The sequence below is a fragment of the Megalops cyprinoides genome, chromosome 12, assembly GCF_013368585.1.
Source record: "Megalops cyprinoides isolate fMegCyp1 chromosome 12, fMegCyp1.pri, whole genome shotgun sequence".
Classification (NCBI taxonomy): Eukaryota; Metazoa; Chordata; class Actinopteri; order Elopiformes; family Megalopidae; genus Megalops; species Megalops cyprinoides.
The window spans coordinates 27102728-27224854 of record NC_050594.1 but is presented as its reverse complement, the minus strand read 5'-3'; the positions used below and the strand labels follow the sequence as shown (position 1 = coordinate 27224854).

General features: G+C 47.3%; 4 protein-coding genes across 8 annotated transcripts; 2 read left to right on the top strand and 2 right to left on the bottom strand.

Annotated features, from left to right (window-relative positions):
• Positions 1-2101: 2101 nt before the first annotated feature.
• xrcc3 (X-ray repair complementing defective repair in Chinese hamster cells 3) lies at positions 2102-7801 on the bottom strand. Its single transcript, XM_036543010.1, has 7 exons — positions 7604-7801; positions 6786-6923; positions 6115-6327; positions 5749-5903; positions 4792-5004; positions 4564-4610; positions 2102-3593 (listed from the first exon to the last, which is right to left on the bottom strand). Exons 1-7 carry the CDS (start codon positions 7656-7658, stop codon positions 3350-3352), a joined length of 1065 nt encoding a protein of 354 aa, XP_036398903.1. The 5' UTR covers positions 7659-7801; the 3' UTR covers positions 2102-3349.
• Positions 7802-10147: 2346 nt separating this feature from the next.
• zfyve21 (zinc finger, FYVE domain containing 21) lies at positions 10148-21051 on the top strand. Of its 2 annotated transcripts, XM_036541474.1 has the most exons (8): positions 10148-10326; positions 14655-14705; positions 15029-15197; positions 16769-16844; positions 17596-17687; positions 18104-18157; positions 19220-19350; positions 19641-21051. In XM_036541474.1, exons 1-8 carry the CDS (start codon positions 10201-10203, stop codon positions 19674-19676), a joined length of 735 nt encoding a protein of 244 aa, XP_036397367.1. In that variant the 5' UTR covers positions 10148-10200; the 3' UTR covers positions 19677-21051. The 2 variants fall into 2 exon arrangements, with proteins under 2 accessions (XP_036397367.1, XP_036397368.1); XM_036541475.1 differs by lacking the exon at positions 18104-18157 and having other exon boundaries at positions 10150-10326.
• A 2108-nt stretch (positions 21052-23159) lies between these two features.
• Positions 23160-80563, top strand: LOC118786908 (transcription factor IIIB 90 kDa subunit-like). Its single transcript, XM_036542261.1, has 18 exons — positions 23160-23414; positions 29144-29227; positions 32397-32570; positions 36505-36536; positions 38126-38198; positions 45238-45387; positions 47012-47105; positions 48214-48340; positions 48613-48652; positions 48743-48835; positions 49807-50085; positions 63812-63873; positions 64164-64245; positions 64941-64996; positions 65559-65821; positions 77644-77695; positions 79812-79965; positions 80328-80563. Exons 1-18 carry the CDS (start codon positions 23231-23233, stop codon positions 80363-80365), a joined length of 2037 nt encoding a protein of 678 aa, XP_036398154.1. The 5' UTR covers positions 23160-23230; the 3' UTR covers positions 80366-80563.
• Positions 38996-43090, bottom strand: btbd6b (BTB (POZ) domain containing 6b). Of its 4 annotated transcripts, none has more exons than XM_036542264.1 (5): positions 42974-43090; positions 41147-41438; positions 40858-40948; positions 40649-40767; positions 38996-40447 (listed from the first exon to the last, which is right to left on the bottom strand). In XM_036542264.1, exons 2-5 carry the CDS (start codon positions 41347-41349, stop codon positions 39415-39417), a joined length of 1446 nt encoding a protein of 481 aa, XP_036398157.1. In that variant the 5' UTR covers positions 41350-41438; positions 42974-43090; the 3' UTR covers positions 38996-39414. The 4 variants fall into 4 exon arrangements, with proteins under 4 accessions (XP_036398157.1, XP_036398158.1, XP_036398156.1 ...); XM_036542265.1 differs by lacking the exon at positions 42974-43090 and adding an exon at positions 42806-42928; XM_036542263.1 differs by lacking the exon at positions 42974-43090 and adding an exon at positions 41684-42638.
• Positions 80564-122127: the final 41564 nt, after the last annotated feature.

Sequence of the window (122127 nt, the reverse complement as noted above, 5' to 3'; positions counted from 1 at the left end):
GTTCCTCTCTGCGTTAGTCATCTCCATGGAGATCATTATCTAAAGCAGTGGTGACCTCTCCCCTGGACTGAATGAGCAGTACTGTTCTGATGGCTCTATAGCACCAGTGTCCCGAGTCCTACTGTAGCTCTTTACACAACCAGGCCCTATTGTCTCCTGCTCGCCTTGCGTCCGTATTTACTGTTCTGATTGGCAATGAGCTGGTTGTGTTCTATGAAGGAATGTTTACATTGGGTAGAGAGACTGAGGAAATATTTTGTACTTTTTGGGGGGTCTGTAACTTATGGAGATTTGAAAAGCTTTGAAACAGGTGTTTCATCTCAGCTGCATAGAGGCAGAGTTACTGTAGGTGATCAGAATGCCATGGTTGTGAGAGAAAACAGTGGAAATGTACCTTTTGCTCTTCACAAATGAGCTGATTGTCATTACTTTCTGATCCTGCTCAAGATTTTTTTCAAAGCAACTCATTGGAAAGGAGTTTTGTTACAGTAAGTGGCTTTTGTGCACACTAACAGGAATCATTTAATACACGTTTCCATCTACAATGGAACTGCCATTGTAAGTGGATCCTTCATTTGTAATGGTAAGCCCATAACTAGGGTTACAGCTATGCTCTGTACGTTGATAATATCAACTTGTATACAGAAAAATTGGACCTTACAAGCATCCCACATATTTTAAATGTAACTCTTATCCAATCTTTATACATGTAGTATCTGTTGAGTGTCCTACACAACAAACTTAACAGATTTAACATTGTTCAAGTGGCTTTGTGTAAAGAATTTCAAAGAGGAAAAACATCTATTGTTTTCAAAAAATGGTGTTGAGGTGAATAGGACAGGTATGCTGTGGAACAGGTATTGGGTGGTTCATCATTCTTTAGGCCCTAAATTGATGTATAAGAACCCAGTACAGTACAAAATATAGCTTATACAGAATATAGTTTCCCAAGCCTTAAAGCTGTGTTTGCCTGTTCTAGCATGTGCCTTACTCCCTGAGTGCTCAGGAGTTTTCATTAGGAAATGCACATGACTGCTGCTTTATATTTGACGTCAGTACTGTACAATCAGGTCTTGCGTTAGCTGTCTTTGAAAAATCTGCATCCTGGCAGCAGTTGCCATGAGATGGTTTTTAGAGTAGTTCCTCTGGGATGCCAGTTTTCCCCTCACACTTTGCTCAGGATCATCCAACAAAAAGCAGGCCGCTATGGACAGGCCCCCACATGACCTATGACCTATGACCTCAGGAGGTGCGCTATGAGGATAGGTGAGTCACGTTGAGAATGGAGCGAGGTGGTGAGGATTTGCGACAGAGTTTGTGTTTAAGTTTTGGGGATCCTTTTTTTCTCACTCAGGGGAAGAGAGATTTGAGGCTCGTGTTAGAGAGTTGCACTCAAAAATCAGCTGAGTGCCTGGAATGCAAGCAGATTTAGTCTTGGTTATGGAAAGAGTGGCGTTTCCTGTCAGAATACTGAAAGGTAGTGTCAAGTGTATGGATCTGAGAGCTGTGTACCAACTTTGGTAGCACTGCTTCTTTTCTGTTAGAGAGAATGGTGTCTGAGGGCTCGGTGTAGTCCTCATTATCTCTATCATAATACAGATGCTGAGTTTTGCTTACCACAAGGTTTTTTGTTACTGCAACAAATCACTTAAACCCTCTACTCAGCACTTTGCTGTCAGTTACAATCTAACAAACATGGAACTTGTCCAGATGGCTGCAGTCTGACTATGTGCAATATTGGAAGTGCTCTTTTTGAAAGCCCTGTTGTAGTGTTTTACATGCTCCCACATTCTGTTAACAGTTGATTTGCTTTGCTCTCACTGTAGCCTTAGCCCTTATGTTCTCATCTCCATAAAAAATTGTACAGATTATTGAGTTACTCTTGCTGCCAGTACCTTCAGCCTGTTACATGAGCTCGGCAAACAAACGTTTTCTTAATGTTACTTGTTGCTATGTTTTAGCATTATTGAGAGAACACTGTGTTAGCTGAGAGGAACATGTGTATACTTCAGCTTTATTTGTGAAGTGACATTTTCTGACTGTTGATCAGTTTGTCTTTTTATTATCAACATATTTTAATGTTTTAGTTTTTTTTTTTTTTAAAAAAAACAAGGGTTACTGAATTAGCACCACAGTGACTGAAGATGTTTTACATTTGGAGGCACATATGGATATTCAGTTGGAGGTAATGAAGTCTTCTTTTGATACATATTACTGTGTACATTTTCAACATATGGTATACTGTCACAAAACCTGCCCCTTGTCCACGTATCTTCTCATTAAACTTGCATTTCATTGTGTTCCTGTTCAAAAATGATCTTTTTACAAAATGGAGCTACACTCAAACCTAGCTAAACTAAGAGAAACACATAATCTAAGACTGTAGTGGACATCACATGTATTACCATTCCAATGTGTATGATCTAAAGAAGACTGCAGAGAAAAAGTGATGGCATCTTAACTCTAGACACTGGTCTCAGCTTCAGGGCTGACAATTTGCAGCCTTTGTCAGTCTTGAAAATGCGATTAGTCTTCTTGTCAGAACTGTTATTTACACATACATATCAGATATCTCTGCCTCCATATTGGTCTTGATCTCCTCTCTGCTTTTGGTCTCGGGCACAGTGGTCCATGGCTGTTAGGAAACTAAAAATGTGATTAATGCTCTGAGTGGCTTCTGTGGTTATCTGTTTTGTGCTTCACTTAAAAAGGCAGAATTAAACACACTGTGGTACTTTAAGTCATTGAAACTACATAGGCAACACAGTGGCAAAGGGGCAAGGTTGTAGTGAGATGAACCCACTGACTTCTGATCCTGTACGACTGGGCTTACTGGGTGACTTGCATGACATAACCCTGTTTTAGCAGTTGATGATCTGCCATGTTGTGTGTGTGTTTTTTTTAAGTGCACTATCTGTTCCTTCCTGTGGGTGGCACTGTGGGTGGTAGGGAGGTCGGGGGTTGGGCAGGGCAGACTCTGGACCACTTCTGTGCTACACTGCAGTGGCTGCTCCTCTCCAGGCTGCCCGCTGAGCTGGCTGCGTCCCTCTCCCCTGTGGTGAAATATTTGTCTCGCAAAATATTCTATGGTAATATTACACAGAAAGATAAATAATAAAGAACGTTCCACTGCTTCCTGTTGTACACGTCCAGTTTGTGTGAAATGTCATTCCTGGCCAGGACAGAGTGAAGCCGTTTCTCTTGGTCCTGCACTGTACTTTCACGCATACTCTTAGGCCACATGTGTGTTTCAAGCTCCTGATTACCAGCCTGGTCCTGTTGCAGCTGTAGCACAAAGTTTGCATCATTGGAGCGAATGAGTCACTACAGGAATAAGTGTGCGGTCTCCTCACTGGATTCCCAGACCCGAGGGCTGCGGTTCAGGAGGGATTCCTCTCACCCCCTCGACTCCCACACTGCACAGACAGGACGCTTGGGGCAGGTGGGGGGCGAACACCACCTCCAGCTTTCGGGGCACGCCGCCCGAGCCCCCTGCCTCGCTCTGTCCCTCCAGCCGCCGCAGCATTAGCCTCAGGAGCACCTGGTTGGCCCAGGCCATTCCCAACGCAGGAAGTACCCTGGTCTCCACCAGCCTGGGGAAACAGACACACAAGAGCTCTAACACTCAGCAAAGAGCCAGGGCAGAGCACACGCAAGCCTGCAACATGCAATGGCATGGCTGGACCTGATTCACACCCCATTCATTCATTCATTCATTTCTTACAACTTGCACACGTTGCACGTTGCTTGCACAGGAGTTTAACCCCCTCTCAACAATATAGTACACAGCATTCTGACGTAGCAAGCATGCATTTGCAGAACATTCATGAAGCTTAGATATTAAGGAATAAAAGATAGCAAGAGGATTGTGGTAACTGAAGAACACATTGAGAATCTCTTGCATTTTTTTCCACTTACAATGTTTGGATTGTGATGGTGTCGGACAGTGTGCCTGATAAGTTGGACCGTCAGCTTTAAACTCTACTCCAAACTGACACTGGTAGAAGGTCTTGAATGGGTTCACTCTGATCAAGCTGACCCAGAATACAGTGAGGTCAAGAGGCAGCAGGGAGACCCCACATTTATGCCTGGCCACCGAATCAACAGCCAGAAGTTGTGGATACACCAACCAGGATTTGGAGGTTTTCAGGCCCCATATTTTATTTTAGATTAGGGTTTTGTGGCCCTTTTGGTTCAAAATGACACTGGTGCAGAAGCACTCAATGTTACAGTGAGGACCAGTAAAGATCCTCTCACACTGTTTGCAGGGCTTGTTCAAAGAGATTAGTCTCCCTGTGTGGTTCTCTAATTTATGAAGTAGTATCAAATCCTATACTTGTCTTTGGTCTGTCTGGCCATATTATGTTTCATTCAAAATCTGGTCACATGCTCCTGAATACTAAAATATACACATCTTATATATTTAATAGTTCCTTCCCTAGGATCCCTTCTAAGATTCAGTCATAAACCTGCTTAAAATGTATTTACATTACATTTAATGGTAATCACCTGAGTGTCAAAGTGAACATACTTCTGTAAAATAATAAAAACACTGTCACTCACCCAAAACTACACCTGGCAGGATCGAAATTATCCACAACATCTGTCACCTGGGGGACAAAAAAAGCCTTAAATGAATCACCTTTCATCCTCAGCCTGCAGTTTATTTTACCTTGCATGGAATTTGCAACAACAGTAAGAGTTACTGTAGCGAAAAGAAAAGGTCATGCTTTCGTTGCAGGCATGTGGACGCGCCACATATTTCTGTGTGTGGAAACAGGATATTTCTACCTGGTTGATGCACAGCACAGGTGCTTGGAAGGAGTGGCTGAGACGCTGAAGAGCGCTTGCGAAGGCCAGCAGATGGCGAGCTCTCTCAACGGTCTCATCTGACTGGAACTCGCAGCGGAAAAGGGCGGCCACCGAGTCCACCACCACCAGCCGAACCAGGCCCCGAGAGAGAAGGATCGGCACCCGCCGTGTCACACAGGTCTGCAGCGCCGCCTGCAGGAGCACAAGAAGCACTACAACATCACTGAACAAATATTCTACTACATAGTCATCTACTATACATAAGGGCTGTAGCCCATTTAGGGACTAAGCTGGACAATGGCTTTATAGTTCTAACAAGAAAACTGAATAATACCCTTTGTCTCTTGGCAGGATCTTGCAAGATGTTAGCTGAGGAGACCAGGAGCTAAGTGCATTCTTATTGAGGTGGCCTAAAATTAACAGTACTATACTACATATTATAATCCCTATAGAAGAGTCTAGAGTATAGTAGAAACAGCAGGATGTAACTTCAATTGCAATAAAAAAATTTTCAAACATATTTTTAGTGAAATCACAGATGTGTCAACAGGCTGTAAAAAACACAAGAGGAAAACTGAGTGTTGTAAGCCGTCCTGATAATAGTGAGGTTTGTAAAACAAATGAATACCATAATTTAATCGTGTTTGCGTTTCCCTATAATACCCCTTTTCCACTTGCATATGAAGCAGAACATTTTCTATATTTCACAGTACAACACGCTAGTGGAAAAAGGATATGAGTATATTTTTACAATCATCATAGTGGAGAGGGTTACCAGCCATATCAATTTGGAATCCATCACTGACCCAGTTCATTCCTTTTCATCACAAATCTAGATAGAGTGGCATTGGTGTGCCTCCTGATGGGGCCGATGCCAGTGTATTTCTGGCAAAGGCGTGTTTTGAACTCATCATTCTGTACTGCCTTCAGTCTCACCAGATCAGCAGTGTGCTCGATGTAGATGTTGTCACTGAAGCGAATGCTGTGCACCAGCTCAGCAGGGAGCTCGGGCCTGAGCAGGGACTGCTGGGTAATGAGCTGTCGTAGGCGCTTGATGGGGAAAGAGTCTTCCGTGCAGATGTACACAGCTCCTGTACATACACAGGTCCAGAATGAGTCAATTCAGTCACAAAGTACAATACATACAGCACCAACATGAGTATACAAAAATAAGGTGACATGTACAAAAATGACCATCACTCCACTGGCTGCTACATTGCAATCGTGTCTATATTGCAGTTGCACTATAACAATGCAATCTCAATGAAGTGGTGATGCTGGTGACTGTGGAACTTCTCCTACCTGAGCCAAGTCCCCTGTGTTCCTGGGGGTACTGCACAGTCAAACACAGCTGCAGGCCGACCTGCGTCTTCCCCACACCACTCTCCCCAGCCAGCTCTGTGATGCCACTCAACGGTACGCCGCCTCGTAGCAGACTGTCCAGCACGGGACATCCCAGAGTCAACCTCTGCCAGGATTCCGCGGCAGGGCATTCTCTCTGGTACAGCTGCAATGCTGCGGGCACACAGATCAGCGTTTTCTAAAGTGGAACATCCAGAAACTTAGACCAGGATCTCAACAGTACCATCTTCTACAAGAAATATCCAAAGCCTGCTTAAAATCATGAGGAAATAACAGAATAATTCATTACTCATAATTACACCTCTACAAACTTTGGGTGAATTTAATTCGCAATCAATTAGCAGTGATGTTGCTGGAAATGCTGCACCCATCTGATAATTTAAGATACACAAGCAGTACCAAAAACGAGGAGGTAATGGCTGAGGGTCAAGGCATAGTTTGGAGAAAACTTACAATTGGGGAGAAGTATTTCTTGGCGGTAGCCAAGCACTGCACTTTCCGCTTGTATCTCGAAAAGGTATGGAAGTCGAATAAGGGCATATGTCGCAAAAATAAAAAATAAACAACAAATGACACGTTTAGGTATCTAATGTAGGTACTTTGGCGTCTACCTGTGACTGGCGGTGCTTTACGGTAGACGGTCGCGACTGCGGTGTATAAAAGCTTCACGTCCACCTGAGAGAGCTGAGTCAGGCGCTGCAGATCGAAACACGTAAGACTCAGTATCTCCCGCGCCGACTTCACGTTTGCTGAAATGATAACATATTTTGGAAATATGTAATGTTGCAAGTGGCAACCTACTTGATTGATTAGCTATCAATGGCTAAATGTATCTGCATGATCTTTTAAAGTCACTAACTTCATTGCTGTTTGTCACTAACTACTCACGAGATACAGACAGCTAGCAAACAATGAAATTATCTCGCCACTGTAACAACTGTTAACTAGACTAACTATGTTAACATTAAAATAACTTAACTAGCTAAGATCAGCTATATTTTTATCTTAGCGCGCCGTTACACCTGGCTGGCTAGCTTGATATACTATACGCTGACAAAATAACTAGATCTAAAAAAGACTCAGACATAGCTCATTTTAATTACACAAGTCATGTGACTAATTTTATTTCACAGTTCATTTAATTCCTGTTAGTCAGTCAGCTAGATTACAGGAAGAAATGTTGACTCTATAGCTACCCCGTTAGACTAGCTAGCTAGCTAGCTAAAGAAAGTCACGTTTACGTTGCTGACTGCCTTGCAAAATTCATGTCTCGATTCCTTTGTACCTTCGTTCATCGGGATAGCCAGTAACTTAAGGTGACTAAATATTTTAACAAGCTATTGTTAAAATATTTTTAAGCATAGGAAATCATCTACTATGGAGCTAGCTTGTAAACAAAAACGGTCATTAGCTAGCTAACGTGACTTACCTTTCTTCACGGCCGATATTATCCTAGAGTTAAGGTCTAGCAAGTCCCAGTCCATAGCCTTGATAAGGATAAGCTTAATTCAAACGCAAAGACATTAACGTTAGCCGACAGCCGATTTAACTGGCTAGCTAGCTGTTGGCATCCATTGCTTCATGTGCATCATATTTGCCGACATATACTTGCTGTCTGTCAAACGCATCTAAAAAGCCCGCACATATGGACGGATCCACCTCGTAAAAACAAGGGAGAGGACTTTAGAAATCCTTTACAATAGTACACAGACGCAAAGACATAAATCGCTGTTTTACAAAACTATATAATCTAATTGCATAACTATACAACTATTTTCTTTCTTAGACTGTTCGTAAAATATCTTAAAAGGAACACGCCACCCTTCTTTCTTGATCGTCTGTGGTACTCCCCTTTCTCGTGTGGTTTGGGATTGGTGACATCAGTAGCTGCTCCTCTCCGGGTCTGGCTCTTTCTGCCCGTAGCATCTGATCTCGAATCAGAACTAGCATTTGACATTCAATGCTTGAGGTCTAGGTGCGGGGTATGAAAGCTGATCTTAGATCTGTCAATGACAAAAACTACCCGCAGCATTTTTTGGCTGGATGCGCAGGTATTTTAAAATATCTGGATGGCGTCACCTTGTACATTATGTTCTCTCATTTGCTAGCTACGTTACATTTAGTAATGTGGCTGGCAAATGGGAGAACTGTTTTTTCTATTCTGGATTCTCATTTCAGACAGCAACTCAAGAACCACATATGTTTAAAAATGGTCTGTTACAGGCATCGACCCCAAAGGGATCATTGATTAATTAAAAATAGGAAATCAAAATCGTCATACAACTAACCAATTCATCTAATGGCTTTATATAATTTTTAAACTAACTTTCATTTGTGCAGCTTTACAGTCATCCAGAATAATTTTGGCATTGATTAACATAATGTATTTTACTAATGTGACTGTGGCTACATGAAGACATGAATACTGAATCATTACGGACATACAGTACATGGTCAAAAGTATGTGGACACCCCTCCTAATTGTTGAGTTCAGGTGCTTCAGCCACACCGATTGTTAACAGGTGCATAAAATTAAGCACATGGCCATGCAAACTCCATAGACAAACCTTGGAAGTAGAATGGGTCATACTGGAGAGCTCAGTGACATTAAACGTGGCACTGTCATAGGATGCCATCTTTGCCACAAGTCAGTTTGTGAAATTTCTGCCCTGCTAAATCTGCCCCAGTCAACTGTTAGTGCTATTATTGTCAAGTGGAAGCGTCTAGGAGTAACAACAGCTGAGCCACAAAGCGGTAGACCACACAAACTTACGGAGCGGGGTTGCCAAGTGCTGAAGCATGTAGCACGTAAAAACCGCCTATCCTCTGTTGAATCACTCACTACAGAGTTCCAAACTGTCCCTGGCTGCAACATCAGCACAAGAACTGTGCATCGGGAGCTTCATGAAATGGGTTTCCATGGCTGAGCAGCTGCACACAAGGCCAACATCACTATGTGCAATGCCAAGCGACGGCTGGAGTGGTGCAAAGCACGACTGCCACTGGATTCTGAAGCAGTGGAAATGCATTCTCTGGAGTGATGAATCACGCTTCAGTATCTGGCAGTCTGATGGATGAATCTGGGTTTGGCAGATGCCAGGCGAGCACTACCTACCGGAATGCAAAGTTTGTAAAGTTTGTAAAGTTGTAAAGGACTCCATTTTAATGCCCTTGGTTTTGTAGCGGGATGTCCAATAAGCTCATATAGGTGTGATGGTCAGGTGTCCACATACTTTTGGCCATATAGTGAATGTTAACTTATTTATGTTATTTTGATTTATTTAGGCTGTGGTGCATTTTCTAATATGAACCAGTGTCTGTGACTGAATTTGTCATTATGATATATTGTGATGATTTTACTTTATGGTTCAGATAATTTTATTGCACTATAAACAATGCACTTAGCCTTGGATAGATCAAGCTGCTTTAAGTGTGAAATAGCATTAGCAATAAAACTCAGACATTTAAAAACCACATACTAGTTTACTGAACCTGAACTTTGGCTTTTTTTCCTCTGTTGGGAAACTCAACTCTTGTCTGCTGGAACCAGATGGAAATGTTTGTAAGGACTTATTGTGGTTGTATCATTGTCGCTAATTCTGTAGGACACCCAGTAAATTGGTTAACTTTAGGTGACAGATATGAGGCATGTCCCGTCACGTAAGCCCGCAGTTTTCCAGATGGCACATTAGACGATCCCAAATTCTATGGAAAACTTAGGTCCCTAAAGATCCCGTTTGTGTGATAGCAAACGTCAGCTTAACTCAAATACACGGTTTTTGTGCAAAAGCTGACATTGATCCACAGAGGCCACTGACCTTTAACATATAAACAAATCATTGATAGACCCCCGTCACATGTTATGGGTGGAGTCAGAATAACAAATGATGATTTATTTCCTTTGTAATTGTTTTCCATGTGATCCTCTCGAAGAGCACTCTGAGTAGCTTGATTGGTTCACTGTGGTGTCTATCAAAAGCCGTTCACGGCACACACGAGTGGGGAGGAGGACAGCTGGATGGAAAAATGTCCTCCGTGCCTGATGGTAAGAAATTGGTTCGTAGCCCAAGTGGACTTCGTATGGTTCCCGAGAATGGGGCATTCAACAGCCCATTTTCCTTAGACGAACCGCAATGGGTGCCAGACAAAGAGGTGAGTTCGGAAATCATAGTGTGTGTGTTGGGTGCATGGACTTTGATCTGGGACTGAAGAATTGGGCGTTGCATTAGCTAACGTTAGCTACAACCAGCTAGCTGGCAGCTCGATGAACAGCTTCGTTTCTCCACGTAGCAAGTTTGGTAGCAAGCAAGCCCAGCATATTGTATCGTGCGTTAACAAGAAACCTCGCTTATGTCTGCATTAGCTAGCACGCCAGCTGTTGCTTTTAAGTTGTTAAATTGTTACCACATAGTACAAGCTGCTGCTTGGCTGATAAGCTACAACTTTTATGAAACCCAGTGCCTCGGTTTTGATGGAGCCAACTTTTGCAGCAATAACAGTAATAATGAAAATCAAGACAGGATTTCGTCAGCTGTCAGGTTGATGTTACTTGCTTGCTGCATACAGTGAGCAATGGCTAGTCAACTGCTTCGTTGTCAACCTAGCTATCTAACTAGCTATCGTTAGCTAACGTTAGTTATGTCATGCCGTTGCCTTTGTCGCACCGCGATTTATAGTGGTTAGCTAGGTAGCTAGCCTGCGGTTGTGTTGTTACCTAGCTAGCTATTAAACGGCATTTCACAGTAATTGACTGTAATTTGTCTTTAATACTAAAATTGAAAGAATGGATGTTCCAACAAAGATATTAACCAGCTAGCTGAAGAAAATGAATGTAAACTGTCCAGCAAACTAGCACGTCGAAATGGCCTATTTAAGCAGCTAGCTAAATCGATTCAGACATCAAACTTGCTTGTATAAATGAGGGCACCTACTGATATTTATGTTTGTGCAATATGTATGTGTATTTCAGCAATACACCTCCAACACGACAAATTATCCACACGGAGCTAACTGTGAAGGTACAATATTTTTATGAAGTGGTTGGTGTCACAGCAAGTCGTCTTTGTTGATATCGTTGTCATCTTACAAACTGATTGCACACGTTTCCAAGCAGAGCATTGACATTTTGGCTTTTATAGTTCACACACGAGATTAGTGTCGGAGTGAAACTCGCAGAACAGTATTTCCTTGTGTTTGGACAGAATCCTGCTGTGTCTTAAGACTTGTTAGGTTATAAATACGGTCTTCAGCAGTGTGACGATGCTTTAAACCCATGCATCGGATCCTTTCATTGCATTATACACAAATTACACATTACTGCTTTGCCAAACGGGACTATAAGGATTTTTATAAATTGCATGGCAAACGTCGTCATGGCGAAGTTGAGTGAGAACCTAAGCAGTCAGTCGAGAAAAGTGAGTGTGACAGTGTTTTCAACTATTTTTTTTTTTCACTCGAAACGGGCTTCCTGGGTGTTTGTCAACATTCCGACCAGGGTCTTGATAGTCTTGCATCGATGGTAGTTCAGCAGATCTCTTGTGCCTTTTCTGGGAAAAATAAGAACGTTTTGTTCATTTAATAGTTTGGTTGTTGCTTTCAATTTGAAGTGGTTCAAACAGGACAGGACAAACAGGATTTACAGCTGATTGTTGTTGTTGTTTTGTTTACAAATGTCATGACCTAAATCTTATTTCAGTTTGTAGAATTGTGAGCGAGGCAGTGAAATCCTCCTTAGAAAAGCCAGATTTTAAGTTGGCTAAGATTTAAAAGCTAATCGATTTGTATTACAGAATAAATAATTCATCTCATTGGATTTTTCAGTGGGATTGGGTAATGGTCCTGAACGTGAGCAAAGTACTCTGCTCTGTGAAAGGCTGCTCGTTGCCAGTAACAAACTCCTGGCCACACAGACTTTAAATAGGATTTTGCAACTTGTTTAGTTTGAAAGATGGAAGAGATACGGCTCCAGCAACACATCTGGAAATGCAGTGGTCTTATTCATTACATATTTGTTTATGACGTAGTTGCTAAATGGATCCAAACTGGGTGGCCGTCTCGAAAGACTTGTTGTTGTGGTTAGTGTGGCTCCTCTTGTGTCGTTGCTCTGTGCTAAGAGGAAGTCAGGACTGGCAGCTCCATGTAGTGTAGCACGGCTTCATGGTGGCGTCTTGGGTAGTGGTCACAAGGCGCAAAGAGCACAGCCTGTCAGTGTGTGTGTGTGTGCCATGCCTGGCAGAGAGAGAAGGCCCTTGAGCCAGCCTCATGGTAGCCAACCTTCCAGTCTACACCACAGGGTGCAGAGCGTGTTGGGTGCGGCTGTCCATGGGGCGGGTACCAGAGGGGGTCTGTGGCTGTGTACCAAACCACCCCTGATATGCTTTGCGTTCACGGACTCTCCATGCTTGGGAGTGCACTGCCTGCCATACTAAGTGTGCCCCAGTACTGAGCAAGTGGAGGGCTCACACCCTCCATTGCCCCTTGGAGAAAGTTTGGATTGTGGGGGTATAACTGATGCCTCTTTGATTCTTTGGCAAAAACAGCTGAAACCACAGATCTGTGGTCTAAGACTTAAAGGTGGAGACATTCAAAACATAAACATAGTGGACACTTGTTCACGTAAATACAAACAGCAGGACAGTGTGGTCTGACATCATTACAAATTACATGCTTAATGTGTGATATACACTAACTCATTGTCCTAGCGTAGTATTGTGAGTAATATGTCCCCTTAAGGAAATTTAAAAAAAGTCTACCTGGCTAGATGAGCTTGCCAGCTATGGTACTACATAAGCACCAGTTATTACAGATTAGCTGCTGATTTATAAAGCTGCTTAACTGTCTCTTAACTATCTAGTTAAAACAACTTTCTAGCTCGCTGTTATGCCTGTGGATAACATGACAATCAGGTCTTTGCTTATTGATTACTTTGTTGAATATTTTACCTTGAAAATACTAGCAAGGAGTGACAAACGTAAACGTATTGAGCTGCGTTTTTCATCCACAGCAACTCTGCTAGAGAAAGCTCTTGCTGCTACATGCGGAATAAGGACAGAGGGTGTCCCAAAGTGAATGTTTTAAATCTCCTGCTCCCCCCTCCCCCCTTACTATTCACCAATTCTCAGGCCCACGCAGTGATGTCAGAAAGTATTGACGTTGAGGGGACTGCTGATCAAGGGGAAAGGGGAGAAAAGGCAGTTTTCGACACAGCCTGGGGGTGTGTGAAGGGCCAAACGCCATGCCATTACGGCAGCTCTTTCCTCCCCTTTTCCTCCCATACTTTACTGCCTTTATTTGTTGTGTGACTGCACGTGTGTTGACTTCCATATTCTTCATATGTTGTTCTAAAAAGATTTTAAATGAATGTTTAGTTTTTTCATATTAGGGAGGAGTCTGTTTTTGCTGAAAACTGAGAGGGAGAGTGTTCTTTGGCTGAGCATAGCTGAATCTGCAAAATGATCCTGCCTCAACACTCTGCTGTTTGGACATTTGCGGGAACTGTTCCGCAAATTGTGGGGTCATTGTCCTTCACAAGTCAGGTGTTCTTTGTTAGAAATATTCACAGGAAGCTGTAAGTTTCCACGATGCCGTCCAATATCAAGAAGTTCAAGGCTACTGGATTGGTTGTTGGCTTGGCTACAAGATAGCCTTGTTAGTGTACTATGAGGAAAGTGGCTTAGGTGGCACATGTATCCCCAATGACGACTATTGGAGGTGGACTTTCTTGAGGCAAGAAACTGCCTTGGTCAAGATACAGTTCATTCAGTGTTGCTTGTACAAATATGGTGCTCAGGGCAGAATTGCAAGGAATAAATCACGTCAGAGGGTAGAACACAATACGAAGCAGTGGCATGTTGCCTAGATTAATCAGACTACATCCTAATGATGTTTGTCATTAAGCTGCAGCCTGCAGTCTGATTAAGGATGTTTGTAAAAACCTAATTAAATTTGGCAACGATTCCAAAATTGAGAGGCAAATAATTTTGTAGACACTAAAATAATACAAGGGGATTTGAAATGGGCTGTTTTGCAGAGGACATTTAACAATTGCCAAATATAAAACTATACATCATGGGAATAAGAATTTAAGGCAACAGTATTTTATGAGGAGACAAATTTAGTGTGGATGTTGTGACGAAATCTTGGTTATTGTATCACATTGCTCTGTCTTAACATAGACATTGTGCTGACACTGAAAAAAGGGAGAACAGGATGATGGGGAATAGAGTAAAGTGCAAACACAGGGAGGTTGTACTAAACCAACACAATCCCTCAGTTTAGAATAAGCTCTTCAGTTTTGGTCACCACACTAAAATACATTCAAGCGCTTGGGAAAAAAAATCCTCAGAATTGTGGTATGGTGTATGAAGGGGTGATGTGCCTGCTCTCATCTTTAGAAGTTCTTTTGCTCTTATATGGTGATCAGCATTGAACTGAGGTGAACAGTGAAGCAATCTTTTTGCAATATTGTGTTCCTCTTTCAGTGCCCAAGATGCATGCAGTGTGACGCAAAGTTCGACTTCATTACAAGGAAGGTGAGCAACGTTTCCTCAACCCCTGACTGCACTGCCAGTCGCTGTCACTTCTGTTCTTCAGTGGTCAAGATCTTCCTTTCAGTCAGCGTGTTGTGGTCGTCTGTCCCCGCTGTTCTCCCGCATATACTCATCAGTCTGCTTGTGTCAGTGTCTAAATCTGTAACTGAATACTTCTTTCCCCTCTTGCCAGTGGTGAATGGCCAGTTCTAAACAGTATAAAGTGTTGCGCTGTTACTCTGTAATTAGATATACCTGATAAGTTCTCGGATCTTGTGATTTGTAATTGGTCAAGCACAATGCATCTGCTCCCCCCCTGTGTACAGCACCACTGCCGGCGCTGTGGGAAGTGCTTCTGCGACAAGTGCTGCAGTAAGAAGGTGGCCCTCCCGCGGATGTGCTTCGTGGACCCAGTGCGGCAGTGCGCCGCCTGCAGCCTCATCTCCCAGAAGGAGATGGAGTTCTACGACAAGCAGCTCAAAGTGCTGATGGGCGGTGAGTGGGGCGATGTCGCCCGATATTGCGCTCATCGCAGCGCGGGCCCGCGGCCTCTCTGCGGCTCCGCTATCTCCCTCTGAGATAACCGCGAACGTCAGACTGCCGATTGTCAGCCGGCGAGCGAAAGGGCCCATCAGGCTTTTCCTCTGCGCGCACCACAGGGTATGGCTGTATCACAGTACAAAGGCCATGATACGGGATGTATGACAGTATGAGGCATGTCTCATTGTACACTGTCTGCTTTTTTGTTACATAAGTGTAAGTGAATAAACCCACGTGTGTGCAGCTTCCGATGGCAAAATTTCCTTTTGGGTATAACAGATTGACAAATCGTCTTTGTCATTGCTCCAAACATAGAACAAAACCGATGCATTGATGTAGTTAAGTCATAAGACATATAACCAGTGTAAGTATAACTGCAATATCTTTGAGGGCCTTACACATAATCTTGTGCATGGGTTGTGCGCCATAAACATTCGTTCTTGTACCCACATTTTTATAGCATTTTGTGCTTGTCTAGACACTACGACCAATACTGTGAATGAGAAAAATTGGCAGATGTATGAAATGACAGGCAAAAAATGTTTTGTCAGTCAGAAGGGAATATGCTAATTTTCCAGTAATCTTAAGGACAGCATGATATTCAAATTACTTTGAATTGCAAGGTTTGACTCCAAAGGTACAAGTACTCTACTGTGCTGAAGATGTCTTGGAATAAGTGACGTCAGAGCAGAAAAAGTGGAGAAACTGCTTGACTGTAGGGGTTCCCTCAGCAGCAGGTCTGTCCTCTGTGAAGGTGGTGCAGCCTGGACAGTCTTCATGGATGGGCCTCGGTGCTCTGCCACCCTGTCCCTCCCCTCGCTGGCCTGCCTGCAGTATTGTGTGGTATGGGGTGTTCCCAAACCAGGGTGGCTAAAAATAGGCCCTGCCCTGGGGCTGTTCCACGCTGCAGCACCCGGGCTTTAATGCAAAATCCATTAGCAGTATGGAAGGCTGGACGTGGTCAGCCAGGGCTGCATGCAGGCGTTCTGGAGCTGAGTGCTCAGATTAAGACCTGCACCCTGCAGCTGTCTCTGAGCTGTCGCAGGATTGACGTGCTGTTAACTCTTGGAGGGCTGGAGCGAGCCGTTGTACATACTTTATCTTTCCTGCTTTGTCTCTTTCCCCACCTCCCCTTACTTGGGCTTGAACACCATGGTATGGAAGAGGAGGTTCAAGGTTATGTTTGTGTACATTGAAAAAGGCAAGCAGAGTGGACTGTGCTGCACTAGGATGGGTAGGAACGCTCCAGTCATAGATTAACAATTTAGCTGATCAACAGAAGTAATTTTTGCAACAGCTATGATCCCATTTCTTGTAACACCCTTCTGAATGCAAGATAGTATTGAGCTGTGCTCTGAGGGTGTATCATTTGGGTCTTCCAGTCTGTCAGCATTAAATAGACTCCTTAACAATGTTCTGTGTCTAAGCAGTGTTCAAATTTTCATCAAAGAAGCATGGGTCTTCAGCCCCTTATTGCATTTGTTAAATCTAATTTGCAATTGACTTGTCTCTTCCTTTCTCATTAGGTGGAACATTCCTCGTCACTTTGGGCACATCAGAAAAGTCCGAGACCATGGTGTGTCGTCTTTCTAACAACCACAGGTACTGTGGTCTCAGTTTCTCTTGCACAAACTGTGCAGTTACCTGTAAAGCTGGAGAATTACATAGCTTTATTGATCCTGTTAAAGGTGCTGCTATACGAGAAGTTGTATAACCAAGCAACTACAACATTACAAAATGTGGCATATAAAAGAAATGAAATACAAGCCTTGTTTTCTCCCAGCTGAAAGTCTTGTACCACAGTACTACTTTTGCACTGTTACAGCTCTCATTTGCAGCTTTTCCTCCTCTGATATCTTCAGAAAACATTGACACATCCTATCAATCTCTTCCTCGTGCTCAGATCTTCCCTGGTCTTTATAGCACTTTTGTCACTGTCCAGCTTGAGACTACTTTGGGGAATACACATTTTAGCAGAGGTAGCACTAGCCTATCGATTTCATGCTCTATCAAAACACAAGGGTATGAAGTGACAGTTTGTCACTCCTGAGGATCTTGAGTCAGTATCTAAGTCTTTCTATCTTGAGTCTTTGTCACTGCTGGAAAATCAGTCTGCAGGGTGAAACTTTAAAATTTAATGAATCAAGAGCAGTGGGAGAGGATTACTGATGAGCCATATGCTAACCACTTAGCACCCCCCAGCCGCTGCCTCAATACATACTGTTAAATAATCTGGCCTCATAACATACTTGGTTTGTTAGTTTAAATAATCTGTGTTTTCTCTATCCAGTGTTCCTGTCTTTAGTCATCATTTTGTCAGGTTTGCCAAGCTTAAAGGTCTCTCTCTGCTCAGGTATCTCTTCCTGGATGGGGAAAGCCACTTTGAGGTGGAGCTGTCTCGGATAACAAGCATGCAGGTGTTGACTGAGGGCTTTACCCCTGGAGGTAAGGCTTGGACCTCTTATTGCGAGCCCCTGCACCCCAGTGCAGTGTGTGTGTCCCTGAGAGTGTAGTTAAAGACACACAGCGTGACAGTGTCCCGGTGGAGGTTGGGGCGATAAAAGCACGATGATAGAGGAGTTTCCTTTCCTGTGGCAGCGCTTTGCCTTTTTCTGTGGTTCAGCCCCTGACAGAATTTACAGGCCACAAAGTAAGGACTCCTACATTTGTAATGCTAATTAAAGAAATAACTGTGAATGTCGTTAAGTGTTGCCTGTGCCAGCCCTGTGTGCTAGATCAGTAACATGGGGAGGGTAAACCCTGCATCCTGGATGGGAACAGGTCGTGTCGGGGCTGTGGTGTTCTGAATAACCCTTCTCTCTCACTGTCTCTGGGCTGCCTTTCCTCTCCTCTGGGCTCAGAGAAAGACATTCACACTTACACCAGTCTGCTGGAGAGTCAGTATATATCAGAAGGTCAGCACTCTTTCTCTGTCTCTCTCCCTCTCTGAGACTGTTCATCGATTCCAAGTCCTTCTCATGCCACTGCTTTTAAAGAGGTTGCCGTCCTGAGGGGAAATTCATAATGACAGTCATGTCATCAAGACAATTGTCTCCTCTCCCCTATTTCATTGTAGGTAACTGCTGCATTCTGGTCACAGTTCTCTCAGAATATAGACCTCTCTTCAAGATATGTAACATGAAGTCACAGCATGGATTGGATGTTTTGCTCTATGACTTGAACTTTGAACCAAATCAAAGTTTTATTTTTCTCAACAGCTGTTTTAGCTCACTCCAGACACTTTGAAGTGACAGGTTATTACTGCTGCTATTATTTTTAAAAGTGACAATCATGAAAAGCCCTTGAAATTGGCGTACAAGTCCCTCTATTGAATATCAATGGCTATCTCCTTAAAAGCACCTCTTGCATGTCTCCTGGTTGCAAACATGTACTTTGTGTGGCACACACCTTAAGCTGCTGAGTGGCCTGTGTTGTGTGACATGCATTTAGCTCAGTAGGTGTTTACCCCATAAGTGTGTGTGTGTGTGTATGTATGTTTGGGAGGGTCCTGCAGAAGACCTCATGTCAGTTACAGTAGTTTAGATGGTGCTGTCCTTAGACTGCTACAACCTGACTACAAAAGTGGTGAACAGTATTCATGGTTAAATATAAATTTGGACTACTTTGTAAAATGGGTTTTTATTTAAAACTATTGCTGAGTTGTGGTGCAAAATGTTCCGTTTTTTCATGCTTAAAGATTTATTTGTGGTCAATTGTGGATTCTAGTTGGGACATTCATCTAAAATATACACATGCATGATTGATTTTTTTCCCTAACAAATTATTTGACATTTTTAAAAAGCCATTGATTATTTTGAGTCTCTGGTTACGCTGTCTTATCTGACAGTTCTTTGCTTGTTTCTGGTATTGTTGCTTGTATCCACATTATTGCCACCTCTCCATTATTGCACAATGTGTCCTGGGTCGATTGACAGTGTTGTAAGGACAGCGATTGTTGACTGTGTGCACACACGCAGGTGCAAACTCCCGGGCCAGTGGCATGTTGCTCCACTACAAGTCAGTGGGATCTCAGGACCTGCAGCAGCTTCGCTTGGAGGCTGCAGATGACAAGAAAACTGCATCCACCTGGCTGGCTGCCATGCACAAGGTATGGCATGCAGCCAGGCTGGCTGCCACGGCCTTACCCTCTAAGACATGTTAGGTCACCAATGCAAATCCTACTCCTTCTCTTTTAAAGGTCCATAGATGCCTACTAGAGCACATCACTGTGGAAATAAACTGTGGGGAAACCTAGAGAAATGTAGCTGTGCACTTTGTCCTGTTGTGATCCCATAGGGACATTCTGCCCTGAACAATATGACACAAGACATTTTTTTCATTCTCACAACATTAAACCTGTGCTGTTCTCAATTTGTGTTTTTTTTCTGCTCTCAACAGGCTGCAAAACTGCTGTATGAATCTCGGGATCAGTGAGGTGGCAGTGGGCCGGGAAGGCCGAGCGCAGACCCAAGTGTTTCCTACTATCCAGTCTCACATGTACTCTGAAATGCCTACATTCTGTTTACTCCGCTTTCTGTTCCCAGTTCAGGCAGAACGGGTCCCTAGGTGTCAGTGCTCTGGGGGTCCACAGGTATTTACTGACTCTAGTGCAATATATACGTTTAATAAATGCTTTAAATGTAGTCTCACGTATTGGATTTTGTAAAAACTATTTTGTTAAATATTCCTATTTTAACACGATGAAGACGCAGTGTACGTACTTTTTACTGCTAAAGTATTTACTATAGTTTTTTCTAGCACTTATGTACATTGTTTTTTCCTACACTAAGGCGTGAATTTAAAATTTGCGTTCGTGGAGTGAGTGGATATTTACCCAAGCAAACATTTGTGATTTTTTTTTTTTGAAGCACGCTGCTAAATCCCTTCAAATTACACTAAAACTTAAGAGCTAGTGCTCACCTCTCTAAAAGGACAAAATGAAGGTACAATGCAATACTTCACACCTTTTGGGTTGTATGCATTTTCACCAAGTCAGTATTCTTCAACGTTACACCAAATACAGAAAACAATTGCTTTGAAAAGATATCTTTGATTGAGCTTGATGCGTTTTAACTACTTTTTAAGCATCTTATTTGGGTGGGATCAGAATATAAAGCCATGCCATAAAATGTTCCCAAAGGAACATAATTTAATTCTTATTGAGTTTTTGTATTTGATAGAGAACCTTTCATCCATTGAGGTTGTCCTGCTATGACAGCTGTCCACACCAAGAGTGTCGTGATTATATAGTAACACATTTAAAGGCATGTTTAAAGGAGTTTGCTAGATGTGGATATGTGGCATTATGTGTTGCAGTGCACCAGTATGTGTGTTTTTACTGTTGGATTGTGGGGCCCGTTATTATTTTTACTGAGGCTGTAGTTTTGAAATTAATATATTGATTGATACGGCTGGGTTACCTGCCCGAAGAAAGAAAGGAGTCATCTGTATTCAACCGAGAGCTTCGTCCTTGAGCCGTCAAGTTAATGTAAATGCATTACCAACTCAGTGTATTGTAGTCCTCTATCTGTTAGAATCTCTAAGTTCCAAGATGCAGTTGTATATGTGAGGGCATTGCAAACCCAGAAACGACATCCGTTTGGCGCGGTTACTCTGCAGCAGAGTAAAGGCGAACATTTGAATTACAGTATGATAAGTAGGCATGCGCTACATGGTCATGGATGCATTTAGCAATGGTTTTGTAACACTTTGCTATCTCTGATTTTCTTCATCTTTTTTATAGCAATTGTCTTACAGTAATTTTATTATAGTTTACAAATGTATGTGCACAAAATGTTCAATTTTGTTACAGTATCCTAACTCAAATTAAATACAGTTGTTTGTATCCACATGTTTTTGTCCTTATTTTTACATCTCCAGTCAGGTCCAGTTTTTGGCTGTTCTATCTGGAGCATTTGGCTATAATTGAGTAAAACATTGGTAATAATGAAAGGAACCATGAACTGTGGCACAGTTCATACTGGGAATCTGCTCCATTCTTGAATGTCAAGAGGACCACCGAAGACAGTATGCTGTATCTTAATGAGGAAGATAAAAAGACTGGAATTGACACGGACACCAATATAAGTGTTGGAAAAGCATCATAGGTTCCAGAAATTTGAATCCTAATGTCTCCTCGTATTCTCCTTGTAATTTGTATCTGATATGGTTTACTATCCTCAGACTATTCAAAACAGTTTTACTTTCCAATCAGGTAACAAAGGCAACAAATATAATTGATGCTTTTGTATGCGATTGTTGAACACATATGTAAATAGTTTTTGTGAGAGTTTTCAACCAGAACTCTGAATAGCACATAGTGAATAATTTGGGTCCTCATCAATGAAGACACGTAATCACGATTTGAGATTAAACAAAAGACAAACCACTGTGAATATGCGGAAGCCATCTCTGATCACCTTGGTGCTGGTCCTATGGTGAGTCACAAGCACAGCAGACAGCGATCAAATCCACTAACCAGTACCAAATCTGGATAACCATCGGATTCCATTATCAACCCACTCAGATGATTCACTGTATCTGCGCAGGAGCGCCGCTCTGAACTGATGCTCGTGAACAAGGTTTCAAACCACGTTGTAAGATCCGTCAACTAGTGACGTACACAGTACGTTCTCTGAAGCGACGGGAGTTGGGTAGATGGGGGTACTACCAGGACCATTTTAGGAATTGTTTTGGAAGCTGGACATACAAAACAATAATAACATTGATAGCGATAATTGACGAAGCTGTTGTCACTGAGTCGTAATAGTATGGCATGAAAGACGCTGTTCTTTCAACTACACAGAAGTGTAAATACTTACGCATGTCACCCTCCGAATTATGTCGCTTGGACCCTTCCATTTGCACGCAGACACATGTCTCTGAAGCTCAGGGGTACAGAGCAGTAATTTCTGAATGGATGTTTGTGACTTGATGAAAAGCGTGCAGTTAAATCGTAAAAAACGAGAAAGATAGTGTTATTAATAAAACAGGGAATACCTTGTATCATACTTATAAAGTTTAAAGATCCCGTTGATAATATTCGCCGGCCTGGGAGTTTCCAGCTGGAAACACGCAAGCGTAGCCAGCTAGCTGCTGTCTCTCAGCTGCTGGACTGGATTGCCGTATTCTGCACCGGTGCGTATTTTGTTACTTTTTTTTTGTTTTTATTGCCTACAGTTTGTCAGATTTATCAGCAAGATAAATATTACCAACATAAGCTAATATGTAATAGTCTTTCTACTGCCCCCTTAGTCAGGACCTAGGGTCTGTGATGGAGTGGTCAAGGTGTGTTTGAAGTAGCTAACCACTTTATATACAGCAATCTGGTGGTATGGTCAATTACTTCTCCTTACAAATTTAGCGAATGTTACAGCTATATAGGCCTATATGGTTGCTGCGACAATAATAAAGTTAATCAGCGTAACATTCACGTCATCTAGCTAGCTAGCCCACTAACGTTCATGTTTTTGGGTGGCTTTTTAACATTAGCCAGATAGTTTACGTTAGCTATTTTAACGTTACGGTACCGACTGCATAGCCTGAAATTAATTTTGTCCTGGTTCCATGTGAACCCTCAAAAGAAGGAAGACTAAAAAGTGGTATTAGGCATATAGAAGATGGGTTTACTGTTAGCTACCTAACCATAGACAACATCAACCACGTGACGACGTGTAAGTAGATTTGTCAAGCCAGCTAGCTAGCTGTATGCATATAATAAGTATAAGCCATATGAAGCTCACAAGCTATCCGTTATCTAAGGGGTTTGAACGTTTCTGCAAGCTAGCCATTGGCAGATGTGTTCCTGATGATCGAGCCTTCTTCATTCAGTTATAAGTCCTAGCAAGCTAGTTGAATACATCGGTGGTGAAGCCAGGTTGGCCAGCTAACGTCAATGTGTCTGGCTGGCTAATTAACGTGATTTTTCCCTTTTGCTCTGCTATGCGGACAGGTTTCTTTGAGAGGTGTAGACGTCAACGTGTCCCATCATGAGTTCCCGCGTGTGCAAGAACTGCGGCTGCAAGGACATCGATGTCGACCAGGCCCGGGGCGATGCCGTCTGCATGGGCTGCGGCTCGGTGCTGGAGGACAACATCATCGTGTCCGAGGTGACGTTCGTCGAGAACAGCGGAGGGGGCTCGTCGGCTGTCGGGCAGTTCGTCTCCTCTGATGGTGAGTGGACTCACAGTGTGGGAATGGTCGAGCCCACTCTGCCTACAGTTCTTAGGGTGTTAAGGGTGATAGTGTGGTTGGCGTGTAACCAGGAGCGATCAGGGTCAGTTCCCCTTCCGGCCTTTGCTTTTGAACCCTTGGCACTTATAATACTTAACCCTCATTGATTTAGTAAATATCCCGTTTTATTAATTGACAAGATGTAAAGATGTAAGTTATGTAAGTTGCCGCAGAAATCAGTGACATGTAGGGAATTATAGAAATCCAAAGCTGCACATTTTTGTAAATGTCTGGCTTTCGAACTGGCACCCATTTGGATGGACATGATTTCAGTGCATACCATTCACACGAACCACAAAATGACACAGATGCCTACAGTGGTCAGCTTTTGGCCAGTCAGTGCAAACCCCACTGTGGAATGGGTTAAATGGGTCATTGCCATGGGCAAATGTGGAGCAGACGCAGGCAGTTGTCCAGCAATAACAGAAGAAAGGGGAGTCCAGGAGCAGGCGGAGAGGTCAGTGGGTTGTTTCCATCAGTCACATTGAACTGTGGGTTGATGGCCCTAGCAGACACAGTTCCATTTACAAATTCAGCTGTGTTTCCCTTGCAGCAACTTTAAATGCAGTTAGTTCTGGAAGGATGTTACAAGTCCGCCTCATTTTGTCTGCCCCACATCTTGTGGTGGTACTCAAGTGCAGCTGCCTGCAAGCTTAACAAACACAGACTAACACCTAGGGCTTCATATATCAACGTGCGTATGGAATCACCATTAATGTTTTGCTGATGCACCAAATGAAGAACGTGCTGTGCGTTCCTCGTAATCCAATCAAAAATATACACAGAGCTTTAGCTAATACTCTTGATAAATCCTTCGAAAAAATGCTGCCTGGCAGCCATGAATGCAGCATTTAGGCTGTATGTGGCACTGCAGCTGTGCTTATGGGGATGTGCACAGTTGTGAATGGTATAAGGGATGCATATGTAAATGACTAGTTACCACCCTTAAACCAAAAAGGAGTCCTTTAGCATTGTGTAAGCTCCTTAAGGAGTTCAGTTGCGACTATGTAGATGTTATTAGTATTTCAGTATTTGAGTGTATGCGGGGATACCATCACTGCGGCCTTGTTAATGGAGGTGCTAATTCATCGCGCAGATGTAAGATGAATCACTGCCGATTATCAGGAGAAATTATTAGCCATTTTGTTCTTTTGGCAAAGAACTCAATCTGAAGACTCACTCACTCCCTTGCTGGAATTCAGCCCCATCCAAATCTTCCAAAAAAGGAACATCAGCCATTTTCACATTGCTTGAAGTTACTTTGTTTGAACTTGTCATGTTTATAGAATGCTGTTTTTTATAGGATTATCACTGATTATGTTATTCCTTTGTTAGCCATTGTCACATTCATTCTGCCTCAGCAGACTGGCACACACATATTATATTTTGGAAATGTTTTAGCTATATGGAGTTGTATCAGAGGTATTATTAACAAATTCGTATTTTATTTCATTGTGAGGACTTCCCTCTGTTAATTATGCTCCTTTTAAGTTGGTGTTGTGAATGGTCTGATGTTTATATGCGCTAATTTCCAAAGAGATAAGAAATTGCACCTCTCCTTGCAGTACCATCTTTCTGCCACAAGGAAATATGTCTTGGCAAAGTTTACAGATAATGTGGGACAGGCACATTCTCACAGAACCTTTTGTTTTTTTTGGTATATTGTGTGTAGAAGTGATGCCGTGCACAGTTTAGGATAAATGTGTATGTATTTTTAATGAACAAGGCCGCTCATCAGTTATGTGCAGCCAGCTAACTATATTTAAAACACTCCATCTGGACAGGTTTTAATGTCCTCCTGTTTTCTTCAGTGTGTAATGTTGGATAAATTATGTTTTGCTGTATTCTGTCACTTGTATCTAGCAAAAACCTACAGAATAGACCCCAGTGTGAATGTAATGAAAACAAATGGTCACCTGTCATCTCTCACGCAGCAAGCAATGTCTCTGACCATACGTGTTCAGTGTTTACTTGAAAAATCATTTGCTGGAGATATCAATATTTGCTTGCTGTTTCACCAGGCTGAACCCCCCCTTTTCTGGGATCATAAATGCACCCTCTGCCAAAACGCAGCGTAACCTTGTTGTGGCTACAGCGGGTACCAGGTATACAACCGTACCTGTAGCGACTGGCTTTCAGCCCCACCTCAACTGCAGCAGAGTGTGTAAGTGGTCTTCCACGCTTGGCCACTGTCCAGCCGTAGTTAAACGTGGCAGATGGAAATTAGCCACATGGTTTGATGATCTCTGAGCCGGGGCTCAGTGTGCTTACAGCTTCCACAATCTGCTGCTCTGACACGCAGGCCAGCATGCCGCAGTTCATCCGGGTCAGCCGAGGACCGGCCTCTTCTGCTGCTCTTCCAGCTGACTCTGCATCCAGGATAAAGGCAGCTACAGATGGGATTTGTGGTGCTAAATCTCTTCTTTAAACATGAAGCAAAGAGCAAGAGAGCTGTCAGTCACAGTAGCCCATTCAGGAGAACTGAGTAGTGTCACTCCCATTATGAAGCATGTCTTGCTCAGATATTTAGAGTGCTTTCAGTTGAAGTCCACAGTCTGTTGTTTAATTCAGAGGTGCTTGGTGCACTCAGGGAGATATGATTTAGAATTTTCTGAGATGGATGCCTTGACTGTTGTGCATGGAATGTGTACTGTTGAAGCATCTTAAGCAAAAGTAGTTTGTTTAAGGTGTAGAGTATGTCCTCCACTTGTGAGTGGAGGTGGGTGGCATGATTTTAGAAGAAATGGATGCAGTTATATTATTTTCTGGGCTATATGATTCAATCTATTGACTTTATATTTGGCACTCTGCCAATTACAATGAATGTGTTGTTGTAAAAACCCCAGAAATAACTAAAATAGATTAGATAAGTTGTTATCGATGTAATGTTAGCAAACAATGGAAAAACCTGGAATGGATACAAAAATGGTAAAAAAATACTGTTTTAGTTAATCAGTAATTATTTGCAGTATTAGATTTTTTGTCTTGCGGACCTTCAAACAATGAGCGAAATCTCTGAAAATTCTGAGGAGGCTGTGCCCATTTCATATTGGAAATGCATTCCTGGACGAATGCGTTTGTGTAGAACTACTACCAGCACCAGTGGTGCTGTGTAAAAATAGCTCAATAAAATGTTAACATTATGATTTACTCCCAAGTACATTAATATTCATTTTAAATTAACTTAAAGGCTGCTCATATGCTCTTTGGATATTGTTTTCTCTTAACACTTTTGAATCTAATTGATTTTCAGTAGTGTTAAAATGAAACTGACCTATGACATCTTGTTTCTTTTTTTACTTCACTGTCCTGTATGTTATGCTTCTGAGGTTGTCCTTGTGTTTAGAACAAAGTTCACATAAAAAAAGCCTCCATGTATTTTCTGTATATGTATGTTCCATATCCCTGCTGGATTTGATTATTTTGCCCCATGTTTTAGTGTTAGACTAAGAGGTCATTTTCTACCTCAGAGTTCAGCTTTTAAAACCACACTACATCACAAACCTCCATTACTTGAATCTTTCCATTGTAGTTGTAGAATTGTTGGTCTGTGCTCCAGTTTTCCCTGATTCCAGCTTTTTTTTTCTCTTCACCATATGAGAAAGGTTTATGTTGAATGATGGCATATGTAAACTTTCCAAATTGCAATAATAAGGCATATTTCAGTGTGCGATAATACACTTAAGACCTGGCCTATGTTCCAGCAGTTTTGTTGCACTATGAAGATAAGTAATAGTTGCAAAAAAATACATTTTGATTAATATTGCAAATATTAATGTGTAGATGTGTCATTGCACATTGGATTCATTTTAAATTTGATCAGCGCTCAAAGCAGACCAATAAACAGAACCTCAGGTGCTTGCACTGAATTGATTATAATTAAAATTTCCCCAAAGGTTCGCTAGTGAGAGAACCTGCAAATCCCTACCTGAATAACCATCCTTTGGGAGGACACAGGTGCTGAAAGCAAACCCATTTTGGATACCCCCTCCCTATGTAAATGCTTGTACATTTTTCAGAGCACACTTTGATCCATTATTGAAGTTAAACTTGGTCCATGGTGAAGTGAACTCCCATGTTTTAATCAGTACCAAAATCCTTTCTGGTTGCCAAGGACAAAGACGTGAAAGATAATGCTGGGTGATGTATGACTAAATGGTCGTCTTTTAGGACCTTTGTCCCCTGAAATGGTAATACAGACCCAGAATCTGCGGTGTAACCTTTTATCCTGTGAGCAGCCATTTGAGGAAGGTTTCATCATAGTCAGAGGCGGTGGTTGCAGATTGATTTCATATGACTCAGGAAGTGACACTGTGTTCTTTATTTCGGATGTGCATCGGGCTGCTAGGCAAAGCCTGACCTTGACTGAGCACTCAGTGTGCAGGAATACATTACCTCCAGACACCCAACTGCAAATGTGCATTTAGAGGTTTAACTTTTAAAAAGCCAGGTGATGCAACTACCATGAGCAGCTGGACATTTCTACTTCCTCAGCCTCCTGTTTTCACCCTTTCCATGTGATCGAAATGACTTTGTATTAGCACATGTACATTAGTACATTGATTAAATTAAGAAATGAAATGAAATTGCATGTGTAATTAGTTGTCAGGAATGTAATCATAGGGACAAAAGACAAATGCATTAAGACTCAGTTACTGTTCTAGTCCAGCTCCCTTGCCCTTATTCAGATTGTAGGTCTTGTAATTATTCTGACTATCCAATAGAGGGCAGTACTGTATTAAGTCTGAACAAAGATGCATTCAAATTTAGCAGCGTTCGGTGAGGGTAAAAACACCAGAGAGGTGCTGAATAAACCACCCGTGTGTGTGTGTGTGTGTGTGTGTGTGTGTGTGTGCGTGTGCAAGCGTGCACGAGCACAATCATGTGTGTGCCTGTGTATAATTTATACAAAATAAAAAAAAAGTCTAAAAAATAATATCATATGCCCATACATGGCCTCTATTGTCTGTATAGTCCTTGCCAATTTTTCGTCTTTGCTTACCTTTGTAAGCTTGAAAGACTTCATCTACGTGTCTTATTTCATGCCAATCAACAACTTTGACTTTGAGGAGGAATAGAAAATGAAAAGAAATAAGCAGGGGAAAGTTCAGCTGGTGTTCATGAAACAGTAGATGGTGCCATTTCCTACATTTTTACTCACTGTTGTCGAGAGCTGGAAACCATTAGTAGAGAAATGGCCAGGGACATGGCCAGGCTAAGTATTTTGACCTGCTATGCGCTGGGCTGTGGCCTGTTATGGGAAGATGGATAGATAGATAAACTGTACGGTTGATGCAGGAATATAAAGCAAATAATTGAATTAGCCTTTTAGTACCGTGTCATAAAATACACTAATGGGTAGTATTAACCTTAATTGTATCCAGTAAGTGTGTGAAGGACAGCGTTGATGGGAAAATCATCACAATTTTTCCTTGACAATATTTCATTATAAATGTGCTTTTATTAATACGCTGGCTAGAATCATAATGAATCATGTAGTTAATGACAAATAGCACCCTTACTCCCTATGGAAGAGAAGTTTTTGTGGCTGTGGTAGTCATAATCCAGTGTTTGTATTGTGGTGTGAGATTCTGATTATTCACTTTATGAGAACAGAGTGGCTGTGTGCCCCTAACCCCCGTACCTCTGTCTCTGTCCTACCCCGGCAGGCACAGGCAAGTCTAGCTCCCTGGGGACAGGGTTCCACCACACCAGCATGGGGAAGGAGTCCCGTGCCCAGACGCTGCAGAACGGTGAGTCCCAGACCCCCTCCCCCTCCCCGACTCCCCCGCTCCCACCACCATCCCAGCCTAATCAGAGAGGGCAGTCACATTCATCACAGGCACACCACAGGGGAAAGCTTGTGATGTTGTGATGTCATTTCCTGTGAATACATCAAACCATCAGTAAGTAGCACTTGGCCTAGCATTAGTTTTGGTGAGTAGTGCCTTGTGCTAAAGTCATGCCGAGTGCCATTGAGGTGAATATGTTTGCTCTTGTCTGGGTGCTTTTATGGGATCTCAGAAGGGTAAATACAATAGTTCTGCATCTGATCTACAGCCAAAACCAGAGGGTGGGTGAGGGAGGATGTGAAACAGAGCAGACAGTAATGGGTACAGACATAAGGTCACCTGACTTCCCGGGGGGACCGATAGGCAAACATGGCTGGGATTTCCTGTTAAACTCACCTGTGGCTGGATTATATGGAGACACCATTTCTATTACAGTTTACAAGGTGGTCATGCAGTCAAGCCTAATAGCAAGATAACATGTTCATCGCCAAGCAGAAGTGGTGGACTTCACAGTAGACAGTAATCTACACCCTCACATATTGCATTGCTGAGAAAGTCTCTGCTCCGGGTTAATTGTTAGTCTTGCTGGGTGTGTGTCGGAGACGTTGTGCTGTGTTAGTGTGTGAGTGCGCTGAGGAGAGAGAGCGGGCGGTCGGCGGAACACAGGGAACAGGAACGAGGGAACACCCCTGAGGAGCTTTCACTCGCCCCTGCCCACGCGCTGCCCCACACAGCATTCCTGCCCCTGTTCCAGCCGCAGTTAGGCCCTGCCGCGCTCCGCACCTGACGTGCTGCAGGTGGCTTTGGGCCAATGAGCATCAGGCTGGGGGCGGGGATAAATCCAGGGGAAGCAGCAGCAAGGCAGGCGGCTTGCTGGTGAATGTCTCTGGGTAACCCTGGCACAGACTGCTGGAAAAGGCCTGTCTGACTCACCACCGGAGGAAGGGCTCGTGTTTATGTCAGGAATAAGCCAGGCCAGGTGGGCATTCTGGGATACGGAGTTAAAGCAGGTGCTGTGACCTTTGAAGTGTGCGGTGTTGCGCTGTGTGTGGACCTGGGGGAGCCCTGCTGAAATGAGCTCTCAGTGCCAACACTCTGCTGCAGCGGCGGAGCTGGTGATGTCATGCTGGGTGTGTGGGTGTGTTTGTGTCTGTGTGTGTATATGAGTGTGTGTGTGTGTGTGCTCGCGTGTGTGTATGTATTCATGTCTATATATGTGCGTGTGTGTGTGTATTCATGTCTGTATGTGTGTGTGTGTGCGCGTGTGTGTGCGTGCGCGTGTGTGCGCGTGTGTGTGCGCGTGCGTGTGCGTGCGCGTGTGTGCGCGTGCGTGTGCGTGCGCGTGTGTGTGCGTGCGCGTGTGTGTGTGCGCGTGTGTGTGCGCGCGCTCGCTCCCCCACACTCAGTCCTGGCTGTGCAGAGGGAGCAGACATGCAGCTGAATCATACCCAGGTCTGCTCTGGCCCCTGTGGCTGGAGGTGCAGTACCTATTTCCCAGTGACCTCTCTCACATTCACCTTGCCAGTGGGGAGCGAGCTCTCCTGTTCATTGCCACATAGATCGAAAAACCAGGAAGACAAGGGTCATTATTTTTGGACAGGTCTGCTTCCTCCTTTTTTTCCCACAGACATATTGTGTGAGCCTTGTAGTAGATGAGGACAGGGAGAGCTTGGTGATGACGTAACTCTTGCACACATGTTGTTTTTACATTTTAGCTATTGTTGCAATCAGGAGAGTGAGTAACTGTGCAGCAAACAGCAATGATAGATGCCCATAATCCCAGGAAGAGTATCACACCCTATTGTGATTATGAAACTCAACACTCATAGAAAGCCAGCTCCCATTCTTCAGCGATGTAGCCTGACTCTGGGAAGGTCTTCGGGCCGCATTGTTGTTCTGGGATGAGCAGTATCCGGAGAGAGGAGCTCTGATGCAGTCCTTTTTCGGCGTTGCCGGGGGCGGCCTCGTTTTCTCCCGCGAGGTTATGTAACCTGGCCGCTCCGCAGAAGCGTGGGGGTCACCGCGGACCTCCTCTGTAATCCTGCAGCGCAGCAGCAGAGGGTACACACACCCAGAACCCACAGCGCGCTAAGAAGGTCGTCACATGAGTTCCGTAATAAAGGGATTATTCTTTAAGCTGGTGGGTTATTTCAGGTGTTGGCTCACCGCCGTTTCTCTGCCCTGAATCCCTGCTCCACGTTGAGGGACTCGTTACTAACAGCGTGCTGTTTAAATGGAATTGTACTACATATCTGTAAATATCAAGCATGGTTCTTAGTTGCATGCAGTTTATATTATGTTACATTATCGTCATTTCACACATACTCTTATCCAGAGAGACTTTTGCATGTTACAGGTTTATACAGCTGGATATAAGTGTAGTTTAAGAACCTTGCCCGAGGGTACAATATTAGTTCCCCAACACCAGATTCGAACCAGCAACCTTTTGACTACAAGCCCTGCCCCTTACCACTACGCTGCACTGCTGCGCTTTTGTTTCCATGTCGTCTTGTTATTATGGTCAAACAAGATGCTTTTAGTATCTAATGTACTCTTGCATACTCTTGTAATAAACATGTGTGCACCTTTTTTTTTAGCTTGATACCGCACAAGTGTGAGACAAAGCAAATGTTGCTGATCGGTGCTTTGGATGCCTTAATATGCAGTTTGTTATCAGAATACAGATATAGAATGTTGAAGAAATTAGGCCTATGAAGGAATAAGAATTTGAAGACATTGGAATCAGTGCAGACGTGACGTTGCACTGAAACGTACGATGAGCAGAGGTTTAAAGCAAAGGGCCTGTTAGACAGATATGAGTAATATGTGTGTGAAAACCGTATAATCTTACCTGGAAACAGATGAAAGAAAACAGTCGTGCCTCTGTTTAGAAGAGCAGGGAGAGTCTAAAGGCATGTTAAAACAGCTCATTTACATTACGTCACCGGGGCTGGGAACTCCACTATAAATCACCTGAGTGTGTGTACGTCTATGTCTGTGTGTGTGTGTGTGTGTGTGTGTGTGTGTGTGCATGTGCGAGTGCCTGTGTGTGTGTGTCTATATGAGAGAGAAAGCACAAATCCGCATCTGCCAGCGGCCATGTTGAAACGGCTCGTCTCTGTGTCTCCAGGGAAACGGCAGATCAGCAACCTGGGCCACCAGCTGCAGCTGAACCAGCACTGCCTGGACACGGCCTTCAACTTCTTCAAGATGGCCGTGAGCAAGCACCTGACGCGCGGGCGCAAGACGCTGCACGTGGTGGCCGCGTGCCTCTACCTGGTCTGCCGGACGGAGGGCACGCCCCGTATCCTTTCCCCACGTCCCACACCCGGGCGCCGGACCCCTCCTAACAAAGCCGCGAGGTTCACAGCCAAACCAGCCAGTATGCAGTAAATCTCCCTTGTCCCCTCAAAACGCATCGCCTGCTACCATCAGTACTACGCCAGTTAGAAGCGAATGAGTGAGGGTATGTGGTGTGGCAGTGACGGCCTAGTGACAGAAGGATGAGTAATCGCTCCCCATGCTCGTCACTGTGCTCGTCACCCCCGCTGTCCCGCTCACATCCTCCGGCCCACAGACGGTTCCACACCGAGGCGCTGACTCACTCTCTCTGTAGTGGTTAGAGCAGGCCTGCCCTCAGACTGCTAGTAAACTGGTAAACAAACAAAGCCATGTAATTAAGGGGAGATGTGGAAAGAGCCTCACGGCCAGTCACACCTGACTTCCTGTGTACCCTGTGCTTGAGACCTTTCTAGGGATTCAGTACCGTGAGATAGTGCTGTGATTATTTTCAGTCTGAGGCACTTATTAATGAAAGTGGCAGTGATTCATACAGGTTTATAGTAGTAGTAATAACTAATCTAAATAGTTTATTATTAAATGTCCTCTCTGTTGTGTTATTATTACATCAGCCATTGTCAGAGAGGTTCTGTGAGAGTGTGCCTGTCTGGGATAACAATAACAGAAATAACAAGTTAACTGAAAAAGTTCTCATTGGATTTGGAGGAAGCTTACTGAAATGATTGGCTTTGTGATGACAATGAAATTACTGCACTTTAGGGCCACTAACTTGACTGAACTGTGGAGGAGGTGTGCAGTCTGTTCAGAGTCCATGTGCACGTAAGCGTGGTTTAGTTGGGATTTACCTTTCTTTCCACCTTGTTAATTCACCTGGAAGGAAATACTATGTCACATGACCAGTGCAAATATGCAGAAAAATGTCTCTCCACCCTGCGTTTACAAAAGTGAAAAGCATGAAGACCGGGTTGTTTTTCTTCATCCTAATCAGTATTCTATGAGTAAAATCCAGCAGACTGTGGGGAAAAAAATGAAAATCTGTTATTCGCCTCAGAAATTGCCCAGATTAGTGAATGGATGATAATTCCAAAATGAAATCAAGTAAATGTGTGTTTCCCGGGAGTAATTATGGCAATTACGATTGGAATGATTTAACGTGTTTAGGAGAAGGCGATGAAGATTCCTGCAGAGAGTCCTCCCTGCCAGATGCCGCGGGAGCGAGGGGCGTCTCCCGGCCTGCCGTCTCTGCGTTTGTGTGTGTCCTTTCCAGCACCACCACAACAATCACACGCAGCTGACCCCCCCTCCAGCTGCCCTGTGCCCGGGCCGGGACAGGGGCCCCAGGCAGAGGGGACGGGGCCGGGACAGGGCCCCAGGCAGAGGGGACCGGGCCGGGACAGAGGCCCCAGGCAGAGGGGACCGGGCGCAGGGCAACTGGAGGAGGGGTCAGCTGCGTGTGATTGTTGTGGTGGTGCTGGAAAGGAAGTGTGTGAGGGCGTGCCTCCCCCCTGGAGGCTTGGCAGGGCAGGGCCCACTCCGGTTATTTTTAATCCAGGCGAAAGGCGTCCCCGGGGAGCCGCGCCTAGCGCTTGGAACACATCGCTCCGCTGCAGCTCCGTCGGCCCGCACGTGCACACTGAAGGCCAGGCTGTTCTGTTCGCGTAATGAAGGTAGTGTAGTTCACATGGCCATTACTAGAACCTAACAGCATGAAATGCAGATGTTATTACACATGCAGTACAAATGGCCAGTTCTTTGGGTTTCAGTAAAGCTGTTTGTGACATATGTGCACTGAGGGGCTTGTTGGACATGGGCGTTTCCGTCCACCCGGTTTGTGTGAGAGTGTGACGCAAATTCGTCACCAGGAGCAGATTGTTTGTCACCTACACGCCACCGCTCGAGATGGTGTCATCGGCAAGTGTCCTCGGCTGCCGCTGCTTTCCCACGATGCGCAGATCCAGTGTGAAACGCTATCTGGACAGCCTCCCTCCCGGCCGTCTGTGGGCGATATCGTTACCGTGCAGAGAGAGGAGTTTCACAGGAAAACGGTGAACGTTTATCTGGGAAGGAGGGCGGAGGCAGCGTTTTTCCCAGCACGGCATTCACAGAGCCCCGCTCCCACAGGGACAGTCAGATATAGCTCCATTCACCTCCTCACCCAGAGAGCTGTGCAGCTGCAGAGAGCATCACAGTATCACACAGACCGCCGCTTTAAGGGCAGGGGATTGTTCAGAAAGCGTTTAGATCAAACATGGAATGGGGGGGGGGGGGGGGCGCAATAACGCTGTTAACTTCGACGCCTCCCAGGTAGGGCTGGCAGCCGGCTGGTCCAGCACTGCGCTGGGAGTAATGCGTTTCCCAGCCGTTCGCCCCATTACTGTGCCGTCCTAATGTAATAACCGCAGATGAGAGAGATGCGTGTTTGCCAGAACCCAGGCTTACGCGAGGCCTGGCTGTTTGTCATCAACGACGGCGGCGATTATTTCAGGGACGAGCCGTCCGCGACCTCCTGCCCGCGCTGGGTTTATCCTCTCCGCTTTGGCGGCTTCGGTAATCCTCCCGCGCCGCAAATCCCGCTGCTTTCCCACGATGCGCAGATCCAGTGTGAAACGCTATCTGGACAGCCTCCCTCCCGGCCGTCTGTGGGCGATATCGTTACCGTGCAGAGAGAGGAGTTTCACAGGAAAACGGTGAACGTTTATCTGGGAAGGAGGGCGGAGGCAGCGTTTTTCCCAGCACGGCATTCACAGAGCCCCGCTCCCACAGGGACAGTCAGATATAGCTCCATTCACCTCCTCACCCAGAGAGCTGTGCAGCTGCAGAGAGCATCACAGTATCACACAGACCGCCGCTTTAAGGGCAGGGGATTGTTCAGAAAGCGTTTAGATCAAACATGGAATGGGGGGGGGGGGGGCGCAATAACGCTGTTAACTTCGACGCCTCCCAGGTAGGGCTGGCAGCCGGCTGGTCCAGCACTGCGCTGGGAGTAATGCGTTTCCCAGCCGTTCGCCCCATTACTGTGCCGTCCTAATGTAATAACCGCAGATGAGAGAGATGCGTGTTTGCCAGAACCCAGGCTTACGCGAGGCCTGGCTGTTTGTCATCAACGACGGCGGCGATTATTTCAGGGACGAGCCGTCCGCGACCTCCTGCCCGCGCTGGGTTTATCCTCTCCGCTTTGGCGGCTTCGGTAATCCTCCCGCGCCGCAAATCCCCGCCGGCGCACGTGGACAGGTTCGCCACGGCGATTGACGCACCAGGATAGCACCGGTCTCCAGGAGACGGCTGACTCCAGGGGCCCCCGGGGTCAGAGCGACCGCGGATCGCCCGGGAGACCCGTGGTAAAAATAGATGCACGCGCCTGGGGTTGGATTCTGTTTACTTGCATGCCTGACTTCAGGATAAATACTGTCCACTTGCAACGCCTCCAACCAGCGCGGGCAGATATACCATTTAGCTCAGTCAGACGCACACTGCTGTTGTGGGGTCGGTCTTTGCTCTTCAGTTTTCTGGGTGACGTTGATTTATTGAACGTTTAGGCCATTTAAACGCTCGTCTAAATCAGACAGGCGGTCGTTTGAAATGCATTGCCACCTTCATGCTGATGCGCATCAGAGCTGAAACTTGGCTCGTGCTCGTGCGATGCTGACAACACAGCGAGAGGTGAGCCAAATAAGCCTGGTGGTGCAGGGGAGGCTGGGAATGCGATTTCGGCCGCGGCCGCAGCTGCACGGGGGCCCCGCGCAGCTGGCCCCTAATCCAATCAGCTCCCGGGATCCCTCAACGGAGGCGGCGCCCACCGGCGCCGGCTCATTTCATTATCCTGAGTCACTGGCGTCCGCCAAACGATGTTACCCCGGGAGCGGTGAGCACTCCTCTGTCTGGTGAACGGCACCTGCCCCGCTGTATGTAGACCTGTTTTCCCTTAACCGGGCCTTCAGACATGCTCCTGGACCTGAGCGATCTCCTGCAGGTATGTAATTTATATGAGTGCCCCCCCCCCCCACTCCCCACCCATCCTTGTTTGTTTGAGTAATTGTGTATTGTTCTCTTGTTCTGGTTTATGGTTTTGTGGCTCTGTGGAGTTATAAAAGATAAGGGTGCTTGTGTCCAGTCACCATCACAGCTGTGCCTATTGTGGCAAGATGCAAACTCCATGATATCGTGTAGTATTGTGGAGCTGAATTAAACCCCCCCTCCCACCCCCTTAACAGCACCTGCACTACGGGGCTGCAGTAGACTCTGCAGGTGCCCCCAGTAGTGTGTGAGTGTGTGCAGGTGTGTCCTGCCACACATTTATGACAGAACACAGCTGCACCCATTCCGAGAAATGCACCGTAAAGCCGTCACGCCATCGGTTTGTGAAACAAAGCCAAACACTCACTTCAAATGACATCACCACTCACACCATACCGCCCTTCAGACCGGAGCTGAAGGAAGCATCCGTGTCCCTCCTGATCACAGCAGTTGTAATGTTATTAGGCATGGAATGAGATCACTGAAAACGGCTGCACTTTATAACACTGCAGTTTAGCCAAAGGGGATCTGCAGTTGTAGGGAGACAATGTAACATAGGCAATGGCCTTCAGCTGTTAACAGGAAAACACTAGGGGGAACATTATGCTTCAGCGCAGGAAATATTGTCCAGGATTTTAGTAATTAGTCATTTATTCTCAGTATTTATGGTCAGTTATGTGGCATATCATTTACCTCCCTTCCCACTACGACATGGCAAATCTTTTCACGCCTAATACCTGTAGTTTGATGATGGAAATACAGCGTTTTAAAATAACTTTTGCCCTTAAAAGTAATGAGTCATGCCGATGTGAGAACTGTGATGGGTGCGTAAATTTAGGCCAGCATTTGTCTGCAGTTTTAATCAGAATAATTCAGCAAGGGGACATTTCTAAGACACACAGTTGGTGCTGGATTATTTTTACGCTCCCAGCTGTCCTCTTGAGACCGCCCCCCTCCTCCTCTGGTGCTGGAGGGGGAGCTGTGAGCCCAGGCCCAGGCAGCAGAGAGAGGGACCGTAAATTATTCCAGGAATCCCCAGCAAGTGGAGCCCCACCCGGGCCGGCCACAGCCCTGACCGCCACGGGCAGGGCGACCCGGCTGGATGCCTCCCAGTGCCGGGGTTGTGACCTGCGTGCTCCCCCTGGGTGCCTCTGACTCGTCCAGATGGAGTAAGGGCCCCTTGAGGGGGGGGGGACAGGGACAGGCCAGTGTCACCCCTGCCCTCGGCCAGAGCCGTCCGAGAAGGCGGTGGGTGAAAGTCCGACCCCGTGTGAAATGCGCTTTTACCCATGGCCGAGCTGTGCATAATTTTAAAAGTCACACATTCCTCCTGAAATAGCGCTGGCCTTATTCGCTGCGGTGTGGCGCAGGGCTGTGGGAGAGTGCCAGCTGACTTATTTCTCTGGTACCGATCCAAACCCCAGAGCTCTGATCCCCGGACTACAGCACCGTGTGAAAGCAGCACTGAATAGAAAATGGACCCTTTCAGCAGCTTTTCTCAGTTCATCCTGACCTGTTTTTTCTCCTCTCTATCTCTCAACACAGGTAAACGTGTATGTCCTGGGAAAAACCTTCCTCCTTTTGGCCAGAGAGCTGTGCATCAACGCCCCAGCAATAGGTAATCCCTTCACTCTGGCCTTTTGTGTTTGTTTAGCGCTAACCGCTGAAAATAACACTGGCAAACCCACGCTGGGAGAAAAGGGATTGACGTTCGTCTGGAGAAATGGTGTCACCTGACATATTCTGAAGCACACAGGCGCTAAACTGAAAACTCAGCACTGAAAGCTCAAACAATCCAGAAAGCAAACAACTCTGGGGTCAGAGAAAGTGCTCAGGTGTAGTACTGCTCCCTGTGCCTAGAGGGCACTGTGGCACTAGTATTTCCAAGGAATCTTTCTGTTATGTGTTTTTCTCATCAACCGTTGAACTTGTCTTTGTGCTCACTTCATTTCAAACTGCTCTGTCTGCTCCGCAGAAATGGCTAACGTTAACTCACTGGTCCTTAAGCTGATTAAAATGAGGCTACCCCGGTACACAGCAGAGAAAAGCTTATCTATATCTTCATTTCAGCTAGTTAGAGGCGAGCTAGCTTTGTGTGCCCAAGAACTGTCCGGCTGTAATTTTCATTCTTTAGCTGCCTTTGTGTTTGTTTTGCTTTTGATTAAGCGCCTGATCTAGCAGCTCCACATTCAAACAGACAATCAGTATTCTGTAATTGGTTTGCGCTGCATTCATTATTGAAGAGCGGGAGTTGAAATGTGCTGTGGTAATAGGAAGGAGGGGAAACTGATCTCAACGATAATCGAGCTCTCCTGGAAGCAGGCTGCGCTCAATAGACATGTAATTCTGTCTGCCGCATGTCCTCCTCTTTAATGACCCCTGTGATTCACAATAACAAGCGGTAATGCCTGAGAGTTTAAGCCACATAAAAACTTTTTATGGTTTGCAGGTTCATAAGCTCTAATACAGAACATTTCTTATGTCAATCAGCTTCAAGCTGTGAACAAATTAGCCTTAACTTATGTACAAAAACACAGTGCACTGACGGGAGTCGCCCACTAGAAGTGCAACACAACTTTTTACACAGAACTGCATGCCGCAGCATCAATAATTAGAATCAAATATCAGTTCTTTTTTTTTTTTAAATAAATATAGTCGAAGAGCATTCCTTCACTTAAAATTTGACAGTCTGTCAAAGAACTAACAGGCTTTTTAGTGTTACACAATTTTTTACTGCTACATTAAGAAGGCAGAGACTTGTTTCGACTTCCTCCCCCCGTACGCTTCGCTAGCAGTGGTTGGAATGCAGTTAAATACGGACGCGCCGGCATGACTCATGCATAGAACACCAGCTCCGGGATCTGCCCCCCCTGCACCCCCGTCCCATTGGTACTGTCCGAGGAGCACTGGAACTGAAACGTCACCTTCCCGCACTGCACCTCCGTCATGCCCTCCTGGCCGAAGTAGCTGAGCTCGTTGCCGTCCAGGATGGCGCTGACCGTGTAGAAGGTGTCCTGCTCCACCTGCACCGGGTGCTCGAACCACACCGAGAAGGTGCTGCTGGAGCCGTCCGAGACGAACTTAGTCAAGTTTTGCGCCAGCGTCAGGCCCTGCCGCTTGAGCTCGATCTTGACGCTGTACTCGGCCTTGCCGCCGCTGGAGCCGTACAGGCCCAGGCCGGCGATGAAGATGCGCTTGTCCACGGCGAACTGGATGCTGTCGCAGCGGCCGCGGTAGCGCCACTGGTTGCTGCGGTAGGCCGAGGACTGGAAGCGGTGGCAGCGCTGCGGCGTCAGGCCCTTGCGCTGCGCCAGCGGGAAACCCAGCTCGGGCTTGTTGGCCGCCGTGTACCACAGGAAGATGTCGTGCGTCTCCTCCAGCGTCAGGATGTCCGACTGCGCCGCGCCGTCGGCGAACTCCTCCAGCGTCATGGTGGGTATCCGCACCAGGTAGAGCGCCTTGCCCAGGACGCTGCGCTTGTTGCGGGTGGTCGCCCCCAGCCCCTGCCGCTTGCACTCGGCCACGGCCCAGTTCAGCACGGCCTCGAACACCACCACCTCCTTGGTGTTGAGCGTCTCGCGCGACAGGATGATCTCCAGCGTCTGCAGGTCGATCTCGCAGAAGCCCTCGGACTTGAGGGCCAGCTCGGCCTGGGCGTCGATGACCTCCCAGCAGCGCTGCGTCAGCTCGGGCTCCTCGAACAGCCGGCTCTGGGACAGCAGCACGCAGGCGTTCTTGGCCTCCAGGCTCGTCTCCAGGAAGTTGACGCACGCCTTCGCCAGGGCAGGCACTATATACTTCTTTGCAGCGTACAGAGTGGCCAGCACTGTGTCAGCCTCCAGGTCAATCTCATCACTGTACATATACCTGAGGGACGAAGCAAGCAAGAATGAATGAAGATGTCTCTCCTCGTAAAGAATGACTATCTTGTGTGCTACAAGTATTTTCTCAGCCTCAGACAAGGCATAATTATACTGTAATACTGCAGGAGTAAGCACACTGGCTTATCTAAAGGCATACTCTACAATGGCAATTCTGCATGTTAGTTAGGCTTGATTGTGGACTTACTTTAACAGAATTAGGAAAGCAGCAGGTTCCACGTCGGGGATATGAATTTCAGACTCTCCCTCCGCAAGATCTCCGTAAAACATGGCACAGAAGACAGAACTGCCCACCGCCAGCACATACTGAAAGGAGACGGACCCCTCGAGTAAGATAATGCCACAGACCTCGAGGTCAACACAAGATATTCAGTGCAATGAGAAGACAGAGCTCACCTTGTGCGCCGGTACTTTCTCTGAATTACCGGGAGGACCAACGATAAAATGAACATCGGCCATGAGTTCGTTGTTGAACATTAAGGCATTCCTGGAAACGATACGATTCACTGGGCTTAGACACAATACATCACAGATGACGATGCATATATATATGTAATATCATATGCCTGTATAACTACTGCAGAAATTGACGACTGTGGATTCATTCATTTACTGCGTGTGTGTGTGCGTGTGTGTTAGTGTGTGCGAGGAGGACCGCGGGTAGAAGCCATATTTTAACACTTACCTCTCGCGTAACGTCGGGTGGGAAGACTGCCAGTTTGAAGTCTCGACGTTGTTATTGTTGATATTTTGCTGGGTGGTGGTAGTAGTCGCGGCGGTCGTGGTTTGCGTGACTTGGACGATACTCTTCTTGCTGGTAGCAGTCACTGTAGTGCCGTTATTGGAGATGTTGGTGTTTGTGCTTGCAGGATACAGTTCTGCAGCCATCTTCTTCTTCAGTGACAGAGTTACAATCTCATAGCATACTGGCAGCTTGTTGGGATGTTTCCCACCTTTTTTAGATTTTTTCAGGGTTTCTGGAAGTAAAAGGAAGAAAGTCAAACACTTCATGATCCGGCCATGAAGGCAGTCTGGGGCTGTTGGCATCAGCACACAAATCGATCTATCAGATAAATAAAAATAGTCGGTGAATTAAGATTTAATATTAAGTTAGATTACAAATCCAGGTACGCCGCAGGTAAATCAGCTTGATTTGGAAACGCAAGTGCTCCCTGTTAGACAGTTTCTTACGTGCGTGGAAAGCAAATGTAGCATTACCAACCCTGAATTAATTTAAACAGCAACATAGAGATATCCGTCCAGCGGAATTATTCCAACTTCAAAACCGGATACTTTTTTCTCTTTCTCATCGCATCCTTTTTTAAAAACGGAGACGTATCCTGTTCGAAATGTCCATTTTTATTTCCCTTCAGCGATGTAGAAGGAGCCAGAAGATTGTTGCTAACAAGCATTAAGTTTCCTTTTTTGTTCCGAGCAGCGAGTCTTGGCTGACTGGCAGATGTTTGTCAAAAGCTGTACATATCCAAGTAGAAGAAGGGGGCTCCTCTGTTGCCGTCGCGCCGATACGATGTGAATAATAATGTAACGGGTTCTGAGCTTTTCTTCTTGTATGTGTGTGTGTGTGTGTGTGTGTGTGTAGTTTATTTTCTGAGTAATCCTCGCGGACGCCCAGCTCTCTGTTAACAAATCAGCTTTACAGATGCCTTTAACGTCAGTAGCCCTCAGGCGCCTCCCCCAGCTGAGACCCCTTCTCTCGCCACTACGCTGCATAGACCGACCCAAGCGGAGCTCGTCCCCTTTCCTATAGTTTCACAGCGGTTATCGCATCACTGTTCCCGCAGCCACCTATACTCACAGTAATTGAGAACACGGTTTAAAGCGAATTATATCAACAATAAAATGGTTTGAATTCTCCCGATTTCTGTCCACACAGCAAAATACCAGCAGTGTTTAGCTGGTTGGCGGAAAGGCTTGTGTATGTGTGTTGCTTTGATCGTTGAAGAATGGCCATATAATTCACAAAGTTCGCTCAAAATTTCTGATGAAGAACAAAATAGAACTGGCGGCGACGACGATGCCGCTGTTAACTTGACGCAGGAACGTATATAACCGTGACAAGGGTTAATGCTAAACGAAGTACTTAAACTGCCCAACAAGCGCAGGACGCCTGTAAAATGGCTCGACAATCGGACGCTATTTTAATTAGGAATGAAGGAGTAAACATCATCTGCAGCGAACTGAAACTACGCGTAATTAATAAAACCTAAACTATCAGAATTTTATTGACATTCCGCGCAATCGACAAGATATGACTTGTTTCAAAAGATACTCAAGCTTTTAAAATAACCGCAGAATGCCGGTTTTTTGTAAATCACCAAATTACCCCATTATGAGACGAAGTATATACAGAATAGATCCCATCACATAGCTCGGATGCCTTCTGCGCTCCCGAATCGCTGTGCAGTCGAAGCCGCGTCGACCCTACTGTTTTAATTCAGCGCAATGTCGACTGGACGGAAACTCAGCGACAGGAAAGTGCGTAGATGTTTACCTTATTCAGTAAAGGGACGTCCGATCAACACCAAAAGCCTTTAAGTTTGGTTTCTGCAAACCTCATCGGAGCCAGAAGCCATGTTAAATCCGGAGATGGGGATGAGGGAGGGGGCTGGGCTTGCCGTATCCTGTTACCAGACCGGTCTCCCGGCTTTCCAATAGAGGGCTCCGGTGCTACAAAATGGATCATTTGTGAAGGTTTATAGACGGCCGGCCTAAGCCGCTTAATGCTCATATAGCTTCAGACATAAGTATTCGCCCATCACAGGTTACAATTATGTGGTGAACTGGAAATGGTAGTGAAAACAGTTGCTCTTTCTGGGGACTGAGGATAGTGCGAAAGAAAATGCAAATACCCTATATCTCTTAATGGAAGTTTGCATAGAAAACGCAAGTACTTGGGAGCATTGGAAAGATGTTTAGTGATGGATACACTACATCAATTATTGTGCTGTTGTTATGCAGATTGATCAGTTTTTGTTGCAGTCTTGAGAGCCAAATCATATTTACATTTATTTGGAGGTGCACTAAAGAAATAACTTAAAGCAGCATCCATGGCAGAGGTGGACAGAATTAATGCTTTTGCATCCAAGCCCCCTCCCCCACCTAGCTAAAGCAATATTTCAATATGTCATAAAATGGTCATAAATAGTCATAAAATGGAATGTGTTTGAAAACTGAACAATAGGCCCTGGTTACAGTCCTGAACATCTGTAGAAGGAAAGAACCCCTCCACACATTTGCATGCATGTGTCAAAGACGGTTCATGCTTTCATGCTGTGAGGGTGCTGTCCAAAATGTAATGATTTAAGTGAAGCCTGTGACTTACCTGCTTTGTAATGTCTTTCTCTATAGGCACCAGCACAGTTCCACGTAGTGGGCTTGTATGTGGGGTTAAAGATACGCTTGGGGTTTTCTCAAGGGTGAAGCCGTTTGAATGATGCCTCTTTTATAGTGTGGATCTGTGGGCTGAATTTACTGCTGGAGTTTGTCTCTGGAGCTGTTTGTTCTTGCATGGACAGTTTTGTCTTGCCCGAGATGTTTGCCAGGCCGGGTGAGTGCTGGTTTTTCCTGTTGGATGTGCTCAATCAGCGTACCAATAGGGTCTGTGTTTTGAACCGCGGCGCAGCAGCGGTGCTAACGGGCATTCTTCCTAGCATTTGACTTTTACCAGGGAAATGCACTTGAGTTTGGGCTGCAGTCAACGCCGTGTTCTTAGCGCAGAGGACAAAAAGCACAGGAAGTTTGAAGATGACACACACGGGGAATCTAGAGGACGTCTTCTCTCGCCTTTGCGTTAGTACATTTTGTGCATCAGCAGTGGGATACGTGCAGTTACAAATGTGAGGGGGAGCCTTACGAATCTGCTTAGACTGTAGAATGATGCTGAGCCTCTAAATAGGTTATCACACCTGTGAATCAAATGGTGTGGAAGCTGCTGTCTTGTTGGTGCACAATATGTAAATGCAGGATATAACAGGAGGTCACTTTGGGTTATCGATATGTGATAATTTAATCTTGTGTATCGTTCAAAGACAGTTTTTGGGGCCGTTTGGCTGGCTGGCCTTGCATGAAAGTAGTCAGGTGGGATCTCTTGAGGACACAGTTCTGTGTTCCTCATGTGACGCACAGTTTGGTTCACTGTTTTGGGGAAAACATCGGACACCCTCAGGGTTCTGTCTGGGCTTGTCCGTCTGTTGCTTTTTGGTTCGCAGTCTTTGGTGGACAGTACTGCTGTGCCCTCTAGCAAGGTTGCTTTACCTGAGTTACCCCAGGTTACTTGCTGAATCAGTGGGTTACAGAAATAGTGCACGGTGCTATATATGTGATTACAAGGGAGGGATCTGTTGCAGGTTGAGAAACTGACTGAATGTTTACATTGCTTTACATTATTGTCATTTAACACATGCTCTTTACAGAGTGACTTACAATTTTATCCATTTATACAGGCAATTGTGGGTTAAGTACCTTGCCCAATGCTGCAACAGTAGTGCTCTAGCAGGGAATTGAACCAGGAACCTTTTGGTTACAAACCCTGCTCCTTACCACTACACACACTGCTTCCCCAGATTAGTGTCCTGCCTCAGAGTGAAATTGGCTTTATTATTTCTGTCTTACAGTCTTAACTCTTCAAGTGTGACAGCCACAGAAGGGCCTGATGCTGATGCTAGCAGATGTTGTTTGGAGCTGTCGGGGAGAGGCTGAGTGGGGTTAATCTGCCCGGGGAGTTTCTGTCTCAGTTACCCCTTTTCCCTGTCTCAGACCCCTGCTTGTACATCCCCCGCTTCGCCCACCTGTTGGAGTTCGGGGAGAAGAACCACGAGGTGTCGATGACGGCGCTGAGGCTGGTGCAGAGGATGAAGAGGGACTGGATGCACACGGGCCGCAGGCCGTCGGGGCTGTGCGGAGCGGGTAGGTCGCCATGGAGACGCCCCCGCATTCCGCAGAGCCGTGGCCTGGACGCGGGGCGGGGGAGACAGAACAGCGCCGCGCTCAGAAAGAGCTGGCGCGTTGGTTTAGTTTATTTTTCACCCCGGACCTTCAAAGCAGCCCTGCTTTGCATTTAGGAGAACACATTGCTCCTTCAAAATGCAAATGAAGTGATAAGAGAGTAATTTTGCGGATTAAAAAATGAACATTTTTAGCATGGATTTTCTTTTGCCTGAAGTTCATGCGTCATACAAGCATAGACCCAACAGGAAGAGCGACTATTCCCTGTCCAGGCTTACATAAGCTTAACTTAATGGAATGTTGTGGAAAAACTGAAGCTAAAGAATCATACGAATTTGATGCATATGATAATTTTGATAAAAACTTTGATATTGCATATATTAAAAACCTAGCACTGAGTTGCATAATGCATCCAGAGTCACAGTTTTTGACCAGAGCGCTGTTGTTCTCAGCTATTCACAAGTTGTCCTTGTCCCAGGTTAGAATGACAAACTTCCTGTGGGTGTATACATTTAAGCTCGTGGTTTCACTTTTCTGCATTTCTTCCACTGCTGCAATATCTGAATAATTAATCATATATCATGAATCATTTAAAGGATTCACTTACAGAGAGGAAGCAAAAGTTTAGACAGGGTTTTTCAATATAAAATGAATGATTTTGATGAGATTGTTGGGGTAGTATTTCTGAAAGCCAATCCTCCACAACCATGTACTACCAAAAGCATGTACACATGCTGTGTCCCTATATATCAATCTTGATAAGCAGGGATGAAAAAATTGCTGGAAAACATTAAGAACTTAGTGCTGATAAGACTAGACCATTACGTAACTTTTTCCTCATAGGAGCTTATTGACCGAAAGTGGTATTACCTTTTAAATATTGTCTATATATAGCCGAGACATAGACAGAGAAGCCAGTCCACTTACATAACAAAGGGAAAACAATGTGTTTATACCAGCTCAAATCTTCACTGAGTTGTCTTTGCAAGCTCTCAGTATATACTTGGCACATAACTGAACTTATAATAGGCACCATATTGAGGGCTGCTGAGTAGCATGATATGCAGTAGATAAATTAGCGCATAGTCAAGGGCTCTTAAGGCTATTCCCTGAGAGATTCTCAGTAGTTTTTCCTGATGGTTATGATATAATATGTACGTTTGATTGGAGCTTTTCATAAATGTGAGGCTTTTTGGTCAAAGGTCTGTGGGTGTTTAAAAATTAACCCCAGGGAAGGGTTTCATGCACATTTACATCCAAGTGTTCTTTATAGTCTTGATTTGTAAATGTTTGGTAGTCCAACCAAACACTTTCCCTGGATTTTGTTTACTCTTTTCAAGTACCTTTTTCGGCAACATACAATACATTTTGCTTAAATGAGTCTTCTGGCTGGTAGCCTGACTTTTTAGCAACCCAGCTAACCCAGAGTATATGTGCAGTCGCATTGTGAGTTAAACCAGAGGAGGTTTTGCTCTTGCCTCTGCGAGTGTGTTTTGGGTGCTGGTGGGAGGCACTGTGAGGAGGTGACCATTACAGCTGCACGGAGGCTCTGAGTGTTGACTCCTCTTGCGTGTGCCCTCCCCAGCCCTGCTCGTCGCCGCCCGCATGCACGAGTTCCGCCGCACCGTGAAGGAGGTCATCGGCGTGGTGAAGGTGTGCGAGGCCACACTGAGGAAGAGGTGCGTGTTGGCGGTGGGGGAGGGAAATGGTCATGAATACTTAGACAAGGACAGGGACCTGCTCAGAGTCCCGCCCCTGGCCTATGGCAGTAGATACCTTTGTCTCACTCTCATCTGAGGAAGGTCTTTTGCCCAAAAGCATTGTGTCATAATTATAAATAGTTTACTGTGCTTTTAGAACTTTGTGTCTTTTAAGTTCAAATTTCTCTTATTTTATTAGTCTTCACTTTGCAAAAGGCAGACTCAGGAGTTGTTACGCATGCCCTGAATCTTTTGCCACCAGCACTAATCACAGCGTGTGACATGAGGAGTGTTTATGTTGCGCTGTAGAAAAAGACTTGACTGTTATTGCTGTCTGTGACTCACTGGTCTGGGGTCAGGTTATTTGTTCCAGTCTGAGAATGCCCTCTGACTGACGAGATTCCTTTACCCACGGGCTCTTAAAGAGCCCAGCACGCCTGTGCGCTCACGGTGACTGTCAGGGGCGATGACAGGCCCTATCCCACAGTGCACCAGGCTCCAGAAGCCGGTATGACTGGAAACGGTCATGGCAACACCCCGACTGCTGATCCAGACTGATCTGAGATCAGAGCAGCCACCGCCTGCCAGTCTCCTGACAGTTATGGTTTCATCACTCCCCAGATGGCCAGATACTTCCACAGTCATTTATCTGCTCAAGGACAAAGCGGCTGTCAGCAGAAATTGAATAGCAGCCTTGAGAAATTAATTGAGGCAAAAGCTTTTATGTTAGTTTTTATTTTACTGAATTATGGAGGCAAATGGTGGTATGAAGACGTGAGAAAGTATGGCTTCTGTAATGCAAAGAGAATTTAGTCTGTCATAAGAATCACTCAGGTGAAAAAGATAACATGCACTGCCCATCCATTGCTCAAATAAAGGGGATACATCTCAGAAACTGAGCAAGAGGGGATGAATTCATTTTTTGCTAAATGCTTCTCTTGTCATTTCTGAGTCAGGAGAGATGGAAGGTTTGCGTTTTGAGCTTAAGGGAGAGATGGAAGGTTTGGGGTGAGAGTTATCGGTTTGAGTTTGGGTGTGTGCTCTGAAAGGTCTGCTCTGTCCCTCGGTCACCGCTTTTCTGTGACAGGCTGACTGAGTTTGAGGAGACGCCCACCAGTCAGCTGACCATCGACGAGTTCATGAAGGTGGACCTGGAGCAGGAGTGCGATCCGCCATCGTTCACCGCAGGGCAAAGAAAGGTCAAGATGAAGCAGGTCAGACGCCGGACACGGCCTCACTTCTCTCTCCAGCACGTTGTCCCCCCCCCGGTGTCACATGACCTGAACATTCTCTCCTGTGGTCTGTTGGGGATGTTCTTTGTCATTCCCTCTCTCCACTTCCTCCAAGTGCTTCACTTTTGCTTTATGTTTGCGTTTGCCTCACAGTTCCTTCCCATTCTGTGTCTCTCATTATTGCATCCATAGGTGCTACACTATTCAGAAGTCCTTTGTTACGCTTTCTTATTAATCCTGTCTGTCTTTTCAAGCTTGAGGAAGAATTGGCCAAGAAAATCGACGAAGTTCAAGGTAATTTTGCTTATTTGAGAAAATGTGAATGTTAAAAATGTTAAAAATGAATGCAAGCAAAAGTTTTAAAAAGCTGCTTTGTGTCTCCAGGTGAAATCTACAACTACCAGGACGAGATTGAGACGGAGCTGGAGAACAGCCGGCCCAGGCTGAGGGGGATGTACGCCTCGTACGCAAGAGACGGTACGATGCAGAGAAACACAGCTCTGTTGGTGTGTGTGCGTGTGTGTGTGTGTGTATGTGTGTGTCTGTATGCGTGTGTGTGCATGTGCGCGTGCACGTGCGTGCGTGTGAGTGTGCGTGCATGTGTGTGCGTGCGTGTGTGTGTGTGTGCGCGTATGTGTGCGTGCGTATGTGTGTGTGCGTATGTGTGTGTCTGTGTGCGTGTGTGCATACGCGCGTGCATGTGTCAGTCTCTCCATTTACTCAGATTTCAGGTTTCTCCCTCAGACTCCTCCTCCCTGTGTGCTGCCTGTCCTACACACTGCGGCACGACGAGGCTCCGCTGTCACTCATCTCGCACATCTGCCTCTATTATGGAACAAAGAGCTGAATTTCCATTACTGTACAATTAGTGAGCTTTTATCACTGGCAAATTGGACATCTCAATGCCATTTCAGCACAGTGACAGGCTTTGACACAATGCAATTATAAAAGCCTGACTGACTGCTCTGAGTGTTCCCATCTGTATTTGCAAGAAACTTTCTCACCACAAGTAGATACCCCTGCTTTGTGCAAAAGGAATGCGGTCTTAATTAAAGCTTTGTTGTAGGACTGTTTTAATGAGGTAATTAATCACCTGCAGTAACAATGACGTTAAACTTGCCTGCCTTATAGAATGTCAGATACGGGATTTTATTGATAGTATTCTCTCGCCCACCACCTTTTATTCAGAGTACTTTGTATTATCAAAGCTGGGGTGCGCTGGCCTTTGGGGCATCTCATAGAATCCAAGCAAAATCAGGAAGTCACTCATTTCAGTTGTAGATAGTACTGAAGAATGTCCCTTTTCTCAGTTGTCTCTCCCCCGAGAATACTGGCAGTTGATGGACACCTGGAAATGTTAATGTTTTCCACACAAACAGACAGTGTGCGTTTCGCTCTCGGGGTTTCCATGACAAGCTGCCGTGACTCCCGCTCTGGCTCCGTTCCAGACTTCCAGGACGACGAGATCTCTATGGCCTCCAGTCGGCACGGTGACGAGGACAGGGAGGACGAGGAGCTGGATGCGGCGGCCGACCACCTCAGCCATGTCCTCTTCAGAGAGGAGGGGTCTCCGCCCGGGGAGGAGGGGGGGTGGGAGGGGGAGGCTGAGGCTGTGAGGCCTGGCAGGCACCCCTCCCTGGCCTCCCTGTTGGGCCCCCTGCCAACGGCCGCCAGCCTGGGCCTCACCGAGTCCATCCAGGAGTGCATCAGCGACCAGAAGGGAGATGGTGAGATCCCCGCCTCACTGCCCTCCTGTCCTCTTACTGTGCGTCTGTGTGAACCGCTCCTCACAACATCAGTCTCTAAGTTACACAGTTCCCGCTTGGATCACAGATTTCAGCCTCACTCCTGAAGGCTTTAATTTCAGCTGTACCTTTCAGTGGATTTAAGTGGTTTGTTTTGCTATAAATCTGTTCCAGTTCAGACAGGGGCAGTTCTCCTAGCATACAGTAAGTCAGTGGTTAAAAGATCACTGAGACCTTAATTGAGCTAAGCAGCACGTTCACTGCTCACTGTTGATTAATGCACAATGCGTGAATTGCCAGAAGCATCCATGTGATCCCTGGAGAAGAAACTACTGTTATCACTTCAATTTTAAATGCAAGATTAAGAGTATATTAAAAATAATATTTTCATTGTGGGCTCTTAATGGTGTAGTGTCAGTGGCATAGAGCCAGATTTGTTGGTTATTTATGTCTCAGAAGCACCAGCAACTGCCGTCCCCATTGGAAGATACATGTTTGAATAAAACTGGAAGGAAATTATATATATTTTTTACCATGCACAGTACACAGTGTTGGATGGTTTGGCAGAGCCTCAGCTGGCATTCCTCTGCTGAGAGATTGTAGGTTGGATTAAAATGGGTAACATGCCTCTGAATTAGAATGCTCACTCTGCGCTTTCACATCAGCTCCCTGTGTGGAGGCTTCATACACATAGACGCGTTTCAGAGTGCTGTCTCACCGCAACGCCGTTATGAGGCTGATCCTCCTTCAGGCTCAGGCTGATCTCATTTTCCTTTTGAGTCTGTAAGCGGTGGCTATCGGCTTTCGCATGTTCGAGCGTGCACGACACAGAGGAGGAGAACCCCCCACGGGTCGCGTGTTCTGTCGTGTTTTTTCTTTTTCAGAGCTGGGGGACGGTTTCGCATGGCGAATGGCAGGTTCTTGGTGGCTTTGCTAATTGTGGTGGAGTGTTTTTTTTTCCCCAGGAGTAGAGGTTCAAAGCCCCAGCTCTGTCTTTGAAGCGGCAGTGGATGCCGTACCTTGTCATTAGCTCTGGGACTCTTTCATCCCTGTGGTGGGGGGCTTCTCCCGTGCCACTTGGGCAGGCTGCAGAGATTTGGGGGAGGCCAGTGCATTTTGAGAGGACTTCCATGGGGCAGGCAGTGATGTAGTTGGCAGTATACATTTGTTAATTGCTCTGTTTTGTGAAGACCTGAAGATGCTCCCAGCCAGCCACCCATAAAATCTAACATTGCTCCATTATCAACAGACTGGTTTCATATTCGATGCCCTGTGTTGTTGAACGTTTGTTTGGACTGGCCGCAGATAGACTGCATTATTGTGGTCCTGCGGTCAGGAGAGTAGCCTATAATGGTTTATAATGGAGAAACAGCAGCCACAGGCCTGCTTTCCGGCGGTTCTGCTTTGCACTGGGTTTGCCTGGTAATGAAGGAGCTCTGTACCATTAGGATGAACATTGATTAGAGAGTATTTTTTTCGGCAAAGCATTTAACCCAAATCAATATCGTCAGGGCAGCCTTTTTACTGCCTTCTCGAATATTGAGCCAGAGACTTTTGAGGACTTCCTCAACTCTCATTTTTCACGGCACTCCGCGTTTGGCCGCCGCTGCGGCGTAAACTATATTTACCTCCTCTCTCAAACAAAGCAAACTTTTTAAAGGTGACTTTGGGGTGTAAAAAAAACAGGAGCTTAAACACTTAAAGCACTGAGTCAGACTGGACTTAAACTCCAGCTCCATGAAATCTTCTTTGTAGCGTTGTTAAGAGCACAGGAAGCATAGGGTTTGGCTTCTGACTCTGTTGCAGTCCGTGTGCTGGTAAAGCTGATGATTCAGGCACCGCTGTGAAGGAAACCTCTTAGAGAGACCGTTAAGCGTCACTTTATTGGTTTCCTCCCAGAGAGGCGAATCCCCCTCCGGGCTGACAATGCCGGCTTCAGTCTGGCGGGCGACCTGTTGGGCCAGAGCTCGGCGCGGGTGCGTGACTGAGGCCTGCCCGGCACGCAAAGCTGACACATTTAGAGCGAAACTTTGTAGGTCGCGCCGGCCTGCTGGATCCTGCTTATTTGAAGTCTCTGTGTTGTCCACCAGGATGGTGGTGCGGAGTGCGTTTGCCCTCGATAAAGACGAGAAGTAAAAGTGTGCGATGCGATGACCTCCTTCCTCCCTGCGCCTATTTAAAGCAGAATCCTCTCCGGGGGAGAGCGGGCCGGTTTTAGCCGGGAAATTTCACGTCACCTTTTGCTGAAAGAGTTGTTAAGTAGTTCACGCTTATGCAATATCAATGTACCAGTGCTGGAACTGCACAACTTTTAAGAACATTTCTAAAGCGCTAAACACCTGAAAACATATTTGTCTGATATGGTCACATTCGTCATAATCTTTTTTTGTTAAGAAAAGACTGTGACACGGTCATAGGAAATGTGAAGGTTGTGAAATACGATTCGTTGTTTGTTTAGCAGTATGACCATGTTTGAGCTAGCTTTTCGTTTGCAGTGGAGGTCATGAACCTCAGTCACATAGCATAACGTCAGGGATATCCCTTTTAGCTCAAGCACTTGACCAACCCCTTATCACAAATTACAAACCTTGCACCGGCTGTTGGTTTTCTGGTTCTTTTCAGCAGGGCCCTGCCATTGAGCATGAAGGTTGGATTGTGAAATTATAGGGGGAACTTCAGCGTAGTAGTGATTTATTGTTCTGTTCTGAAGTCTGTGTCATTAGCAGTCTGTAAATGGTGAATTAGAGTTCAGTAGGTACTTTTAGATCCGTGTTGTCAGCTGGAAGTACGGTGCTTCAGATTTGTCACTGCATCACTAAAGACTCAGCCAGACCCACCACTGCCGACTCAGGCTCAGCCAGCGCCTCGCACAGTCAAAATCCCAACTCATTATGAGTGATTAGGGTCTTTATGCGTGAGCACAGCAAACAGTGTCTCTCCATCCCACACTGATGGATAAAAATACATTTCACAGATGTGGGGATGCGCTTCGCTATTGTTCAGTGTCTGGAGCTACGGGGCATACAAATATCAACCGCAATCAACTGCCATCTGACCTCGCGATGATGTAATTAGACAGCTGCTTTACAGTCACTCGGCTACCATGACATCACAGTTGGAGCCAGGCCTGTATGCAGAGCGCTTTCTCCCCTCTTAAAGAGACAGACGACACCAAATACGTCCTTGTTCATGGGGAGCTCCCGGCTTCTCTGTTGCTGTGAAATGTATCATATTGCATTTTCACTTCTAATAATATAATTACTGTGGTTATGAAAAATACAGTCTATCACTGTCTGAAGCAAGGATTGCTCGTACACCTTAGCTTTCCTGCCACGTTATAAGAAAGGTGTCCGGGGGGTTATATTTTTAGACTTATTTCTTTTAGCTCCAGATGGGCAGCCATGCCTCTCTCCCAGTGCTGTGTTGCTGGTGGGATTTTTATTGGCATTGTGGAACTGTACCAGGCTTTGCTTGTCCTGCTCCTGGAGCAGCTCTCCGATTGATTAACCCCATTGTTCTTTTCTGGCCGCTGGCAGCTGGAGATGTTTAAATTATGCATTGAGGAGACCATGTTGAAGCTGTTAACAAAGCCTGAGGCGGTACAGTAGGTGTAGGCTGACAGATGGCACCGTGGGCAGCCACCTAGCAGGGCTGCTGTCGGGCCATGAGCCGGTGTCCTCCCCGGGCCTACGCTGTCCGGGGTGAGGGGTGAGGGGTGAGGGGTGGCGGGGTGGGGGGAAGGGGCCTCGTGCCCAAACCGCAGGTTCCCACGCCGACCCTCCGTCTGCACTGCCAGCTTCCCCTTGGCAGCGGGCCACGAAGTGGGCAGACAAGAATTCAACATTCTTTCTGGGTCAGTCGCAGCACATTGCCGCGACTGGATGCCAACCCCCCACCTTCCTCCATGTGGGTCAGTCCTGCCGTCACTCACACCCGCTCTCGGGCCGTCAGTGAAACTGGGCCCGGCTGAGTTGAGCTCTTAATGGGTCAGAATAATTAAAACCCAATTTTACCTGAGTGTAACTTACACAGTCTTGCCCAAACCTGTGGTACATCTGTTACAACTGGATCTGTCACTGAACTGAAGCCAAGTAGTTGCGTGCCGGTGAATTTAGCTGAATCCATAGTACAGGTTGCACCTTGCCAACACTGTGTGTGATTTACTGGTTGTATTCTGTGCTTTAGGGAGTAGTATGAACATCTGAGTTTCATTGGAAAACAAACATAAATTTACAAAGTTTTAAGAAAGTAGGAGCATTTGGAAGGGAAGAAAACAAACCACAAATGTTGAATGTATGAGTCTGTGTCTTCTGTTGCTAGTTAGCTAGCTTTCCCGCCACACTTTTATTTAGTTTGCACAAACTGCGGCACGGCACACATTCATAAGCACGCCCTTACCCGCACAGACAGGATTTGACTTATTTATAAATAGGAGAGGAGCTGTGCACCTTGGTTGCTTGGTGTACTGTCTGTGAGCTCATAGCGCTCTCGGTCCTTAATTGCTTGCTCATGGTGTTCTCCGCAGAGCCGGTGAGGGGGAAGAGAATGCCCTTAATTGCGTCGGGAACACAAACAAACTGAGCCTGGAGAAAACACAGAACTGAACTTAGAAGATAAAATAAAGATGAGCCAAAGATCTCTCTCCCAAATCATCTCCACAGGCATACGTGCATGCAAGTGGGAAATACCAAAAAGACGGGCTCATTTTTTTTCAGGTGAAAGGAACCAAGTGCTGTGTGAAAAGGCTTCTAGCAGCTGTTGCGGTTATTCTAGTTAAGTGCCCAGGTGTTACTGCACCGAGTCGCCGTCCAAACAGCTTCGGTGTCCAAGACCCCTTCCTCAGCTTCTCCCCTAGCAGTCCTCTAGAGCTGGCAATGAAGAGGCGTACACATTGTTAATTTACCCAGGGTGGGTTTTCATACAGCAATGACCTTTCATTGTAATATACCGTAAATTCCTGCTGCATTGGTGGCACTGTTTTAAACACGACGCGTCCAGCTTGCGCGTGACTTGTGTTAAACACTGGTGTAATGCATCATATGCATTAAGCGAGCACTTCGTGACTCAGTGCGATTAGTCTTGGGCTTGAGGTGAAAGACTAAGGGAACAGCGAGTTAGTACTTGACAGCCAGGAAAAAGAGGAGCGCGATCGATAAAGCGTGGTACTGCACAACTGGGACTCTGAGTGCTGCAGTCCACACAGCGTTTAACTCTTTGTTCCGGGCTACACTGGAAGGCAAGAGACCTTTGAATTCTGCAACAGACCTGGCGGAATGAAATTAAGGCAAACAGGTGGGACTGTTGGTTAAGAGATAAGCTAACAGATAAGATCATTTTATCAGTCCTCATCCCTGCTGAGGACACAATACATTAGAATTATACTAGCCATACGGAATCTTTTCTGGTTCAGTAGCGTTGCGGCTCTCAGTCTTCTTTTTGCATGCTTTAATTGAGGTCAGCGAGGAGCACATAGCAAAATCCTGCTACACCTGGAGCGAAAAATTTCCCACCCTGAACTTTGCTGCAAACTCCCCCGGAAAACGGTGCACGTTCAGCGTTAATGGCTGCCTTTTTATCTCCTGTTCTGGCCCCAGAGGGAGTGAGGAGGCAGGGGGTGTCGGGGGGAGGGGAGGGGGGGGGGGGGGGGGGATGTGTGCGGTGAAGCAGCCTTCGGCCCTCTCTCTTCCCCCCTTCTGTGACCTGCAAGGAGGAGGAGAACTCTGTGTGCAGGCTGAAATACCGCCGCGGAGGCTTAGCGCTCGGGGATGCTTCACCCCAGATGCACCGGGCTGTACCTGCAGCGCTGTGAGTGCGGAGGCATCCCCATCCACCCCCCTCCCACCTCACCCCCTCATCCACATCACCCCCTCATCCACATCACACACAAACCGCTCCAGGCAAATCCTCCTCATCCACATCTGTTCCAATCAGACGTACAAGGCTCATTACCGAATGCTCCGGCTGAAGGGTGGATCGCGTGTCATAAGGAGATGGCCTTTGTTTTTTCTCCCTAACTCAGAATTCCTGTTGTAATATATTTAGATGCTGAGCCGGAACTCTGCCTGCGTACTGCGGCCAGCATGATCTTGCAGCGTTTGACTGACCCCGGTGCAGAGTGGACATTCCGATCTCCTGACCTCTGGGTGAGGGCAGGCTCTCGTGCTGTGCTTTCCCACCCAGCGTACTCTCCGCAGTGCCATTCGAGGGGGTCTGAGGCAGCAGAACAACGCAATTACTGTGATCTATGGAGCTCCGGGGACGGAGAATATGATCTGTCATATGAAAACATGTTCAATTTCTGAAATCAAATCTGACCCACAGTTTTAGGACTCCATGTTTTTGGTTTAGGTTGTGATACATTGCACAGTCGCTGGGTATAGGGAAATGAAGACAATAATGTTTACTGGATTGGATTCATTTGCTAAGTTGCTATAGTCTGTTATTTTGAAATTTACCAAGGAAGTTGTGTAATTTAGCATTCAGTTGCAACCTGCACTCAGGTGAATAATCAGTTACCATGAAGTCTTTTGTTTGAAAAGGACTCCTACTCCAAAAGGTTGGAAAACTGACTGCATAACACAAAGTTACATTTGCAGGAAGCTGTACACCTTTAATTAAAGGTGCATGGGGATTGAACATACCCCAGTGTTTTGTCTCATGACACAAAGTAATGAGCAACTATGTGTTTTTATATAGAGATGGGGGTGTTGCATAGCTTACTCAAAGACTTTTGTGTCTTACATGTCATCACCAGTGTAGCAGTGAGTCATTTGTTATTATATGATCTCTGCACTGGATGGGTGGTGGTTTCTGGATGGCACTATGGACAATGCCTGCTCGTGGATACTCAATACAATGTGATACTGTGGCTGATGCCACATTTAATGGGAATGTTATAAAACCTAAAATTTAAAATATTCAAACAATAATTTTCCCACAGTAAATCTCATTGGTAAAATAGTTTCCATCGTCATCCTCAGTACTTTTTAGCTCGAAACCAAGGCAAAATATATTATCAAATAAGCAAAAATACCATATTTCCCCTGCATTTGCTTTTTAGTTACTGTGTTGCCTCATGGACAGCTTTAATAAATGCACATTGCAGCGTTTCGACAGAAGACCAACCACAAAAGGGGATTTCTGTGCTGTTGAGAGGTGTAGCAGGAGTGCCTCCATTCTCAGTGTTGTTTGTTCTGTGGGGCTTTAGTATGGAACGACTGGAAGAGTCATCCTCAGCTCGCATTAGTGTTTCACTCTTCTAATAAATCTCTCTGCCCTGTTAGGAAAGGAAATAAACGGGGGGGGGGGTTGGTTGCAGTCTACCTTCAGGTGGAGTGCCATGGATGTGTCTGCTGTTCCGAACACGCACCCTCCCCCAGGACGCGAGCACTCACGGCAGCCCAGACAGAAGTAGCAGGTGGTTCAGTGGGAGAGTGCTCCGCTGGGGCCCCGCAGAGGTGAAGAAGCCATGCTTTAATGGGCTCGCCTGGACACCGCGTGGGTGTGAGGCTATTTTTATTTCCTCTTTATTTTGTCATCAGCGGGGTTTAAACCACAAACACCAACATAAAAGAGGCCGTTTTCCAAGGAAACTGGGAAAGGTCTTTCCGTCGATGACTTTTAATTGCACAAATGTGTGGTATTGTGTGTTTACATTTTCTAGTGTATTTCTTGCGCAAAGGATTTCATGTAATGTGGAAGGGTGGAGTTTTGATATTCTTCAATGTTGGTGATGTCAGGGTTTATTAATACAGTAACATTGATGATCTAAGGTATAAGTTATCAGAGCAGTGACTGATTTGCCTTCAGGATATGCACAAGCACCTGGGTGGGGGGTTAGTATGTCTTTGGTCTTTGAAAAGAAGAGGTTTTATACACAGGTGTGTGGGTGGGGGAACAGCTTTGCGTGCGCTCTCTCTCCCCCTCTCTAATTTAGCAGAACTTTGCTAAATTTTCCCCTCTCTCTTTTTTACGACTGAAATTAAATATAGCGTGAGAGCCGGGCCCGCGAGCCTCTCCCTCTTCAAAGGCTCTCTGCTGTCCTCCAGCACCTGTTTGCGCTTCTGCTGGGGTTTTTCTGCGGCGGAGCCCGGCGGCGCTGTGATCTCCGACTGTGCCGCTGCGCGGGCGGGCGAGCGAGCGGGTCACATTCCCCTCTCTGCGGCACCCGGGAGGGGGGCGGCCCACTCTCTCCCGCCGAACAATCGCAGCGCCTTCTCGCATCCCCCGTTTCCTTTGTGCGGAGCAGGAACATGCCACGGGCTTCAGAGGGCAGCGGAGAAAGCGCTCCAGGCCCGGGATCTCTGGGCTTGTCCAATGGAATCGCGGGGCTGCCTCTCTCCCTGCTCTTGAAGGCCTGCCAATTCCCCGACTCCCACGAGATGAGACGCGGCTTGGTTCGGGGGTGGGGGGTTGTCCTCCCTCAAGGCGAAGAGCATAGTGTGAACTTGATTCTGTGAAAACTGTTTCTTTTTGTTGCTCGCATGAAAGCACCAGCGGTCCCATGGACCGGGGCTGGTCCTGAGAGGCAACTGTAAGCTGTAAGAGCCTTTCACCCTGAGAGACAGAAACGGACTCGAGCCGTCTTACAACGCCTCAGTCCCACTCTCTGACTGGAAGTTTTTCAACAGCCATATAAAGCAAGACTTAAAAGAGGTGATCTGAGCCAAAGGACTAAGGGGTTCCTGATAATACTATTTTGTGGTGTTGTTGGCTACAGTGTAATTTGCTTTGCAAATATATCAGACTGTCTGTTCCAGTATTGACCATATATGGTATTATTTTCGACTTTTACATGAGTAAATGCAAACAAATAGGGTTCCTTTGAAAATGAGGCAGCCTGTAATATTTCATAAACACATCTTCTATAGCTAGTCATGTCAGCTGTGCTGCATTATATCAGTTTTAATGACACAAACAGAATATAGTAGTGCAACTAAACATAGCTCAGGGTTATGGGAATTTTTTATTGTGCATCCATGAAATGTAGCCATATTTAGGAAGCTAAAGAAAACACAAAGCATTAAAAATATTTTTAAAAAATTGAAGTACGTAAGCAGGCTAATAAAAAGCAAAACATTCAAATCAGCCAATTCCTAAACATGTTTACCTCACCAGTGAATGCCCTTTGAAATCAATTTACTATTTTGCTATTATGAAGGATAATATGACAAATACAACATCTCAAGAGCTCAGCTTGCTGCTATCTAAAAATCTGAAAACATAAGAAACCCGAGATGAAGAAAGTGGGGTCTGCAGCTGTTTCCGACATGTTTTCGTCCCAGAGCTGGTGTGTAGCGGCTCTCCTGGTGCTCTCCCTGAGCCCTGTGTGTTATTCTTAGCTCCCGGCCCTCTAGCGCACCGCTGCTGGTGTGTGAGGCCGGTGAGGACAGCGTGGCCTCGGTCCACAGCTGGTGCCTGCGACCACCGCGGCGGTAACGCGAGCGGCCTTAAGTGCCCCCGCGCTCCACCGGCTCCCTCCCCTCAGGGGTGGTCTCCCGCTGCCCAACAGCTTGTTTAGGAGATAACCATTAGAGGGGTCCCTGTAGGCTTCCACAATCAGATTTCAGTCTGCTTGGGGTTGGAGAGGGGGGAGGGGGGCACTGAGGAGGTCATGGCTTCCAGGTTTTGGCAAATATGTAGTAAATCCAGCTAAATGGTTCGCTTTATGGAGACACATTTAATTTTATCAAGGAACAGAGCGGTGCGCTGTTTATTAGTCAGGTTTGCTCACACGGTCTGATCAAAACTAATTTAGCGAGTGTTGTTGTAGCTATACATCAGATTCGCTTCATTAGATACAAGCTGAGTGTCGAGGAAAGGTGATTTTAAGGTGATTTGTGGGGGTTATTTATAGCATAAAAGTATTATTTGTCCCATGCCGCACCAGAAATTGTAAATTATGCGTAGTGCATGTGAATCTGATTAATGGACCTAGTATTTATTATTACTTACATCAGTTTGCCATAAATTGCGGTGCTAATTTGATTACCACTGTTAATACCACTTATCGCCAGTTGTATCTGCACAGCTAGGGGAACATTAACAGTCCCCATCTGCATGAGTGGGTGATATATATGCACTGTGTGGGTTAGTTGGAGTGATGTGTGGGTTTTGGTTGTGGGGTACTTGTGCACAGCCCAGCACAAGGTCAGCTGATGGCACTGTCTGTCTCTCTGAGCTGGGGGGGTGGTTATACTTCCACCTCCCCCTGGAGATGCCCATATGAACTCCACGCCCCCACAGGCGTGCGTGCCATTACCCTCTGGGTAACCCCTCTGCTCTAAGGCCCAAAGGCCCAGAGCAATTGGTCGAATTGCCCCCACCAGTAACGCCGGCTCTAATGGGAAAGCTCGAGTAGGAATATCTGAGCCTTTGGAAGGGGCCAGCTCAGTTGGTACACTTTTAAATGGAAACGAAATTGTCTTCAGTCTTTCTTCAGCCAGGTGCAGCATGACAAACTTATTTTCTCCCAGTAATTGCGGTTCTCTCAGATGAATGTGAGATGAGGCCGCGCGTTGAGAGCAGAGAGAGGCTGAAAAGCGGGCCAGACTCTGTCTGTATGTGTGTGTGTGTCTGTGTGTGAATACGCCTTTGCCCTCCGCTCAGGCTTCACTCTTCCCACTCCGCTCCCGCATGCGGAAGAGAAGGCCGGGATTCAATCAGCATGAGAAAGGAGCTCTGCGCTTCCCCTTTCATCCCCAATGCGAAAGTATTTGTGATGATTACATAATGAAGGCGGCGCTCGAACAGATCTCTCATATTGTGCCCTGATAACAGGGGGGAAGTGCGCTCCTCACAAAAGGCGCACATGGCTTCTTCTGCGTTTAACCGTTTCAGGAGAATAACCTACACAGCGCGGTGAGGGGTGCGTGAAAGCGGGCGCGTGAAAGGGGGTGAGCGCGGGGAGCCTCATCGCATGGGGGGGGGGGGGGGGCGAGTGGGTGCGCCCCTCATCTGCAGGCTGCCTTTTGTCACCAGGGCCGTGACAGGGCCCCGTGGCCCGCTGCCGCTTCGGCACCCAGCCCTTGTCATGTGATGGGGGACTTTAGGAGCTCTCTCTGCCACCTACCTGTGGTTTTTAAGCACTTAACGCTTCCCCTTAATGGCGCCGCTGTCATTCACCGCCGCGGTTGCTCCTGACTCGCCCCAGGTCCGGCGGCGGAGCATTGGTTCTTATCACCGCTGGTAACGCTTAACATGTCAATTTTGGGCATTCGGTAACTGCCATGGTGTCATGTGCCTATTATCCTGTGTGCTGCATTAGAGCTTGAAAGGGAATTTTTACATTTGAACAAATCAGTAAGCATCTGAAGAGGAAAAAAAAATTGCTAGTGTTTAGCTGGAGGTACCTAGCATGTACAATGAAAATGACTCTCTGGGGCCAGTTTTATAAATGCTTAATATTGTACACGCAGCCCAAACCATTTCCCTGGATCTGTGTTTTATTCTTGAAACGCCCCGCTTTGTATTTTAATGACTGCGTATCCTTTATTTTTGGTGCTTGAAAGCGCAGATGTCCTTGTCTTGCGCATTATTTTCGTCTCCTGCAGATAGGGTTGGCGTGTTATCTGCCCCACTGTCTGTGCGCGCTCGTGCCTCCGAAGTGTTGCGGGCTCCCTTATCGTCCCCACTCTTCATTAAAGGGAAAAAAATCAAAGATGGCTGGGGCTGACAGATTGTGACCTATTTTTGTGACTCTTGGAGGGTTTTAAAAAGTCTCTCCAGTGTTTCCTTTATCCTCCCCACAAGTGGCTCCTCGTTCGAGAGCTTCGCTCTCTCTCTGAATGCTAGATAATGGCGCCCCCCCATATGAAACCTGGGAGACGGTGAGGAAGAGCCTTGAACGCTCAGCAGCGAATCTGGTGGTGGTGTCCTTTGATATTAACAGGCTAGGAATGAACATCTGCTGGGGTCCTGACCGGTAAAAGTGAAGCCGAAATGGCTGCGATGTTGCAGCCTGCTCTCCCGGCAGCAACAAAGCGGGGGCTCTTACCTGCACACCTGTCTGCTCTTAATTACCTGGGAAACGTGCCTTCGGTGCACATGGGACCGCTTTCATGTGCGAGCCTGTGTGGAGCGCAAGGCCCGGGAACAATGTTTGAAAGTGTTGCACAAAGACGCTGTGGAGTCGTCAAAAGAAGTTAAGTGCTTCGGTAATTAAATCACATGTCATGTTTTTGAACATTAGTCCCTTTCTCTTTGAGTGAAAGCTGCATTGTTGCACGGCTTACATGGAAACGTTTTCCTCTTGGCTAAGAAATAAATGTCAGGTGGGATTGTTATTCTGGTCACACGTCAGTCCTTCTGCATATTTTAAAATGGTGTTCCTGTCAGAATGCATGTACTTATGTTGAGTCAAATCATCTATGTGTCATCAAAGTCATATGTGCCCGCCCAGAAAAGTGCATGGTGTAGATTTCAGCTCTGTTTCACAGCCTCGGTAGTGTCTGTGTTGTGCGTGCTCTGAGCTCATGACTGTAGTAATTACCTCAGCCACACCTCCTAGTCAGAGCAACCCAAGGCTCTGAGGACCTGTCTCGGCTCTCTGTCCTCCTCAGTGGTCTTCAGTTCTGCAGTACAGCTGAGGGCTCAGTTCCGTCTCTGGAACTTTCCACAGTAAGTTTTTCAGAAGGAATTTTCATTTAAGTTTCAGAATTAGTTATATTTTGCAAATCCGAACATTTCTCTGCAAACTGAGTTTCATTACTTACAGTCATAGGACGTGAATTGTGGTTTATTTATCATTTTTTCTCCCAGCGTTAGACCTTTATTACTTTGGAGTTTATTTCCATCACCCATACTTGTATTTTTTCAGTTAGAGTGTAACTCAAATTTGAAATTGTGCTACGGTTTTCATAATTATGTATCCTAAAGCCTAAAACAACAGGCGCTGAGACACAAAAAGATGAAGTCTGATTTTTTTTTTTTTTTTGTGGAGCTTGGAGGTGGGTAGTGTTACCTAACGGGGATAGTTAACTTGCAGGTTCAGAGAGTAGAGATCCAATAATGATGCCAAGGCAGTGGATTCTGTGTTTTGTAATCAGAATTTCTGGCTGGCAGTTCAGATTTTACACAGAAATATATTACATTATTGATTTTTGCCAGAGTTCGCTTTAATAAGTAAAATGAGATATTTCTTCAGTGTAAACCTTGTTCCTGGATCTGAGTGTCCTCACCGTGATTGCTTCAAGTGACTGTTTTTTTTTTTTTTTTTTGCAACCACAACAAAGGTGATTCATCTGTAAAGGTTTTTCAGTCTTGCAGGAAGAATTGTTTACTTTATTAGAAACTGTTTACCTCCTTCCCCAAGACGTTTTTCTTGGCTGATGAAATTCTTGGGCTGATATCAATTCATGACACTATCAATAAGTCTATCATAATTGAAAAGTAAGTCCAAGTCCAAAAACAAAATATTCATATCACTGTTAAGCCTATTAGCTGTAATTATAAGAACTTGTGGTGCATATATTTACTGATAAAACTCAAACCAAACCTTTTTACATTTTAATGTGTGAAAATAGTGTGGGCTGCAATCAAGTGAGAAGATTATCTCTCACTTGTTATTGAAATGAGCTCTCCAGTGAATTACCTGCTTGGCATTATGTCTGAAATAATCTGAAGTCACGCCCGAGGGCACATGGCTTGGGGAGGCAAACACACAGAGCAATCATCGCCATCCAACACTAAACCCAGCCTATCTTTTCAGATATAAATTCTGAAAATGGAGACTTGGACCTGAATGGCATTGATGACGACGAGATTGAGAGGGTGAGTGGCTGCAACGTGTCACTTCCTTTAGAGTCTGAACCCACTGCTGACACCAGTCTCACTTTGATAGTCAATCACCTTGACATTGGTCTAGACTGAAATCTGTGTATCTTAAGTGTTGCCAGTGCTTTTCATTCGTATTGAGTTAGCTGAAAGTTACTGTTTTTTGGTGTCACAGCTGGTATTCTACTGTTCCTTGTAATACTTGTGAAGATCCGCTGTCCTCGCCCTCCTGTCAGTGAGCAAGGCCATCTCCAACTTGGTTAATTGGATTTTTTCCTTTCTTGCAGTACATCCTAAATGACAAAGAAGTGAAAATTAAGACACAGCTATGGATGAAGCAGAATGCAGACTACTTAAAAGAACAGAAAGGTAAGAGAAATTGTGGGGTCCTCTAGTCAGTTCTCTAGTCAGGTGTCCCATCCAGACATGTTAAGAGTTGGTGGCATATCACGGTACCTGTGCGGTGCTAAGGGTGATGACTGTTTCGGGGTTACTAGCAGATATAATCAAGTGACTCAGATGTCTTAGTCTTCAGAAATTTATGTCTGTACCATGTGAGCTTGTAAGGGTGCACACAACTTGAATACAACTTTAGGTGGTCATTCAATAACTCAGTTAAGTTCAATACATTCAATAACAACACTTCTCTTGTCAGTAAACAAGCAGTATTCAAAGATAGCGCTTCCTGATGTTAACTAAATTCTTTTGTGTAACTTGGCCTTGTGTTTTTCCTTCTTACAATATGAAGAGAGTATGGTGTTCTAGTGCTTTACATTGAAAAAAATATAATTTTGTTGTTGAGATGTGCGCTGACAGGTTTGTTCCCCCTCATTTAAAAGCCTTTGCAGCATGGAAACAAGTGACTGTTCAGCTCACATTGACAGACAATTCTTAATAAGCAATAGTCTCAGTGAAATTGTAAATTAACGAACCAGATGGACCATTTTGGCACAGCCGTAATAATTTTAGTTTTTATTTCTTTGTCTTTTTTTTTAGAGTAGTTGCTTTGCTCTTCTTTCTGTCCTGAGTAAGCACTAATGAAGTATTTTGACTCTCTGTTTCAGAGAAGGAAGAGAGGATAGCAAAAGAGAAGGAGCTGGGCATATACAAAGAGCAGAAGGTGAGGGCCTGACATGCACACGGCACTGTGGGTTTTAAAGCCCTTTTAAATAAGCGCTGCTGCTGACACAAAGCAGTCGGGTCTAAGTGTGTGCATATTTTCCGGTTCAGTAGGTTTGCTCCGATTTCACATCAGATCTTGGCAGCGGTAGTGGGCTTTGTTAACCTGACATCTGTACCCTGTTTTTAACTAGATGGATTAACTATACTGCAACAGATATTTAATGAGGTGTGGAGATTTTGATCGCAAATCCAGAAACACTATGCTTTGTTCGTAAAGCCCTCTCATTATGGATAAATTACTCCCAAATAGTGGAACAGATGAGCAGAAGAATTTAACGTAAAAGTTGCTTATTTCCACAGGTTTTAAAGACACTTATTCAGATTAAATTAGCTTAAATTCATTGACGCTGAGTCAATGAGGTTTATCTCAGGCTTTTACCAGCATACAGGCCCACAAAACAATTCAAGGAGTCTACTTTAGAAATGTTGATTACTGAAAGTTGATAATCTGTCTTCCAAAGCTTTGTCTTGGTGTGTCTCTAAATCTTTGTCTCTTGTAGCCCAGGAAGCCCACAAAGAGGCGGCAACCGATCAGGGCGAGCACGGCGGGCGAGGCCATCGAGAAGATGCTGGAGCAGAAGAAGATCTCCAGCAAGATCAACTACGACGTGCTGCGCGACCTCAACACCAAGGGCGACAGCCCGGCCCGCCAGCCCGACGAGGCCCAGAACGGCACCGGCGGCAGCAGGAGGCCGACGGCCCGCCGGAAGCAGGCCAACAGCAGCGCCGACCTGGCCTCCACCGTCAGCAGCATGGGCAAGAGGTAGGAGCACCGGGGCCAAAGCACAGGCGTTATTACAGATGACCCTGCACAGCTGTTCACCGGCACAGCCTTGGGGGTCAGGGCTCATAGCAGTGCAAGAGTTCGTGCTGTTCAGCCACTGCTCATTACAGAAAACTCATAGTATTACATAGCACACAGAGACAGGAATCCAGCAGGGGGGACACAGGTAGGAATAACATGGAAGCCTAATGGGGTTGAGGAGAGAGGCCTGTAGAATATGAGCCATGAGTGTCACCCTGTTCATTTCTGTAGCCTGGGGCCAGGAAGGAACTGTAACATGTCTGTGTTAATGGATGCCAGTGTGTTTGGTGTAGTCTCCATCCCCATTCTTTTGAGTGAATGAGACGCCGATGCTGCGATGTGCAGTTATCTGTGGGCTCTGTGCTTGCTGCTGTCGGCGGGGCTCTGTTGAGGACGTGCCCGGCGTGCCGTTAGCTCCTGTCTGGCGCTGAAGGAGTGGGGACTGCTCCGAGGGCTTTAACAGGATTAATGTTGCTCACGGCAACGGCAGCGCACCCTTTCACACTCATCAGCGGCGGAGGCCGGCCCACGAGGCCCGTTTTTTTTTCCGTCGTGTTTAATCTTCGGCGGCACTTTTTTTTTATAAGGATGATCCGGCACTTCCCCATCACGGCTTAATCGCCGCAGACAGACAGCGAGCCCCATCTCCATCATTCCCTGGGATTTGGGTTTCCTTCGCTCTCCTCAGCCACCGCGGATTTGTCTTTTCTCCTTCGCCGGAGTGACGTGCCGGGCCGTTTCTGCAGGAATTAGCCTGTTGTCTGGTCCACGGGTGCGAACGAGCGCAGAGCTGTCTGTCTGGCTGTTATCTGGCGCTGCATGTGGTGGGAGTTTGTTTCCTCTCTGATTCACATTCTGCTCGCAGGCTCCTCTCCTAAAAGGAGCGAGAATGGAACGCCAGACCCCATCCGCCGAGGAGAGTCGAAATATTTCGTTCGGACGTCCCTCGGATTCGGAGGGCACTGTTCTGCGTATCGCTGATATCACCTGCAGGAATGGGGTTTGTCTGAATTTCTCCTCTGTTGCCGCAGTGGTGTCTGGGTGTCGCACACGGTCAAACAGTGACCAGCGAGTGCAGGATATTCTCTCGCCTCTCACCTTGGGAAAGGCGGCTTCTCGGTCCTGAACGTGGGAAAGGGAGCCTGGCCACCCTGGCCACCTGCCTGAGTGATTGTGTCACTTCCTGACTTCCTGGGGCAGTGTTCCTAAAGGAAACAGGCTCTAATCCTGCAGTGCTGGAAGTGATTAGCAGGGGGGAATAGCCTAATTCGCAGCGCCCAGGTCAGGCGGCAGTGTTTGGTCACATGGGTGGGAAGCTGTGTGTAACAGCCTGATGCCGTCAGAGCAGTAGACCTGAGGTTTTTGTGCGTCTGAATCCTGGCCGCACCCTTGAGCAGGGTACCTTGGTTGCTGTATTAGAACCCCAGTGGCGTGAGCTGGCGGGCAGAAGAGGGATTGGTCTTGCACTGATTGGATTGGGCCTGATGGGAGGAACTCTCCCCCAGGCGGTGCTTCAGGGAGCTGGGAGCTTCGCTCATCCTCTCACTGCCCGCCCTCCGGATTCACTTTGGCTCAGAGCCCGTCCCTCCAGCGTCTGTCCATCATGGCGCTATCAGCATCGCATGGCATCTTAGCGTTAGCGCTTAGCGTCAGAGTTTGCGTCAATTCCAATTCAATTCGTTCGATTCAAGGCACGTGTTGAAATTCTTTTTATGAATTGAAAGTTGCCATTCTTTTTCTTTGAAGTTTTTTCAATCCATGAATTGAACTTCAACTCGTTCCCTGAATTTAGTGAAACGGAATTGTGACCAGCTGTGTTTAGCATCATGGCTGTTTGTGTTTTATTTTCTTTTTGTAGAAGCTGGTCGCCTCTGCTTTTCATAACCGACTTGAACAGCAGGAATGTATCATCAGACAGATTGGATGTTTTTTTCTACGTACAGTATCACAGTGTTATTTTAATCTATTATTGTCTCTCTATACCAATAAATCTATGAAATTTAGGAGACATTCAGGTATTCATACTTTGAAATGGACCCCTTGGTCTTAGCCAGGGTCGTGTATCAGAGTCCTCCTGGGGATGTTGTTCCCCCGCCCTGTTCTCCGTCGCTGCCGCGCGGTCGGGGCATCTGTTTGCAATTTGCTGTTCCCTGCTGCGTACAGGCCCGGAGCCATGGCAGGCATGGGCCGCTCGCTGCCCCGACCTCGCTGGGCCAACTTAAAAATAACCGCCCCCCGTGTAAATTTAGCTTGAAAAGGAGTGACAATGTGGAACAAATTAGACAATAAACATATATTTAGCTGCAGCGTCCGGGCCGAGCGCGCTGCCCCCTAGCTGAAGCGGGGGTAGAAGCGGCCGCGTGCTGGGAGGGTCAGGATTTGCGTGCCGCTGTTTTCGAGCAGCTCAGGTCCGGTCTTGTGTGTTTGCGCATGTGTGTGTGCATCATTTTCCTGGGAACCCGCGCATGTTCCTCCCTGTAGAACATCCTCCTTCGCATGTCCTGTACACTGGAACACCGCTGGAATTTCACCAGGTTACGACACGTTTTCGATTCAGCTTGTTGAGATGGGCTCGATGGGAGGCCAGCCTTTTTTTCTGTATAATAATGGACTTTTTTCCTTATAGTTGGCCATTTTCTTTTTTTTAAGAAAAGCATTTCCAACAATAAATCATTGATGTACATCAAAAGGGGTTATTGAATCATTCATAATATACATTCAGCGCTGGCCTTTTTTACTGAATGGCAGTAGTTGCCCAAGCTTTTAAAGTCTGTAACCTTTTCCATTGAAAAATGAAAGCTTGCACTTTTTCCAGCGCATGCTGCAGCCACTTCAGCTGATGTGTAACGCCTCATTGTTTTAGCATGTCCGTGCTCCTGCTGCAGGGCTCTGAAGTAAGGAGGGGATTGTGCAGCGGTCTCACGTGTTCCTCGTATTTGAATGATGCGGAGCGCGGGGGTTTTGGCCGTTGCGGGCGTTTGCCGGCCTCTCGATTCGACTCGGACCCGACGGTTCGCGAGAGTGTTGTCTTTCTGAATGCGACGGCGGAGGGGTGGGGGGGTGCGAGGGGAGGTGGAGTGGAAGTGAACCTGACAGTAAATCCATTGTGCGCGGTGTGGCGGCTCCGGCTGGCACACTGCAGCATTGTACCCCCTTCCTCAGGCCTCTCCCCCCAGGGCCGGGCCTGCAGCTCCCACACCCCTGTCACGGTCCTCTCCCCCCCTACCCCCCCCCCCCTCCCTTGCTCTACGCCTCCCCAGCCAGCTGCCAAACAGAGCCCCTGTGTTCCCTCCACTCTGGCAAAGATGGAAAAGCACTCTTCCAGAAATAGCCAAGATAATTGCCCTCCGGTGTTTTTTCTTCTCCTTCATCTGTTCCCTCCTCCTTCACTGAAAGCAGTTTCTTTCGACTTTCTTTTTTTTTTTCTAAAACTCTCCATTCCTGATTTAAGGAAAACGACTGTGCATATTTTCATGAGGGGCAAAACGCTTCGGTCTGTGTGTGTTTTTTGAAGTGTAAATGCGGTCACCGAGACGCAAGCGGCAGAATAACTTTTGAGACTCATTCTGAAAACAAACTTTTTCAAAATACGCTATATGCTAACTAGCCAGTAAACCAGTGACCTATGATACGTGTAAGTTGCCTGTTGGTTCCTCCTGAAAGCTGCTCCTCCTTAAGCCTTCCTGGTGCTGACTAAAGGAATCTGTCAGCTGCAGTTTGGACTCTCCGGTCTGCACGCAGCTTGAGTGGAGTGCTAACCATCTAGTTCACCTGTCTGGCCTCCCCTGAGACAGTGCTTCCCGGCACCTCGTCTGCATTTTAGCTTCAAGCGAACAGGAGTAATTAATCAGCCAGCAACTACTGCTCATGCCCGGACGCCATCCCATTCTGCATATTTAAGACCCTCTATTAACATTACACAATTACCGTAATGTGGCAGGAACGCAATTCGAGTTTGAGCTGTGAATCACGACTCGCTGTATTTAAATTTTCAGCTCGTTTTGCCATGACACGATGAGTGGTAATTAAGACATTATTTATGAACTGCTGTTTACTGCATGCGTGCTGTGTTTTGTCCTCCCAAGGCTGAAGTTCAGAAGTGTGCTCTGAGCGGGGCTTAAAATAGCTGCCAGATAAGCAGGTGCCCAGATGGATTTTTCAGACTCTGCTTAAGAAATTGTTTTTCGTTCTCCTCCCGCGTTAAGGATCTGTAATTTCCTCGTGAAATTTTCTAGTTTCCACCAGGCTCCTCTGATCTTTCTTACTGCTGCTCCAGCAGCCGCTAACTGCTTCCAGCGGCAGCGTGGGGGAGGGCGGGTTGATTGGAACTGGCAGAGACGTTGAGTGTCGGGTGCTGTCCGTCGCCGCATGGGGCATGGGGACTGCCCCGTCCCAGAGGGGGCTTGCTGGGCGCCTTGTTGTGGGGAATTTGCCCCTGGCGAGAGGCAGTGGTATTCCAGGTGGCAGCATGGCACGACCGATTGGTCTGCTAGAGCACTTCACAACGTTATCACACAACGATTGGGGTTTGGTTCCCCTAACCCCCACCCACACACATATACCGTGCTACTTACAAAGAACCTCTTAATGCTGATGGGAAGGCACACGGCTGTAGTTGCTAAGGCTGCTGGGAAATGTGGTGGTGGTGCAGGATTATAGGAAACACCTAGAGCTGATATCTGCTGCCGGCCTGTTAGTGTGAACCGTGGCATCTGTGGATAGGGAGTCCAAATGGGCTGTGAACGAAAGCTGTGTGAAGCACCAAGAACGCTTTTCTCAGCTCAAATCAGACCGACAGAAACATGTCAAACATGCTTTAGAGTGTCAGATGTGACCAAAGCTTGCCCTTCAGAGTCCTCTTAAATCTTTTTTCTTTCCTCCCCCCTACTCACAGCAAGACTTTTGGCAGAATAAATGTCACCGCTATGACCTCTGCTTCATTTCTCTGCGTGTCCTGCATGTCACCCTCCGTCCCCACCTGTGCTGCGGTCTTGCATTGTTTCTGGTCCGTCTCGTTGCTATGGAAGCGTTTTTTTTCCTTTGCTGTGACTGAAGCCCCAGCCCCAGCGGTGATCTCTCAGCGGTCCTCCGTCACTCTCTCGCTCTGCAGGATGAGACCGTATCGTGGGCCGTAAGCCAATTAAAATGTGCACTTAAGCCCCGGAGGCCGACGGTCTGGCGGAGGCCATGCAGGCCGTCCCCATGTGTCACGGCTGACCTGTCGGAGCGGCAATGGGGGGCGGGGCGGGGCGGGGGGCAGGGGGGGGGCAGGCGCCCTCTGCTACGTCCCATTGTTCAGGGCTGTGAGTTATCTGCTCTCCGTGGCCCGCCCGTCTGCGGGACCCCCTCCGCCTGCCAGCTCGGGAGCCACTGCCTGCTGACGGCGACAATATGCTCGCGGGGTGAGGACGCGGCCGCCACCGCCGCCATACGCGGCTCTGCAAGGGGACGGGTCGTCAGGGAGCGCCTCTGGCTGCACACATGAGCAGAGAGGGAGCTGAAATCTTTACATGACTGTTTGAAGCTGGGTGATCTCTGGATGACTAGGAGCCGGTGAGCTTTCAGAACACGGTGTACGTCTAGCTGAAAGAGGGCTTGCAGAGCTGTAGCGTCTCTCTCTCTCTCTCTGTATTTCTCTCTCTCGCTCTCTCTCTGTCTCTCCCTTTCGTGTCATCAGTTAAATATGTTACTCTCCATTGGTCAAGACAACATGTTCAACTTCTTGAACTGGAGCGGCATGAAAGAACGCTTGTTTGGCCATCTGGAAACGAATCCATCCGCTTTGATGTGCCGGCGAGAATCAACATTTTCACTTAAGTCTGCGGCTGTCGCAGCGAGATCCTTTTCACGCGTTAAAGCGAGGCGTTTAAAAGCCGAGCGCGTTTCCAAAGCGGTCCCTGAGCCGGCCAAATCTGCTGGAGGAGCCTGCAGCCCCGGCTGCGTGCGGCCTTCTTTCGACGGGCTGAAAAAGCCCCTCTGTCCTCTGCAATCGACGGGGCTGATGGGAAGCCCCGGTCACATGGACCAAAACGACCAACGGCGTGGCCTCGCTGATGTGAACATTGACAGCCCTGTGGACGTAAGTGGCACACTGACATGAAGAAGAGGGCCAGTGGTTTGCACGGCATAGCCTCTCACCCTGTAACAAGAGCAAGAGCGGGGGAATCGGATGGAGGCCTTAGGGACGACAGAGGGATTTTAAGAGCCCTGGCAGCCCCCTCCTCCCCGGTTAGCCCCCCTCCTCAGCCTGCTGGTGGACCTCTGATAAGACCGTCACAGCTTAGTGGCACGCGTTCGGTGAAATTGCACGTGAACGGACCTGCCATTCCGCACGCAGAGTCAGATGAGCGCGTGCTGGAGATTCTGTGTAACTTCACTCGGTGCGGAGTCTGGAATGGATTGTCCTCCGTCTCTCTTTCCCAGCCTGAATGATAGCTCTCTCTCTCCGGCTCCTCCTCCAGTTAATCACCGCTCTCAGCGGGGGGATGATCACGGCGCCGGGGAAAAGGTCATGAGAGTCAGCCTGACTACAATAGGCCAGGCCGATGGTAACAGATAGGGAGCCTACAGGAGCTGTGCCTATGGTGGCAGTAATAGTTGAACCCACAGTTGTATGCCAAATATGCCTTTGTGAGCGGTGTGCGCATTTCGCATGCTAAGCCAGGGCCGCACTGGAAGAGCTTCTCCCTTTTCTGTATTAGGTGGAGGGAAATGAGCAGCCGCTGAGGATTCTGGGATGTCTGTCCCTGCATTTTCAGACACCGAATGCATGCGGTGCTTGTGGAAGGAGCCGGCTTCTCTCTTCTCTCTCTCTCTCTCTCGTCAGCTCTAATCCTCATGCTGATTTCTCCGTCACCTGTCTGAACTCTCACACTGCAGGATATCCCATTAACATCAATGGGCTTACTGCTTCTTTAATCTCACCGAGTTCTGGGGAGAAGGGGGGGGTTCAGGGCCGAATCGGGGGGCTGCGGCCTCGGCGCTGGAAAATGGCAGCGTGTAAATTGCTAGTCGGGCCAAAGCGACACTGGAGCCTGTGGACGCGTTGCCGCTGGGGAGGGGGGGAGACTGCGCACTGCTGATATGTTCAGACAGGTCTGTCTGTCACCAGCAGCACTGTGTCTGTCCTGAATGAGAAGCACAGCATCTCGCTGCGTCAGAAGTACAGGGTGCTGATGGGATTGCTGAGACCAGCTGGAGGAACGGAGGAGAAATTTCGGAGGTTGTTATCCATTTCTTTCCTTTCGCTCATAACTTCAAGATTTTGACTTTATTGAAATATTGCCTTTCTGCACCGAATCAAGTTGATCTGCATTATTGATGCGGTGGCATATGGACTGGCTTGAACTAGTGCTGTTTATGAATCCTTGGGGGCGGACGCAGCGTTAATTAGCGTTAACATTTGATGTGCTGTGTACGGCCGGCCGCAGTGCAGCGTAGTCCAAGACTGGATGCTAGTGATAAAAGTGGATCTGAAGGTGCGTGGCATGAATGCAGTGTGTAAATATCTCCCTGTTGCCTCTGATCCGCTCCCTTTGTTACCCGCATCAAATTGGTTACTTTAATGATAAGGTGTTCCCTTCAGTAAACTGATGGTATCTGATCTTTTGTTCGGCAGGAACTCGGCTGTAATTATTGAAATAATGGAGCCGAAATTAGACAAAAGAGCGATAGCTGGGGTCTGGAGATGGCACATGAGATGCGGAGAGAATTGTGTTTTTTTTGTCCCTCAGGACTTGGCACCTACACGCCTTCAAGAACCCGTCATTAGAAAGAGAATTTCCCTCAACTGTAATTTCGCTGCTTGTCATAAACCCATGACACGGGCGATGAGTAAGCACGCTGTCATTCACCCCCAGCCCCCCCCCAGCACAGAATTACGAGGCTCTGGTCACAAGATGCAGAGAGGGGAGGCTGGGGAGGTTACGGGGTTGTCAGGGTTGCCAGCAGTTATTGACAAACGTGATTGATCAAAAGCGGCAGATTTATTTCGCCGTGAAGTTGTTCCATTAGCGCTGCCATCGACCATCTGGCCACGGGAGGGGCGCGGGAGGGGCACGGGCAGAGGAGCACAGCCGGCGCTCTGAGGCCCATCCCCGCCAGCCTCGCTCGCCCGGCCGCGACAGGCCCGCCCGCCTGCCCACAGGTGCCACCCGTCACCGGGTCTGCCTGTCAGTCATACCAGTGACAACCCAAACACACACATGGGCGCACATTCATACACAGATGCACACATGCCCAGAGACACTGAGATACACACACACATGCACAGAAACACTAAGATACATGAACACACACGTGACCATGCACGTACACACACAGTAACAGAGATACACACAAACAAACAAACATGGTCACATACACACTTACACAGACATGCACACTCATGCACACCCATGCACACATACACAGAGACACTGACATACATGTACATAGACACACATGCACAGGCACATACATACGCATACATGTGCGTGCGCAGAACCAGTGATACACGCTGACATGAACAGATACACACAAGTATACACGCACACACAACCATACGCAAATACACATACACCGACACACAGAGACACTGAGATACACACATACATACACTGCCCCACACACACACACACACACACACACACACACACACACACACACACATACACACAGATAGACAGACACACATATGATTCACCCATACAAGCTGCTCAGATCACACGCTGTGAGCTCCCTCTTCAGCCAGCAACCCTCCAGCCCATAGTGTGCAGTGAGTGATATTTCTGCGTTCCTCTGACTGAAGGCAAGGCTCAGGTGTTCATCCACAGGCAGACTTCTCTCTCACGGCTCCCTCATTTATTTACCTCTGTAAGGACTCTATTTATACATCCTCAATTATTTGCTCTGTTTTCAATGGAGTAGAACAGAAGGGAGAACTGCCTTTTCCTGTCAATGGGTGTTATTTATACACACAGCCCCTTAACCAGTGAGGACTGGGATCTTCTCAGTGGGGGAAGTGTGCATGCATTATTGATGCAGGGACTGTCTGAACAATCATGGCTGATGAATGGAAAAGCTTGAACGCTTTTATTTTTTATGACGGCAGACAGAAAAGTTTGAGGTAACGCTACACGCGTGAATGTGTTTCACCTTGATGTACGTTTGCGGTACACCAAGGCCCTCTGCAACTAACAGGACGTGAGCTGTGATAAAGCTTTGGGCTGGTTGTGTCATGTCATTTGTACACGCACACGGGCCTAACAGCACTGAACAGCAAAGGAGTTCCATCTGGTTCCCTGTGTAGTATGGCTAACACCAAGCTGCCAGCGCTGATGGAGCTCGGAAGTGATTATATGGGCGCCGGTCTCTGAGTGGTGTGAACCCCCCGCCCTGTCAGTGGAATGTCCCCACATGCACAGAGTCCGCTGTCTGCCTCCAGCTCTGTGGCCCAGTGGATCCACCCGGTCACTGCGCTGTGTCGTCAGCCCCCGCCGGTCTCCTGGTCCACAGAATTACAGCATGTCTAGCATGCTACTCTCATGGGGGGTCCTGGCGGCATCCCCCAGGCATGGGACAGGCAAGGGTCAGGGGGATCCACGCAGTCAAACGATCGCTGCCCTGCCCTGGGGCCCAGGCGGCGCCCAACAGACCGCGTGTCACTCCTTATTGGCTCCAAGAGCCGTGACCGCGGAGCCCGGGGGCTGATGGGAGTTTGTGCGTTCCACCGAGCGCTGCCAGGCGCTGGAGTAAAAACGCACCCAGACAGGTTATGGGGGCCAGCAGTTAAAAGCAGTATGCATGGATTTGCCCTGCGAGGGCCACATAGGAGGACTTTATCACTTCTCCAGCTTGTGTCTGTTCTCCTTGCAGCCATGCTAGAAATGGTACCAGAGCCAGTAGAGTAGTCACATCACAGCTGCGCGCTTTAATATGAGGATCTCCCTCAATGGCTCGACACAAATGGGGTTTGGTATTATTCAGCCCTCCACACACAGGGTCTTTGTCTCACTTTCCGTTGTTTATTATTTTTCTAAACCCAACGTGTTTTCTGAATAACGGTCCGAAACATTTGACCCTTATTTGGTGCGCGGAATCCAGTTTTTTTTTTAAAAATCAATTGTGTCTGTGTTTTGTGGAGCGGGATAGCTGGGGGAAGCGCAACAATCAATCCTTTTGGCTCCGCTGGGGTTGTGGCCCTGCCAAGCGCCTGTCTGTCCCAGAGTGCTTTGCAGCATGAATAGGAGGCTGTGGGGAGTTCTGCTGAAGCAGAGATGTCAGCGTCTGTCCGAGGGCTGGGAGAATCACTGACTTATGTGTGCGTTAATGTGTGCGAGGGGGAGATACCGTGCCGCTGTTGCCAAAGGAGAGAATTTGAGCCCTGGTCTGAGAATTGAAGTCTTTATAACAATTACTATAATTTATTCATGTGGCTGCTGCTCGCATAACGGATGATTTCGAGAATTCATTTATGTATCCGGGCTCCTCGGGCTACGTCAGAGCTCAGTATGTTCTCAGCGACAACCGAAGCCTTTGTATTGATTCTTTGCGCATTTCGCAATTAATAAATAACTAACCGACGGGCAAACTGTTCCTTTACCCACCCTCACAAATCCAATATCAACAGACCTGTGAAAAGTGCATATCAAGCTGGGTTCCTGAGGGCTGTGCATTTATATTGGACTGTTAGCGTATCACTAGCACTAGCATAGGAAACGTTATTAGTCACAGCTCTGTGATTACAAACCGGACTGTCGGGAGGTGATTCACCAAGTGACGTTTTTATCGGTTTTATCGTCCGGTGGCAGGGCCAACGTGGCCGTCTCCACAGCGGCGGCTGGCGGGAGAGCCGTGTCCGCCCGGGCCCCCGGCAGATGGCTAATGCTGGATGTTTTTCTAATGAGGTCTGACAAAGGAAGAGGAGAAGCCCCCGCGTGCCGAACACATTCCTTCTCCTAAGGAGATTAATTAAATGCAGTTTCTCTTATCGGTGTGTAAAGCACTTACAGCGGGTCTCCGGGGAGACCTCGCCGGGGGAGCCTGAGAGCGAGAGACGCTAATTTGAACCGTTGGAGATCTCTCGCCTCCCGAATCACGCCTTTTGTCTCGCGCACGAGTTGTTTTGTCCCTACCTCTTTCATTATTTTCACAAAAACAAAAAAACATCTTCCCGTAGATGTCAGTCATTATATAGAGAATTTTTGTAGGTAAAAAGAAACAGGCGTGTCGTACGCGTGCAGGCCCCATATGCGCGGCGTGCCTTACCTGTCAGGCTGGGCTCGAGGGCCCCCGTATGAGGTGACGGGAGACGCTGATTGGACAGCCCATGTATCCGCGGCCCTCTCCGTGCGGCCCCGGGCCCCGCGAGCGCCTTGTTCCGGGGCATGTTCCCCGCCTAATGAGCGCCGCTCGGACACGGGCAGCATGGAAATACCTCTGGGTCTGCATTTGATAGTAATTTCCTTTTATCTTTTAGGACTGCTGCACTTTTAATGCTGCCTCCCTAATGGGAGGCTTTCATGTATGTTGACAGTTTCTGGCAGACTTAAGTCAAGCGCTCCAGTGCTAGGTCGGTGCTGAAGGCTTTCTTCAGACCCAGAAATTATGGTTTTAGATTAGTTGTTGTTTTGTTAATATTAGAAAAAAAAAATGCATCGGGGGAGGGAGGGCGTCCTGAAGTGCACCAGAATTGTTTGCTGTTTGAAGTAGAGACGGAGAGGTGAAGATGTCCTCCGTGATTCACACAGTGGAGGCTGTCATTTTTATTTCTCTTCCTCTCCTCCTTCTCTCTTCCTCAGGTTACGGCCCTTGATATCTGCTCAGCCCACGAAGAAGCTTGCTGTTGAGCAGGTGAGCTCTGCCACAGAAAAGCTGTTGTCTCTCTGTCCTTTTAAGTGTTCACGCAGTGCAGGTCTATCGACCGGCTGTAGCTAGCCCCTCAACACAAGTGCACAGGTGATCTCTATTATAGGTGAAAGAGGAATTATTCATATCCATACCGAATTCCTGCAATAGTTATGAACCAGCTCTAGAATGTCAGCAAAGACCCCTGAATTCATCATGACCAAAATGTAAAAAAATGTTCAATGAACAAGTATTATAGCTAGATTTTCTTATCTGCTACCAGCACCTCTTATTATCTCACTGGAACCTCAAGCATTAGAATATTCAGATTAGTACCAGCTGAATTTCCTGTGGAAAAAGCACAGTCTTTCAATGCAACATTGCTGTGTGTTGCAGTGAGGTAGTGTTAGAGGAGTGGGGAGAGTGTGTGTGTTGCAGTGAGGTAGTGTTAGAGGAGTGGGGAGAGTGTGTGTGTTGCAGTGAGGTAGTGTTAGAGGAGTGGAGAGTGTGTGTGTGTTGCAGTGAGGTAGTGTTAGAGGAGTGGAGAGCGTGTGTGTTTTGCAGTGAGGTAGTGTTAGAGGAGTGCGGAGAGTGTGTGTGTTGCAGTGAGGTAGTGTTAGAGGAGTGGAGAGCGTGTGTGTGTTTTGCAGTGAGGTAGTGTTAGAGGAGTGGAGAGCGTGTGTGTGTTGCAGTGAGGTAGTGTTAGAGGAGTGGAGAGCATGTGTGTTTTGCAGTGAGGTAGTGTTAGTCCTAGGAGCACAGAGCAGGTCTGTGCTGTGCTATGTTCCTGTGGTGCTGGCAGTCCTGAATAGGGCTTCACAGCACATCTACCAGGAAGAAAACACTGCCATGAGGGGCTGGGGTCAACCGGTGTGTTGCTAGGCAACCTCTCACCACCTCCTGAGCACTGAAAAAAAGGCTTTTCTGATTGGCTGGAGCTGAATGAGGAGCAAGTCCATGTTACATAATGTTGCCTTTATTCCTGAAAGAGAACAAAAAAGAAATGTATGCTTCGCTGTTGCTTGGCAGTTTTTTTTTTTCCTTTTTTGAAAAGAAGCAAAAACAAACCTCTCTTTGAATCTCTCCGGCGAAGGCGGCAGTTGGCCTCGGGAGCCCCCGAGGTCCCGAATTCTGTGGTTTTGGCCGAAAGGTAGCCTGGAGTTTCAGCCTGGATCAGATGGCACTCTCTCCCTGTTCTCGTGCCTCAGTGTTGGAATTGGATCTGACTCAGTTTATTTGTTTGAATCAGTTCAGTTAATTGAGCGTGGTGTCGTCAGAAGCTGCACGTATCTTGGGAGTGCGCTGGGTCCATTTAACAGATTCCTTCAGATTAACAGTAAATAGAGTTGTAATGAGTGCTGTGCGTGGCCGGCCACGAGGCCGATGGGAGGTCCCGTCCAACGGGGCGCCCGCACACCTCCTGATCGCTCGTCATTAGGCCCGCTCCTCTCGGCCTGACAGCGACGGCTCCTGAAATTGCCCCGATAATTAAAGGGAGGTCGTTCTTTAATTAGTTTGGAGGATTTTTTTTTTTTTCCCGTACGTGGTAGTTAATTATCTCTGCTTCTCCTCTGGCGGCGCAGCGCGGAGAGCTCGCTCAGAAGGCCATGCGTTGGACGTGTCGGAGGGGGCGGTCTGAGACGTCTCTCGCAGAGAGAGCTGCAGGAGGCCAAACGGCTCACGCTGTGAACTGAGTGCAGCTCACTCCAGTCTCTCACAGTCCTGCACACGGCTCTCTCCCACCGCAGCGCTCACCCACCTCCATGCGTTTCACTCAGAGACCGTTTATGCAAATGAGAATTTCTCTGCATGAGTATATTCACAAACGCTCTTCACTTCACATCTTCTCACGATAGATGGTTTCACATATAGATTTGGTAGTCAGAGGCTGTGCTAGATATAAACCAATAGAGGCAGCCACTTATGAAGAAAAGCAAAAGCTAAATGCTCTTTGTAAATAATATGTTAATTATATGTCTGTTGTAACTACATGTGGAGGAACTTGTAGGGACTGTGATTGCGTGTTGATGCTTGATTGTGTCAGCCGCAATCTGTAGTCCGCAGCCAATCAGAACAAGTGGAGGGAGGCTGGGGTTGACTCTGCTGTGTCCCTATTCACCAGGCCGCCCCCAGCAGCGCCAAGGCCGAGCCCTCTGGCCCCTCTCAGCCGATTGTGGTGGAGAGCGGGCCGGTGGTGTACGAGGAGGTGTTGGAGGAAGAGGAGGACGAGGAGGAAGAGCCCTGCGTCAGTGCCATGCAGCTGATAGGAGGCAACGGTCAGTGATGTCACCTCACCTCCCCTGAACGAGGCCCTCTGTTGTACTGTGTTTGAAATGGAGTAGAGGAGAGCTTAGTATTGCTGCCATTAAGTAAACGAACATTGGTGTCTGAATGAACAAAATGTGACACTATGTGATGGTGAGTGTGTATAGACAGATGTGTGCCCCTGGATACACCATGCATTTGAAATAGCAACATAATTGTCATGTTTATGTCTGTGTGGCAGGTAAAGACAAACAGTTGTGAAATCTAGTCACATGATCCAGGCCTCTAGAGCGAAACACCGTTCCACCACATCAAAGTTAGTCATTGCGTTTAGTGCAGCACTCAGATGTTGACCTGTTTTTCATGTTTTCAGATTACGGGTGTGACTTGGACGACGATGATGGTTTCTAGCGCGGGGTTTCGGTGGACTGCGGACAGGTGAACGCAGCCCGCCCAACAGCGCAGCCGGTCGCGCCCTTTGACCCGGAGCTGAGAGTCTGCCGTTTGGATGGGAACATAGAGACAGCGTGGAACCTGTGTGCTTTTGGACAGGTGTGGGAGGGCCCCCTGTGGAGCCTGCGCTAAATCCAGGGGCGGGGCCTCCTTGGGGCGGAGCCTCAGGAAGGAAGGGGGGGGGGGTGTGGGAGGGACGGGGTTATGCAATGGGGGCCACCAAACCTCATTGGCGGGGACAAATTCCCACCAGCACCCGCGAAGAACCGGCACTCCGCCAGCGTTAATCAGCAGAGAGCGAGCGCAAATACATGAATAAATAAGAGTCAGCAGTGATTAAGACTCGCCGTGTCAGGGAGGCGGAGATGATGAATAACCTATCACTGCACGGCGAGTGTCGCTGTCTGAGCGCTCGCCGCGGACCTCGCCGCTGAGAGAGAGTGACGGATCGACGTGTCTGGCTCCTGTGCGGCTGACGGGGAGCGGGATTTGTTAGCTCTGTCACCCACACATTGGGACAGTCGCCTTGAATTCGGAAAAGGAGGGTATCGGATGGGAGTGTGATGGAAGTTATATATCCACTCTTCTGTATTTATAGTCACAGGAGGATGGTAAGGCCTTGAAGAAGCTGAGTCTTGTGCATGTGGCTAACCGCTGCAGACGGGACGGTCTGTCATCCACTCTGTCTCCGTTCTCCCCGCCGGTGCTGTATTTATTACAGTGGTGTGGAATCTCTTTTTTCCCCGGGTCACCTTGTCAGGCCCATGAAGCGTAGTCCTCCAAAACTGTAATAGGACAGAGCCCCGACGTGGCCCCTGCCGGCCCTGTTCCTCCCCCACAATGTGCTCATCCAACGCCCACTCCACCCCCCCCCCCCCAAAAAAATCTCATCTGCAAGGGTCTTCCCCTGGCTGTGCAGGCTCTTCATAACCACTTTTTAAAGTTCTCCTGCATATTTAGGGCTCACAGTAAGCATTCCTGTCCCTCACAGGCCTAACTTTGATAATTCGCACAGTTATGAAGGCAGGTTCTGAACCCCCCTGGTAAAGCTGACTTTTAAACCAAAGCGTGATGTAGCCTTAACTTCGTAAGCCTGTAGAGTGTTGCACCGTGATGAGGAGTTTTATTTATTTACAGATGTCTCAGTGGCAGCTCCCACACACTGCTTACCCATTGGAACTGAGCCAGTGCTTTAAGCGTTAGCGCTGGGGAAACTGTCACAGGCATCTTCCTGTTTTGTTCCTCCTTGTCTTCTCAAATTGCTCTTGCAAGAGTTATTTATTTGATCATAAAAGTATGCTTAGACTTGAAATATTTTTTTGTGCCTGTCTTATTTTTGTATTGAGCAGATCACCTATTTGCAGAGGCAGGGATTGCACAGTGTTTATAATCTGTATATACACCTGTGAGAACGGAGAAGTCTATGGCACACTCTGTTCAGTTTGTGTGACTGTTGTATGTATATATTATGCTATCATCTCCATTCCATAAGAATGTTTGGCAATTTTTAAAAAAATTATATATCTTACCCCTCAATTTTTGTCATGCAGGGGTGAGATGTGTTTTTTTTTTTGGAAAAGAAAGGTTGTAATAGATCAGATAATGTGTCTTTGTTTTGTATGTTGAATGCCACAACTACACACCACTACACCACACAAAGCAACTAGTCCTAGGAAACCAGTCGTCCGTTTCTTGCCAGCTGCTGCCTGTGTCAACCATGTAGCCAGTGACATTTGCCATCACCATTTCAATAAAGATCAATTTCAACAGGAGACCTTGGGAAGTATTCTTTTTGTGTGTGTGTGTTGTTTTCAGAAATTGGGACAGCTTTGCAAAGTGTGGCAGGACTGCAAAATTCGTTTGCTGTTCAGAACGCTCCTTCTCAAAACAATTTCAGACGCCTTGAGACCTGCCTGTCTTGTTTTGCCTGGTTATTTAGTTTTGCAGTGTTTCTCGCCTCTGTAGTGAAATACATAATACATAGAGAGGTGTCGCCCCCCCCCCCCCACTGTCACTCTCAAACGGCCAGCTGCGTGCAGGGGCGGCCCGCCGTTCCGGTGGTTTCCGTGTGGGACGCAGGGAGCAGGTGCGGGGGGTGTGCATCTCCACGAGGATCAGCGCCCCACCTGTTCAACGGCCTCACAGACTTAACGTTCGACAAGGGATGCTTTTGTATCCCCAGCCCCTTTGATGGGGAATGACAGGCAATTAAAGCAGCTTTGCGGCCTGTGTTGATTTCATGGTAACGGGGATGGAGGGAAGGAAGGCATACGGGCGAGGGCTTCTCACCCGCGCGAATCGCTGCCGCGCCGCTGCCCGGCTAAATTATGTATTATTCCACACGCCGGAGCTGGATTGTTATTCATGCAGCGCTGACATCTCGGGAAAACGCTTCTGTTTCGCAGGTCCGCGCTGTCATTTCGCTTCCGAGGCGTGAGAACGCGCGTCTCTTTGTGGCTCCGACATTTCCGAACACAGAGACGTAATCCTGACAATAATCTTCTCCCTCTCTGCTTTTCCGTGTGACAGCAAGAGCCGAGACTGCACGTCTCACAAACACACTCACTCACACACACACATATACCCATACACACACACACAGGTGTACACCATCTTCTGTCCTGAGAAGAGGAGCACATCCTTTATTGGGGAGAGGGTGAATGTCAGAGTTCACGAGGTGAGGTTTGGTCATGGGTCAGTTTAAATGCATGAGGAAGCATGCAGTGTCGGTTCACATCAAAGCGAAGGCCTCTGTGTGCCAGACCTGTGTTCTCCCCTCAGTGGCCCTCTTCCATTCGGTCCTCTGGAGGAAGTGATTGGGCAGCACCCCCCCTTAGGCTCTCTCTGAATGCTCTCTCTGTCACCTCCATGTCACCTGCAGGGGCTCCGCTAAGGAAAAACAGTCATTGGAGAAGATATTGCTCCTCTGCTAATCATTTAAACCAAGAGAGCATTCCTGTACGATCTTCTAGTTTCTGCTGCCCGTACACACATCACCCTCCACTTAAACAGAAAACCATCTAATTAGGGCATCTAATTTCAAATATTCCATCTTTCATTTGTTTACATGGTTAGCTCCGGCTGACCCATCCTGGCAATTAACACTATATTGTTTATACCATGACACGTATGTGTAGCTCAGACTCACTGGGGCTAATTAGGGGAAAGTAACTTCATGAAGGAACCAGAGGCTGTGTGTTAGCTGAGTGTCGATCCTGTGGTCTTTGAGTGTGGTCCTAGTGTCCGGTCCCCCTGTCAGCTACTCCGCGGAGCTGCCCTTCTCCCTGCTCAGCGCGTCTGTCAGAGGAACAAAAATACACGAGGCCCATCGCAGCCCGCAATTACACCATAGACCTCGCGGGGAGCAGTGTGTAATTTAGGTCATCAACGCGCACGTCACCTCAGACACCCTGTGTTTAGTTCTGCGGATGATTGCTGTTTACGCCCGCTCCCCGTGTCTTAACCTGTCATGGAGTGGAAGCCCTAGACACGGCTTTCGTATGTCATTCAAATCCGTCATATCGGGACCGCCGCAGCGAGAGCGAAAGAAGAACCTCCTGCCCCACTGGCTCCACCGCCCCAATCGCGGAGCTGCCAAAAGCCCCCAGGTGTGTGTGTGTGTGTGTGTGTGTGTGTGTGTGTGTGTGAGAGAGAGGCAGCAGATGGCAGGTTGTCTCCCTCCACCTGTTTTGCGCCTCAGCCAGTGTCTCATCCGCATGACGGTGATTAAGCTGGACCGAGAGAAGAGGCCTGTGATGTCACCATTATCGTTCATGCCTTAGCACCTTTCATCGTGAGGCTTGCTTTGCTGCCAGACTCCCGCCCCCCTCGCCATTAAAGCAGCAGCTATAACATTTCTCACCATAATCATTGAGCTTCTAATAAGGCTCTCGAATATCATGCTTTCAATTTGCACATAGCCATTACAACCACAAAACGGCAGGCATGTCACTGCTCTTTTCTAAGACCCAAAAACTACACTTCCCAGGTGTTAACGATTGGAGGACTGATTAGATATTTAAAGATTCAAAAAATGAGGTTTCAAAGCACTTTGATAAGGACTGAAGCATATTAAGCTGAGTGGAACAGGAGCCTCTGTCTTCAGGATGAGATTACCTCGTGACTAAAAGCAGCCCAGCCGCGATTCTCCAAATGGAAAAATTCGAAATTCAATTTGAAAAGCATTTGGGCTGTAATGGCCTATTTATTTTTGGGGGCATCTTACTGGAGCAGGTTTCTGCTCTCCCTCATTTTCAACACTATCCAGTGTCAGAGCCTGGCTGAGGTGTGTAGGAAGCTAATGCGCGCCATGAAAGGGGGGTCACGTTTCCTACGCCCCCCGGATCAAACGGTGGGAAACCCAACACCGAAAATGTCTGGCCACGTAACGACATTATCGCTCTATCTGCTATTCAGCCTCGGATTTTTTCGTCCCCTCCTTTTAATTACGCCTGTAACTGATAGGGTGTGTTCAGAGATGGTTTTTGAGGTATCCTTTTTTGTGGGCGATATCAGGTTATGGTCTTCAAAGCGCTGAAATGCTGAGGCCCTCTCTTTCCCCGCCAATGTGAAAAGGCTTAATCTCAGGCACGGTCGCCCAGTGCACGGTTTCCAGTTTAACTGAACTGTCACTCATTCGTAATACAGGTAAAAGGATCACTGTCAGTTTTCTGACCCTCTCTCCTGCCTCTCTCTCTCTCTGTCCTGAAAGCAGGCTTTGACTTTGCCTCGTGCCCTTCAGTTATTCAGAGAGACCAAGGGCCTCGGAGCACCGAGGTCTGTGAGCTGGAAGAGAAAACGGCTCTGGCTAAAGGGGGGCAGCCTCTGATTTATACTGAATGACACGCTTCAGTGACCTCAGCGCCTCTGAGCGGATCCCGTGACCTTCGCCCAGTTCAGGTGAGGGTGCAAGGGCCCCCCTCCGCCCCCCCGGGTCAGGGCATGTTAACAGCGTCACCCCCCCCCGCTCCCCGCCGTGACACTCGTCACTCTGAAGGCGAGCTTGTGGTGGTGTCTGGCTGGAGGGGACCTGTGCCCCCCCTCCCCTCCCCTCCCCTCTCGGTGTCACTTCACTAGAGGAGGGCTTGCTATCGCTAACATGCAGTGCTGTTGGCTGGTATGCGCTGAGGCTAACAGGGGTCATTAGCGATGAGCGCTGGGGCAGCGGTGTTGTCGGGGCTATTTCTGGGTGCGCTCGGTCGCGTAAGAAGAGCATCCCGATGCACAATGCTGTCATGAGAGCCGGGTCCCCCCTGCATGTTCTGGACACGAAGAGCAGCTTCAATTTCCTAAGGCATCCCCTGAAATCTGTGACGTTTCTTGCACATGGAACATGGCTATTCCTGGAGTGTTTTCCGTGTTGGTTAAAATGCACAGAGGCATATGCTGCTGTCTAATAAAGTGCATTTAGGAATCAACATCATCATCTATCTGAAGTGGAGGCAGTCAGATAGGCCAGTGTCAGTGTCCCTGGGACAGACATGCAGGCAGTGGAAGAGCTGGCCTTCAGCATTACCAGCTGGTGTGACATCTAATGTCACTCTTCCATAGAGATAGCTGTCAGTCTCTCCCTTGAATAATGGGCAATAAAAAAGTAATTATTTGTCTTTATTGCAGTTGGACAATAATATGTAATTATTTGTGCAGAATCTTGTTGGTCTTGTGTTGAGTGCTGATTGTGAAGATAAGAAATGAACAGAGATTACTGTCTGCTGTTACATGTTTCCTTTTGTCTTTTTGTTTGAAAGAAGAGAGTTCCTGTGCTCATTAAAAAATACAGTAACTGAACAGGTATTTTTACACAGGCAGCCATAAATAAGAGTGAGGTGGAGACATTTCCAAAGGAGCTGAAAGATCTGCAACCTTCCGTAAACTTGCTCTGGGACATTTGGAGATTCGCTCACCGGGGTCCTTTCAAGACGGGAGCGAGCGAGATGAGGGGGAGAAGGCAGCTTCCGGCTGCACTGTGTGAAGCTGAGGTGTGAATGGATATATCACCCCCCCCCCCCCCCGATTCAAAAGCCGTCTCTTGCCGCCCCCCCGCCCCCTCCCCCGCTCATGTCTGAGGTGGGGGGGGGGGGGGGCACACACGCAGGCAGCATGGCCCGCGGTCAGCACAGCCTGACAGCCGTGGTTTAACGGCGGAGCAGAATCCACGCCGGCGGCAACAGGCTGAAAGGCACCTTGCTGCATCCCCCCCCGCCCCTCCAAGGCCACGCTCTCACAGAAACTCTCCAAACAATCCCTCCTGCCCCTATCCCTCCCTGCCCCCCCCTGCATCAGCACTTTTCCCCTTCCCATCATCCCTCAGGAGCCTCGCTGTGAAGGACCCTCCCACCTCCTCTCTTTAATCTCTGCTCCACACCGAGCCAAACCGCTGCGGGGGGTGTGTGTTGTGTTTCCAATGATAGCTTTGGTCTGTTGTGAATATGTATTACGCCCGTTGCCCGACAGAAAATAGATAGAGATGTCGAGGGTAGAGAGCTGTTAGGGGAACTGAGTGGACTTTGCTGACTCCTCCTGTGCTTGACAGAGATGGATCGCAGGTAAGTGATGGAGACAGTGAGAGGCAGGAGACTGGTGGTGGGACTGTAACCCTATTTAATCTGGGCGCAGCAGATAGGACCGTCCCCTGAAGAGATGGATGTCATTGAGTGTGACCTGAGAGCGCGTCCCGCATGTCCCCGGTGGCGGTCCGTCTCGGTCCGGCTTTGTGAGCATTCCCGAGCTTAATGCTGTGTGTGGGAGACGCAGCAGGTCTTGGCAGGCACCTCCCCCACCCTCATTCTGAGCTGTAAATGAGGGAGTGCTGTAGGGAATGAAGAGCTCCTGAAGACTGGAGAGACCTTGAGGGCACCCATTCACCTCTCTCTTAATCTACTGTCTGTTTAGGAGGGGCTCTTCTCTAGGTAAGAATCAGTAATCCAATCCAGGCCTATCTGCTTTTAGTCATGAATGCTATATTCGTATTGCTCATATATTCCTATATATTCAACCCATGCTCTTCCCATGAGTTAGCCAGGGTACTGTGGTTTGTCAGTTAGCATTAGCATGTCACTTCATAGTGTCATAGTGGGGGATGCTGCCATGCTGTTTTAAGTAGCTCATTTTCGTTAATTATCTTCTACATAGATCTGTTGTTTAAAAAAAATCAACTTCCATTCCCTCCAAAAAGCAACAGACACAAACTGTTTGTTCTTAGAGAAACTGACAGGGATCCTGAACAGGGGAAGGCAAACAGCCTTGATCCTTAAAACAACAATGGGCTTCCAGCCATTGTGCGTGGTAAGCAGGAAAAGGGCTCCCCTCAGCAGCCCTGCTCTCACCTCAGAAGTCTCCCAGAAGTCTCTGGCGTAAGGCAGATAGGAGATAGTGACACAGAACGCCCCTCCCATCCTGTCCCAGCTCCGAGGTGGAGATATCATCTGCTTCCTGACACGGTAAACACAGCGGCCACACCAAGGAGCCCAGTCGGCCAGGGGTCGGAGGTCACCAGGTGCCACTCCCAGATAATGGCCCTGCACAGCCCCTTTGCTGCAGGTGTGTCGGGCTCTTCAGATGTAATTGCAGAGCTGCTGTGGCTGTCGAAGGCTTTTGTTCCACTAAATGGGAACCTGCAACAGATGAAGTCAGAGATAAAGTGCACAATGCAGACAGTTTTATCTGCGCGCAGGTTCAGACAAAAGATCCAGTGTGGTTCAGATCATTAATTAAAAAAAAACCACAGGGCTTTTGTTGACTGAATTGTGAAAGCTGCACATTTAAACAAGGTTGCTCTGCACCCGTTACAACGCTCGGCAGATCAAACCCTCATTTGTTTCCAGTCTGCTTCATGAAAAGTTATTTGAAACAGCTGTTTCTGTCAGCCATTCGTTTCAGGTACGAGGCAAGAAGTGAACTGATAAATGGCTCTGTGTGGTCAACAGTTGGGCTAATTGCGCTTTCACGATACTCTCTCACTGGGAGAGGGCAGAGCAGGTCACAGCTATAACTCCGGCCCGAAACACGTTTTATTAGGAGGAGTAATAAACTTCAGTGCGGCAGGAGCAGAGATCAGCTGCCTCTCGGCTCCGTCTCTTCATGCTAATTGCACGCCCAGGCTTCACTCTTCACTGCGCATTATTGGGTATCAGAAATGTCAAATCCAAGTTAGGGGAGCAGAGCGTGAAAAACAACATTGGTAATTTCGGACGCCAACATAGATTTTTACCTTTATTTGTGAAGACTGTGTCGGTCCATTTATCTTCGGCATCTGTTTGCTGACAGATTCATTTTAAGTGTGAAATTATATTTCGGCTACCAGCTGAAATGCGTCGGCCTTCTCCTTGAGGCTTTGAGTTTGATCCGGCCTGATGTGCTCTGAGAATGTTTGTGTTTTTCAGACAGCGCCGGCGCCTGAGAGGCAGGCTGAATGAAGGCCCTCCTCCAGAGAAGCGGGCGATTGGTAAAATCCGGTGAAACGGTGCCCAACAAAGACGCTGTGTTGACCGAGTTCAGGTGCTCTGCTTGCAGCGCGTTCGGCTTTGGCGGGATGCGTGGGATGACTGCAAACCCCGCAACAGGGGCTGTCAGTCAGAATGGCGGCGCCGAGCTGACAGCTGTCATGCAGAATGGTCTCGCCGCGGCCGTCTGCGCATCTGTTTAACCTGATTGGCCGCTGCACATCTATAATCTGTCTTCTGGGCGGCATCATATGCTGTGAGAAGCAGCGGTGATACAGGATTGCACTCTAGTGATTCTTTAAATTTATACACCTGACTGTTCAGGCCCACACCTGTTGTTAGGGTCACTCCTGATCCTCCAGCTGCCACCAAATGCGTGAAACCCAAAGCCCTGCCCCCCCTCCTTATGTTCCAATGAAATTTTCATGATTGTCATTTTTCCTTTGACGGCTTCAGCTTGACAAGTGTTTATGAGCCGGGCCGAGACGCCGGCGTTGGTACGCTGGTAAAAACCCACCGCGTGCGAGTGCAGCAGAAGCCCATTTAGGGTTATTAATGTGACAGCGGGTATCATCACCCCGCAGATGAAGTGTGATTGAAGCTCAGCTGGATGAGGAGCGCTCCTGTAATTGGGCTTAAGCCCGATTGGAGGTGATCTATTAGTGGGCGTCGTGGCTGCCTCACCACTGACCTGTCCCCCCTTCCGCGGGCGCATGCACAAAGGGCCGCCGCGCGCTGATTGATGTGTGGAACCCCCTGCCATAAGGGGGGCCATTTTTACCAGTCCCCTCTCCCGCCAGACATGATCGGAGGCTGATTAATACCCGTCTGTACCTTGCCTATTAATTATCGCTCTCTTTGTCCCAGTGGGTCTGCGTCTCAGTGGAAAAATTACTCAAGGTTTTTTTTTTTTTTATTATTATTATCTTGGGTTAATTGAATATCTTTGGAGGCTCCAGTGGCTCCCCTTAAGGATAATTTAATTTTATGTTGCTTTGGTCACGTTCGGTGGTTTCTCATTCTTCGGTGTTTGGTGTTTTTTTTTACGTCGCCTCTGTATTGACTTACACTCCTTCAAAAGCTTGGGATTAATAATAAGTTTCGGCATGGGCCTTTGATACTGAAACACTGTCTGGATTCATACACACCTCTGCTTTTATTTTCAGGAAAGTATCATATTTTGTTACTAATGTCTCTGAAATCGTATATGCCGGGGCAGCAGTTACATGTGCGTAAGTGAAGTGCTGTCTGCTTAGACGTTGTGGTCCCCAGAATGGGACACAAGACCCAGGGGCTTGACTGCAGATTCAGTTTTTTTTTCCCTTCAGAGACAAGCACAAGCCTGAATGACTCTGAGTGGGAAAGACCACTGCCAGCCAAGCCAATTGTTTTTCTTTCATTTTTTTTTTCCCTGACTTTTACAAGCGTTCCAGCACATTAAGCTCTCAGTTAAAGGGAGGTAAATTAAAGCCTTTGACATGGCTAAAAGCATTGCTTCGTAGGAAGGAGTCAGTGTGTTTTCTTTTTCAGGCCATTCCATATTCCACTTGTTTTCTCAGGTGATTGAGCGTTACAATGAGGAATGGAAGGAGGGTTTCTGAAGGACCTTTGTGTCCCAGGAGCAGTCTGTCATCGCGCCCAGAGCAGCGAGGCAGGGGGGGCGAGGTGCGGATTTTATACTAAAGTGGTCCTAAATTGTATACTGGGAATAGCACTGTATTGGGAGGGCCATCAATCTCTTGTTGTAAGGGCAACAGGGGTGCTCAGTGTTGGGATATGGTGGAGTTGTGTCTCATAGTTTGCAACCTGCAGTATGAATGAATTCTATGTTGTGTAGGATTGTTTGTATTTGCTTAGAATAAAGCGAGTACATGTTCCCTAGTCTATGGGGCAACTAATGTTATGATTGATGGATTAGAACTGCAATCCAAGGATCGGGATAAATGACTAGCGAATGAAGCAAAGGTCTTCTTCACAACCTTGAAGCCCAGGATGAATGTGGCCAGCAAGCTGTTCCTTCAGCAGAGATAAAGTTTACCATTTCCCCAGGAGCAGAGGGAAGGGGATGAGCATCCTGGCAGGCAGACGGACCCCGAGGCAAACCAGTGGGAGGAGAGCCAGGGGAATGATGGGACAGACAAAATCCTCCCGTGCTGGGGAGGTGTTAAACATGTCCATACATCAACCCCTCCCCCCCCTCCTCACTGCGATCCTGGCCCGGTCTGCCCGAGGGGGTGGGGCAAGAGAGGGGCAAGAGGGGCCGGGCTCCAAATCTGCAGGGTCAGGAGGAGAGGGGGGTATCCCACACGCTTCTCCGGGACCTCGCTCTGTCGTTTGCCATAAATCAACAGTCCGCTCGAGCCAGACGGCAGAGCTCAGCTCCTCGGAGGTAAACACGCCTCCCCTGGCAGCGGAGTGGACTCTTCTCCGGGCTGAGTGACTGTGTAGCTGCCTGCTGTCCTCCTCGCTCCAGCGCACGTGTGGAAACGTCGGCTCCCGGAGGCCAAACCGCACCTCTGTGTCTCAGCGCAAGGAGATGCCTCACGGCCTCAACAAAGTAAAACAAAAAACACCTTCACTGAACATTCAGGCAATTTCCCTTGATTTCATTCAAACTGATTTCATGCATGCCTTCCTCAAGTAAACAATATATTGTCAACCTTGACAGTTTCGGTAGTTTAATCACCCTTGTTGACTGTGCAATCGGCCTTTAATCGTCTGTTGGATTCAGGGCTCACTTGCACCCTAATAGCTTGGAACTTACAGACGTAGGGTGCTGTTAGTGGTAGTGTGCTGGAAGCTTGGAGAAAATGTACAAATGGATGTGCAAACACTAGGGCATCCCTTTGCTGTACCTTGTGTGTGCTGCCTGTGGAGTGCACTGTCAGTGAGACAGCAGCAGGCAGAAATCTCTCTTAGCCTGGCTTACACACACACACACACACACACACACACATTTACACTCACGCACAGCCTGTCTCTGGAGCCAGCTCCTCTCCCCAGATGCGGAGGGGATGGAATTATGACAGCGGCCGCGGTAAGGACAGCGTTCATCCTCCGATACACAACGCAAATCCCCCCCATTCAGCTGCTCGCTCATCTCCATAAGCATCTGGGGGGAGGGAGATATTTGTTTCTGCCTCCCCAAATTAGCTCGCTGGCAGGCCTCGTGCGTATTTTGATATATGGTCGCATATCTGTAATTGAATTCATTAAGGGATTACTGACCCCCATCAGCCGAAATTACCCCTGGGGTCTGCGCGCAGCTCCTTTGTCAGGCTACCCTGATTAACAGCGGTCCGCGGGAGTAATCAGATCCAAACCCGCACCCCAGCTGGTTCTCTGTGCGCGTCCCTGAACCCGCGGCTCTGTCCCAAAGCATCTGAAGTGCATGTCCCTGGCACTGTCCCTCTGTGTGTGATTGTCACGCTCACAGTGAAACTGTGTGTGAGTGAAACACACAGACTCAGCAGGGCACTGCGGAGGGCCAAAGGTCAGAAAGGCATGACCCTTTGAACTGGCGGTCGTGTCTCATTTTGGAGGCTTGTAATTTAAAAGCAGGTGAATACTTACCCCACATGAAAAAGATAGCTCTTAATTACAGACTTGGACCTTAGAGAGCTTGACAGCGCCCGGGAGCTTGTGAGAGAAGACAGAGACACACACACTAGATCTAAACAGATTAACAGACCGCGTCGGCTTTATCACTCCTCCATCTCTGGGTCCATTTCTCAGTGAGACACTGGAGATGGGCTTGTTATGGTCCTGTGCTGACAACAGGGTAATAGTGCTCAGCACCTCTGTGTTTGAAGCCAGTTGTTTGAATAAATTCTCTGAGCAGAGTATTTGTGTGTGTGTGTGTGTGTGTGTGTGTGTGTGTGTTCTGGATCTAATGTCACAATGGATCATTCACTGTATTTCATTTATTGAGAATGACTTTTTCAGAGATTTGATAAATCCTCACATCAGGTCTTAGCCAAAACCGCCAGCAGATTGGCGTGCTACATCAATGTTCTGTTCCAAATTCGCTCATTCTGCTCATTAAGGATGTCATGGAGGGTTTCATTTTCCCTCCACAGTCCCTGCAGCGGGAGGCCCTTTTAAGACAAAATGATCTCGGATCGCCAGGCTCTGCTTTTTTGGCATCCGTGCGGGTTCTCGGGGTGGGAATCTGGGGGGTCGCCGTGTGCACCTGAGTCGGTGTGTGTATGTGTGTGTCCGTGGGGGCGGGAGAGGTGGTGCTGGGGGACACTCTGGGGGCCACAGGGTCAGAGGGAATTCCGGGGTCATGCTTTAAACAGGCAGGGTGAGGAAACAGATGTCAGACTGCAGGATAAGGAAGAGGGGCATCCTGGGAAGGGAGGGGCGTGCTAGGGCAATGAGCACAGAGACCCAGGTCTCACGGGCGAAAGGGAATTTACGGTGTCCTGTGTGCCTCCACTCCTACCACAGTGCACTGTTATGGTTGTCACTCACCTCTCTTTGCCCTGATGCATGCTGGGATTAACATATAAGCTCATGTGACCTCCGTGTCTTTTTGAATATGACCATCTGTCCTATTAATTTGCAGAGTACAGGGAGCAAGCAGTAGAGTAAGTCTCCCTCTGAAATGATATGGCTGTTATATCAGTCACTCATTTAAAAAAATACTACTTTGGTCTAGGCCTCTGAGGGATTAGGACCTCAGAGGATTACCCTGGAAAGCTGCTATGATAAGTCCTATGGTTCTTTTATGTATCCATTTAGGAAAAACAGTAATTTAATGCTTTTGAAAACATGTTCTGAGAACGTGTGAAACCCCTTGTGTATTCTTAAATAAATAAGATACACTGTATAGTCTACTATCTAAATGTTAGAATTTGTGAAGTGACATTACAGTATAACTTGTTAAAGCTTTTGTGAAAGGGATTTAAAAAAAATGTTTTGGATTGTACATTGTTAATGATACATGAAGTGCTTCAGTACTGTTAAACTCATTGGATTTCAAAGTTACAGAAGAACCGGTCGCACCAGTCGTGTAATTAAATGTAATCAAACCCAGTCTTCATGCCGTGCACAGACAACCAGCTGCAGCTGAAAACCTCTGAAACCTTTTTCACACATTTTTGGAATGTTTTGTGAGTGTTTTGTTCTGTGTGTAAATCTGTAACCTAAATTCAATGTAAAGAATCTACAGCTGGTCCGGAAATCTCTGTGTTCACTGTTCCTTCATTGTGTAGACCAGAAGAGTAGTCTAACTCTGTGGGCACCATGGCGTCCTGTCATGCACCATGTGAGCTGCATGCTGGGAGAATTTGGAGAGCAGGCCTGTAGCTGCAAGATTTGAACTCATTTGTCTGTTGGAATCAGCCACAAGGAGGATCATGGGACAGCTTTATGTGGCGTAAAGAAAAATAGCCCATCTATCCACCGCTGTGCCAACTTTCGCCTTGCTGCATTACACACACACACACACACACACACACACACACACATCTAGCCGCTCTCCTGGTGCATCTGCCCAGGGGAGCGTGCGGGAACTCAGCCGCAGACAGCTGTCCAGCTGGGAGCCCCGCAGACAGCCCTCTCCCAGCTCGCGCCTCGGAGAGCAGCGCACCTCCTTCCCCGCGGCCGGGCCCGTCCGCAGCTGCATCCTGGCCCGATTAGACACGCGTCCGTCCTCAATGGGCCCCGGACCCCATAAATCACCCAGCGAGCCATCAGTAAACAGGGCCGCGGTGTCCTCCCTCCCCGTAAATCACGCGCCCGCTCACATGTGCATCGGATCGGCTCTGCTGCGGATGGGTCCGGTGTTTTTCTGCTCTGCTGTCCCGGGAGGGAAACGCTGGGTGAGAATGAAGGGAAGGGCAGAAAAAAAGCCTGAGTCATTTCTCATAGCAGAGCGGGTGGGCATGGTCCGTGACAAAGATAGAGAGAGAGAGAGAGGCCCGCAGTGGCTGCCAAACACCCCCTCATGGCCTATCTCAGAGGCTGGCGCTGCCCACCCCGCCCCCCCAGCACTGCCCGCCCCTGCCAGCACGAGGCCTGGGAAGCACGGCTCTTCCACTGGCTCCGGGCTCACTTTGCCTTTGGCTGCAACTGACTGCATAAACTGTCCCCAGCACAGCTAGCGTGTGGGTGCGGGAGCTACATATCCCAGCATTCTCTCTGTCGAGGCTGTGGGTAGAAATAATCAATCCTTCATCCATTCAGCTGGGTGCTTTAGAGATGGTGTGGGGCTTCCGTTTATAGGGTGATGTTATCAAAGCAACAGCGCAGTGCCCTGGAGGAAGTAGCTTTTCCTCTCTTTACTGAAGGGTGCCCTGGGCTGCTGTAGTGTTCCTGCGTGGCGCTGGGAGTTCAGTGAGGGGGTCTGTGGGGTGCAGTGGTCCGCCTGTGCCCTGATGCAGGAAGTGTGACAATAGGACTGAGTGGGGGGGTGGGGGGGAAGGGGGTGGCAGAGTGATTTCTCTCTAAAGAGTAATCTGACATGACTCATCTTTAAAACAATGGAAATGGGACTCGTATATAAACAGGGATGAAATCGGAATCTGACACAATTGTATCTGTCTAGGTAACTTGATTGACTGTCAAGTATTGCAGTATTATATTTCACATCCCATCACATCACTCTCTCTCTGTCTCTCTATCTCTCTGTGCATGTATATATTTCGTGTGTGTGTGTGCGCATGCTTGTGGGTGTCTGACTACATTCAGTATTCCATTGAATGTTTTAGCAAGTTTTTGTCTGGCAGCTTACAGTTGCCAAAATCCTTTCTCTGCTTTGCATTCCAGCGCTCCGGATTCCAACAGGAGAGCTCACTCTGCAGCCCAATTAAGTGGGCTAGTGAGTCATTTTTGAGAGGAGGGCTGGAGAGAGTGCTCTGCATCTCAGAGTGCTTTGCCGCCAGGCTGGTCCTGCATGGTAGGGTCAGGCCCTAATGTGGCGGGAGATACTTTTGTCAGGACTCACCTTAATGAGTCGACATTGATTTAAACACCGTTCACTGTAAGTTGACCGGGTCCCTTCCAGCATTTTAAAACTCCATTAAAGTGCTGGTCCACAATTCATAAAAGGCTCTTCCCAGCCTTTATGTTGGTCCAATGATTTTAATGGTCAAATTTTAAAAGAGCCACCTATCACTAGTAGCTGTACCTGAAAGGGAATGTCAGGTCTGTTTGGATGTGCGGGTTTTCTGAAGGAACAGACACAGAGTCTGTCACTTCACAGGAAACATGATAGCAGTGTGCAGCAGACAGACGGACGGGGGGGGGGGGGGGGGGAGTGGTTATGTAAGCGGAACCGCAGCAGGCCAGAACCACAGATGGCCCGGGAACCCTGTGGGGCAATGAGACAGAGAGCATGCCTCGCTTTCACAGCCCGCTCCGATTGAAAAGGAACCTGGACCTCTTTTAAAATGGAGTGTACCCTCCTGTCGATGCTGCTTTCAAAGACCCAAAACAATAACCGGGCCACCATCTGTTTTACCGAAGGAGAAATGCGTAATTTCAACTTTCCCACAGGTGAGAATGCGCACTTAACTGGTGCAAGTCAATGAGGAAGGAAATGACTGGCAATGAATTGGAGTTCTAGACTGTGTCTAGAATGTTGCAGTAAACAACATTGGAACTGATTCTCTGTTACCAGCCGTGACGATCTGTTTGCACGATGACAGTATGTACGGTCACTCATTTCCTCATAGACTGTTTGTCTTAACCTATACTTGGTAGTGTCGCTCAACTAATCCACTGTTTATTTTTAGCCTCTAATTAGCAGGTATCATATGTGACCTCAATTAAAAGTTGCTCCACATACAGGGTGAAAGATTACAGGGAAAAACAGAATGAGAGCAGAGAAAAGTCAGGTTATTTGCACAACCATTTTAACACGCGCTTGAAGGTTTCAGCAGCCAAAGTCTCTGTCTCTGTCACACCATATCTGCATAGACTAACCCACATATGCATAACTGAGCTGGAATATTAATCAGCACAGGTCAGGAGGGCTTGCGGTATTAAAGATGAGTGACAGCCACCAATATGTATCAGTCACCGACATATTCGTCGAGGAAATGGCCTCAATAATTGGTCCTATTGAAATCACCACTAATTATGCCTCCCAAGGTCATGGCTGTTGTCTAAAGTTATGATTAGCTGAAACAGTGAGAGAATAATTCATGATACTCCCATATATTCCATCTTATATTAACAGGAATTTGCTTGGATGTCATTTTGTGGTAGGTCTTCATATTTACGGCTTTCCGCCAAACATCATGCAGGGTTTGTGGATCGCCTGAAACGGATCTGCTTATCCAAGACGAAATGGGTTTCTGTGCCACCGTGTGCGTTTAATTGTCGTTCACCTGGAGCAGACGCGGCGGCGTATTAAGGTCTCCTCTCATGGTCGTGGCGAGAGGAGAAACGCAGGGAGAATGGCAGACACCAGATGGTTTCCCCGCGCGGCCGAGTGAGAAAGAGCCGCGGCCGCCACTTCCCCGCATTGTCTGCAGAAGGCAAACGTCAAAACGCATACCGTCAGGCGCGAGGGCGGCGAGGGGACAGTTTATAAAAAATGGATGCAGTGCCTTTAAAAAAAAAAAAAAAAGTGACCCAGGCTCAGAGGCGGGAGAAGTGCCTGCAGTGGGGTCTTGGAGTGTGCTGCTGTTTGCACCCAGCCCTGTGAGCGCGGCACCTGAGCCTGTCAGCTCCTGCTCCTCCATTAGCGCTAATAAAATCAGGAAGTGTTAGGGAGGGATGAAAGGGATCATCCGAGGAGCCGCTAATGCAGAGGGAGGAGTTCGGAGGCCTCCCTCAGGGGGGCGAGGGCCAGGATCCGACACCCCCCTTCGAAATCTTCAGCTCAGGGAGTGTGAAGGGAGTCCTGTGGTCTTCCATCTGCCCCCGCTGCTCTTCATTGCTTATGTACTGTGAGGCTGTGTAGGGGAGTGGGTGCGTGATGGGAAGATTGCTAGAAGTGTTTTGTGAGCAGGACTGAATCTGGAAAGTAAGTGTGGGAGTGCGAACCCCCCTGCCTTTTGGATGAGAAACATGCAAGTGAGGTCATCACGTATCACTTCCGATCACGCCCGTTCGCGAGGGAGAATAAGGTCCGTAGCAGCAAACTGTGAACAATCCAGCAGAGAGCTGTGCTGTAGGGCTGTCAGGCACCCTCCTGAGGGCAGCTCTGTGAGTACAGACTGTCTCATGCGGTTGGGTAAAACAGTGCCTGTACACAGGAACACAATGCAAAAACTGCAGGAAGGGGAGCGGAGGCCACAGTGAGGTCAGACCCCTGTTTGTGAGCTGCACTGTCAGTTCCCGTCCGAGCTGAGTCCGGGACAGGGCGCGCGGGGATGACAGCTCTCGTACCTCATCCCAAGCTCAGTTTTGAGAAAAATCAGGGAGGCAGAAAGCAGCATGTATGCCCTCCTCACACCCTCCCCCTATGAAAAGTTGTACTCGGGACATTTTCCAGCAGGGCCCCAGTATGTTTTTTCATCAGCTGGGCTCTTCATTATTATTCCGCAGACAGTAATGAAGACATCTGCTCATTTTGTTGGGAACAGTGTGGAAGTAAACACATTCACTCACAGCCATCTGTTGTGGTTCCACCGCCGACTTGGGAGCTGGCACACGGAGAGAAGGGTGAGGGCACGGGCGCCGCGGCGGGCTCCAAAGGACCAAGCGAGCTGACGCCGTCCCCCTCGCCGGCCGTCAGGGGCGCCCGGGGTGATGCTCCACCCCCCCACCCCAACGCCGCCGAAGACAGAGCTCCCAGCTGCAGGACCGCACGGCGGGAATGGACATCCTTACACGGCCGGCGGGACGCGACCGCATCACCTTCCGGCTGGCACGCGTCCCTGTCCTCCTGTGCCTCTGTAAAGAGTTTTATCCTCACCCTGCCTTTCTCGCCCAGCTCTCTTCACCATGTGTGTTTATTTTGTCTTTTATTTGGTTTCAGAGAAGATGCGCAGCTGAGCGGTCTCTAAAGCTGCAATCAAACAGCTCGGATGGCATTTCGGCGGGTACATCAGGCCTGGCGATGGGTCTCGCTTGCCCCTCTGAGGTAAACTCTATGTTTGCCGGCTTTTGCCGGGAAGAGAAAACAGCTGGCAAAAAGTCTTCAGCAAACATTTTTTGCAAGAGGCTGCAATTAATTTCTAATTACACTGGGCTGGATTTGGCAGGGGAGACTGGCTCCCGAGCAGACAGCTGCCAGGTTCTGGAGGGAGAGGATGAGAATGGACTAAGAGGAGCCCGGTGAGACCAGAGTGACCCACTTCTGTTGGATCAAGCCCTTCCAGGCTCACAAGGGTATGGGAAGCAACTGAGGAACTGGAGAAAAATGAGGACATTTTTAAACAGTATACTAGCACCAAAATACCTGAATACTTAATGCATATCTAACTCAATTTTCAGCTATTGGTCCTCTGACCAACGTCTTTATGACTGAAAGACCTGCAATACTGGAGTTTTGGCTATATGCTATTTTATACTGTGATGCATAAGGAAGCTAAAACTTTGTGTATATTTTTGTTCATCTCCCCTCTTAACAGGTTTTCTGTTAAGTGGACCCCTTTAAGTCCTGTTTTCAAGGTTGACCTTCAAGAGGACTTTGTGTGTGTGGATATATGTACTGTACATGCATATACATATATGTATGTACATGCATATACATATATGTATGTATGTATGTATATTTCAGAGGATATATTCTCCAATATGTAGGTGTTATGCTTTATTACTGGCTGTGTAGACATCTGTACAACTTTAATCTCACAGTGTTGGCCTCTGGGATGCAGGTATGCGCATGCATCACATCTCAGGCCAGCTGCTTCTTAATTTAGCAGAGGTGTGGTGCGCGTTGAGTTGAGTCAGGCGCACACCGCCACAGTGAATCTGCTGTGAGCGGAGAGGACGATTTCACGGTTCACTTTTTCCCGCCGCTGCCGCTTGTTGGTCTGACGGTTCCCACGGGACATGTGCCGGGATGAAGAGGCTGGCTCGCACACGTCGGGCGCTGGGGGCGCGCCTCTCCTCCCCGTCCTCGTTAAATATCCCGCGGTGCTGAAGAACAGCGTGTGCTGAGGGGAGAGGGCTCCCGCTCAGTCCGAGGGTCCGTCTTCCGAAAAGGGGGCCCCGCCGTAAACGCTTCCCTGATTACGTTTATCTGTAAACTCCTGTTGGTCGCATGGAAGTTGTTCGGCTCTGAGTGCAGGAACTTAAAGGCCGCAGAGCCTTATCAGCCCTGGTACAATAGGCCTGTTCAGGCTGGGAGAAAGGGAGCTGAAGCCTCCTTATTGCTTTCTCAGACAGCAGGTGCCAGGGGCTGGCTGGAGCTGGCAGAGAAGCAAACATCTGCTGTAGTCATCTCCCTCACGGGAGAGTAGCTAAGATGGGGTCCTCTCCTGGCCATAACACACACATACACACACACACGGACCCACACACACACATACACACACATACACACACACACACACACACACGCACACACACACACACACATACACACACACACACATACACACACACACATACACACACACACACACACGCACACATACACACACACACACACACACACACACACACACACACACACACACACACACACACACACACACACACACACAAACAGAAATACACACATATACATACTCACATCAGTAGGGTAAATTGGGAGCTGGGGTCTTCAAGGGTTGCCTCAACTCTGGGCGATTGTTGGGGAGACGCAACAAATGAGAGATGGGAAAGAATTCAAATTTGCCTCAGGCCACATAACTCTCTAAACACTGGAGGTGAACTAGGGGACTGCTGGAGAAAGGCATGGTTTTGTTTTACAGGATTGATTTTTATGGTGTGTGTGTGTGTGTGTGTGTGTGTGTGAGTGAGTGAGTGCCTGCCTTTAATCTTGAGGCACAGCAGTGAGCGTGCTCAGTTCTCCCCCTCTCTCCTCTCTACACCAGGCAGACGCTCTGGATGTCTGTGGCAACACAATACTCCCTCCCGGGCCTGCACCGCTGAGCCTGCTAATGCTATTGGCTCCCAGTGTCTTCTGTCACACAACACCTTTGCTGGAACCCGAAATCCAAAAACATCACTGGCCTCTTATGCCGGCCTCGGAGTATGCAGAACTATCCGAGGAAATGATACACGTGGGAGCACCCTGTTCAATTCAATCTTTTTTTTTAACTGATGTACATTAGTACATTGATGCTAGGTGAGGAATTCTGAGCTCTGTCCAGCAGCGATGTGTGGATGGGAATATGCACGGTCAGTGGTGCGACGGGGGCTCTGGCCACAACCTCTGGCTGCAGTCTCTCAGTTAATAATGTTAGTAGCCGGTGCAGACCCTGGTCGTCTCTGGTCGTGACAGGAAACAGAGCAGCTGATTAGGCTGCTGTGGCGAGGGGAGGGCAGTGCTTCCCACAACCCACGGATCGTGAGAACGGGAGACCGGATCGAGCTCACCAACACGGTGCGCGGGCTAATTGATTTCAGCAATGCTGAGGGGATTTGCCTCCACAGTAATTAGCTACGTTTTCAAAGCGCTGCAGTAAGTGCGGAGGCTTAGCGGAGATGTGCGGCTGCTCTAGTAGGTCAGGTTTCCTCACTGCACGTTTTTTTTGCTCGTAATTGGCTTCCCGGAGTTGCCGTTATTATAAAAAAACGATCGCCGTCATGCGGTTGACTGCGCGGTCCCCCCGTTCAAAGGATCTGTGGATCGGTGCATTTCCTGTCTAACTGTAGAATCGATGAATCACCAGGATCGCGATGGAAAAGCGCATTCTGCTCGTTTCGGCCCGTTTAACCACCGTTTATTGCACTGATGAGTCGGTCAGCAGGCAGAAAGACTCAGAAGCCTCCACGCTGCCCTTCCTAGACTGATACTCCGACTGGAATCATTTTATTTGCCATTAGGGATTGCTGCACTGCCTCGCCAAGGTTTCCCCGTGTCGCACGCCACCTGCGGATGTGGCCGTTGCATCGTCAGAGTGTGGAACACCGTGGCCCAACTCCAAGCAGGCCTTATTGTGATGAACGAGGAGGCAGCGTACGCGATGCAGGCAGCTTGTTCCAACAGAAAAGGATAGAAGAGCAGGATTTTAGCTTCAGTGCCAGGCATGACAGGCAGAGAAAGCAGCTTGGCTTTTCCACAGCCCTGGCTCCCGCTCAGCCAAGCCTATGGGAAAAAAGTAACACCTTCTCCTTGATGGGAGGTTCTAGCCAGTGCTGGGGAAGGAAGAGTCTGTAAGCTCCATTTCACAATATACTTTAATGAAAACTGCATTATGGGTAGACCCCAGCCTTTGAATCTCCTGCAACACTGAAACCTTTTTTTCACAACCACAGGCAAGAATTCCTTATATCAGTGCTTTCCAATGCCTCTGATCTTTCTCAATTCAACACGGCAAACAAGAAGGAATTGCAAATTACTAGGGGTCCAATTTTTATTTAATCCAAGACTTGAAAAGTATGAGCAAGCGGTGATGAGGCAAGTCTGAATCTATCAGTGGGCTCGACTGTCAGATCCACGAAAGAGCCCTGTGTGTCAGACACATTTCCTGACTTACAGTGGCCTTGTTTTTCCAAAAGCACAGCAGGAACAAAAACTGTTTCAATTCAGCCCGTGTGAAGTCAATCCTGATTATCCCAGAGCCAGCCGTGACCCCGTAATACAACTTCTAAGGAGGATTTGATCCTCAGAGGGATTTAGAGTTTGATACATATTATAGTAAAATCTGAAATCAATAGCAAAAATGATGGTTATTACCCGGGCGCAATCCCACACCAGGAGTTACGATGGGATGTCCATATTGAATAACCATAAAGAACAAACTCATTCAGCAGCCGAAGCCAAACAGGCTTCTCAGCACTAAAGCCCCTTTCGTTCTCTTGATTAAACATTCATGTCATGCTAATGCAACGAGCCTATGCACACATTGGAAAGGCATCCTGAATATCTACAGAAATCACAGAAAACAAAGCAGATTCTTCCTGCTCCTGTTGGAGGTAATGCCAGCGGCATTAGGAAGCGAGTTCTGCGCTAAATCCCGTAAACCTGAGAGGGTTTTCAGATGGAACCGCATCCATGTGCTTCCCCCTGCCAACACCGTCCCTCTCTCTCCCTCTCTCTTTCACTCTCTCTCTCTCTCTCTCTCCCAAAGCCGGGCTCCTGGATTGAATTCAGTTCCACTCGGTAAATCTCAAAGCAAATGTTTTTTCTCTGGCTGTCAGGGAGTGACAAAGCACCCGTCGTGTGTGCGTGTTGACACGACAAGCCCCCCCGCTCCCACCAACCGTCACAATTTCCTGACGCATCACTCGTTTCAGGGGGCTGCTCCGTTAAACGTCTCGGAATGGGGTTTTTTTTTTCGTTTTGCCCTTGAGAGAATGGTGTTGTGATCGACCAGTCTATTGAGCCTGCGGTGCACTCATAGAGGCCCCGCCAGAAAAGGACAGTGCTGCCACTTACCGACGCAATGATCCGCGCTGCTTACATCAAGGACAAACAAGACGACAACCAGGAGATAGACAGAACCGTACATATCATTCACGAAGCTAGATTCCCACACGTAATGCTGGAGAGCAGAATTCACTAAATGGTTTGGCAGGAGTGATGAATCCTGGTGTCAGCAGTGGTTGGAGAGGTTGATTTCAAGATAGCTACCTGTTTTTTTACATCACAAATTGTCACAGGTGACTGTGTGTCATGTGATGTGATTTTTCATATCAGCACTAGCTGACATATTATTGCAGAATTGACTCAAGTTGAAGTTACGCTTGATGTCGGGAAGTGCATATGCTCTGATAATAATGTGGGGAGCTCTTTGATTGGCTGAACTGATGGGCAAATGATGCACAAGCAGGAAGCAGGAGTCCTGCAGTCGCTGACTTCCCTGGCCGCTCAGCTCCTTGTTAACCCCCCCCCAGTGGAAGTGCTTCTAGGCTGGGGCAGGATGTGGAAGGCATGGAGAGGTGCATCAAGCCCGGGCCTTCCTGGGGATATCGTGACCCACGCAAACTCCCATCAGCTCTGATCCCGAAAGCAGCCCGAGCGGCTTCCTCTGGGTTTAGCCGGGGCTCCGGTGAGGTAGTGTTTGCCGTCCACTCATGGGAGTTTCCACACGCACAAAGCAAATGATAACTTCATTTGCAAACAATGCCGGTGCCCCAGAAACATCGGGCCGTGTGTGGCGAGTGCTGCTGTGGTGATGTGGAACGCTGCTCATACACCGCATGGTTTACTGTCCCAGCCCAGCTGCTGTAGGCAGAGCCTGAAGAATGAAGCCTGTGCTGTGGGACTGCCCAGCGCTGCTCTGTCTCTTGGCAGCTTGAGGCCTGCACACTGAGACAGGAAGTCTTTAATAGCATACTAAATACAGGACAAGAGGGCAGATGCTGCAAGCCACTGGGTCAGAGCTGCTGTAACAGCCATTGTGCTGGAATTGATTTTTGGATGTGCGCACAATACATACAGCCCAACACATCCTATATGATTTTTTTCCGCCTCTTCTCTGAAGCTGAGGAGGCACAATAATGTGGCTCATTATAATGTAAAGCAGCTGTTATAATAAGCCAGAGACAGCCTAATCTCCCGGGACTTTGTCCCAGTGGCGGGAGGGGGGAGGGGGGAGAAGCTGTCATTGGCACTGGAAATCTACACGCGCGGCATAATGGAAATGAAAACTGGATTGGGAGATACTGGGTTATTTAGGGCAAGCACAATAGGGAGAGGCTGCATAATTGACGTTGCAGCGCCTGTTTGCCGTATTGTTGGGGTTTGTACGGCGCGTGGAGATGGTGGGTCTGTGACGGGGAGCTGCATTTAAATGCAGGCTTGAAGCGGGGGCTGCACAGAGGGTGCGCAGTGGCTGCAACTGGCACGGTGACTCGGATGGGACGGCCATGACTCTGCGCTGTCAGGAGACTGGCAGATCCTCTTGCCTTCCAGCGCTGCGTCCCCGGGGGTGGCCCCTGTACCAACGTGGCCCGTGGCCCGTGCCCCGTCCTGACGCCGCCGACGCCGCTCATGCCATATGGACCGTCAAGAGACCCCCTGGCTCCCCCCCAGCTGGGCACCCCTGTCACTTCACATGCCCCCGGGGACCTGTCACTCAAATCCCTCCCTCCATGGGCCCATCTGTGAGTGCGGGATTGGGGGAAGCACAGCGCCGAGATGAGAACGATCCTTCGCTTTATTGGATTGGCATATCTGAAACGGGCACATTTCAACCAACACCACATTATTAAAGAGAGGGCACACAAATCAAAATGTATTCACTGGTAATGAAAGAATGATGATATGATCTAGATACTTTTATGTAGGATTTAAAGCAAGGCTAGTCAGTTGGTCCAGACTTATTTTTATATTCATATACGTGGGTAACGTGGGTATCTTTCATTATAAATATTAGTCTTGCTTATACTGTATTCAGTCATATTAAGTATAAGTCATTATATTGAGATGTAAGACTGCGAATTGGCATTGCTTTGTAGTCCTGCCTTCTGTGGAGACCACATCGCGGAAAGGTAGACTGTGTTAGAGTGGGCTCAGGTGGCACGGGTGCCAGACTGATGACCAGAATAATGATTTTGCCACGGAGCACAGGGCTAAATGGAGCTGAGGGGGGACTGGATGTGCCAGAGATAAAAATAAAGCTGTTGTAGGTCCCTCCTGCCCACCAATCCTGTCTCCTGACAGCCCTCCCTCCCCCCGTCCCACCCACCCCACCCACCCCTCTCCGCTATCCGCCCCTCGTCTCATCCCTGGCCAGCGCGGGCCCATTAGTAACAGCAATGGGGTCGAGAGAGTGACGGAGCATGACCCTGACAAAGACAAAGGGTCCCAAAGCAAACCCATTGGCTCTTGTTAACGGAAAGACAAATACCCCCTGTCAGACACATTGGGGTCTGCACTTCTGCGCTGTTGCCAGGAGCGGGGCCCGCTCCTCTCTCTGCTACATGGAACTGTCAGGGTGGTGTGTGGGTTATTAAAGTGTTTTCTGAGCTCTGCTCTGTGTTTTGGGCCTATGATGGGGCCTCTGTGGGAGGTAGATAGAACAGGCAGAAACAGGCTGAGTGTGCACTCACCGTTCCCTCTGTACAGCTAGACCTGTGAGTTACCCCCTCCATGCCGATGCACAGTATTGACTATGCAGCTCCTGGTCTCAGGTTGATGGTGCACAGTATTGACTGTGTAACTGTTGGATACAAGTTAATGATACACAATAATGGTCATGCAACTCTTGGTCTCAGGCTGACGATGCGCAGTATTGACCATGCATGTCCTTGTCACATGTTAGTAGTATTTTGATTTTGGGTGCTGTTTTGTTTTCCACAGGAAACATTCAGAAATGGGAGTAGGCATGACATGAGGGAACTGATCTTACTGAAGACTTCAACTCTGAATGAGAACAACAACAGCAACAAACATTTCCATCAGGCTGAGTTGTTTGTGAGGAGGGCTGTAGGAGAAAGCTGATTAATTATTGATAACTGTTACTTCATTTGTCAAATGAAATATGCATGTATCGACTGAAAGCAAGCAATGGGAGGTGACCAGCTACACAGGCTACATAACAAAACACAGGGCCAAAGCTCATGCATTGAGCCCCCCTATTGTGACCTTTCTAATGCTTTTTTCCTCTTAATGCACCCCTGCTCTGGAATAGGCATTTATACATTAGCCCCGTCATACTGTGACAACCTATGCACTCTCACAGGTGCGCTGAGGTGAGATGAATGCAACTGTCCGATACACTCACACGCAGCCAAATGCTATTCTCACCCTACAAGCCACACAGTATACCACAGTGAAGTGGATGCTCATTGCGCAACTCCACTGACATCATCACAGGCACTTAATGAATCATACCCTGGCCAACCCATCCACACCCATCCCTGGCAGAACAAAGCCAGTTTGTGCTTGGACATCGTCAGCAAATGACACAAGCAGTTTCAAACCAATCCTGTACCCGTCATCGCTGATATAATCAAACAAACAAAAAACTGAGCAGAAGATGATTTAGCACAGTGCTTTCACCCTCATCTCCTGGAATATTGCCTTTAGTCTGTGGATGATTGACAAGGCAGTGAGCACAGAGAGAGTGAGGGAACGAGGACCATTCAGGTTCACACACATCCCAAAGCAACGCAATCCTCACTTCAATATTTTTACAGAGCAGCGCTGGATTTCAAAGGATCATTCCAAGTCCCTCCCAATTTCATATCATGCGGGAGAACTGTAATCCTTTCTTTGTATTGGATGGCTGCTGATTGAGTGATGTCAGACACTTCAGTTCAAGCCCCACTGCTAGTGAAGGAGCCATCAGAAAGGGCTGATTACATCAATTATGTTTGTTTGTTAATGAAAACTTTGGGAACAAAAAAAAAAAACCCTCATTGTACTACAGATAAAAAACGTGCACAGAATGCAATAAGCCATTCTTCTTGTCCCCACTGATGGAGGGAAACAGTGCCCACTTTGGAATTCTGGCTTCAATGGCAGCGCAGAGCTGACATCACACAGCTGATTGATTGAGGAGGAGTGCTACTGTTTGACCAATCAGAGGACATTGCTCTCTGCCCTGCTATTTTCCCATCCATCGCAGGCACATCATTTCAAAATCAATTAAACTGTCGTGTTGCTGCCTCACATGGCCGCCGCAGAGGTGCAGATAGTGTCACACGCCACAGTGGGGAGAGTCACACACTGCTGTAACATACGGGAAATGGAAAAGGACTGAAATGTGCACCGAAAAAAAGGATTAGATGGAGATTTGTAGGGAGTTTATTAGTACTTGAGATGAGATAGAGATTTGTAGGGAGTTTATTAGTACTTCAACAGAAAACATGTGAATTACATTATTATGGTGGTTACATGGACTATAATATGTAATGCATTAACATATGATAGGTTTGCCACTAATCAACAGATATTTTGAGGATTAGGGTGAATATCTAAGGATAAGAAATTTTTCAGAAGTCCATAAGAAACACTTAACTTCATATTGTAGACTGCAGTCTTTTATTTTGTTTGTGGATAGCACTGGTATGCTGATTTTATAATAATATAAAAACATGATGTAATTATATTATACATTATACATTATTACAAAAATTATGTAATTATAGTAACCTAAGCAATTATATCAAGAATGGGGCTGCAGAAATTACTGATGGACAGGGTGATGTAAAGCGACTTGTGCAATGATGTCACAACATTCAGGTTCCCAGTGAACAGGGACTGGTGACTAATGTGTTTCTATATGTGCACACACATGTAAATGCATATGTGTGAGCATGCTTAGTGGTCTGTGACACACAGCTGTGGTCCCCGACACACAAGAAGATAACCATTGGATACTATAGCAATTATTATCTTTCTGTATGAGACACTCAATTTCGTATGATTATATAAAATCTACACATTTGTTGGAGCTCAAGTGACATCAGTCACGGCAATCACGGCAGCCCTTTGAGTACAACTATGTTGATGTAGTGTGTAAACCTATGTGATTTAAATTGTGTGCTAGATTACTGAAAGCAACAGAAAAAAACTACATAAAGAGAAACACCCTCTAACTTGTATTCCCTAGCTGACAGAAATAAGCAGCTACTTTAGAATGCACTCACAGTCCAAATCATTAAGCTCCTCCATACCCTCGGCTGATAGAAAGCGCAGTTGCTAAATAGCAGCAGGGCTGCCACTGGCACCCTGTTCTGCCTCGCCACAGAGCATGTTTCCAAAACCAATCTTTGCTTAACAAGATTTAAAGAGGGTTTCACTGGGACAAGGAACCATCGGTGAGCGTTGTTGCAAGCCGATTAATTGCAGCGTGACAGAAGTTCTCAGCCCACATCTTACAGAGGAACTGCTTGGCAACGGAGCCACTACCCTAGATTTATTCAGCACATTTCCTTTAAAAAATAAATAATAAAAAAATAAATAAATAAAAAGAAGAAAGAAAGGCAGAAAAGGCATTCAGCTTTTTATTTTTCCCAAGACAGAGGGCAAATTTTCCATTTTAAAATGTCACACCTATGTGCATGTAAATAATAGTGGTCTGTGAGGCCTTATCAGTGAGGGACACCTTGTCAGGAGTCACTGGCTGGAGGCTGATAAGGATCACTCCCAGAGTCACTACTTAATTGCTCTGGAATAAAATAGCAGAAAAGCTCTTCTACTCACCGGATCACTGCAGCAATGGAAAAGCCCCCATTTGAAGGCCTGAGAGAAAGCTGTTGGTCATTGATTTATAATTAGGCTTCATGTCTGCTCCCTGGAGGACAGATGGTGGGGCACAGAGGACCTGGAAGCTTCACCAGTGATACAGCACGCACCTAATCCCAGGTCAGGCATCCTCTGACCAGTTGGGTTCAGTAGCTTTACCAGTGATACAGCACATTTCTGATCTCAGGTCAGCAACCCTCTGCCCAGCTAGTGGGTAGGTGCTGGACTAATGTTTAACCAGGAGTACTTTTGTTCCTCTCCTGTCTGCATGAATGGATTCCTGAATTGTAAAATTGTTTGGACAGAAGTTTGATCTGATCAAATGAAATGAATTTCCCTATGAGGTGTCTTAGTTCAAATAGTCATGTAGACCAGACAGGAGAATACGTATGATTTGAATATCTATCATTTCGGTGATTAAAGCTAAACCGACCCAAGGAGGAGATTAATAAACTAATCCCATGCCAGCAGCTTATGTGAAATCGATGTAGACTTAATTAGGGTCCTACAGTGGAGGAGTCCCTTCCCACCCACATATGGCTGCTTTCAGGCCAAAGATGACAACTGTGAATAACTATGCAAGACACCCACTGTTACACATATTTGCAGTGGAAAAGCGAAGGGCCATGTGAAGATGTCATGTGATAGGCAAGAAGGCAGGGCAAACTCTGGGGCTATAACATTCAACCAAAAACATTTCATTACTGTCATTTTATGTTCTTCACCTCCATTTAATAATCAAACCTTCAAACCGCATGTTCATCTCAAAAGTCTGATGCAAAGCGTGACCAAAACAAGCTTGCAGCACATTGCTCTGGCGCAAGCACATGTCTGATCTGATATTCTTGGAGGAACACGTTCCCGCAGTTCCTCGTGGCCTGGCGGGCTTGTCTTTCAGTTGATCAGGCCCCCTGATCTTGACTGCGCTAATTGCCAGTCTGCCGGGACAATTACCATTATTGCCCACCTGGGGCACGCAGCTCCCAGACTCCGATACATCACGCTGTCCTGACGCAGAGTGAAGTCCGTCCGTTCCCTTCGCATTGATTTCCTCTCCTCCCGGCTCTCTCCTTCTGCGTATCTCCTGGGGTCTCGTCCTCCTCCTCTCCATCGACGGCAGGGAGCACTTGTCACCTCTCAGCTGATTGTAATGTGCTTAATTAAGTGCGCTCTGATTTTAGAGGGCCTGAATGAGCTGGTGAAGATCGTGAGTACGCCGCGCGCTCTCTCCTTCTCACGCGTGTCTGTGCCGCTTTGTCCTGCGGGTTCCGTTAGGTTCCGTTTGTTCCATTGTGGAGGATGACACCAGAGTTTATGCCTCCATATCTGAGTTGGGATTATCTTGATGACAAGGTGTGTTTTTCTATCCCAATAATTTTGCAATAATCTTTTCACAATTTTTGCAATGATCTGTATGTTTCCTTGGTCTTTACATTTACATTTACATGTGCACTTTGTCATTTAGCAGATGCTCTTATCCAGAGCAGCTTCCAAAGTGCAGGGACAGAGAGCATTTAGCAAAACAGCATGAAATGTTGTGTAAAACAAGGGCACAGCTAGTCATATTCAAACATGTGTCAGTGTCAAACTCAGTGCTAAGTGCCGTATTGGACACAACCATGTGCCTGTCTAGGTCACAAAGGATGCCAGCCACACTCTTGAAAGATCTAGCCTGAACACCTGATAGTGACATGCATTTTGAACTGTTTGAGCTGTTCACATCCACTAGATGCATGAATAAAATGAGACTCCAAAAAACACAATCCAGCATATCACTCCACAGACAGGTCGTCTGACTGTAGCTTGATTTAGTGATGTTGCAGGGCAATAAATCTGCAATGCACAAGGCTCATTAAACAGGCCTGGATGAAAGGTGCCCATCAGTGCAGGCTCACTACCATCAGCACGTTGCATTGCTCTCCGGTTCCTTTCACAGGCTCAACACCAAAGACGGTGGGAGCTATTTAGATCACGTTGACAGTTAGTAGACTCAATACGTTTTTCATCCAGTTTCAGTAACATAACATTGCGGTGACTGCCACAGAGTAAAAAAATAGATTCAGACAAAAACTACTGGCTCACAATGAGTGATTTGGAAAACCCTGATCTGAAGGTCCTGGACGTCCAGTCCTTTTGAATGAAATACTGAGTTCAGAAGTGGATTGAACACAATGAAAAGGAAGAACTGTGCTTCTAAAAATGTAACACATACTGTAATCAAGTTATCCCCCCTGGGGGTGATCTGAGATGAAAATGAAATATGCTTCAGGTCGTGCTGAGGACATGTATGAATGCACAGATAGACATGAGCATAAGGAGATGGATATGGTGGTAAGCAATAAAGACATGTTTTTGCTTATCTCCTGCTGCATGTCTGATTTATTAACGAGTATAGCAAATTCATCAACTAACTACAGACAGTTAAAATGCACAGCCCCAATCACAGTAATGCAGCTTCTCACAAGAGGTCCCTTTTTGAGAGCTTCCAGTTTTTGCGTGTGTAACACAATAAGGAATTTGAAACTGCTGTCCTCTGCTTGCCCATCAGCATCTCTTTGTGTCTGTGGCTTTGATATGTAGAAAGAGGCTGTGTGGCAGTAAGGGCAGACATTGAAGAGTTAAACCACCACGCAGGAATCTCCACAGCAGGTCTCCATGGCACACTGCACATTACAACATGGAAAAACCTAACATCCCAAGGGCAGGGGAGAGTCTCACCAAATCAAATGGGGAAGAGCTGTCATTAAACTGGCAATCTGCTGGCTGTAATGCACACCGAGGCCTGCGGGGGCAATGAATGGGAATGACAGCAGTCAAAGACGCCCCCTACCCCCAAGCATGTTTACACATTGTAAAATAGTGGAGTGGATGTGTGCGTAGCAGTGATGGGTGGTGCTGGTGGGGGGTGACGGTAGGGGGGTGGTTAAGTGTCTATGTGTGATGGTAGGGGTTGGGACTGTGGAGAGTATGTGTTATAGTGGGCAGACAGCGAAAGACATCATTTCATTACATTTTGAAAAGTCAAGTTGCACAGAAAGAGACATGCTCCAAGAGAGTGAACAAGTATGTGTCTGCAGATGAAATATCACTTACATATTGCAGATCTGCTATAGGTGACTATGTAATAGACATGGCTCCTTCGCAGTGTTCAGATACAAATAAGAGAAAAACGATTCAGGAAAGCATGCCTTGTTTTTCGGAACGTGTTTCATTTTCTCGTCTCGGAGAATTCCACGGCTCTGCGGATCACATCTGCAAGGTGACAGGAGGCGCCGTCCCCGAGTCTCCGTGCGTTTTGCCGCTTTTCTCTCCAGTCGCCGCCCGGGTGACACCATGCGGAGAGAGCCGGGCACAGAGCGATAAGACCCATCCATCTTCCGCCCCCCGGGGTGACACTCACTCGCAGGAGCGGCATACCTGCAAATGGAGAAAAAAGAGCCGGCTAAGATGGAACTGGCAGAGCCGCATGGAATCATGGGAAAAAGCAGAGAGCCGCTGAGGACGGCGGGTTACAGCGAGAGCCGCACAAAGACACCTTTACTGTGGGGGACAGAGCTACTGCTGAGATGTGAAGGTTCCTTTCCCCCCTGCAGTTTTCCGTGTTGTCATTTCCCTCTAGAGTCGGGACAGGTCTTGAGGCCCGTCACGTGACCATATGCATTGGAGGGGAGCTCTCAGTGGACCTTGCCTGTCCCACAGCAACACCCATTTCTCAAGCCTGTCGGTAAGAGCAGACATCAGCAAATAGAGAAAGCGTGGGCGCTCCTGCTGTTCACCCCAGATCTCAGCGTGACTTTCACTCGCAAAGGTTGCTGCAAGGTTAATTAACAGATATTAAGCACTTTGTGTTTTAAATTAATTTCACACTCTCCATGTCATTAAAGTGATTAGATTTTTCATTCAGGGCTACCACCACCCATGGCTGGTGCATTGCACTCCTCCCCCATGCCCCTTGTCTTTCTGCACTGAGCATGCTCACTCTTTCACGCGGACACACCTCCCCAAATCCGCTGCGTTCACAGGTAACAGATTTCGACTCCAGCACTTTATTAAGACACTTCTCATCCACCCCGTAGTGGGGCACTTTCCAAGACAGCATATTAATTAGGCCAATTCTCCTTTGAATTCCTCATAAAAGATTCTAATCAATTCTTGTTTGGAGAATTACCATTTTGGACCTGGAGGCAAGAGCTCTGTCATTTTCTTCGTTTGCGCAGAACTAATTGAGAGTGCAGTGCTCTGCAGTGGAGGAGAGGAGCGAGGCAAAGCACCGGCTCCATCCACACCCCAGCCTCTGTCAGCCCTCCTGATTTTCAGCTGCCTAATTACATCCCTCTGTCCCAAACCGGCACTGCAGGTAATGTTGAATATTCCCAGAGCATTACCGAGTTTGCATTGCATGCAATTATCATCTGAAATTCTTAGCATCTGCTTTTTATCAGGCCCCTTCCCCCCTCCAATTATCCGCGGTGGGTTTTGTACAGTATTTCCAGTTGATGCCTTCGGCTTTTTAAAGAGTGCATAAATTATTTAGCAATTAAGAGGTTTGTGTAATGGCTGTATTTGAACTGGAATTCAAAGACACCCCCCATCTGTTTAGACTCTTTTGAGTAGGCTTAGATCTCACTGACCATGGAGAAACAAAAATGATTTTGCTTTATTAATGTGAATTAAAAAAAACCTTCAGATAATTTCTCAGCCAAGGATTCATTTTCTGTTCTTTGTCTCCCTGTGACTGCAGGTGCTCTGCTGAAAATCCAAGATCAAAATCAGAAGTTGACTTTTCAGAAAGTGATGCACCAGAGAACACTGCATGTAAGATTTGTTGCATGAATGTTTGCTGTTTTACTTTGCATTACAGAAGATTTTAACACTTCTGTATTAACTCGATGACATATCGGAGCACATTAATTCTGCCATTTTATCTCTCTTTCTTGGATAGAGCATTGACTCCTTTATCCTTCTGCTTTTCATGGATCTCTCATTCATTCTCTTCCTCTCTCTGTCTTTCCCCCTCTCCACGTCCAGAGACATATTTTTATCTCTCTCTCACCAACGGCTATAATCAGTGCTGACAGTGATATCTGAGCCCACAGCAGCATCCAGGCAAAAGTGCATCTCTGGTGGTAGGCAGAGTTTAACCCGTGGCAGGCTCCGGCCTCAGCTCACTGCGGTCCGCTCTGGGGGGAGATTCCCCTCGAGTGGCTGTTACGCAACCCGGCGCTGATCTGACGAGATGAGTGTGGAAGTGCGGTTGCCATGTTGTGCGGGGCTCCGGAGCCCACGTGAGCCGAGCCCCCCGCTCCAGAGATCCAGGTGCTGTGCGTACTGCCGTGCAGCTAGAGCAGTCACTGACAGCCGCAGTCTGAGGCTGATTTGGCAGTGCCTGACAGGTGTCAGGGGTACCGAACGCGGTCCCCCGCTGTCCCTGCCCTTCTCTGCAATGCCCTTTGAAGGAATGAAGAAAGAGCAGCGGATGATAAGCTTCCCTTCGCTTCCCTTGCAGAATAGGGCACCCTCTGTGTCTAAGGATGAGACCATTAGAGAATGTCAGTTATAGTGAGAGGGAGTGATGCATCTTTTGTGACTGAATTATTTGGTTGAAGTCATTGATCACAACAGATATTGACATTCTTCTTGGTCACATCATGAGCCGGCTGGTACCAGTTTCTAGCGGCTCTGTTGCTACTTGACATTTCTGGTGGCTGATGGAACTGTTAACTTCGCCTGAGTAAATGCCGATGTGCCCAAGTAACAGTGGATGTTGAAGCGCTACTGAGTGAGGCCTAGGTGGCTGTTGAATCCTTGGGGTACGTTTATAATATACACTGACAGCACAGTGCATCCCTGCTATGGAACCTACACTTGCTGTGCTACAAGGGGATATGATGTAACCTAAGAGTTATTCAGTGGATGAGAGATTCGGTACAGGTACTTCACAGACACAGCTGACTTACAGACCTGTCTGACAGGTAGCTGCTACTGAAGAGGATATGCAGAGGGTCTTTGTGGACAGTCTCCCATGCCTGTAATCAGTACTCATCAGAGTGGAATGTTTTTGTCCATTTATTTTAATCTTGACCCTTGAAGGGATCGAAATACCATGGGGAAAGGGTTGTACCATAGCATGAGGATAACTGTTAAAACTTCTCTGAGTAGAGAAAAAACAGATTACAATAATGGAGAATTTAGCCCGATTGCTATTTTGGATGATTGTGGTAGAGTAAGAACATAAATTGAACACCAGCATCCTGCACTTCAGCCTGCCAATCAGACTTAGTTGACAAGAAAAGTGAATGCCAGTGGAATGTAACTTTTGCAACCATCTGCCATGTGTTCTCAGGATTTACTGGCAATTGGAAACACGGACATGAGTGTTCTAAAGAAAGTAAGCTCTGAGATCAATATGTAACACAACACGTTTTATCAATCGGACTAACTTTCAAAGAGGAGCAATGATGACCAGAGAAATGGATTTGCATCAAAAAAAATCTGGGGTGTTAAGGAGGCATGTAAAAGTGCTGTTGTGCTGTTTTAGTCAGTGCAGCAGGATATTCAATAAGACGTGTTATTGATCACGACAAGAATTCCTGCTGGTTCTCAAAGTCAGAGCCTGCAGGCAAGTCTCTGCCTCAGGTAGCATTTGGAGAAATACTCTCAGGACTAATGCTCCCATTGTATTGTGGGTCTCAGCCTCTAGTACTCTGCTCTGGAGCACAGACGTGTGTACACCGCTGTGAATAAAGTGAGCTGACAAAGCAGGCCGTAGTACAGCAAGTACCTGCATGTATTCGAGGAAGGCTAATATACACTGATGGCCCTCCGTGTAGCTCGATGAATTTCAAGTGACTCAATGGCTTGCTAAAATTTTGCAACTGCTGTTTGGAGGAAGGGAGAGATTGGCTTTCAAAGACTTTGAGTGATGGCAATAAGTCAATCAGCAGAACTGTGGAAAGAACAGCTGAGGGAAGGGTTGAGGGGTTTGAGAGAAAAGGCGTGGGAATGACTTACGAGTGTTTATCGAGACGAATACCGGGTATGAAATATTAATCCGGCCACCAGCGCGCGGCAGACATCCCACCCAGGAGAAATTCACAAAACTTTCACAGGAGCAGAACTTGTGTGATTTGGCACACGGCGCTGTCAGCCTGAGTCTTCGGAGTGTTTTGACTGGAGGAGACGGAGATGCGATAGCAGCGGCGCGGGGCTCAGCTGAAATTTTGCTGTGACAGGAGTGAATTGTGATTGCACCAGAGGGCAGCCGTCTTAAAAGACATGAAACGGCGCTCCACAATCGCCCCCCAAATGTGCCCGAATGACAAACAATGGAAATTACAGCCCTATCTGCCATGACTACCTGCATGTTTGCTCTGTCACAGTAATGAGTCTATTACTCATGTTAAAACAGAATGTGAATTAAGGGTAATTATATTTCACAGGCGGCTCCAAAAAACGAAGAGGCAGGGGGGTTGGGGGGGGCACTTTCGTTGTTAAACTCTGTCAGCTGAGGAAGGTTAATTAAGTCATTAAGACAAAAACTCAAAATATGCTGGATTTCAGACTCTCAGAATAAATCAAATCATTGTGTGTATGTAAGGCGAACAGTACGCTCTCACTGTGAAGAGTGGGACTCACAAAGGTTCATTTGTCACTATCAGAGCTTGGCTTGGTGTCAGATCCATCTTGTGCAGGGATTCCAAAAGGGCTCTTTTGTTAGCCGGCAGACGCATGACAGGTACCGTTGCAAAGATCCATTGCTCCTCAAATAAATAAATAAATACATAAACAAAACACTCCCATAACCATTTACAACCATTCCATGTTAAAAGGTTAATTTTTTTTAAATGGACAGCCCCCCCCCCCCCAAGAGGTCAAAGTTTACTGGATTGCTGGTCATAGCTCCTTTCCTGCATGCCTTAAGCACCTGTCTGTTTTTTGTCAGACAGGTACTTACAGCATAATTTCAGTATCCCTTTTGTAGTCCTTTGTATACATCACCTACAGTAGTAATTGCCATTGTTGTCTCCAATGGCAGTTGTATTTATTAATTTATGCATGTATGTGTGTATAAGTGTTTATCAGTTAAGCACTACCATATGAATTTGAAAACACAATTCACTTACAGCTGAAACCCTTTGTTTGTGTGTGCTATCTATTGTTAGCTATAAAATAATCCCCCGACTGCACAAAGACTGCAGTCAGCCAATCATGTGGCATTACTGATACATTGTCCAAATGTTCACCAGCAAATGCAGCCAAGCAATGTTAAGCGCCGTTTTCTGTGACATGGATAACACAGTCCCAGGAGCTGTCAGCGCCGCACTCGCAGCCCGTCACTGTTTTTATTAACAACAAACCAATATAACCTTTGACTCTGTTTTATCTATTTCAGGTTATGAATTATCTGTAAATACCATTTGTTGCCCTTAATCTAAAATATCTCCAAATCTGCTTATGCAAACAATCCAGCAGTAGACACTGACAGACAGACTCTTCAATCTGAACAATAATCATAATGATGATAATCCTCGGCTGTCTGTAAACATGTTAGTCTTGGCACCACTACAAAGCCTCGCATTTGTTTCTGATCCATTTTCAAAGAGTCATTTGGTTTAATGGCCCACATTAAAAACACTTTGTCTCGCTCTTCCTCTCTAATGGGAGAAATGCTTCATGGGGATAATAAGTGTGGCTCTTGAAGTGAAGGGGCATAGAAAACCGCGCTGAGGGGCTGGAGAGTAATTGAAGAGCAGCAATTAAGGAGTGATCCATCCCCCACATTCAACTACAAACTCACATCTTAATATTAGTTATATTTTTTAAAGAAGCCCCACAGCAATGTTATAAATGTAAACGATATTGTTGTGTATTAACATACGTGTTTAGTTCATTGTCAAGATTTTCCTGAGTTTGTGGGATATTTAGCTAAGTTATGTTATGTTACTTTATTGTCCCAGTGATTATATTCGATATATGTAACCTTAGATCAGATTACTTCTGTCTCGCTACACCGACTTGCCCTTGTCCCTGTTTGCCCACTATATGCACTATTGTATGTCGCTTTGGATAAAAGCGTCTGCTAAAGGTAAAATGTAAATGTAAATGTAAGTCTAACTTCTAAGTTAATTTCACTCAAATGACTCCATTGTGGCCCAGAGTCTCTGCCTCCTTAGCCCTCACCCGGTGTCTGCGCTAAACATCAGGCCCTGAAAGGTTTATATTCCAGGTCCCTGCGGTACTGACAGACATATTCACTGCGAGTCGGAGGCCGTCCCTCTGCGGTGCCTCCCTGTTGCAAAATGGGCTCTTCAAAGCCCCTCCTGTCAAAATGAATGGATTTCCACACGTCAGCCTCTCCTGACATCTGGATTAGCGGTGGCAGCAGCCAGGAGAGTGAAGAACAGTAATTAACTCCCTCTCTCTATCTCTTGGGTCATAGACATGCTGGGAGACGCGCCGTGCCCCGCCTCACTGGATCTGTTCCACCCCCCCACAGTGATTCAGACACTCCTCGCTGGGCGTGAGGAGGGAGTGGGATCGGCCCAGGAAGCAGGCGAGGACCGACGGGCTCTGGAACCAGTGACACCATCAGCGTCACTTCCAAAACACAAACAGAATTACACACACCAAGGTAAAGCTGTGTTTAGTCTGGAGGTGGTCTTCAAAACAACCACAAGCACATACAGCAAACTTGACAGAACAATGGCACTGTGGATTTGGTGGTGGTGTGTGTTGTGTATTTAGCATGTTAAAGAAATCTTAGAAATGTTTTTTCAACCTTGTTTTTTGCTGTTGAAAACAGTCCTGCAGTCTCGTGTCATGATTTGAATTTGGTAACTGATGTTTTTCTTCATATTGTCCATGTAAGAATTACATTATCCTACAGGTCTGTTAGTGTGATTATGGTATTATGAATATACATTTTACTGTTGCTGTCCTCAGGGAGGTTGTTAATTCCTGTAGAATTGTCAGCCAGCGAATGACATCATAGACTGAACCTTGACCTGCAGTATAAATTTGTGCCCCCGGCATTGTGACTGGCGCTGTCACTGTGTGGTCCCCCCCCTCAGTCTCGCCCGACACAAGAGACGGAAAATCACAACAGTTCCCTCATTATCAGCCTCGGTATCACAGCACGCCCACTGAAATAGGGCTCATTAGGGGAGCGTCTTGATATATATTAACAAATGGGACATCTGTTGCTCTTACAGTGGCGGCAGTAATTAGCCACTCTCCCTCTCATTGTCAGAGGACGGGAGTTATTAGCGCAGGGTCACATTTCCAAAGAAAGCACTGCAGAGTTTTTTTCCCCCCCCTTCCTACACAGAACACCCCAGTTAAGCATGAGATAGGCTGAAATTAGCGAGCCCCTGAGAAACCCCTCCCGAGATCACACACACACATGTGGGAGTCCTCAGGCTCATCAAAGGCAAGCTAGCTGAAGCACATGCCATTGTGGGCTGCAGTACCAGAGATAGGGGACATGTGTGACCATTGACCACCAGATATATATGATACACCCCCTAATTATAGGCTTATACAGTATGTGAATTATTAATATCCATCCCACTGGCCAGCTCTTTCATTTGAGGACATTTGTTAAACATTGCGTGGACTTAGCTTAGTCAGGGATTGAATCGACAGAATTCGTAATTGCTCCCTATATACTTCGCCTGCTAGGCGAGGCCAGCTGCCACTCAAGCTCTGATTTGCTGAGGAAATTTCACTCGTCTCCGGTGAGCCCATTCAGCTTTGTGCATCGCTAATTAAATTCCCCTGTTCACTTCCTGGTAATCAGCTCTGCGGAGCCTTCCCTGCTCCCTGCTATGACTGAAAATTAGCCTGACAAAGGAGATTCTGAACAGGAACTGATATTTTTTCCCTAACACTTTGAAGAGCTTTAGGTTGGTCTTGCTCTGCCACATCAGTTACATGCTCAGTTCTCAGTGTGGTGGCACCCGGTCCCCAGTGAATTTCCAGGAACATAAATCAACGTTCTCTGCACTCCTGTTCTAAGCCTTCTGTGACTTCTTCCTCATCCCCCCCACACATACAGTACATGTATACTTTAAGCATGGTCCCTGTCAGTGTGAAAGTATTGAAATGAATGTGGGGCGTGTGGGAGAGAGATAGGCTTGGCAGTGTCTTTGAAGGTTCTGGTGTGACCTTGCAGCTGCAGCGTTAGTTTACAGCAGATTTTTTGGACCAGGTCTTTATACTGAGGGTCCAATCGGCGGAAGACTTGCCCTGTAAGGCCCCCCTCCCTCAGTTTCCCTCAGTCTTTTTCAGCTGGGCTGTGAGGAGCCAGGCAGGGCTCACAGCCACAAGCTCCTGGAAGAAAATCCGCCGCTAAGCCCGTTCCCAGATTGAATCCTCCAACGCTTCTTTATTTCTCCGCTCTTTATCATCCCTTGTTTTCGCTGAGTCCACAGTGCACCCCAGACCTGAGCCCGCCGTGGAAGCCGCAGTGCCGAGCCGGCTTTGTGGGAAATGGAACAGCAAGCACATTCCGGAATGTTTTGCACCGTCGAGAAAGCATCAAATTGAATTTTAGAGGAATAGGGACACATTGTGTGTGACTGCACTACAAATTTCCCTCTCTCCCTCCCTGTCTCTTACACTCACACACACACACACACACACACACTTGGACACACACACAGAAAGTCTCCATTTTAGTAAGAATATATTGATAGAATATTCAAGGGCTGAGCTAGAAGAGACACTTTAGCATACGTTCTCATTCTTTACATCCACAAAAAGGTGACACTTAACATGAAGTGATGCATGCTAGGTGGAAAGTAAGAATAACAGTAGAATACAGAACACCAATATCATCCTGTGTGGATTGTTGTCATTCTAGGTTTGTCATTTGTTGGCCTTGGCATATGAGTTGTGGGCAAGGTTGGAATATGTGTGTTTCAAGCAAGGCACTTGATGAATGAGCAGGACGGAATAAGTCCATCCTGTGTATTATACACTGTAACCTTACTGCCCTTACATTGCAACAATCGTATAATCATTTTATACAGACAAACCTGACTACACTATTTCCCTATTCCACATGTCTATGTGGCTATCAGGTGTGCATCCCTTCTATGACAGGTATACAGCTTCTGCTCCACTGGTTTTTATGATGGGGCCCTTCTGTGAACTGAAAGCGGCTGCAACTGTAAAACATATGCAATATAAATCAAATGTGGGCTAAGACTAAAGAAGAGGTTCTACACGACAAAGCGTTTTCAGCTTTAGTAATCAAAGTGAAAGCTGTGCTAGTCACACTTTATGCTTCACCCACATGCATGTGTAAGCACACAGTAAATACATTAGAAAGCACTATGTCACTGCTTTTTAGGCACGCAGAGTAGCGTAACATGTGCACTTACAAGGGGATAGGGTGGGGGTTTCGCTTTTAGGGAAATGGTGGTTTGGCACTGGGCCGGGCAATGGGAGTATTATTTGTTGCGCTGGCAACACTCGGTAATAATCTTGAGACATGCAAACCACTGGCCGGGTTGCCCCTGAAACTAAGCCATGTCAGCACTATTGCCTGTTCATATTAGATATAAGAAGGCATTTCAGTATATCTCCCTGCATCTCATTGATGCTGATCAGCGGCGTGCACTGACCAGAGCTCGAGAAAATGTATTTAGAAATTTCTTATGAGCATAAGATCGGACCATTAATCAAATGGTAATCAGAATAATCTTTGAGTTATGTCTGCCAGTCAGAATGGCTGCTACAATGTTGCCCTTGCTGAGCGGTGAGTGATGGCGGGATAAAGGCTTATCTGTCGCAGTCCTAATGCAATGCATATCTGTCATGCAAATTAAAGATGGGAATGAGCATATTTAGCTTGAGCCAGCTTTTCTCTGACCTTCATAAGCGCTGTTTGATTTGTCGGGATAAAAAAGGGGGAGGACGGTTACTCAGCCTCAGCTGCTAAAATTCCATTTAGTTTTCAGCGTCCCCGCATCCATATTTCATGAGTTAAGAATATATTCTAAAATGCAGTCCCTCGGTTACGTCATGTGAAGCAATCATTTATGCGGAGTGTTCCGGAA

Bases quoted from the DNA above. Each gene is read 5' to 3' on its own strand.
- xrcc3 (XM_036543010.1), bottom strand. From the start codon at position 7,658: ATGGACTGGGACTTGCTAGACCTTAACTCTAGGATAATATCGGCCGTG. The intron at 6,328-6,785 runs GTAGACGCCAAA...GTGTGCCCGCAG, and splicing joins TAAAGCACCGCCAGTCACAG to CATTGCAGCTGTACCAGAGA. The intron at 5,904-6,114 runs GTAGGAGAAGTT...GTGTATGTACAG, and splicing joins ACACAGGGGACTTGGCTCAG to GAGCTGTGTACATCTGCACG.
- zfyve21 (XM_036541474.1), top strand. From the start codon at position 10,201: ATGTCCTCCGTGCCTGATGGTAAGAAATTGGTTCGTAGCCCAAGTGGA. The intron at 18,158-19,219 runs GTCAGCACTCTT...GCACACACGCAG, and splicing joins GAGTCAGTATATATCAGAAG to GTGCAAACTCCCGGGCCAGT. The intron at 19,351-19,640 runs GTATGGCATGCA...TGCTCTCAACAG, and splicing joins GGCTGGCTGCCATGCACAAG to GCTGCAAAACTGCTGTATGA.
- LOC118786908 (XM_036542261.1), top strand. From the start codon at position 23,231: ATGAGTTCCCGCGTGTGCAAGAACTGCGGCTGCAAGGACATCGATGTC. The intron at 47,106-48,213 runs GTGCGTGTTGGC...TTTCTGTGACAG, and splicing joins GAGGCCACACTGAGGAAGAG to GCTGACTGAGTTTGAGGAGA. The intron at 50,086-63,811 runs GTGAGATCCCCG...CTATCTTTTCAG, and splicing joins CAGCGACCAGAAGGGAGATG to ATATAAATTCTGAAAATGGA.
- btbd6b (XM_036542262.1), bottom strand. From the start codon at position 41,508: ATGCCAACAGCCCCAGACTGCCTTCATGGCCGGATCATGAAGTGTTTG. The intron at 40,768-40,857 runs GTGAGCTCTGTC...GTCTCCTTTCAG, and splicing joins AGAAAGTACCGGCGCACAAG to TATGTGCTGGCGGTGGGCAG. The intron at 40,448-40,648 runs GTAAGTCCACAA...TTCGTCCCTCAG, and splicing joins GCTTTCCTAATTCTGTTAAA to GTATATGTACAGTGATGAGA.